The sequence below is a fragment of the Maylandia zebra genome, linkage group LG19, assembly GCF_041146795.1.
Source record: "Maylandia zebra isolate NMK-2024a linkage group LG19, Mzebra_GT3a, whole genome shotgun sequence".
NCBI lineage: Eukaryota > Metazoa > Chordata > Actinopteri > Cichliformes > Cichlidae > Maylandia > Maylandia zebra.
Window position 1 is genome coordinate 4,071,074 of NC_135185.1, and position 144,179 is coordinate 4,215,252.

At 39.4% G+C, this 144,179-nt stretch overlaps 1 protein-coding gene across 1 annotated transcript; it reads right to left on the reverse strand.

The window, feature by feature from the left end:
- Positions 1-37,290: 37,290 nt before the first annotated feature.
- Positions 37,291-110,577, reverse strand: prkd1 (protein kinase D1). The gene is made up of 21 exons (XM_004554658.3): positions 110,472-110,577; positions 89,983-90,121; positions 75,483-75,614; positions 75,225-75,394; positions 75,118-75,141; positions 74,649-74,859; positions 71,848-71,925; positions 69,437-69,638; positions 69,228-69,351; positions 68,227-68,304; positions 67,714-67,881; positions 63,647-63,758; positions 62,696-62,748; positions 59,432-59,504; positions 58,253-58,359; positions 55,661-55,822; positions 54,369-54,467; positions 47,932-48,092; positions 47,580-47,686; positions 41,386-41,471; positions 37,291-39,188 (listed from the first exon to the last, which is right to left on the reverse strand). The coding sequence occupies exons 2-21, from the start codon at positions 90,095-90,097 to the stop codon at positions 38,958-38,960; spliced, it is 2,493 nt and encodes an 830-aa protein (XP_004554715.1). The 5' UTR covers positions 90,098-90,121; positions 110,472-110,577; the 3' UTR covers positions 37,291-38,957.
- Between the last annotated feature and the right edge of the window lie 33,602 nt (positions 110,578-144,179).

Below are 144,179 nucleotides of genomic sequence, written 5' to 3' on the forward strand. Positions count from 1 at the left end.
CTGTGTGAAAGTGCTGTGGCTGAACACTTGGGGCTGTTTGTTGATGCTCTAACACACATTTAATCCACTGACCCTTCAATTATCTTGTAACACAATCTGTTCTCACCTGGGCTTGTGCCTCCTTGGCCATGTAAAGGCAAACATTCCCAATGCCAGGCCGAGCCACACGGAACTCCCCGTAGACATCGTTCCCCCTCCTCCATTCTCATCCTCCGGCACATCCCAGCAATCCTTAGATTTAACAAATGTGGTTAGGCCAATCACCTTATGCCTGTTTGAAGCTCAGATGCACTTTTGCAGAAGTTTCCTGGCGCTAATGATCAGATCAGTTATTTAATAACAGCTTGGTCTGTCTGGGAGAATCCTGTCACTGGTTTTCTCAGAGCTCCGAGTCCTGCAGGGATTATAGAACCGGTGACTGTTGCGGTAGCATGAGGAAAAAAACCAAAGCACATCCTTGGGGAAAACAGCAAAACAATAGGAGTGAAACCTGGAGAAACAGGTGATGCATCAGGGACTTTCATTTTTCTTAAAGGGGCAAGGCATGTTGGCTTTCCTGCAGAAAACCCTAGTGGGCTCCATATAGGCTAGCCCAAAATTGGCCCAAAATTACATAAGACTGAATGTCAGTGGCAACAGGTCTTATGGGAAAATTAATCTAAATTTGAACTTTATAGATTAAAAAGGCTGCCAAAAAGCTCTAAGACAATTCAAGCTGTGGTAAAGAGTAATTGTGGTCATACCAAATACTGACTTTCAAGTTCATCAGAACTGGAAAAACTGTTTTGGTTGTACATACTTAATTTCCACATATTCTTGCCTCAATTACTCTCTGCACCTAATTCCCATTTTCCTATCAGCTTTAAAATAAGCCTACCTTAGCATTCTGATTGGCGGACATGTGCCCCTGGCCCCTCTCCTCTCATTAATCCCTCACATTTCAACTATAAGTATGAGTTTTGCAACACATCTCTCACTGGTATTTGGAGTCACTGATTTGAGAGGTTGAAATCAAAGAGTTGTGCAAATAGTTTAAAAAAAAAAACGAAAGAAAGAAAATTTGCAGGGCTCATTAGGATGTGTGGTTTTTTTTTGTTTTGGGTAAATCAGTCTACACATTTGTGAACATATCCAGAAGAAAAGTAAAGCAAACGTTTCAAAAGTTAGATTTTTTTCTACAAGCTCTTGTTTTGTATTCTGTGACTACACATTCAGTCTGCGTGTAAATATGACATGCACTGCAGGATTTTATTTGAAATATTTTTGCACTTTATAAATTCTCACACGATGTCTAAAGGTGCTCGTGTTTTGCAACATATTTGCCTTCATATTTGAGCCCAACCCAAAGTGAGTCAGTTCGCATAGACTTGTATCAAAATCTCTAAAATTATAGTTTTAAAAAGCATTTTTAAAGCCTGTTATACAAAATGCTTTTGGCCTCTATGATTAGGTCCGACATTTAAAGCAAGTGCTAAAGATTTTCTTTATATTTCATCCATCCTGACATTGGAGTTAATTGTCACATGTCGGATAGACAGCTGTAACCAAAGTCATATACTACACCTCACCTGGGCAAAGTGGCATCTGTTAGTGCTTTGTAGAGCAATTTCAACAGGATTACCTGACAAATAATATGACCTGCTGTGAGGTACAGCAGGTCATACCTGCTATTTCATACCTGCTATTTCCGGTTTCGGGCAGGTCATGGCGGACATGCGATAGTTCACGCTGATGGACGTAGGAAGTGTTATGAACAGCTGATCGGATCGGCAAAGCGTGTTTCTGGAATATTATGTTTTTGTTGCTACAAGTGCTTTTCATGCAGTTTTTGCAAAGCTATATGTGGAAGGACACTGTGACATAGGACAAGCTGATGTCATAAGATGTAAGTACAACTCCTCCGGTTTCATATGAAAAAAAAAATTATTGCGCTAGCTCACGTGGTTGCAGAGCTGCCAGGATTTAAAAATAGTTACGCAAAATGGAGCGTGTCCGCTCCGACCGGCTTTAAAGGGTTAAAACTTGTGTATTTTTCTTTGTTCATTGTTTAGCAGTAATGAGCAATGTCCCTGTATAAATCCTTTGCAGAACAACTTTGCTCGCACGAGTAGTTGATTACCACTCTGTCATCCAAAGATTAGAGAATGAAGTTGTGGTTACAAATAACCAACCTGTTTATGGAACATGTTGAATATTTTAGGTAATGTTCACAAGCAATGCTACTACAAACTGGGAACTTCTCTGTGTTGGTGTTCCTAAAAAGATTAGACTACTTTAATAGAAAGACAAAAAACACAACTTCTCTTAAAGATGCAAGCTTAATATTGTGTCGTTAATATCACTAATCATTAACCTCAGAACATCGATTTTTTTTTCAGTACATACACTTATATATATATACATACATATACACATACATACAAGAATTTAGTTACTCTGTTACTCAGTTGTATTCTTATATACTCTTTTCCCTCTTTCATCTTCATAGTTCCTTTAACAGAAAGCCTTCAGACATTCATCTTCACCATCTTGTGTTTACTCAGGTGGGCTACCTGGTGTTAGCTTTCACCTTCACAATGCTACTGCTTAGAGAGATTTTAAAGTGATAGGGAAAAAAGTGAGTCTGGTTTCTGCAGTCAGATCAAACACATATAATAACTGTAACTGTAATAACCACTTACTGTAAATGAAACAGTTTCATTGCTTATGCAAAGGAAAGTGTTCTGGTTTCGGTTAAAATACAACATTTTACAACATTAAATACACAGTAGAAAGCTCTATTATCTAATTTACCAGTTAGTGACACTGTACTAGCGCACATTTCATGCACTATTCTCACAGCAGCTGGAGATGACTTAACTTTAAAATATGACATTTTATCACTTTCTAGAAATGTGTCTTGAACACTAAATAAATGATAATGGTTTGACGTGCAGACTCTGGGACCAACCCTAAATACCCTCTACTGGTCATACATTTTTTTTCTAACCAAATCAGGCATCTGTGTTGCAGCTGACTACAAAAGTCATGACCCCCTTTTCCAGGACTGTAGCGTACGTGTGCAGGAGTTAAAATAAATGTGCACACTCACAGATTGTACAATTGTAACCACTGCTCTGTGCAGGCTGTCAGAGAGCAGCAGCTGGGTTTTCTCTTGGTTCCTGTCGTTTTCTGGCTGTTTGGATCTAAACAGGGCTGGCTGTGTGCTCAGGTTACAGCCTTTGTTCCTGCAGCAGAGTTCAGATATCTGACAATCCTCCTCCTTCCTTTCTGCTAACCAGCCATTAGCTGATTGGAGGGCGTCAGTGTGTAATAATATTCCAGCAAGTCGTCGTCAGCGCTGGAGATACTGGTGTTGGTGTGGTGGGTATGGTGTGGTGGGGAGAAGGGGGTCCAGCTATCCCTCCATCCATCCAAATCAGCATTAATCAACACTGCTTGGTTCATTCTTCTTCATATCAAATCAGACAAATGATTACTGGCATTCAGGCGACGAGGGCCGTCAGCGGCGAGGGGCAGCACCGCAATCAGCCCGCCGCTCGCTTCCTGGAGATCCTGCTGTAAAATCACTGTGTTTTTCTTTTCTTAACTAATCGTTTAATAAAAGTGACGAAGACTGACAGACGGGGAATAAAGGCAATGCATGCTTCTGAGGGAATACACGCCTTAAATCTGCACATCGCAAACCCGAAGCTGAGAGTATTTAGATCGGCAAAGATCAGCCCAACCTGAAAATACTCATTCTGTTTTTGCCCCTTTTCTTTTCTTTTTCTTTTCTTTTTTTTAATCTCATCTTCTTTTAATCAAGCTCTGTTTCAGAAGGGATAATTTCATTTCCAATGTAGTGTAAATACTGCAGACGACACCACAGAAGAAGAAAGCGAATCACAGGTATATTTGTGCTGAGTATGTTTTGTGGCAGCATATTTTTGATTTGTGCACTTTTTTCATATTAAAGGCAAAAACAAGCAGATTTGAACCTGCCAATACAAAGATAGAACAGACACACATTCATACACTTTATAAACCACGACCTTAATCTTAACCTGAGATAAGTGAGAGCCAGATTAAATATCAATCTCCTGGAGTCAAACCGAGAACCAAAACATTCAGTTTCGAAACAACATGTTCACTTTTCAGCAACAGTAATGTTTTTTCAGAACCCACCTTACATTTTTATACACTAAAAAACTGATAAATTAAGAGCTTGGAATGTTGAAACCCTGTAAGTGTCACGGCGAGTGAGAGGAGCCGTGTGGAGGAGGAAAAGGAGGATCCACACGCAGGCAGTTGTGAAGGTGTAAAAGGTGATTTATTGAACACAAAAGGAGAGGCAAACGGCAACACGGAGAACTAAACTATACTGGGAAACAACTAAAACTACAAAGCACAAACCTGAATGAGCAGAGGAGAATGATGATGGACAGCAGGGAGAACACACGGGTGAGACATGGTAGATACACAGACGGACCAGCAACAACAATGACGGAAGACATGACTTAAATACCCAGAGAACCACAGGGGAATTACACACAGGTGGTGGACACAGCTGGGAATAATCAACAAGACGAGACAAAGGTAAAACTGAACATACTCACATGAGACGCAGACCTTCACAATAAAACAGGAAACAAAACACACTTTACTAAGACACAGACTAGACAGAGACAGACTTGAAATGACATATGAAACTAAACCCACATCTTAAACCCAGATAAACAGAAACATGGAACTCTAATAATAGACATAAACATTACCATAACACGACAAGAGAACAAGAACACAATCCCTGATGCAAACTTAAATCAAAACACAATAAACTCAAAATACTGGGTCCAACGGACCCAGAACCGTGACAGTAAGGTACCTCCATTCTACCCTTTACTGGGATTACTTATTTGAACTCTTCTGTTTTGTAACTTAATGGCCCTCTGGTGACAATAAAGCCGCTTTTACTTGCCACAGCAGGTATCTCCACATGTTTGATTTTACAGCAGGTCCTTCCTGACACAATCCCAAAAGAGCCTGCTCACTTTCCAAACAAATATGTTAACCACTACACCAGTGGAGGAATCTGAAGGTAGCAAAATGCATCTTTCTAGGAGTAAATATGGATTTGTTACTTGGGAATGGACTAGTACTTGTGTAATGTTATCATTTACCACTAATATCTACACCTACTGTATGACTAATGTAGAATCACCATTTAATATTTGTCAACTGTGTTGGCACACAGTTGTCCACACAGTCTGATAACCAGTAATTAGCCTTAGTTTGTACATTTATAAGGATTTTACCTGTACCTGAAACCTTGTTTCTGAGAGTGTGACTCCAAAGTGAGGACTATAAGTCTTCACTTTAACAAAACTATTTATACACGTACAGGGACATGTTCCTATAAGATTCATATTTTGTCTTTGCTGATGTCTGTTCCTCTTCGGTCTTAAACAGCATGGTGAAAAGAGATGGAATCAAGCACAAATATCCAAAAAAAGGATGAATCTGCTGCACTCTTAGGTACTGTATGTTGATTCATTTGCTGACCTTCATCCTCTTCTCAAATTTCAGATTCCCATAAACCTGCTGGTTGGATGGTTGGACGAAACCAGTGCTGGTTTTGTTGGTGTTTGTGACATTTTCTGCTCACATGGGTTCAGCCTGAGCCTCTCCATCAGCTGTGGGCGCCACGCTCTGCAGAGCGAAATAAACGCCTTCATTTTTTATTCAGGAAACAACTTTGATGAAATTTGCTTTACCCAGTGGTGCTTGAATCAAAGTGCAAATCAGGGACACCGAGAGCTGGCTGCAGGTCGGTGATGGAGATGATGGAAAAGACATCTGATCAAGAAAAATCAAAGTGTGGCTGCCTCACCTCTCAGGAGGGGGAGAATCAATTTATCCTGACTCCTGTAGCCTGATGATGATGATCTAAAAATACTTTTTTGGTGCAGAATAATCTGCATGTTTTGGCAGAAAGCCTCCATCAGTGTTACATGACAGACATGCAATTGATTTTAAATACCTTCTAAAAAATGGGCACTTCTTCTTGTCCGTCATGTAGTTCTGCTCGTTGAGATTATTTCAGCAACTTTAACAACAAAATGAAAAATAAATTAAAACATTTATCTTGCCATTATTTTGACTCCCGTAGATACTGATTAATGATCTTTATTATTCACGAAGAAGACCAAGGAGGTAGAGGTGAGGTTACTGTTAAGGGTGGTCGTGATGGAGGAATATGAAATGGTAAGTTTTCATTTTAATTAGCAACTAGTCTTTTTGCTTTTTTTCAGTCTAACAAAAGTGTTTGAAAGGAGCCAGAAATGTGTCAGATGTTTTTTCTTATTGTCACTGACAGGCAATACTTGCAATACAGACACAGTGTTACTTTTGTTTGGCACAAAAAATCTAAAAAAATTTTTACAACATTTTTAACGTTAAGAAAATATATTATTCATCACTGTTTTTACACAGTTTTTCTGTTTTTTCTTTTTAAATTCCTTAGACTGTTTTCTCTATTTTAAGTAATTTACTGATTTTATGCAATTATTGTAATCACATAGCATAAGTATTTAACCTAGAAACGGATATCATTACAAATCCCTATCTTCTCATTTACTAAACTTACTGATCAGTTAAAAATAAATAATAATATAATAAATTATTTTAATAATTTACATGAAAAACTAATTTAATTACACTTCTTTATGTGTGCTTGCATGCTTCTGTTTTGCTGAATTATCAAACTCCATGAGCATGTCAGAATGATGGCAAAATGCATTAGCCAAAAGGTCAAAATTGATTATAAAGTAAAGTTGTACTTTATTTTTTATTTTTTAAAATAGGAAAAGTACAATGATGTTAAAATATGCCATTATTCTGTGAAACCTAACATATAAAACACATATTATTATTATTATTATTATTATTATTATTATTATTATTATTATTATTTTAGTTTGCTATCACTGAAAAAAATTAAAACAAGCAAATGTTGACAAACTGGTTCCAAAGAATGTCATAAAAAATAAAACAAATAAAAAAATAAACTATGAAATCTCACTTGCTGGTTGGCCCACAGGTGCCGAGGGAAAGAAATGGTAGTGATGGATAGACAAACACAACTGAGAATAAAAATCAAGTGCTGTTTTAGTTCTAGTTAAGCGTAGTTAGTTTCTTTTGTGCTACAGCAACCTCACTCCTTGTCGAAGCAGTCACCTGCTATCAATAAGCAGATACAAAGTATATTAAACAATTTAAAATCACATTGTTCCAGGAAACCAATGTTTTTGTCAGAAACTTGCTGTGGATAATGTGGATCCACATGGTAATTTCACATTTGTACAATTGTTTGGATGTCAGAACAACATCCAATTAATTAATTTACATGTACAAAAAACTGTACATGTAGTGTATGCATTTTATTGATCCATTTCCTTCCAGAGATACCTTACAAATGTAGGCCAAAATGGATATCTGCTACATCTGCCCTGTGACCACTTTATTGTGATGCATATAATAACTAACTAAATATATTGTACCTACTACCTACCCTACTTTAGTGTTTTAAAGACTTTTTAAAGAGATCTGCAAGGAATGATTAAACATTTCAAATTTCAAATCCATCACAATATGAATGTAATATTTTTTCCCCACTTTTGGGGAAAAACAAGTTTAAGTTCCCTTTAAAATGAATCTTTGTATCTTAATCTAAATATATGAATTTTAGTCACTCGTGTTGGTAATTTCTTAACCAGAAGAATCAGTTCATTAGCCTCATATTTCTCCCCATGTCATTCTGAGAGCAGTCGAAAAGGCTAGTATTAGGTCCTGTTTTAATTATATCTGTGAATACACAAATACATTTTGCCAGATTAATTTGATGTTGCAAAAAGTAAAAATAAAATATAATTATTGTCAGTGAACTTCTGAACTTTTTAAACAGTGAAAACATCATGTTTATTGATGTTACTTTGACTTGTTCCACTGAATTTCAAAGGACCCCAGGGAACATTCCATCTAGCACTTCCCTGTAATATTAAGACCATCTGAATGGGCATTTAGTTACAGTAACTAATGGTGAGAGGGTTTAGGCTCAAGATGTGAGAGCCACTTTCATATTAAAGTTGCTTTAATTTGATTTGTTTTAATTCCAGTGAACTTAACATAAAACGTTTTCTACAGTTAGTATTTTTAGAAATGGAGAAAGTCAAATCACCTCATCAGCATAGCATGTTTACTGTTTAGACCAAAGCAGTCCAGTGTGAGGACGAGTGGAGGCCCAGTCTGAACCTGCCTCAGTCAGCTCCAATCAGCTGCTGCCTAATGGTTGTCAAAGCAGCTGGTTCAAAAGGTGTTTGAAGTGGGGAAACATGACAGTAAAGCTGCCTTGGCTTACTACACTGACCAATCAGCTGCTGCTCCCACCACTGACATGTGACAGCGCTTATAGCTCCACCTGCTGCAACCAGAGGCCTATCTAAGTGTCACAAGACTGTTTAATCTGACCAAGAGGGAAAAAAAGAGAGAGAGAGAGAAAGACTGGAAAGAAGCAGACAGCATGAGACGGGAAAAGGAATGTTTCATGTGAATAGGGCGGAGAAAAAGTAGAGGTCAGGTCTAGTCCCAGAGTTCTGTTTTCATTTTGTTTACATTTCCTTCCTTCCCCCTTCCCTGGTCCAAAGATGTTCTTACCTTACAGAAGAAGCTAGTGAATCTTAATAATTCTAAATTACTGTCTCAACTCACTATTGGCTGTCTGCAGACCTCCATATAAGAAAACACAATTGTCTTGAGATGTTGTAAAAAACTGGTGAAGCTGACTGAGAAGCCTGCATCACTAAACCACAAAAGTAGAACCAAATCCAAGAAACTGAAACAATTGCTCAAGGTGTTCAAAGAGGAAGCTTAAAAGCCTTTAGAAAACTGTTTCCCCAGGAGTGAAAATGGTTTAAAAGAAATAAATACAGCAAAAAACTGAGGCTCAAGCTGAACAAAACAAGCTTCAAGCTCATGGTCAAGGTTCAGTTTCTGTTTGTCTGTACAGGCATCCCAGCAGACTCTTGGGGAGAAGGGGGTACACCCTAGACGAGTCACCAGTACATCACAGGCTTAACACAGAGAGACAGAAAATCCTTCAGACTCAGATAACTGAGATTCACCAACTAATGCAGTACTCATGCCTCTGGACTGTGGGAGTACCCACATGAAAATTCCACACAGAAAGACTGCAGCTGACCAAAAGGTTCAAACTCAGAGCAATAGTTTAAACAACTGCACCACCATGCTACACCTCATTTGGCACTAAATGACAAAAAAAATATACTACTACTAATACTATTACTAATAATGTGAATACTAATACTCAAATGTGGCTGGAACACTACTATATTTAGCTTTAGACTTTTATTGGTTCTTTTGTACCAAATACAGAAAATGTGTGTGTGTTTTCTTTAAGCTACTGGCTGACTTCTCAGTCATCCAGGTCATCGTAGTCTAAGGAGCTTGGAAAGAAAAGTGTCTGGACTTCTTTAGGTTGCTTGAAGACGTTTCACCTCTCCTCTGAGAAGCTTCTTCAGTTCTAAGGTCAAATGGTGGAGAGTCCCAGATTTAAACCCTGTGGGAGTGTCCCCCCAAAGAGGGACAAAAGGACCCCCTGATGATCCTCTACCTAATCACATGAGCCAAGGTGTGAAAGTGGGTGTGGGTCACAATCAGCCAGGGTTTCGGGTGAGCTCATTGTGCAACCTAGCCCCACCCTATCATGTGATTTCCTGAGGTCAGATGTCGTTAAGGCGTCTGGGAAGAGATCTCAAAACTGGATTATAGATGGCAGACAGTTGGTGTCGTAAACCACCGCCTCTGTTCAAAGGTGGTCGCTCACAGTGGACGTAAATGGCTTTTTTCACTCCTCTTTCAAACCATCTGTCTTCTGTGTCCAAAATGTGAGCGTTGGTGTCCTCGAAAGAGTGACTTTTGTCCTTTAGATGCAGATGAACAGCTGAGTCTTGTCCCATGGAGGTGGCTCTTCTATGTTGTGCCATTCGCTTGTGAAGTGGCTGTTTGGTCTCTCCGATGTAGAGGTCTGGGCATTCCTCGCTACACTGTACAGCATACACCACATTGTTAAATTTGTGTTTTTGAGCTTTGTCCTTTGGGTGAACCAGTTTTTGTCTGAGTGTGTTGCTGGGTCTGAAATGCACTGGGATGTCATGCTTGGAGAAAACTCTCCTGAGTTTTTCTGATAAACTGGCTACATAGGGGATGACAATGTTGTTGCGTCTGTCCTTCTTATCCTCCCTCGCTGGTGTCTGATCTTCTTTTCTGTGCCTCTTTGCTGACTTTAGTAACGCCCAATTAGGATAACCGCATGTTTCAAGTGCTTCCTTTACATGTGTGTGTTCCTTCTTTTTCCCTTCAAGCTTAGAGGGAACATGTTCTGCCCGGTGGTGTAGGGTCCTGATTACTCCAAGTTTGTGTTCCAGAGGGTGATGGGAGTCTAAGAGGAGGTACTGGTCCGTGTGTGTGGGCTTCCGGTAAACTTCAATGTTGAGGTTGCCGTTCTCTTCAATGTGCACAGCGCAGTCCAGGAAAGGAAAACAGTTACAGTATCCTTTGTGTCTTCCCTGGTGAACTTGATGTTTTTATCCACGGCCTTAATGTGCGCAGTGAAGGATTCCACTTCTGTGTTTTGATTTTGATCCAGGTGTCATCTACATATTTGTACCAGTGGCTGGGTACTCTCCCTTTAAAAGAGCCAAGAGCCTTTCTTTCCACTTCTTCCACTTTCCTCTGTCAGTGCGCCCCAGGGCAGCTGTGGCTACAATGTAGCTTGCTATCGCCAGTGTGTGAATGTGTGTGTGAATGGGTGGATGACTGAATGTAGTGTAAAGCGCTTTGGGGTCCTATGGACTAGAAAAGCGCTATACAAATGCAGGCCATTTACAAATGCAGGCCATTCCATGTAAAGATTGGCTACAATAGGTGACACGGGGGAGCCCATGGCACAGCCATGTTTTTGTCTGTAGAAACCCTCGTTGTATTTGAAATATGTAGTGGTGAGGCAGAGATCTAACAGTGTGCAAATCTGATCGGGTGTGAAGCTGGTCCTGTCTTTCAAGGAGCTGTCTTCTTGTAGTCGTTTTCTGACAGTCTCCACTGCCTCTGTGGTGGGTATGCAAGTGAAGAGAGAGACTACATCAAAGGACACCATGGTTTCATCTGAATCCAGGGTAAGTTTCTGGGCCTTGTTGGTGAAGTCGGTGGAGTTCTTGATGTGATGTGGGGTGTTCCCCACAAGTGGTGCAAGGATGGTAGCAAGGTGTTTCGAAATGTTGTAGGTAGCTGAGTTTATGCTACTGACAATGGGTCTGAGTGGAACACCTTCTTTGTGGATCTTAGGAAGTCCGTAAATGCAGGGTATGGTATCCCCTGGGTAAAGGCGATGATATGTAAGGCGGTCAGTGATTTTGTCCTTTTCAAGGTCTTGAAGGCAAACTATAACTTTCTTTTTGTAGCTGCTTGTGGGGTCTCGCTTTAAGGCTTCGTAGGTATTGTTGTCACTGAGAAGAGTAGTGATCTTTGTGTGGTAATCCGTAGTGTTTAGGACCACGGTGCACCTTCCCTTGTCAGCTGGTAATATAGGGATGTTATGGTCTTTGCTCAGGGAAGCAATTTGCTTTGACCTCAGGAAATCATGATAGGGTGGGGCTAGGTTGCACAATGAGCTCACCCGAAACCCTGGCTGATTGTGACCCACACCCGTTTTCACACCTTGGCTCATGTGATTAGGTAGAGGATCATCAGGGGGTCCTTTTGTCCCTCTTTGGGGGGATACTCCCGTGGGTTTAAATCTGGGACTCTCCACCAATTGACCCTAGAACTGAAGAAGCTTCTCGGAGGAGAGGTGAAACGTCTTCAAGCAACCTAAAGAAGTCCAGATGCTTTTCTTTCCAAGCTCCTGTAAAACGCATTGCCAACTTCACGTTTAATTGTTTTCAGAATGACTGATACTCCGTAGTACATACAAATGGTAACAAATAAATGTATACTATTGCTACTGGGATTTAGAAAATATTGATGGCAGCAGATTCTTGGTGTAATTACATTCTTATTTCCACCAAACACATTCTAATTGAGTGAGAATAGGAGGCTGGTGGAGTTTTAATGACTTGTTTTTCTTCAGACACTTTTCAAAGTCTAAATTTGCTGCTGAAATTACTTTTTCTAACATAACTTTCAATTAAACCGAGAAACACTGAAACACCCTGACATCAGCCTTGATTCCAGCTCCCCCAGAGATCATTGTCTCATCAGCTTGTCCCTAAAATAGAACAAAAACTTGAAAAACATCTCGACAACACATTTTCACTGAACTCCGTGCATATGCATTTAAATTATTCTAAGAGGGAATAGATTTGGCACTTTAAACCTCTGTGTTTTTATTTTTTTACTGTTGCAATGGTACAACAGTGTGTTTTTCTAATTACAACTGCAGGAACCAAACTAAATAAAAACAGATATATTGGCTACGTGTAACAATATTGACACATTATATGCCCTTACTTTGTTTGTTCTGCATCTGTTTGCTTTGTTCAGACTTTAGAATTTGTTCAGATTTTACCCTGCTGTCGCATGGCTGTAAAGTTTACTGTTATTTGTAATGTGAAAACAAAAACAAAGTACCACAATATAGCATACACAATGTGCAGTTTCCTGAGTGAAGTATCGGCATGGAAGGCACAAGAAGCTGGTCACATTCTCTAAGAACTAAGACAATGGGCTTTTGTGTGTCCTTTTTTATCTCCTGCAGTAAAGGATACACTAAACCATTATATATAATATTTAAAAGAATATAAAAGTGGTCCATCTTATGCCATAAATTGATTAAAAAAACAACAAACAAAGAAAAACATGTTATAAACATTCATCAAATTCAAAACATTATGCCTATTCTTGCCAGGAAGTTGTTGCCATGTGTAAAGCACATCGTAATGTGGTTTTAATTTTGAGGACTATGAACTTACATTTATATCAGATCTACTCACACTTCAGTGATGGAGCAGTGATGTTAATAAAATGATTATCTTTTTTTTTGCCACCTTTCTTCCTGGGCTTTTGATGCAACACATCTGATGCTTTTCGCCTAGTTTATGTTTTACCTTTATATTATATATATATATATCCAAAAATACATTGGGAAGATGGCCCCAACTGACCAAGTGCTCAGTGAATACCTCAGGCAGCAGAAACCCAAGAAAGAGGAGGGAAACGAGGAACCATCATGGAAGGACAGGCCCCTGCACGGTATGTACCACCGGCAGATAGAGGAGGTGGCTGATATCCAGAAATCCTACCAGTGGCTGGACAAAGCTGGACTGAAAGACAGCACAGAGGCACTAATCATGGCAGCACAAGAACAAGCTCTGAGTACAAGATCCATAGAGGCTGGGGTCTATCACACCAGGCAAGACCCCAGGTGCAGGCTGTGTAAAGATGCCCCAGAGACAATCCAGCACATAACAGCAGGGTGCAAGATGCTAGCAGGCAAGGCATACATGGAACGCCATAACCAAGTGGCCGGCATAGTGTACAGGAACATCTGTGCCGAGTATAACCTGGAAGTCCCGAGGTCAAAATGGGAGATGCCCCCAAGGGTGGTGGAGAATGACCGAGCTAAGATCCTGTGGGACTTCCAGATACAGACGGACAAAATGGTGGTGGCTAACCAACCGGACATAGTGGTGGTAGACAAACAGAAGAAGACGGCCGTAGTGATCGATGTAGCGGTTCCGAATGACAGCAATATCAGGAAGAAGGAACACGAGAAGCTGGAGAAATACCAAGGGCTCAGAGAAGAGCTCGAGAGGATGTGGAGGGTGAAGGTAACGGTGGTCCCCGTGGTAATCGGAGCACTAGGTGCGGTGACTCCCAAGCTAGGCGAGTGGCTCCAGCAGATCCCGGGAACAACATCGGAGATCTCTGTCCAGAAGAGCGCAGTCCTGGGAACAGCTAAGATACTGCGCAGGACCCTCAAGCTCCCAGGCCTCTGGTAGAGGACCCGAGCTTGAAGGATAAACCGCCCGCAGGGGCGTGCTGGGTGTTTTTTTTATATATATATATATATATATATATATATATATATATATATATATATATATATATATATATGCATTCCTGAGTGAAGTATCGGCATTGTATTTCTGTTGGGAAAATAATAATTTGATCCCCTGCTGAGATTCTAAGTTTTCTAAATTACAAAGAAATGATGAAATGAAATGAAAATGTTGCAAATTTTTATTGTAGTTTTAATGAAGTTGACAAAAAAAAAAACCAATAAAAATACATTTAATTTCCAATGCGTCTTTTAGGACACTCAAGGACATTTACAAGTCATTAAATACCAAAACTGCTGTATTCCTAAAATAAATAACAGTTTGAAAAATTGTACAATTAAAAACATGTGCTTTATGAACAGCTTTAAAGATAGGGAGAGTCCCAAAGTTAAGTGTTCAGCTCAGGTTTTAGGCTGCAAGCTCTAAAACCTATGAGACAGAGAAGGAGAATCTCTGGGTATGGGAAGATTAAAGGGATACGGAAGTCTGAGACTACGGAGAGACTCTCGGTTGGCAGTTCTCTCAGATCACATCCTCATCTCCATTTTCTGATTATCTCTGCAAAGGTCACATCTAGAAGTTTCACCCTCTCCTAAATTATTATTATTTTTTTACACAAGCTCCCTAAGAAGTACATGCGTGCCTTAAACAATGTCCATATTTTACTCCTTTTCTATCCAAATAATAAATACATTCCATCTGTATAATGAATAAATCTATACATACAATTTTGCACAAGTGAAACAAAAATCAACACAAAGGTGATATTGCTCTTTGGAGAACGTGTTGACTTTTCCTCATCATCGTCTTAGCTGAGATTCTTGACCACTGTTCAATGTCAATTTTCTTCAGCAGGAAGATGCTTGAAGGTTTTCTTTCAAAGCCTCTAATCACATGTCATGGATTCATATAGTGGCTTGCAAAAGTATTCGGCCCCCTTGAACTTTTCCACATTTTGTCACATTACAGCCACAAACATGAATCAATTTTATTGGAATTCCACGTGAAAGACCAACACAAAGTGGTGCACACGTGAGAAGTGGAACGAAAATCATACATGATTCCAAACATTTTTTACAAATAAAAAACTGCAAAGTGGGGTGTGCGTAATTATTCAGCCCCCTTTGGTCTGAGTGCAGTCAGTTGCCCATAGACATTGGCTGATGAGTGCTAATGACTTAATAGAGTGCACCTGTGTGCAATCTAATGTAAATGGCCTGTATTTATATAGCGCTTTACTAGTCCCTAAGGACCCCAAAGCGCTTTACATATCTAGTCATCCACACATTCACACACTGGTGATGGCAAGCTACATTGTAGCCACAGCCAGCCTGGGGCGCACTGACAGAGGCGAGGCTGCCGGACACTGGCGCCACCGGGCCCTCTGACCACCACCAGTAGGCAACGGGTGAAGTGTCTTGCCCAAGGACACAACGACCGAGACTGTCCAAGCCAGGGCTCGAACCGGCAACCTTCCGATTACAAGGCGAACTCCCAACTCTTGAGCCACGATCGCCCCTGTGTCAGTACAAATACAGCTGCTCTGTGTAGGCCTCAGAGGTTGTCTAAGAGAATATTGGGAGCAACAACACCATGAAGTCCAAAGAACACACCAGACAGGTCAGGGATAAAGTTAAAGAAATTTAAAGCAGGCTTAGGCTACAAAAAGATTTCCCAAGCCTTGAACATCCCACGGAGCACTGTTCAAGCGATCATTCAGAAATGGAAGGAGTATGGCACAACTGTAAACCTATCAAGACAAGGCCGTCCACCTAAACTCACAGGCCGAACAAGGAGAGCGCTGATCAGAAATGCAGCCAAGAGGCCTATGGTGACTCTGGACAAGCTGCAGAGATCTACAGCTCAGGTGGGGGAATCTACAGCTGCTGTCTTAGTCGTGCACTGCACAAAGTTGGCCTTTATGGAAGAGTGGCAAGAAGAAAGCCATTGTTAACAGAAAACCATAAGAAGTCCCGTTTGCAGTTTGCCACAAGCCATGTGGGGGACACAGCAAACATGTGGAAGAAGGTGCTCTGGTCAGATGAGACCAAAATGGAACTTTTTGGCCAAAATGCAAAATGCTATGTGTGGCGGAAAACTAACACTGCACATCACTCTGAACACACCATCCCCACTGTCAAATATGAGGGTGGAAGCATCATGCTCTGGGGGGGCTTCTCTTCAGCAGGGACAGGGAAGCTGCTCAGAGTTGATGGGAAGACGGATGGAGCCAAATACGGGGCGATCTTGGAAGAAAACCTCTTGGAGTCTGCAAAAGACTTGAGACTGGGGCGGAGGTTCACCTTCCAGCAGGACAACGACCCTAAACATAAAGCCAGGGCAACAATGGAGTGGTTTAAAACAAAACATATCCATGTGTTAGAATGGCCCAGTCAAAGTCCAGATCTAAATCCAATCGAGAATCTGTGGCAAGATCTGAAAACTGCTGTTCACAAACGCTGTCCATCTAATCTGACTGAGCTGGAGCTGCTTTGCAAAGAAGAATGGGCAAGAGTTTCAGTCTCTAGATGTGCAAAGCTGGTAGAGACAAACCCTAAAAGACTGGCAGCTGTAATTGCAGTAAAAGGTGGTTCTACAAAGTATTGACTCAGGGGGCTGAATAATTACGCACACCCCACTTTGCAGTTATTTATTTGTAAAAAATGTTTGGAATCATGTATGATTTTCGTTCCACTTCTCACATGTACACCACTTTGTGTTGGTCTTTCACGTGGAATTCCAATAAAATTGATTCATGTTTGTGGCTGTAATGTGACAAAATGTGGAAAAGTTCAAGGGGACCAAATACTTTGCCACTGTATATGGTGTTTGACTGTGTTTTAATAGTCCCTCATTTCCTAGTGCATTTTTCATTTGTTATTATGTTAAGGAGTATTGTGGTGTTGAAAGGTTGATTTTCAGTTTTGCTTTTTGATAGATGATTTCATATCACCTTCAAGTACTTTTACGATATAGAACTGAGAGAATCAGAATCAGAATCAGAATACTTTATTGATCCCTGGGGGAAATTATTTTTTGTTACAGTGCTCCATTTTAAACCAACATTAAGACAAGACAGACAATACACTAACTAAGAATAGTACAATATATACATATATATACATACATACATACATAAGTCACTCATAAATAAATAGTTGGAAATAAATAAATAGTTGAATCAATGCGTGATTTTTTTCAACATGAACATGTCCCAGCCAACAAAGTTGAAAAAGTAACATTTTAATGCCAGTGAAATCTGGTTGCAGTACAATGGCAAAAACTGGTGACACTCTTTCCACGTACCACAGTGGTCCAGTCAGTGAATGGACCTTAAAATCAAGTAAGCAAATGAGACATAATTTGATTTTTCATTAGCAAATGATATAAGTTATCAGCCACATAATATATAAAACTACCATCACCATATGCTTTAAAAAACACAAACATTCATGACAGTTATTAATTATGAGTATTATCAGTGATCACACTGTTGATCTGTTAACTCAGTAGAAGTCAGTATCTGCAGACCAAGTGGTCATCAGTTTGTGTCTCTGTCACAGCAAGTTTTTTATCCTTCAGTTTCATTTCTAATTGATATGAGGATGAGAGCTGTACACAAACATTACCTTGCTAGAAAGTCCATGAAGGATATCCACCTGCCATTTAAGGTGAGCAGACAGCAACAGTAACCCTATAGGCACAACAGTGGAAATTATTTTTCAACCAAAGTGACAGAATACAAAGTCAGCATATACAAACCTACAATCTATGTGTGGCAGGGATAACAGAAAGTGAAGCATTAGTACTGTTGTATTATGTACCTGCAGGGTGACACTGTATATATTACTCCTCTAGAGTGATGTAAATTAAACAGAACTGTACTTCAGGAGTTCTGAAGATAACAGAAGCCTGTCAGCCAAAGTCGGAAATAACTATTTTCTGCAGCCATAAGTACAAGTCGAAAAAAATAATCCACAAAAATTATTTAGCTAATGAAAACTAGTTGCATATGAAGGTAATTCTCGGGAGAAAAGGTTACATTAGCCTTCTAATTCACATCTGATTGGTAGGGGGAGCGGAGTCACCCTGAGAGCCAGAGAGACAAAGACTGGTTTAATTCCCTTAGTGAACGCCGGAGCTGCATGAGAAACCAATCTGAGAGCTATTATCTTCCCTTCTCTCATCAAATTGGAAGCAGGTCTGATTTGGCCTTAATCGAGCTAATCTCCCCTGCTGCTCTTTCACAAAACTGGCTGCAGCTCAAATCATTTCCCTGCCTGACGAAGAGTATTGGTCATTTTCTTTTAGCACCAGGATCCTTATTAAGAGCCATCTCTAATTTTCTCTCTGTCTCACTGAGGGGTTCATGTGAGGAGGAGGAGGAGGAGGAATGGGGACCGGGCGTCGGCACGGTGATTACAGTTACCTAGACGACAGTCCAGCAGTGCTCCTGGGATCATGGCCGGGCAGGGTGATAGAGAGCAGAGGGAGAACTGAAATTGCATTCCATTAGTGCTAATACAAAGACATTAAGAGTCTGTCTGAAGCATGGCCGCTAACGATTACGGTCACTAATTCATCCAATCAGCTCGTGAGCAGACGCCTCATGAAGTCATAACGACCTTGCTGCCTCTCCTCGCTGGCTATTACCATGTGATTGACAGCAGCCAATGCTTTGTTTTAAACTGAGCGAGAGAGGAGAGAAAAGGCCAAGATCGGAAACATTATTCTCCCACTGAACAAGACTTTTTCTATTTGATTTCTCCCTATATGGATACTTCCCTTAAGAATAAACAAAAGTGACATTTTAATTCATAAAGCACAATTTTGCATTCTGCTTTTCCTGCTGGTCATCTCCCCAAATCAGTCTCAGATGCAGTTCCCATTGGTTTTTATAAATGACTATTTCTGGTTCAGTTCAATTCAATATTTATTTATACAAGACCAAATCATAACAACAGCCCCCTCAAAATGCTTTATATTGTAAGGTCTAAAGGAAGTTTAAAGTGTTCAGTGAACAAGTATGTGGAGTTACCTTTCAACAACACATAATAGACAGATAGAGATGTTGCTGCATTAATATATCAGCCAATTCTGCATCAAATGTGTACTTTATACACTCATTAATAATGATACTTTTTGTGATCTCTATGGAAAATTTGTTGAGTTCAATATGTGTTTTATCCTTTTTCATCTGAGATAATTTTGGATGACTGAAATTTGTACTTACCTTTCAAGGTATTCATTGGTTATGGGTAAACTAAATGTGTAGCGCAAAATTTACCTGCTAGCCCCTTAATCAGGAATTATAAATAGATAACAAAAGGTAGTACATCGTTGATATACAGTCTGTTATTTTGGAGCTGACCCCTTCTGTGATGAGTTGTAAGTGGAAAAAAATAAACAGCTGATATCCATGCTAACTAGCATAGGTCTTATACACTTTACTAAAAAAAATGAGTGGCTGTATGTCAGCTGTGTCATAAAAATAATTGGAAAATGTGAATGCTAACACTGAAGTAAACAAGTCAACTGTTGCTAGCTAAGGTTAGCTAAGCATGAAAACATTACACAAAATGCTGCATATTTAAAACATTAATTTACAAGGTTAACAAGGTTTGTGAGGCACAGTTCAATATAACTCCTAAAAGTATTTGTTTGGTTTGGTCTTTAAGGTGGTCATGAGTTTGTGTCTATCATTTCATTTTTATCCATTGTTTGATTATATTTAGGCATCTTCATTTAACTAGTTTAATACTGATGATGCCAAACAAACAACGCATTCTGTGATGTCGCTGTAATTTTTTATCCAGAAACACTCGAGGTTGTTGTGATTGAGTTGAGCCACATTCATCCTTAACCACTAACGATTTTGCTCATTTTATTACTTTATCAGGCTGTTGTTTTGCCATCTTTGTTGTGTTTCGCTGTCTTCCCCCTCTCTCTCTCACACACACACATATTCTTACAAACACAGATCTTTAGGTTTTCAGTTGTTGTGGCCAGCAAACACTGTAAACGGTCAGCTGGTGTGTATTCAAAACTAGCAAACTCCTTTCTAAACCTCCCCTGGGAGCATAACAACAGCACTGACACAAAATCGATCCGGCTGACAGAACATGAAAGAGTCTGGCTGAGAGTGAGAGGCCACATGTCAGTCTGACTCAGGAATTTTTTGTAGAGGGATAGCTTGGACTGAAGAAAAAACGTGAAGCGAAAAAGAAGTGTTCTAACATCCACTGGATCACACAGAGAGGAAGTTAAGGCCACTTTAGGCTTCATTTTTAGCCACAGTCATAAACAAGCAGCTGCAGTGCATACTGGTCTTGGTCTAGTGTTGCTCCTATATTTAATGCTGCATGTAGCTAATTGTAGAGTGGGGCCCATTATTTGGTCATGGAATGAGAAAAAAAAAACCATAAAGATGCTTTAGGTGGTTGCTTTTTAGTTTTTGTTACGATTTAGAAATATATTTGAAGTATTTATTATTAACTTCATTCCAACAAGTTATTTTGCAGATCCCGTGTTTCCCTGGGGTGTGTTATTCAGAGGTTCTTGGCTCAGTCACAGAAGTATTTTTATATTTCTTTTGTGTATTTCTTCAAGGTAGTGAAATGCATAACTGCTCTGTAATTTATATCAAAAGTTTCCTCATGCTTCTAAAAAGACTTTGTGTAATCAGGACTGGAAATCTATGCTCCTCATGCGTGGTGTTTTTTCACTGACTCATGATTCCTGTTTTCAGTGGAGGACATCTCCTTCCATAACATCTATCTCGGGGTATTTATTTGGTGGAAGATATTCTAGGCATGATCAGGATGTTCCTGACATTACACTAGATTGAAATCATGTTTGTGTATCCTGTAGTTTGATTAAACTGACGTAATAGGGGTGTCTATTCTCCGTTTTTTGTCTTCAGTAGGTATTTTTTGACACATTTTGTTTTTAGTGCATATATTGTGTTTTTCTAATATCTTAATTGTTTTTTTTTTATTTCACATAGTTGGTGTCAAGGAGATCTGGAAACTAAGCTTGAAATCTTAGGCTTTTCTATGGACATTTATGTAAATGCTTTGACCAACAGTTGGAGGATCTTTGGTAGTGACGAGATCCATAACTAAACTATCTAGAAATGAAAAGACTGTGTAAGATAGACTTAATTTAATTAATCCACATTAGACAGTTGAACTGAGAAGCTAATGGCAGTGCACTGGACAGTCAGTGTAATCGTCTCTTCAGTCCTGGCTTGCCTTCTTCTAGAACTGTCCCAGTATGCTTAACCCCAAGGAATCTAAACCAAGGAGATTCCATAGGTTCCTCCTACAGTCCAAAGACAGACAGCTGGCTGGGTTAGTTTAACTGGTGAATCTAAATTGCCCATAGGTGTGAATGTGAGTGCGAATGGTTGTCTGTGTATGTTAGCCCTGCGTCAAGATGGTGATCTGTTTAGAGTGTACCCCACCTCTCACCCTATGGCAGCTGGGATAGGCTCCAGCTCCGCCACGCCCCTGACAAGGATAAGCAGAAAAGAATGGATGCATGGATGGATAACATGGTGGTGATGCATTGTTGCCTTATAGCAAGAAGGTCCTGAGTTTGCATCCTACACGCACCCTAAGTTTCAAATGTAGAAGAAAATGGTGGGATGTTGGTGGGAGTCTTTCTGTTGCCACATCTGGATCCAAGACGTTTGTGAAGAAATCTTTAATATATCACATATATTAATGTTTATAAAATGGGGCATATAATCTCGATAGTGTCAGGAAAATATCATAAACTAAGGTCAAAATTGTGACATGTTGCCACTGCCTTAACAGGGTGTTGGATTTCTCATGTTTCTGTATTTTTTATTTTTTTTTATTGTTTGAAATTTGAATGCTGTTAAAATGCATGAAGAAAACGGCTGGATGGATACATAGATGAAATAAATAGCAAAGATTATCATGCATCTGTCATCTCAAAATATTATCTGTTGTGTACTTGTGCTGAAGATTGTCTGGAAACATTAACCAGAAATGAAAACATATATGGAAAAAAAAATCAGCACTGTCTCACTTTATTATGTGTTGGGGGAAGAGTTTGCCTTTCAGCGTGTCGTATCATGCCTTGTTCTTGTTTATTTTCTGTATGTGCATCAGGTAATTTTCTTTGTCTCTGCGTATCAGTCAATAATGTCTCATCTCATCTCGATGAAACAATAAACATCTGAGAGGAGAAGCAGGCACTCTGAGAGGAAAAATGAGTCGATGGTGGGGTGATAATTGTGAGGCTCAGTTCATTTGTTTTTATTCTTCTGTTGTCTTTGCTTGTGCTGTGTGTAATCAACATGTGAGCGAGTATAGCGGACAGATGGATGGATGAGGGAAAGATGGAGGGATGGATAGAGTGAGGGAGGGGTGTTCATGTTGTCTAGTCTCATTTTGTTTCCTAACAGACACAACTAAATCAATTTGACGTGGGAAAACTGTTGTATTTGTATGTCGTCACTGGGTGATGCTGCTGGTGCCAACAGAGAGAGGCTGAATGAAGGAGTTACTACGGCAACAAACCCATCATCCCTCTGTCTGCCAGATCGAGAGAGAGAGAGAGACAGAGAGAGAATAGACAAGTGCAAGGAGCTGGAGAGTCAGAGAGAGAGAGAAAGAAAAGTGAAAGACGGTGATCAGATGAAGAGGAGGGAGTGAATAAAAGAGTGAAAGATGAAGACAAAGAGACAGTGGAAGAGAAAAATTGTGCGAGACAGTAGCGGAATAAAAAACAGAGAAATGAAGAGGCTGAAAGGTGCTGAAAACTGAGATAAAGAGCCAGAGAGAGAACAGTTCTCTCCTGTTTCTCCCTTTGTATTGCGAATGTTTGTTACATATTTCGCAAGGAAAAAAGAGGCAAGAAAACAATAAAAGTGCTATTGCAGCTACATTTAAAAAGTGTTTTTATTCATGGATTATTCATGCTTTACAAAAACACACAGATCTATTGAAGATACTGAGATTTTATCATTCTAATTTTAAAAAAATAAGATGTCTTGGATCTAAGTAGCATAATTTAGTGACCTCCACAAAGGTTCGAGTCAGGGTGACCAGCCAGGTAAACTCTGACAATAAACATTCAAGCCTTGAGTTTACTATTGCAGATCTAACTGAAACAAATGAAACATCAAAACTATTTCAGTATTTAGCTATAGTATATGAGGCCACCCTGAAGCATCTGAAGTATTTGGAAGCACAATTCACAACTTGAAATCTGTAAATCTAAAAAAGGGAATCATCAATAATGCAGAATTGTAAATGTAAATGCATTTTTCTACAGTTTGTTATTTGTGGGAATTACTTTAGTAGGAGTGATTTTCTGTATATGTGTAAGTGATTGAAAACATTATGCACCCTTGCACAGTTTCTGTTTGGACACGTTGCATTTTTTTTGCGGGGGGGGGGGGTTGGTGTGAGCTGGAATTTGCTCAGACAACGGGTGTAGTAAGTCTCAGGACGTGAGTGTGTGGTTGTCAAACATACACATAAATTAAAAGTATACTGTACAGGTGACCACTCTTTAGCCACCTAGCTGTTCCTCTGTGCTTGAGACTTGTAAGTGTGCACTAGGCATTGTTGAGATTTGGGAAGTGTGCATCTTTTTCTTCCCATTAAATATTCAAATGTTTCTTTTTTAAAACAAAATAGAGCTATTATATCATGAAACAGGACTGTAAATTATCCACAATATGGCTAACATTTAACCACAAATAATCTGCAGTCAACAGTCACCTTATGTTTTAAAAAATGAAAATGTGGACAAATTGTCTCATGTTGTGTGTGCACTTTTTCATCACATTAGATGTGTTTACAACATCAAAGTGCTCAACTCAAGATGTTTAATAGGAGGTTGTCGTTTATTTATTTATTTAATTTTTTTTTTAATTTAAAGTCACACCACAGCATGGTTGTGTATACAGAGCCTGATATTAAACAAAGTGGGCAACTGTGTGAGACTCCCTGTGGTCCTAGAAGCTCTGGGTTCACTGCTTGTCAGTTAGTTTTGGTAATTTGATTAATTGCAAACTTACTGGGGAATTTGCAGCTCTTAAGTATTATATTAACAAGGGGGGTCCTGCATTATTAGTTCACCTAGTGATCTTGCATCAGAATCAGATTTGAAGAGCTTTATTAGTTTAGTTTATATTTTACTTGATAAATATGTGGAGTGCGAATTATCATAAAGTAATGACTGAATAGTACTAGATTTAAGGGGACTATTTTGAGCAGCGGACCGATCCACAGTTGTTGTCTTAGTGAGGTGTATGCAGAAACAGCAGATACCGTCATGCTGACAGTCAGTCGGGTTTATATCTCTGATTAGCTGACAAAAAAAAATTAAACCACAGCAGAATAATCAATATCCATGTATTGTTTTATTATTAGTGCATTTAAATGTACAGCAAAAGTGTCTTGTTCTGTTTTCTATGAAGAGAGATCTAAAAAAATATATAATAAAGAGGTAAGAGCATGAACGATTGAAGGGAACGAAAAGAGAGTAATGAAGCGAGAAAACGACAGAGAGCGAGGAAGAGACATATGGTGGCTTGTGGTTTGCAGACTTTTCTGCCTGGCGGCGTTGAGCTGACAGCTCGCCTCACCGCTCCGAATAACATGAGAACACAACATGTAAAAATAGAAAGAAAAGGTAGAGACAATAGAACGAGGCAGGAGCGCCAAACTAAAAGCAGCAGCAGCAGCAGCAGCAAATGGAGATGAAAGAGCAGAAAGCAAATGTACGTGCAAGGCTGTGTGTGCAGAATGTAATGTCAGTTAAATGAAGAAGGAAAGGAAAATAAAAGAAAACATACGAATTAGATTCAATTATAAATAAAGGCTAGAATAAAATAAAAATGTAAAAAACACTTGTACAGAAAGCAAGGTTATTTTTACTCAGAAATGTACTCTGAAATATAAACTTTGAATAATTTACAGGAAAAAAAAAAGAATTTACAGGACATTTTAATAGCTCAAACTGTAGAGAAATCAAATAAATACGGTTCAGTTCAATTCAGTGGTTTACAATATTATCACTTTAAATACTTAAAGTAATAATTTATTAAATATTTATTATTATTATTATCATCATTAAATAATGTGCTGCATTTCTTCCCAAATGTAAAGTTTACCCTTGTAAGCAGCTTTGTAACAAAATCTTAAAATAAAGACAAAAAGAAAAATAACCTAAAAAAGCATAATCTGTTAAATAATAATCTAAGAAATTATTATCTATTAAAACATTTTGATATGTTGCAAATAAATACAGATATATGGTGTTTATCTATACGATTTATTAAAAAGAAGCAAATATTTTATTATTTTTAGATATTTATATACATATATATTTTGCAAATTAATTATAAATGTGGTGTGTACCAGCCTCTGCTGAATTAAATACAATATTAATAAAATAAGATTTAAGAAAACACACACACACACACACACAAATAAACTTTTACACAAGTCATAATTAGTCCTAAAATATATTTTCTATTTCACCATTGTAAATAATTTAAACCTTTCTTTCATAATAAAACAATAATAAATAATAAACATGCATTTTTCTTTTGATTAACAGAATTTTATTCCTTGTTTAAACCTTCCTGAGTTTTTGAATTCCCTGACTGTACATATAGAATCATCGATGACAAGCTACATGTAGCTTTCTTTCTGATTTGGTTGCCATCTCAGCAGGCAAATACTTAACACAGAGAGCCACAGCACAAAGAATGTGGAGAACGGACTGAAGGTTCTTTCTGCTGCAAGAAACAAATCGGCAGACAGAAAACGGAAGCAGAAGGGACTGAACGAGCAAGAGAAGGACAGAGAAATTCAGCTCAGTGTAAAGACTATTTCAGTGAATTTAGTAACACTTACAATACACCGTGTGATCATACAGGTCCATTTGATTTCCTAATATAATTGGTCTTGCTGATCACAATATTAGCGGGTTGGGTGTAATTACTTTTTCAACTGTCTGATGTTTTTCATCATCCAGTTTTTATTTATTTACTTTGAGATTTAAGAACAACCAAGCCTACAACACTGTGTGACTATGGTGGATATAGATTCTGATACCTTGATTTCTTTTTTATTTAAATGAAATAAACAAACTAAAGCTTTAAAGCTTTAAAAAAAAAAACTCAAATTAGTCCCTAAAAAATAAACATGTAAAAATAGAAATGATACAAACCACTTCTTTTAACATCATTATGCGATCACACTTATTTTTTTGACATTTCTTTTAGAATAAAAAACATTTTCGTTGTTAAACAGTTTACATATATAGTGAGATATATTTATATAAATTTAGTAGTTTATAAATATATATAATATGAATCTTTTAAATAAAAAACACTTAATAGATATAAACCTAGAAGCAGACAACATGACATCAGAAAAAAAGAGTTTTAAGTAAATTCACTAATGCAAGGCAGTTTGAATCATCTCAAACCACACAATCAATAAAAAAAGTTTACACACACACACACACACACACACACACACACACACACACACACACACATATATATTTTTATAAACAAAGTGAACTGAAGTTCAACCTGATTGACTTGTTTGGCTTAGAAAATCTATGTTTGTTACACAAGATGTGATTTAATATGGTTCAGTGTTGGAAATTAATACCAACTACTACTGGACTTTACTTTGAGATTTTGAGAATGAAATCCAAACACAGACACACACGTGCGCACACACACACTCTGTCTGAAGACAAAGAGGATTCAGACATCAAGTAAGGAATTCAGTTCTGTTTTCCTGCAGCTGCTTTTACTCGCCTCATTGACACACATGTGACAGCTTTCAATGTGTGTGTGTGTGTGTGTGTGTGTGTGTGTGTGTGTGTGTGTGTGTGTGTGTGTGCGTACAGGGAGAGAGAGCGAGAGAGTAGAAACATGAAGCCTAGCTATCAACGGGTGTTTTGCTGCATTAAAAATAAAAAACAAAGTCACAAAACCCTAAAAAACAGAAACCAAACGGAACCACATGTGGGCTGTTTGGACTTCACTCTCAAGCTAAAATCCACAAGTCTCAAGGTTTGCTTGTTGGTCATTTTCAAGTAAACTTTCAGAGTTGGCGGATTTCAGCCTGATGACTGTCGTTTTTCTTTAATTGCTCACAGACTCTCAAAAATAATTCAGTTTTTTGTCTTAAACACGCCTCCCTCTCTCCCACTCTCTCTCTCTGTCCCTGTGTTTTTTAATTGGCATATAGGGAGGCTTGTTTGTTTTTGTTGTCTGCTGTTTCTTAAATGTGTGTGTTCGTGTTCATGTGGCCCCCAGTGTCCCAACAAGCACCGCGGTAGGTGTTGGGAGGCGCTTTCGGCGGCAACAACAAAACAACACAGAAAACACACGCAGGAATACACACAGCAAAATACATAACAAACACACAGACATAGACAGACACACACCGCTCAGACACAAAAACCTGTTAAAACACACGAAAGCATAAAACACACAAACACACACACACACACACACAAATGTGCACATCCTCACAGAAACACTGAAAAACACATAAACAGTAAATGGAGACAGTGACACGCACACACACACACACACACACACACAAACGCACACACTTCTGTTGCCTCTCATGGGGCGCCATCTTGTGGCGATAGAAGAACCAACAGACACTTGTAGAAAGGCTTTTTTGTGCTTTTTGTGCAAATATGCCACTTTGAAAATACAAAAAGGAGAAGAAATTCAAACTTTAATCGTTAGAAGGATTCTGATACATTTTGTAACACATAAAGATTATTAAATACAACACACCATTGGATAAATCTTTATATATGAGAATTGTTTTCATTTTTGTTTGAAAAACATTCAACATTTAAAAATCCTCAAATTAAACACTTTATGCAGATATTTGACAAAGAAAAAGACAATTTCATATTTTTGAAGCTGCAAACTAAATTAATTCATGATATTACTGCTGTAAACAGTCTCAGAAAAATATCATTATTTATGACATGTGTTACTAGTTAGTTTTGTTATGTGTTTTTGCATTTATGTATTGCTTTTTTCAGAGTATTGCAGCATAGCTAAGGTAAGACGGGGAGTTGTGTGCTTTGTCTGTTTGTAAGACAGGTTTAAACTGAGTAAGATTAAAGTTTCATTTGTAACAGTGATATGTAAAATAACATATTTTTCACATTTTTTACTGTAAAACATGTACAAACTTTGTATACATAAAGATAGACACACTACTTCTCATATATATACATTCAGCTGGTAGACAAAGGATTGAAAGTCAGTTACAAATAGAAATATATCCATTAATCAGTGTTAAACCAGTGTTTAACATGTATCTATGTTCACATCTTTAAGCTGCTCCTTCTGTGAGATAAGGCTTTATGTTTGTGGGTTTTTCATTGTCCCATTCCTTTGAAGACACTAACTCAGTAGCACCATTAGCAATTTTTCTCCAAACAGCAAAAATGCTCCCATGGACTTGTGGATAAACCAATCAGAATTTGGTGTTCACAAGGGACAGTAATTTCATTGCAGATAACTCAATAATTCATGTATAAATTGTGACAAAAAGCCATGCAAATGTGTAATAGGATTAAATCATAATGACCTATTATTTCCAAAAGTTCAAAGATCACACATTTTGTATCATAAAGAGCACGCACTTCACATTTTGTATCACTTTCACATCTCTGTGAATATCCTTCTTATATGCTCAGACACTGAATATGTTCCCACTATGAAACTATTGTGTGCTTCTGTGCTGCTGGACTGTTGTGTCTAAGCATCTTTAAAGTATGTCTAAGCATATTTTCTTGGTTCTTTGCAGCAACATACATGCATTTGAGGCACTCAAATTGTTATATCAAAATCAGCTTTAATTGTGAAGCGTGTGAATTCATCTAAGGAATGTGTTTATTTCTTATGTATCTGTCTGAGAACTTACACAAAGACATAGAGCATCAGAAGAAAAAAGGCTTCACAAAGTCAGGTCCAACCACAAATCAAATGGGTGCTTCATTGTCTGGGCACCAAATGAGATCTTCTGCCCCTTGACCTTCACATCAGATGATTGTCTCACTGCATTCAGCAATAGCATCCACAAAAATAAGTAATACTGTGTTTTAATGTCATAAATTACTGGCATTTGTAGAAGTACATATAGTACTAATACTAGCATTTAGAGTATTTTATTAGTGCCTGTTACTACTAATAGATGTTGCAGTAAGGGTGTCAACAGCATGTACAGTACAGTGTATTTACACCATGGTAGTTACAATAGCTGTAATGGGACAATATTAACAGGACCTTTTCAAATCACTTTTAAAGTAATCTACAACAGTACTACTGTAGGTACTGGGTTACCTTGTTATATTATTATTTGTCTCTGGCATATTTAGCAATAGCATCATTTGACTGGTTTGGCACCATCAGCAAGTAAAACAGTTCCTAACAGCAGCAGGGCTACTCTTGCTGCTGCTCTATTCTACATTTCCACTGTGTTTCTACTTCAGGCAGAATAAAATAGATTTAATGTTTTTTATTTCTATTTGAAAATGTACGTTACAAATTAAAATGGATTTTCATGCCGCAATCATGTCAGTAGTCTTGACTTCTGGTTTCACCTCTCTGTGTCAGACAGAGGGATTACTTGGTGTCAGTGTTGTTGACCCTCTCAACTTGTCTCTCTAAAAAGCTGTTTCCTCCTCGTACCCCTTATGCCTCCCCGAGGCCTCATTTCTGCCACCAGCCATTACCATCAAACTCAGAAAACAGAGGAAAAAAACCAGGCGGCTTCAAAAAGTCTGCTGACAGGGCGCTCTAGTTCGGCAGCCTCTTATGCTTCGTCCAGCATAAGTGTGGAAAAGGCAAAATAAGGAATATTTGAGCATTGTCTAATCATAATCAAAAATAAAAACAATGTTGTGAAAAGTTATATAAAGAGTAGTTAGTACTTAGCATCTATATGCTTAGCAGAACAGCTGGAAGTAGGAGGAAGCTCCTAGCTTTGGAAATTATTTCTGCAACTCTACAAGTTTGTTGCTACACAACTATGACTGATTGTTTTCCAGTCAGTCTGGAAATTAGAATTTAGATTTTTATCAATGTGTTTTATCAAATACTTTCAGAGGAGCCACAGTATCCAGGAGGATGTAACATTTTTAACAACATCTGCCTCTGTGTGAGAAGAGTTTAGGTAGCTGCCCTCCACTGTGATTAAACAGTAGATGAATCACTTCCTTAAACCTAGTAGCAGCGCTCTATACAACATGCAACATTCACACAAGCATTAACTTGCCTTGAGGCGACTTTTGTTGTGATTTGGCGCTATATAAATAAAATTATATTGAATTGAACTTCTATGCTTTTAACTGCTTACCATTCCTACTCCCATGGATGCATCAAAGAACAACTTGGGATATTTGGCATGCAGACTGGGGGAGCCAGGGATCAAACCTCTAATCTGCTGATCAGTAGATGACCTGCTCCACCTCCTGAGCTACGCAAGTCTTCTGGCAACATCACTGTGGTTTTCTGCTTGATGACAACCAATATGTCTGGTTGGTTGGTGAATCCCTCAGGGCCATAGCCCTGTTGTTCCAGCCATATTTGGCTGTATCTCCCATCAAGAACTGGGGACTTCTAACTCATATGTGGCAAAGATGTTCTCATACAGGATCCTAACCACTTGGTTGTAACTCTCAGTTTATGCTTTTACAGCTTGCAACTGAGATCCGGCTACCATGTGCCGGACCTTGGGTTCATTGCATAACGTAGTAGAAACCACTAATGATGATGAAATGTGAGATTTAGGTAATCCTAGAAACTAAATGGAACCTAATATACACATAAAATCCAATTGCCTTTGTATTTAACCTTAAATTTTCATTTGTACAAACTCATACATTATGGCATTTGCCATCCTTACGTACTGGTCATAAAAATCTCATCCAATGATTGACTTGTAGAAATGTTAGTTGGCTATTTGAAGCAGAATATATTTGGATTTGAGTTAATGAAAAAAAAACTCAACACACTACCAAGAAGATTTTAAAATATCTTTATTTGAACATGGTCCGAAAAAATACATCTTTAAAGTTTCTGTAGATAGCAAATGCTTTGTGAGCACTTCAGGCAGGCTGTTCAGAGCGCAGACAGCAAAGGGATGAAGCCATACAGCATCAGGAAACAGCTGGACGTTCTGCACATTGACAGACACTTCAACAGCTCAAAGCGAAACACATTCAGAGAAAACCTTTAGACCTTCTTCTACTAATACATTTCATGTTTTCTGACCAACAGGCCAGGCAATAGTTCTTCATTATATTTTAATATAACTACACTTCATCCAATATCCACTGCTGGTGAATATCAAAATCTTCAGTGATTGTTCATAAAATGAAAATAAGCTAGTTAAGTAGATTGTACTAAAAGTAGACAGTTTATGTAAAGTCAGGTAAAGTATATACTCGTGTTTGTTCTCACTGAGTTAGATAATAATGGATAGGGATCTTATTTCAGTCTGTAATACAAAGCTGAAGCACAGCAATGACTAACTTAGCTTAGCAGAACGCAGGAGCAAACAGCTAGCATATCTTTGTGGAATGGTTGAAAAAACAAAACAATGAATTCTCACATCATATACATTTTTTTTAAATCCACAAAAATACTACAGTGTAAAAACATGAATTTGTCTTTTTTTTCAAGCATTATATGTGGTAATATTAACTACAGATATATCAGTCTGTCCAATTAGGAAGCATAAACTGGTTTCACCTGATCTGGTGCAAATGAAAGTGTTAACAGGTGCTCTGGAGAGCCAACAACAAGACAACCCCCAAAAGGGGAATTGTTTTGCAGATGGCGGCCGCACACCATTCACATCTTCTTATCCCTCCTGACTGATTTTTCTCCTGTTTTGCTTTTTTCTAGTGTCCTTGTCACTGCCGGTACCATAAGACAGTACCTGCAGCCCATACAGGTACTTCTGTGTCTCCCAGCACAGTCTTAAGTTTGTGAAATGGCACATCTACTGCAACACTAGATTTGCCATTCCACAAAAAGAGCTGGAAAGGGCCACAGGGGCCATGAACACTATTGAGCCATATTACAAGGCAAGTCGGATCAGTAAATGATTTCAATTTTAAACTTGGATTTTTGGTGTCATTTTAAATCCAGCCCTAAATGCGTTGATGATTTTGGTTTCCTATGATTTTCCCGTTGTTCTCAACAAATTACGTTGTATATCTGTAAGAATTACTTACTGATAGTAAGAATGAGTAATTAAGATCCATGTGATCACTGATTTAAGTGTTTCTTTAATTTGTTCAAGCACTGAAATAAATAGCAATAAAAGATTTTTGGATTCTGTAACATGAAAACTAACAGTTTTATTTTTTTAAACCAAGTTAAACTTCTGAAATTCCCAGAGACACAAGTACAAATATCTAATACCTAATTTCTGAGAAAGGCTTAATACCTGTAAGAAAATTATCAGGTTTAACAGTCTTTGCTTTCTGTATCAAACTTTCGCTTAGTTAAAAAGTGTACATAACCTAGAGCTCTACTTCTGCTTGCAGTCATCTACAGATTCTTCACAATAAAACATGTACAATGGTTTAAGCATGTTATAAACAAAATACTTAATTGAATGCTTTATAAGTCAACCCTTTACAGAGACAAGACACAAGACACTTAACATTTCAATTCCAGTTAAAGCTGGAATGCCAATTTTGGAGTGTACAGAAGTTTGATCTGTATGAAAGAGGCACAAAGAAGATGATGCCATAGAGTCTTGAGAGAAACAGCCCTTATGTTTAAGACTAATGGCAGTATCATGATATAAAAAAAAAAAACCAATGCATACTGTTCTCCTTTGTTTCTGTGTGGGACAGGTTAAAATAACCGGTGTTCAACTTTGCCTTGCTTATCAGTAAACAAGTATCTTGCAGAGCCTGGTAGGAGCCCTCTCCTAAACTATTATTTATTGTCTGGGCAGAACTCAGGCCGATAAACTATAACCTTCTAAAATCAACTTGCAGTAATTGCTGGCCACCATTTTTTCTGCGGGGGAGAAAAACAAAGAAAACGACAAAACAAAGCAAAGCAAAGCAAAACAAAACCAAGCTTAAAAAAAGGAATTGTCATCAATAATTATCGATTATGGAAAAGATTGCCATGGGTGTATGTGTGGACCTGAGAGCTTTGCTTCACTCCCTCAACCTCTCTATCATATGCTCTGCAAACAGTCTTCTGACTGCAGCGATGCATGTCCTACAGAAGGTTAGCTGGTTAGACACAGCAGCTAATTTTACCACGGGCAACAACAGCAACACATGTAAGCAGGATCACACCTTTTATTTGGCTTTGACCACATGTTCAACCACCTTACAGAACTGCAGGGACATAGTCAACAAACACTCTGTCTGTGTCCCCCAAACACACATATACTTTGTTCTCTTAGTCTTAGTCCTTAGTTAGATCTTTGCATGTTTGCAGTCATTACTTTTGTAAATAAATTCTCATTAATACATATCCTGGTGTAATTAATGTTGTATAGGAGGATGTTGACCACGGCTGGTAGACACAATTCTCAAATCCCTCATCGTTACTGATTCAGATATAACTTTAAATGTAATTTTAAATTTAATTATTAACCAGTTTCAAATAACTCATTTAGTATATTTTGTGGGTCTGATATATTAATAACTTTTCTTGATTTGATTGTTTTACTCATTCAAGTCCCCAAATTAATGGTTAATCAATTGAGAAGAGGTTAGTTGTTTTATCAGTGTATGTTCATTTGAAGGTGGTGTCTCAAAAAAGTAAATTCTTTTTCAGGGACAAATTCTGAGGTACAGCGATAACGCTGGTTGCTACTAACCTCTACACTACAATAACAGTAGATAGTTATTTCAGTACAGTGGCACAAACCACCTTGCGCACAAAGGGCTTGTTCTGTAAACAGTTGGTAGTAGCGATAGTACCCATGTACCACAGTTGCTCTCTCCTGAATTCTGAAAGCTGAAAGATGTCCAACATATCCATCCTTACAGACTGAGCTGATCACAAGCGACTGGTCCCTCATCGAATATGTGAGTACGGAAATGCCTTTCCGAAGTGACTGAATGGCAAGATTGAGTATTTAAACCCAGGAAGAGTGGTTGATGTAAAAACATCAAGTTAAGGTAATTTTCTTTACTTGCTGGTGTGAATATTAATAAGCTGGATAAATGCAAACTTGTCCTAATTTTATGGAGTATTTATTTAGTATGGGATCAAGAGAACAGCAGCATTTTTAACTAACAAATATCCAGATGTTTTGGCTGGATGACATTCTGCTGTTTCAGCTAAATAAGTTATTGCCAGATGACCCAGAGCGACCTGCACTGATGAAGATGATAAGGATCTTCATGGATCTGAGGAAGTGCTTCAAAAAGTAGAAGGAAACAATTATGCTAGTGCACAAAGGTAGCTTTTTGATTCCTTTGGCTTGACTTTCTACTAGGAAGAACTGAAATGGGAAGTGGAGGTGGCTAGGAGAGGAGATACGAGGATTGAGGTTGAACTGGGTGCCTGAGTTAAGCAAACTGGTGACAAAACTGCTTTAATGACTGTGGGGGGTCCATTGAGAGAAATTTTGAATGAGAAGTAAAACACACTGGTACTTCAAAAAGGTCGTCGTATGAACAGGATCTCTGACACATTGTCAACAAAATCTTGTCCTACACAATATCTTTCGCACCTGATTCAAAGTATGCTCCACACGTCTTATCCTCTGCTAGTAATTTAGTTAACAAACAGAGATAGGAAATGGAATCTTGACACAGGGACTGGCTTGTCTTTTGTCCAAAAGATGGTATAAGCCTTTAATCCTCAGTCTTAAAAAAGTTTCTACATAGAAGTATTTTTGGATAAATTGGTATTTGCTAAGTATTAACATACAGCATATTACCAGGAATGCATCAGCTCCAGTCTCTCAACTGTATAGAAAGAAGACATGAAACCTGCTGATTAAAGCTTTATTCAAATTCCAAAATTTTAAATATTAAATATTTTCATATGTTTACTAGTAAGCAAGGCAGAGGTGGACAGTCAAGACCATAAACAGGGAGATGAAAACTAGTTTGTGTGTTATTTTATATGAATGTTTCAAAAAGATTCAGAAGGTTAACTAAATGTTGAGCTAAAGATGGAGCATTTCCTGAAAAGCTTAGGTGAAAACATGGCCTTGATGTTGTCCCTTACAAAATCAAAAGAGCATGTATTTGGGTCCTAGATTGTGCTGAGACACTAACATTTATACTGTTTACAGAAGGCAAAACATAGCATTCAAGTGAACTTCCTGTCAAACGAAACCAGACACATCACCTTTTATCTCATCTCATAGGAAAAGAAAGAAAACCACAGCAATGCAAATGTATCAAAGTAATCATATATTCCCATTTGGATTAGATATTTGTGGCTCCACTGTTAAAAAAAAATACTGACACATTAAAACATTTATCTTGTTGTTTTTGGTATGTCACTGGCAGTGTGTTTTTAGCAACTGAGGATTTTCATTCCAAAATGCTACATATCCATTTTTGGAAAACATGGGGAAAGTAAAAACGTCTCAAATCATAGTAAATTACTTTTCACTGAGCAGTCACTTTATCTGTAAATGACTTAATGACAGTACCTTGGATATCTCTTTTTGGAATGAAACCCGAACTCGTGACTTTTCATTGCTACAAAGGAAAATTAGGAATTATGTTTCAGTTGTGAAGATCAACTGTCCTTCTACTTTGTGTTTATCAGACAGAAGACAAACGTTACCTTAAATAATTTTACATGACGAGCAAAAGAAACGACTTTTGTCAAGGTTGAAGAAAAATGCTGTTTCCTTTTTTAAAATCAAGTTTAGAACTTTTTTTTATAATGAATAATGTATATACATTTTTAAAGAATTGTAAGGATTTAATCTACACAACATCCAGAGTGAATACTCTTTACTTTAATCTGACGATATGAGTGTAAACACTTGGTAAGTTTTGATGGTGAATGAGCTCTGTGTTTTGTTTTGAATTTGTTGTGAAGGAAGCCATGGCTTATTTCCACATCTGCAAAATCTTGTGCAAGCTGCAGGAAACTCGTGAATATGTGACAAGCCCTAAATAGCAAGTTTCATGTTTGTACAGTATAAATTAAATATTAGTTTATGATCGCCTTCTGACACACTTTCTGATGTGTCATTTTCAGTGATTTACTATGATTTATGGTGAAAAAAATGTAGTGGTTCCTAACAATTCACATTCATCTTTTTATTTTCTAAGTATAACTCATATACGCTACTGTGCAAATTTCCTGAGCCACCCCTCATTTCTTTATATATTGCTTCCAAGGACCCAAACTTGATTGTAATTGGTCTTTTGTATTTCTCCAGGATTTCTGAAGGCCTTTTTCTTTGGACAATGGCTGCTTGTTCACTCATTTTCAGTCCAGTCCAGATCATTTTCTGGAGAATATTCTTTTGTTTGATGAGCCATTTAACAATGACCCACGAATCACAGAAAAGGCATAGACCGTAACACATGAACCGGTGTTGTATCTTCACATTAAAGACAACTTAGTACAGAACCAATTTTACACTTTATCCTTAGCACTTTGTTGTCATTTTCCCTACGTCATTAGTTTGTTCTATGAAAATGGCAAAGATCGCACAGGCTTGCAGGCATAAAACAGTACTTGTGCACCAACGAGGCGATTCGGAAAGAAAAATTCACAGAAAACTTGGCAAATCTTGGCATACAGTGTTCAGTGTTCCCTTAACCCTCCTGCCATCCTTTAAAAAACTCACACCCATCACCCTAGGGACCATTCTCAGCCACGCCATAAAAAGACCATATATCCATATTTTATTCCACTTTAAATTAGCCAACCTTGTAAAACTACTTCTCCCTGAAATATTCATGTAAAGTTTTAATTATATTTTCGTTGTTTTAACCCTTCAAATCCCAGTGTTATTACATGAGCGCCCTGTGTTATAAGCCCCAAAAACCAAAAAACGAAACTAAATATTTCCACAAAAAACCAGTTGAAGTAATATGTGATTGTCATTATAAGTAGGCCTTTAGATGGACCAAAGATTGGCACCAACATACATTTTGACCTGCCATTATTTTTTTTGCATTTTTTTTGCAATTTAAAAATTAAAACTTCAAGGCCCTGAGTCTTCATTGACATCCAAGAAAAGAAGAAAAAATAAAATCATATGATGATAATTTGGGGTTGAAAAATAGCGTTTGTAATGGAAGTCAATGGGCAGAAAATGGTCCCCAGGGTGATGGGTGTGGGGATTTCTGCTGCTCAGCCATTTTAGGCTGATTTAAGGAATTCACACTGGAATATTAACATTGACAGGTAAAAACTATCCTGTGGCAAGTTTGGTTATATTCCACTGAACACAGTGGAAATGGCAGCCATTTAACACATAGCAGTGGCACAAAAAGGTCCCAAGAAGGCAGGAAGGTTAAGAAATCGGAGGAAACAGGACATGTGGAGTACAAAAGAAGAAGTGGCAGACCTCAAAACTATCTACAGCAGATCATCAGTATATGAAATCATGTCATTAAGAAATAGGAAAAGATCAGTCAGTCAGATGATGGTTTTTGGGATCTTACCAAAATTTATGAAAATATGGTTGCATCAGATTTTGATGCACTATTATACTTGCCAGTGGCGTCATCATCCAGGACGACAATGATCCTAAACACATAGTCAGTATAGTAAAGCATACTTTGGTAGAAAAAGCCCCACCTGCCATGAATTGGCCTAGCCACAACCCAGACCTCAACATTACTGAAGCAGTGTGCGCACAGGTGTTTTCACCTTACATTCTGTTCCCATTCAACAGAATTCTGTTCTATAAATCACTGCACGGATCTGCCATTTCCCAAGCAAAACATAAAGAATTGAGAGATGTCTCAAGATTTCTGCCCAGTACTGTAATTTGTAGCTCTTCATGGAGAAATGACATTTTTGTTTCATAGCAACAAATTAAGGATGGAACGATTATGTTGTTTTAAATTTATTTTACTACATTTAATAAGGATAAAGATTACAAAGGGAAAAAAATTGCATGAAATAATGATCCAGTAATTACAACAGTGGATCATATGTGTCTCCACTGTATATTTCGTAATTATACTATCTTGCATGACGTTAACTTTTTTAAAGTCAAAATTAAGAAGTCATTTGAAAAATTCGCACCTCTTAATCAAAAATCAATATTGCCTTAACATAGGATTTTTGTTTTGGTATTCTGGGATAGGGTGAGTTTATCAAGGTGCTTATTCATCTACGAGATTTAAAAGGAGCAAATGTTGCATTTGTAAATTGCGAGAATAATTCTTTGAAATCAGGAAACAAAAGACTTGTAATTACATAAAAATAATTACAAGATCCTTACATATAACAATAATCTCAAATATATTTGAAAGTTCTGTGCCTTGTAAAGGTAATAAATAGTTTGAGCTTCACAACCCTATTGAAAAAAAAAACTATGGGATAAATAACACAAGGACCTTCTAATTAAATACAAAATTGTTAACTCCTAATTATGCAGTGACTCTAGCATTACAGATGTAATTCTAAGAGCCTTATCTTGCAAATACGAAACAACTACTTGTTAATTAGATTAATTAGAATAAGATTCGTTATGATTTATGGAAGTAAAGTAAGGATCTAATTTTTTGTAAGTTTTCATTTTGTGCTTTTTTCATTTTGTGATAGTCATTGTTTCTCATGTTGTTTGGAAAATAAGTCTTCTTACTTCCTCATAGTTCACTCACCCTCTCACTGAGGGTCTCCAGCTCTTCCTCCTTTTCCTTGTAACGCTTCATCCCCTGTCCAACTTCACCACAGGGGCTGTTGGTTAGGTGCATGGGGTAGTCTAGGCCGCTGAGCTGGGCGTGATGATGCCATCGCAGGTCATCACTCTCATGGGTGATATAGCGCTCGTTTATCCGAGACTCAAGGTTTCTTAGATCCAGCCACATCTGGTAGTCCTGGCGGAGAAAATGAACACACCCATAGCCTAAATAATTTAATAACACCATTATCTTGTCTTTTCTCTTTTACAAAAAACACAAATAGCAAACACTTTTGAAATCAGATAATGGGTGGCTGGTTGTATTTTCTCGTTGTCTGCGTTTGTCTGAAAACTTTGTGGTGAAAGTCTGAAAACCACAAACTTTGGTTGTGGTGACAAATACATAATATATAGATAATTGTGTTCCATTTACTTCTGATTAGTGTCATTCAAAATACTATCATTTATAAGTGTACAAAGCAAGTGTACTTTCAGTTGGGACAGTGGTTAGCACTTTTGCCTTGCAGCAAGGTTTTGGGTTCACATCCACCATCTAACCAGGGACTTCCTTTATAGAGCTTCCATGTTCTCCTAATGGTTGCCCAGGTTTGCTCCAGGTACTTCAGTTTCCTCAAACAGGCCATAGGCAGTTAGTAAGGTTAACTGTTTGTTCCAAAATGCCTGTATTTGGATTTGCATGTGAAAAGTTGTCTGTTTCTCTGTGTTAGCCCTGCAACAGCCTGGCGACCTGTTCAGGGTCCTGTGATCCTGTGATAGTTGAAAGAGAATGAAGGGATGGACATATTGTTATCTAGTGACCTCCTAAATCCCCTACTGAATTCCTTACAGAGTATTCAAATCTCTTTGCATGCCACCAGATATGTTAATACTGCAAAATTGTTTTATTAGGTCCATCATGGTTAATGGTCCAACTCATGATGTTGGACACATCCTGGACCTTGTTTTTGCTCCTGTCCTATCCTTAAACTCGCTCTTCATGTCTGTTCTACAACCAGTTTGTCTTCACAGAGGTAGATGCAAATTATCTTTAATTAGATTTGGGCAGCTAGATTTTCAACTCTGAATTGATTTAATAATCTGTGTACATTAGCCCTTGATAATGTAAAAATCCAAATTAGCTCATGCTGTAATTTCCTCCCCTTGGATGAGTGGTTATATTCATCATCACAGAACAGACTGCAGAAAAGCTGAACCAAATACAACCTTCTATGTGCACTAGCAGCACATAAAGGACCTACTAACCACATTCACTCAACTTGTAAAATATGCATAACATCCTACTTGTTTGGCTTGACTAACAATAATAAGTGCAATGCAAGCTTCCTCTTTAGCACTATCAACAGACTTTTTACGCCTGCTCTGTGCAGTTTTCCTACAACATCATCTGATGATTGTGGAAATTTCTTAATTGTTTTCCTGGCAAAAATCAGTGGAATCAGATCAAAGTTCAAGCCTGGAACCTGTCACTCTGTTTTAAAATAGTTTTTATCATACTTCTCCAATCTTCTCCAATCATCAGATCAGGATCTCCTAACTGTTCCACACTCTAAACCAGAGGTGACCACGCTTCTGAGGTTGTAGCACCTAAACTTTCGAACAGTTTAGGCACTACAACTTCACGCCTAAACTGGTCCATAACTACATGAACAGATTTTCTGGCTCAGTGGGGGAAGCAAAACTGGCTGTAAACACAAAAATTGTTTGTTTGTTTTTTTTACCTACACTATATTTTCTGATTATCATCAACATAAGATATAAATCTAACAGATAGCAAATAAAATGCAGCATTAGCATTATTGTGGAATTGTGCCTCTGGTTTTTATCCCATACCAAAGTGAAATGCATTGTGATTCAACAACTAGATGTTTAATTCTTATTCACTACATATCATTCAAAGAATGTGAGATTACATGTTCTCAACTCATTCAGTTAATTCAGTTTGGAACTTCATGTGTGTCAGAAGTCTAGTCGGGTTGCTATACCAGAATGAAATCCTTTTCACAATACAGCATTTCCTGATTACTGCAGAAGCTGTGACCTTAATGTGGCCCCACTTACTTTGCCTGCAGACAATAAAGTTTAGTTAAACAAGATGGATTAAGGTTGCTGATGTTAAGTAAACAAAAAGAAAAAAATTCCCAAAACTCCAAAATGTTTTTACATGCTACACATATGGGGTTAATGAAAGCTCTAAATCTTAACTGAAACAGTAATCATATAAAGTGAACCCTTTATATGATTTGGATGATGCTATATTAATCTGAAATGTATTATTGACTGATTCTTGATTGTTATGTTACAGATTTGTATTGAACTTGAAAAATGCTCCCAAATTGATTTTAATGGAGTTATTCAAATGACTGATTTCCTACCTGCAACCAGGGGTGGCTTAGTGTCTTGTCAACACTATATCTCTTTCTCATCTTCACTTGCAGCAAGTTGTTGATCAGGTCAATCGCTGCATGGAGGAATACAAGAATGTAAGAAAGAAAGAACATAGGGAACACAGGGGGAGAATGGAAGTGCAGAGTATTAGTAGGAGGAGAATTTGGGGTTGAGGCCCACCCATGGTCATGGGCCAGTCAGGGCTAATGAGCAAAGCTAACATGATGTTAACCTCTCTTTAGGGGTCAGTGGTCTGAACAGCTCTGGGACCCCAAGGCCCCTCAGGTCTACAGAGGCCTCCATCACTTGGTATTATGCACATGAATTGACTACCATATGAACCCACCCCCCCTACAAACCTAAGATCATCATTCCACAAACTGATGGACTCTCCTAGTTCTTCAAGTTTCTTTACCACATACATTCACCTCTCCTTAACTCCTCAGCAGCACTGGCTCTCTCCTGTTTCCCAGACCTGTCTCATGACCTCATAATTTGGATAATCCAAACCAAAGGCCAAAGAATAACAATGTTAGTTTACAGTCATTCTAAACAGTTATTGAACTGCAGTGTTTAGTCTCACAAGAAACCTGATTTAAAGACATACAACTGTGAATAAATAATGAGAAATAGTTTATTGTTATTACTTGACCAGATCGACATCCCAGGGACACCTTTTATACCCTATCCATACCCTATTTTGAAATGTAGTTGTTTCCTTACTTTTAAGCCAAATCCACCTAAAGTATAGATTTCAGAAAATTCTGTCATGTAGATATAGAATATTTGATTCCTGTGTTGACAAGGGGTTCAGAGAAGAGTGGAGAGGGCAGTGGGGAAGAGAAGGGCATGGATGTGTGAATTTCTTGGTGACATTTGGAAAAACATCTATAAAGTTCTCAGTCATCCAGGTTATGGTTATATCTAAGGAGGTTGGAAAGAAAGCAACTGGACTTTTTTCCACAAAACTTAAAGAAGTCAGAAGGGCCCCAAAACAAACAAAGCAAAACAAAAACAAATCCTATTAAAGAGATCAAAAGTTTTGAAACTAAGATTAACCAGAATTATATAAAGAGAAAGGTATGGAAAAGAAAAGGAACTTCTCATGCCGTCAAGCAGATCATCTGTCAAACATGGTGGAGCCAATGCTATGTCATGGTCATGTATAACTGCCATTGGAACTAGGTCATTAGTATTTGTTAATCCTGATAAAAGTAGCAGAATGACTTCTGAAGTGTTAAGGCCGATACTCTGCTGACAGACCTGGTAGAGCATTTCAAAAGAGCAACAACATTTGTTGATATCTATGGACTCTAGACTTCAATCAGTCACTGACTGCAAAGGCTTTTCATCACAGTATTAAAAACAATTCTCATGTTTAAAGCTATCTTAGATTGTCATTTTGAGCCCTATAAAATAGCTAAAATGAAAATAACTATAATCCCTGAAATAATATCTGCAACATTTTGTTAAATGCCTTAAATTAAATATTTAAAAGCTGCACTCTATGGTGATGTGCAGAGAATAACAAAATCTGTGTCAAATATTTATGGTCCTAAATAAACCTAAATATGAAGTAGTGCAATCCCAGTGAAAGAGAGGATATGAACTGTATATAACTGTAAATGATAAATTATACAACATATATCTCTCATGTAGTGTGATATGCATATGTAGGAATTAAACATTTTTTTAAAACAAATGAATGAATTGTAAAATGCAAACAATTTAAATAATTGTCAATAATTAAATCAACTTTAATTAATATTTTCCCTATTGTTGCCTCTCCAAGGAATCCTTTATCGCTTTTATTTGGATCAAAGGAAGTGAACTAGGTTCACAATAGATTATGCCTTCTAACTGGGTAGATACATATACCTGAAGTTTACCAGACTTTGTGCTATATTGTAATTCTCAAGTGTTCCCTTAACTTTTTTGAGCAGTGTACAAAATATCCTTGCACTAATGTGTGAACACAGTGCTCTGTCTTTGGTCTTTCTTTTCCGTTTATCACAAATAGACCTGCTACTAGAGAGCTCGGTCTTTTCTCTTTGCAATTTACGATTTAGAAATGATGATTGCATCATCATTAAAAGCTGCAGATATTAAAAAAGTTATTAGTGTATACTTCTGTTAATTTTGGCTGCTTCTTTATATCAATTATATTTTATAAATGTACTAGTATAATATCATCTGAAGCCCCAGCATGCTTTAAAAACAACTTGTATTATTTGGGATGTGCAAGAAGGTTGGCTAATGCAATCTTATTGAGTCTCAGGTAATGGCAGTTAAAGAGTAGCACCTTCATCAATGAATGGGTAACAAGTGTCCCCTTCATTAAGGTGCAGAATTGTAGTCAGAGTTTCATGACTGCACCACCAGCTACAAAAAAGAAGCATACAAAGTTTTTGCCCCATAAAGGGCTCAATGGCAATACCTTAGAGGGTACCACTAAGGTAATGCTGGTATATAATGGCACAGTGATGTGCCATTATACCTTTAAAGGTAAAACAAAATACTTTTTTCCTGGGGGAGGAAGACTACCTCTGCATGACCATAAATGTGGTAGACTTTCAAAACTTTATTTCATCTCCATTTAAAAACTTGAATTGTGTATGCTTGTAGGCAAAAGGGTCTTATTTAAAACTGATCTTTGCAAACGCACATTTCTTGGCGCACTTAGAGTTTATTCCCTGACATTTAATCCTCCTGTGGCCAACAGAAATGGCTTGTATTTATTTTGAAGCACAGCTCAAGTCATTCTGGCAGCATGAGGAGGTGGAGGGAAGGTTAAGAGCACTTCGGGGATCCGGTTTAGGAGTGAGTGAGTCAGGCGATTTTAAATCTGTCTCGTAGTCAACAGGACAATTCCAGCCAACACACACGGCAGACACATTTAGAGACAATGACGGCAACAACATGAGTCATACAGCAGCAGAGAATGGCTTGAACTGATTTCAAGGAAATGTTGGAGTTATTATACTGCAACATAAAACATAATTACCTCTGCTTGTATGCTGTCATACATGGTGTCATACAGAAAGATGAAACAAGCAATTCATCTTTGATCACACATTCAACATTTCAGTCAGTCTCGCAGACATGAATCTGCCTGTTTAATATATTCTAATTTAAAAATCCAGACATAGAAATAAACAGGTATTGGTCTCTAAATTTTGAAGCTTTGGTATTAATGCTTTGGCTGCTGTTTTGTTAGTTTTAGTGTCAGAAGCAGTGTTGGGAAGGTTACTTTTAAAATGTATTCCATTACAGAATACAGAATACATGCCCTAAAATGTATTCTGTAACGTATTCCGTTACGTTACTCAATGAGAGTAACATATTCTGAATACTTTGGATTACTTAACATACTATCTTACATTTTACAACTACGTGAATGTACTATTGCTGTGATTTATTACTATTACTGAAGGTCCGCGGCTCCGAACCGTAGTAAAGGGACCTCTGACTAATATGGGTTCCGTGTCGGGCTCGTAGCCGAAAAATAGCTTTACTTTGTTGTCTGGGTCAACTCTGCTTGCGAGAGACAGAGAGAGGTGTTGAAAGGCTGCTCCAACGGAACTTATTGTTTCGGAGGAAAACACGAACAAAGCGTACAGTCGAGTCTTAATAGCTTACTTACAACTGGGCTCGTCAGGCACTCTTCTTGGCTGCAGTGGTTATTATTATATTTACATGCTTCTAGCTCCCGTTTTTGCTCAATGACAACTCGTACCTTTCGACTCTCCTTTTTCTCCCACCTCGCGCTCACAGACACATAACGAGTATGGCAGTCCATTCTCCCTGCAGCACGGACTACACTGCCTATGATGCTACATTCTGCATTCTGCCTATTAGCTTAGCACAACAACAACAACAAAAAGGCGCTCTCTCACCCAGGAAACACGCAGAGCGAAAGCGTCACCCTGTAACCATGGCAACCGCAACGCTGCCGCCTGGAACTACAGAACGTAGCTGTCAAACAAAACCGAAACAGTCCTGACCCACCACAATATGAAACAGGAAAGTACCGCAGTGTAATCCATTTATTTCAACAAAGTAACTGTATTCTGAATACCACCTTTTTAAACGGTAACTGTAACGGAATACAGTTACTCATATTTTGTATTTTAAATACGTAACGGCGGTACATGTATTCCGTTACTCCCCAACACTGGTCAAAAGTGACTATGGTCGTGTCCAAATTCATGGGCTGCATCCTCCTGAGGCCGCATTTGTAGACCGATTACGTCACAGCGACGCGCCGAAGGCTGTCCAAATTCGTAGACTCCTCCGAATGCAGCCGACAAATGCGTCCACCTTTTCCCCAAATTTGAAGGATGGGTCGGGTGTGTCCTTCGTGGCCCACCATATCCCAGAATTCATAGCGCGGCCCAGCCAAACTCCAGTTTCCAACAATGGCGGCCGCTACTAAGTTTTAAAATTACTCATACTAATCTTTCTGGGTCACAAAATAAACTTTTAACATTTTTTTAGGCGAGAAAGTAGCTGTGTAAACATCAAATATCTGCTCGGTTTATCAAGATATCGCATATTTGCAAAAGTGCTTCGACGTTTTCGGAGACGTCTGCTACCCACCAGCTCGATAGCTAACCGGGAGCTCGAGGGTCACTGATGCGGCCGAGAACGGCACAACTCCCGGCACATCATTTTCAGATCACCGCGGACTTTCGCTACTCGGGTTAAGTCACTTAGAAAACCTAAAAATGTTATTGTTGGGCTTTTTTCAGTGTTTTGTTTGTTCGTGAGTAAATCGGTTTGGCTGAGATTAAAGTTATTAGATTAGATAAAATAAAACTTTATTAATCCCCCGGGTGGGTCCCTCCTTGGTTTTTACACAGCTGACTAAACGTCAAATAGAAAACTGATTAAACAGAAGTATGAGACGGTCGAGAATTTACGCCAGTGTCCTGTTATATTTTAGATAGCAAGGAGCAGACAGCTGAGTTTATTAAACTCCACCGAGACAGCGGTGACACTAATCAGAAGGCTAGACCATCCAATTTCCCCAGCCGTTTACTTCCGGCCTACCCGACCTTCTGACGACCCGGCCCACGTAGACCGCGAAGGCTGGGTCCTCAGCCCATGAATTTGGACACGACCTATATTTGGATAAGATTCCAGAGTGCCATGTCATAAGCTAAGGCTAGCAAGCTCTGTTAGCAACTAGTGTCCATAACATACAAGCTAATGACAGGCTAATAAAATACCAAAACTAGAGCACTGATTTCTTTGACAGTCTGAACCTTGCAACTATTTTTCTCAGATAATTCCAGTAAAAATGCTTTAGAAGAAACTGACACCAGCAATGTTCAGCTCATCTTTGAAACCAGGGAAGCTATCCTCTGCTGGCTGAAAGAATAGGCTTCTTTATTAGTGATGCATGCATTAACCTAGCTTGTTGCGCCCCTCTGCAGCCCCTAATCTCTTTGAAGTGGTAGTGAAGGAGTGTTCAGCTGTTGCTAATTGACCACACCTAGTCAGGTGTGGATAAAGGCATATATGAGGCAGGCTTTCATGGAGGCACAGTAGTCTCTGTTTTAGTATTACCAGCTATTTTAGCTAATGTGTTACATAAATAATAAAAGGTGCTATATATAATAATAAAACCTCTTCTCATTTAAATTCTGGTATTAGTCTCCATATTTGTCATGGCTGCGGCAACAGACATGTGGAATGATAGAAGAATGAGGACCCAAATGCAGACACGGATGCAGGAGAATGTTTTGAACGGACAGCGAGGCTTCGGCTGAACAATACTGCAAACCGGTGGAACAGAGAAAACTAACAACACCTAAACTTGGGAAAACTAAGCACAACATGTAACCTGAGGGTGGAGCAGAACCGGGGGATGAGGAACTGGGAAACAGGGAAAGCTGACAGAGATAACGCTGAGGCAACATAGGGAAGACACGCAGAGGTAACACAGGTGGACCAGTAACAAGCAGAAGAAAACACAGGGCTTGAGCCAGGCCGTAAAACATAAATGGGGGCTCGTCCAGGATAGTTTGGACATTTTTGTGGAGAGATATATATGACAATTATGTCACAAATAGATGTTACTCATCATGTCAGATCTTTTTTGAATGAAGTAGGTTTTCTGTGGGTTAGCTTTAGGTCTTGTAGACTTCTGGTTGAGAGGCTCAGCAACATGCCACACCTTCTTGGGAGATTTTTTTCCAGGGGTGAGGGGGGTACATGAAGGCTGCATTCTGGATCTGATCATTAATATCTTCATCTTCATTGAAAGGGAACGTCCCACTGAGACTGCAAAAACATAAATACTTTTAGTTTTTTGCACATTTATCACTAATCTTTTCATAATAATAGAAATTCATTAAAGTATAGATAGTATCCTATAGATGTTACATTGTGTTTACAGTAACACAACTAAAAAAGGAGAAGGATGAGATAAAGGAAAAACTCAGAAATAGACAAGCAGAAAGAAGAATACAATTTTAAACCAAAATCTACTCAGACTATTATGTTTATCAGTAAAGGTATCATCCTACCTGACATAGATGATGACTCCAACTGACCACATGTCCAGAGAGCGGTTGTAGCCTTTATTTCTCAGAACTTCAGGAGCAAGATATGCTGGTGTTCCGACCACTGAACGCCTGAATGACTTCTCACCAATGATTCGAGCAAACCCAAAATCACACAGCTTCACCTGCAGCAGGAGCAATATAAATTACTAAAGCTGTTAGTAGTGGAGGTAAAAGTAAAACAATGTAAAAGCTGGCTGGTCATTTCACAGCATTATATCTATGGTCTTAACCTACACAACTGTCAGACTGGTAATACTAGACTATAGCAGTGATATGTAGTAAAAACATGGGGTTTGTCACAAAAAATGTCTAAAACAGTCAATTTTTCTGTGTAGTGTGACACATTTGACATTCATTTGTCTTTATAATGTGAGGCTTATCAGTGTCTTGGACAGGAATTTATTACTCTTTAACCACCTGATCTAACATAGTAACCATCTAGCCAGAAAGAAATATCATGTAGCCAGAACCTGGTGTTAGTATTTAAATGGACATGTGGATTGATTCTAAGTGTAACGAAGCTACTAAAAGTTAAAAAAAAAACTGTTGGCTGTTAGCTTGCTGGATGATTCACTCACACTCAGGAGGAAGATGGAAATTATTATGGATATGTTGGCTCTTTTCAAGGTTGTGATGAATCATTTCTCTTTTGCAGACCTAAACATGCAATCTCACATCGTTGTCTAAATGTATTTCGAGTTGTTTCATGGGCTGTCTCTCCATCCTGATACATCCTGATACTCAAATACTGAGACTTAGTTTTGGAGTCTTAATGTAGGAAAAATCAATAACTATTTATCGAGCAATAACCACACAAGGTGGTTTCAGTGGATATCAAAATTGTCTCTCTGTAAGGTTGTAGAACCACATGGATTTATCAGGTTATGTCAGGGGTCACCAACCTTTTTGAAAGTGAGAGCTACTTCTTGGGTACCGATTAATGTGAAGGGCTACCAGTTTGACACACACTTCTCAAATAACAAATTTCCTCAGTTTAACTTAATTATGTGTTATCATTAATAATTAATGATATTCATCTATGTACGGACACTAATTATGTTAATTATTTTTCACCATAATTATAAAGAATGCAATTAGGAAACAAGGTAGGAAACATAAATATCAATATGCAACGCTTTATTTCTATATATCTCTGCAAGTATTTACATTTTGAAGTGATCACTTCTACAACATTTTCACTTACCACTAACAAATTTTAACAAATCATGCACTGTTACATACATTATTTTTGTATGCATGTAACATACAAAAAATCAACTTTCAAATTTTACAGAACTTTTCACCAAATTGGCAGCATTTTAAAGCAAATTGTCACATGTTACACTTAACAAACACATTTGTTTTTCAATAATTAAATTCAACTTTGACATGACACTGTAATGTTGCCACTGAGAACATCTAATATGGCTTTCTTTGTCTGTTAGTGGGAAACCTGGCATTGCATGCTGTTCACCAGTGTGTTGTAATCTGGGGTATAACTTGACACTGCAACTCTGAGTGAGTCTTGCAGATGTGCATCGGAGAGGCGTGTTCTGTGTTTGTTCTTGATGAAGTTCATGTCAGAAAAGGCTGATTCACAAAGATAGGTTGAACCAAACAGGCTGGCAACCTTCATAGCTGCTGTGCACACACCACTGTACTTTTCTGTGTCAACAAGGCACCAAAAGTTTGGTGCACCCAGATAGGCTTTGAGGTGGACGTCATTTTGCAATGTTACAATTTCAATTTCCACCTGTCCAGCATCCAAGCTGAACATTGAACTTAGTTGCTCAGCAATGCATGTTGTGTCCACATTCATGAAAGGATTGGAAACAAATGAGACACATGGCTCAAGCTGATCAAGGTCACAAAACCTGTTCTCAAACTCTTGACCAAGTCGGTTTATGACTTGAGTGTACTTTTCTGCAACTTTGTCAAAAGTCTCAGATGCAGAAGCATTGTCTTTCAGCACCATCTGCACAGAGGGAAAGTGCAGCACCTTTTTTCTCTGTAAATGCACAGAGAAAATGTTCATCTGGGCTTTAAATCCATTTAAAGCACTAATCATGTCAGCAACAGTCTTACCTTTGCCTTGCAGCTCACAGTTCAAATGGTTCAGTTTCCCAGTAATGTCTGTTAAAAACGCAAGGTCAAGTGTCCACTCAGTGTCCTCCAGCAGAGATGTGTCTTCCCCTTTGGATTGCATGAACTCCTTGATTTCACCCAAAAGTGACAAAAAACGAAGCAAAATCCGTCCCCTGCTGAGCCATCGGATTTCCGTATGTAGTAGCAGGTCACCATATTCAGCTGACAGCTCCTCCAATAGCACCTTGAATGTTCTGTGCGGTTTAGCTCTGGAGCGGATGCTGTTTATGATCTTCACGACGGGAGTCATGACGTGCTCGAAGCCGATCACCTTTGCGCATAACGCCTGCTGGTGAATGATGCAGTGGTAATGCATGAAGTTTGGGAACTCTGTGTCACCTTTACAGTGAGCGATGAATCCCGTATGTCGGCCGATCATAGCAGGAGCCCCGTCGGTAGTCACTGATACCAGCTTTTCCAACGGTACCTTTTTCTTCGCGAAAAACTCCTTCACCGCGTTATAGATGTCAACTCCCTTCGTTGTTGTCTTTAGCGGCAGTAGTGTCAGAAGTTCTTCTTTTGTGGAGAAACCATCAAATACCATCCGGATAAAGACCACCAGCTGTGCTGTACTGCTGCTGTCGACGGACTCGTCACACTGGATGCTAAACCAACTGCACTTTGCCAGATCCTGATCCAACTGATCGGCCAAGTTCCCGGACATAGCCGACACTCTTCTAACAATTGTAGTTGCCCCCAGCTGGACATCAGAGAGAGTGGAGATTACATCGTTTCCATATTTCTCGTCTTTAAGCACAGTTTTTGCAATTATCATCATTGCTTCTTTGAAATACTCCCCGTCTAAAAATGCCTTCTTTTTCTTAATCATGAAATGTGTAGCTCTAAATGAGGCTTCGGTTGCTTTTTGAGAGTTTTTCACCGGTCTCGTGAAAAAAGACTGCTGTTTGCTCAAACCTGCCTTTAATTCGCGGGCCTTTTCCGCTCGCAGTGTGCTGCCCTTTGGATAGTTAGCATGGTAGCTTGTGTGACACGTTCGGAAATGTCTCTCCACGTTGTGCCGCTTTGCCGTTGCCACAGTTGCCCCGCAAATGAGACACACGCATGAATCTTTCACAGAGGTAAAAAAGAACTCTTCCTCCCATTCACTGTGAAAATTATATGTTTTCTTCCTTTTTTCCGCCATGTTTTCCTCATCTCCTCACCTTTGCCTTTGCTGGTCTTCACGGCAACTGTTTCCGTGGAGACCAGCTAGCACTAAATATTAGATCATGATCTAATATTTAATAATAAACATTTTTTTTATATATTATCTCTAACAAATTAACGCCAATGCAATTGTGATTAAAAAAAAAATAGCAAGAAAAAATAAAAATAGATGCAGCTTACTGGTAAGTTGTTATGGTGAGCTATTTTTAGAACAGGCCCGCGGGCGACTCATGTGGTCCTTGCGGGCGACCTGGTGCCCGCGGGCACCGTGTTGGTGACCCCTGGGTTATGTGATATAGTGACATTGTTGCATCTCATCAATCAGCATCTGGGCAGAGCATTTTCAAACTTTAGTGTTCTTCCAGAATTCAGGAAATTCAGTTTTTCACCCTAACCTATTCCCACACCTGTGGTCATAACTAAAAATGGTAGGCTGATGAAACTGGCACATTATATGAATGAATAGTTATACTAAATGTTTACATATGCATTGCTTGGTTTTGGTTTCTAAAAATTACATTTGATGCCTGGAAATTTGAGATGCTCTAGTCACCTGAAACCATCTCAAGTGATGCAAATTATTTTTAGGCATACATCAGATGCATCAACTAAGTCATACTTGTGTTTTTAATTTATTTCTATATTAAATATAACACATAAAAACTTAACTTATAACTTTTAGCATAGTAGAGCTCAGTAGTCACAGAGCCACAGTGATCTAGCAGATCTTCTAGTAGTAGTTTACCTCATTTTTAGAGCTTTTCAAACTATAAATAATGTGATTTTACCGTGTTTTATGACCTTATAGTACTTCCCACCAAAAAAGAAATATCATATGTTCATAGTTTTCAGTCACATTATTGACTGAATTGACTATTATTCTCTAGCTGACAAAAATTTACTCCATTATGACAGACAAAACTGGACAAAAATGTTTTGGGAGGTCTTGGATCATCTATCCGTGGAGGAAAAACAATAATATACAGAGAAACTATGAATTTTACAGACTTGTGATCCATACCCCCCCCCCCCAAGCGACTTTATTTCAAAGTACAGACAATTACATGTATTTTTAAATATTCTTTGTGCATTTTTCTGGATAGGTAAATTATGCCGCCATGTGGAACAAGAAATTGTTCAGCGTTCAAATAAAGGTAAGCGCTACATAGACACGTAAATCTTTCATTTTGACATTTGCTGACTTGCACTTTTATAGTGTAGAACCAGAGAAGTTACTATAGTATTCATTTGTCACATAAATGTTGTGTCATAACAATAAAGCTGAGTGAGTATTTTTCCATTGTCAGGCTAGGAATGTGTTTTCTCTCTATATGATTCAAAATATCAAACTTGAGTTCAAACTTTTTGACCTACTTAATATTCCTTTCTTAACATATGCTAAATATATTGTTAGCTTTCTAGCTACCTGTAGCACAAACTAACTGTGTACATTAGTTATATAGACTAAACAGAACTGTAACTGACAGTTTTATTCAGCTATGCCAACAACATCTCTCTTTCTCCCAGTCGTATTAAACTAGTTTACATACTTTCTCTTTACTAACACAGACATAAATCTGATGCCAATTACCTCAACTGATTCTGAGAAAGATAAAAAAGAGGATTTTGATAAAAGTCATATTATTCTTTAAAATTATTGATTTCACTTGTTTATGGCAACCGGCTGACACGCGAACGTTAACACATCTCTTCCAACCGGAGCCAGATATTTGCATTTTGTTTGTTTCATGATATTTCAGAGGAACAGGCTGTGCAGATGATACACACTAAGTATCATGTGAGGAATTATGAGCCAAACAGCTAAATGATGCATCACTAGAGTTAACAGTTAGTCTGTCTGACACTAACAGCTATTTCTAAAGACCGAACACTGAAGGAAGCTGCTAATAGTTACACTGACAGCTAATGGAGTGTCTATGTCCAACTTTTATTGCTTGCATCCACAAATACTAATACGTGTGCGTGTTTTGTATTTTCTGTTTCTATCACTGCATAACTTCACTCTTTCTGCAGCTCGGAACTCAACACACATCATTTTTTTTACTACTGTTGTTTGCCAGTGTTGTCAAGACATGCAAATTTTTCTGTAGATAATTCAGATAAAATTAGAAGAATTCTGACACAACTTTTAAACAGCTATACTAAAAGTTACAAGATATTAATAACTGAGAATTTGAAACCTTTAACAGATTATTTGCATAAGCCTGAATAAAGGTAGTCAATATTATCTAAACGGTGCAGGACCTGGGTGGAAACACAACATCTATTTAACAGTCTCACAAATATCATCTTCAGCCTTAGCAAAAACATCTACTTGACAGAGCAGTTCTATTACTATTACATATTGTCATGAATAATATGCAGAACCAAGGCTGAATCATGATAGAGCACCTGCAGCAACACGCCAGCAGCTGAATTGAGAAAAACAGTGAGTGCTGATGAGGATATTGGGTTTAATGTTTAAAACATTAAGATAGTAATACTCCATTTCAGTCCACCATACAATGCCTGAAAGATACGCTTTGTGCCTTGCTTTCCCAACTGGCTTCAGCAAGTTCAGGTTCAGAACATGCTTGCTCTGTTGATCTGATTGTTTGAGGTTTACCTAGGATAACTGACAAATAACCCATCCAATCAACTGACTTCTTTTGGAAGCGCTTGCATTTTTCCACCGAAAACTTCGTCACAAACACTTTAATCAACTGGCTCCTTTCGATGTAGAGGAGTAGCGAGTCTACTCTAACCCCATCGCTGATTGCGAAGCTCTTTAAGGGAGAGGCAGCTTGTATCCATGATCTTGTTGTTCTGGTCATTACCCAGAGTTCGTGTGCATAGTTGAGGGTGAGAACGTAGATCAACGGGTAAATCCAGAGCTTATACTCTCAGCTCTCCCTTCACCACGATGCACTGGTACAACACCCACATCACTGCAGCCACAGCCCCAATCTGTCTGCTGATCTCCCATTTCCCTCACTCGTGAACAAGACCCCGAGATACTTAAACTTAGGGTGGATACACATCTCCATTTGAAAAACAGGTACTGTCCAAGCACATAAACATACTACCTGGGGGAAAGAGTCTGCAGAAGCCAGCAGGACGTTTTCAGGTTTCAGATCACAGTGGACAATGTTCTTGAAGTGGAGATGACGCAACGCCACCAAGATCTGACAGTGAGACAGAAAAACACAGATTGCATTTGCTATAATAATGTTGGACCTCTTGTCAAACACTCAATGCTAATGGCACCGGTCAGGCAGTAAATCTATGCAAGGGGAACACTAAAATACTATGATCAGGCCGTAATTCAATTCAATTCAGTTTTAATTTCAATTTTAGTCCCCAGTCAAAAGTACAAACATAACTGACAAAAGCACAATGCAACATAACACAAATGAGACTCACTTACTGTCTGAACTTTACAACCTCCCTTTGAGATGCTCTGCCAGGCCTTTACTGAATCCATCTTTAGTTACTGCTGGTTTGCGAGTCTCTGCCTTCAGTTATGTTCTATTCATTTTCTTACCCATTGTTCATGTGCACAGTGAAGTGTCTGATCAGTGTTGCATCATTTGGCTGAATGTGAGCAGAGATTATAGACCTATACAATCAGAATTTTTCCAGTAATTCCTATCAGCAGTAACATGATTATTAAACACTCTAAGCTCAGGAGGTAGAGCAGGTCACCTACTGATCGGAAGGTTGGTGGTCCGATCCTTGGCTCCTCCAATCTGCATATCAAGTATCCTTGTGCAAGATACTAACCTAAAGTTGCTCTCCGATGCATCTATCGGAGTATGAATGTGTGTAAATGTACTGAGAAAGCACTAAGTTCAGAGAAAGTGCTGGTGAGAATGGGTGTGATTGGGTCAATCAATCAATCAATCAATCAAGGCTTTATTCGCCACGTGCAGTGAAATAGGATTTCCCCCCCCCCCCGACCTTACACACACAACACAGACATCACATGGGGATACAGGTCGGAGATCGTTAGCATTACATAAATGTCCACAGCACAACATTATGGAACATGTGACAAGCCACAGGGTTGGGTGGGGGGTGAGGAGTAATCCACAGCAAACACAGTAGCCATCCTGCCCAGCGCTACCATTCCAGCGCGGGCTCAGACCCACCGTGTTCCCAGGAGGGAACAAGCATCGAAGGCGTTGTACAGAGTGCTTTGAGTACTCCAGGAGAGTAGAAAGGCGCTATATAAGAATCAATCCATTTACCATTTGTCCTGGATGTTGTCACTGGATTTTTCTTAACAAAGGCTAAATTTATGGACCCAAACCTTTGTGACTTTGTTTTTACAGTTAGGGTCAGACAGGGTGATGTTATAATTGAGGCAAAGTATCACCTGTGTCACCAGGAACTTTGTGATCCTCTCAGGAAGTCGGCCTTTCTCACTGGACAGGATCATCTCCAACATGTCTCCATGAAGCTTCTCCATGACCACAAACACTCGCTCTGGTGTCTCAAACATACAGTCCAGGTTGACCACCCCTGGATGATGCAGGCTCTGAAAGGACAAGAGAGATCAGTTTAGACAGTTTAAGAACAGTTTACAATCTCCTGGGTGGGAGATTCAGTTAAAGATTTTTAAAATTGGATTTCTTCAGGTGAACCTACCATATTTGGTAATAAAAATGCTTTAATCCTAAGTATTTACTATGAATTGCATACTTTTTAGCATTTATGTTATTTGTATGCAGTGATGGTTTAATTAAACTGGAATACAGATTAAGATGAATTGTGAATAGAGTTATGTCCACATCTAAATTTAACAACACAAGCACCTTCTTCTTCATTTTAACCCTTGCATGCTTTTTGGGACAAATTGGACCTGTTTTGTTTTTTGACACCAGAAGAACTAGGTGTACTTCTTTTATTCTGAAATTTGATGGTTTAAAGTTCAAATATGATATTAATGAAACATTTTATACAGTTTTAAAGGTGGTAAAAATATTTGTACACTGAGGCTGTTTCAGTTTGACTGAACGAAAATCAACGAGTTTGAGGATTCTTGAAACTCTGAAAACTGTACATGCCATGTCTTTGTAACATTTTTAAGGGACAGTGATAACAGACTTCAAGAGTTACCCTGACACTGTCACAAGAACTGTCTGTGTTCTCACTGCATGTGTCTAGGTTCCAATGACAGGCACCTAAAGGTCTTTGAAGTGTTATGGGTGAGTCTCAAAACAGTGAAATAGTAAAACAGCACAGGACTGATCACATATGATGCACATGAGGAACAGAAGTCAGACGTCAGAGACTGCCATGACACAAACACAATATGTAACAAAATAATCTAACACGTTACAGTCTTTTATCCTAATCTGAGATTAAAACAGAGATCTAATGAGGGGTTTTACATATAAGTAAATATTAGTATAAAATAAATTCATCTGAGCTGTGAATTTAAGAGTGGGAAAGTTATAACATCAAGATTTTCTGTTCAAAAAACGCTTCACCTAATCTTCCAAGATGAACGATGAAGATAGCTCTGAGGCAGCAAAGGAAACATTTATGTCAAAGGCCCTCATGACTCTTTGCATGCAAAAATGACACCATCTTCCCTGCGTGGGAGCTTTAGCAGCAGTGGCAATGGCAGCACAGCAATCTGAGCCTGGCCCTGATCAACACGTCACACAAGAAGCCAACACAAGGAGACAGAAGGGAAAGAGATGCAACTTCTGCTCTGCAATAGATGACTGCGAAACAGGGACAGCGTGCTTCAAACGTGGGAAATACATGTCGAAGTCCCTAATCCCACAGATGCAAGGTTTCCCACCATTGCTTTGAATGCACTGACTGGTTTGCAATAAGCCACTGATATGGAATATTAACAATCACGATGGCACTTGTGAGTATTTTTAATGGCCTCGGAGGATGGATAGCGCTGTTTTTGCTATTTTCACTTTCAATAAACTAATATTTAAATTATTATGGCTTTTATGTTGTCATTTTTGGGAAACAGAGAGCATAATATCGTGTTATCATAGATGTATTTGATCAAGAACAAGTGTGCCTGCTTCTCTCCCTGGGAGGTACGGTGGCAAATATATTACTTCTTTACTTGTACTTCCTGTCCTGGCTCACATTATAATTTATATTTAGCAAACCAAAGCAAAAACATGATGCTCATAAGATGAAGAAGAGAGAGCAGGATGGGTATAGCACCAGGATGTTGAACTTAAGCAGTGCTGGCATGACTTGGCTAAGTGAAAGGCATGAAACACGCAGTTCTGAGAGTGTTTATATAAAGGAATGCCACGGCTTATATTTTGAAAAAAACACTGTCATACTGTAATATGTGTGGGTGGTTTATGTAGACGCTGCAGTTGTATAAATGAGCGTGCTTGTTTGGTTCAACAATCCCATCCAACCAATCTGTGAAGAGCTCTGGTTGTTCCAAGCTCATAGACATTACTTTATGTCACTTCAGCGAGGATAAATCTGTTTTGGGTGAACATGATATGACTTTATACAATAAGCTTAAGTAAATGTGCCAGTGTACACTGACCACAACTCTCTCTCTAATATGAAGAACGTAAAATTGTATCCACTGTACTTTGCCTCTTATAGAAACGATATTAATGATTAAAGATTCAAAGATCCGAAAGCATCCTCACCCATTTCCCTAACGGCTACAACAATCATTCAAATAAAATGCCAAAAAAGCTGATATGGACCCCAAAGGTAGCAGGAAGCCATTTCCCAAACAGCTCCAGTCTGCTGAGCAGCCAAGCAGAACAGATATCAGCTGAGGTGAACTCAAGTGTGTTTTATGTGCAGGTGTGTGTAGCAGCAGCGGCGGCAGAGCAGGAATATTTTCAGATGTCACACCCCTACAGTGTTGCCACGGTTCACAACAGGAACTTTTACTCCCTGCCAACAGTATCCTGAGCAGCATGGATGTGTGTGTGTGTGTGTGTGTGTGTGTTACCTGCAGGATGGCCACCTCATTGCGCAGCTGACTCTCCTGTTTGGTGGGGAAGCGGAGTTTGTCGATGATTTTGATGGCAACGTCTCGGCCGGACTTCCTGTGCTTACCTGCGTGGAATAAAACCCCAATCTGAGTCACAAACACACTCAGCTGTTCCAGAATGTAATCAAAGCAACAAGTTGAAGAACCTGAATGTGAGAATTGGTTTTCATGGGTTTAAACACTGTAAATGTAATATTCTTCAATATTCTCGATTTCTGGAGCGTTGGTTAGGTAAACTTTGACATCTGAAGAATGTTTCCAAAGTTTATCTTACCTTGTGTCCTCCAGGATCCCCTTTTAATGGGAGCTTTTCTTTACCAACATAATCATTATTAACATATGTGTTTAAGCACCACTGTGAATACAGAAAGTTCTACATCCTTATGGTCTTACTTTTAGTATCCTCAAAATCTAACCACATATCTGTGATATGGGTATGGTGTTGGCAAACACAACGACAGCCAAGCCTCAGCTAAGGAGTTTTGAGCTTGTGTGCTTGTGTGTGTGCGTATAATTTTTCTGTGATACTGGATTGGAAGAAGAGAGCAGAATTAAATAACTGTAGTAAGTGAAGCTGGTGCCCTGAGATAAAGCTGCAGTGATTTCTACTACAGAATCGTGTCTTTTTGTTGCATGTGGACCTGGCGGTCACAATTACTCCCTGATCTTATCCCATGCTTAAAGATATTTCTCAGGATTATTGAACTTTTTAAACATCGGGCACCACAGATGAAATTTCCAATTTTTTTGCAGTTTTATGTCGACAAACAAAATCACTGAACTTTTTCCCTGCACTGTGTTTCACAGAGGTTACATTTCATCTTAATGAATCGGGCTCTTTGTGGCACGTTTTACAAAACCTTTTTCTGAAACAACAAAAACGAATTGTGATTAAGTTTCATGTTGCCCAACTGATTTTTTGTCTCTCTCTCTAAGTTAAAACCAAGTAATATTTCCTGTGTTTTTAGCTGTGCAGAGTCTCATAGATGAAGAATGCGTTCCACAGGAGAATAAAGTCACAGAATTTTAAAAAATACATTTACATGTATTGGAAATAGAAGATTAATTTTTTTGTGCTGAAAAAGAAAACATTATGCATTTGGTGCAATGACAGCGTGTCTCAAATTCAGGTTTTACCTCCATACACAATGCCAAACTGTCCTGAGCCAAGAACCTCGTCTGGGAAGATTTGATACACTGAGTTGATGTCCTGGAAAACACAAAACACAGTCTGAGTAGCAATTCATAAATCATCAGATGGGGTCCAAGAAAAGGGTCAAATGAAAGTGAAATAAATGACTGAGACCAGTGTAGCGAAGCCTAAACCCCCTGCCAAAGGATAATGGATGCAGGGAGAGGCTGAAGTTCAGGGTGTCCAAATCTATGAGCCCATGGAGATAAAAGAGCTGGTTGCAGGGGCATGCCACCCTGAGGATGGAACTGAAGTTTAATGTTTTGTCCTCAGTCTTTTTACAAATGGACGCATTAGGAAATGCTTGTTGGGCGATGGCAGATGTTTTGAAACCAAGCATAACATATGCAGATCCAAAATGAGAAGATGGAAACTAAAAAAAAATCCTTTAGTCAAGTTAGCAGAGCAAACACCGTCCGCTATGACGTCACCCATTGGTGCTTTTACTGAGGTGCTCTGGTGTTAACATCACAAGTGACTTTTACCAATTGGAATACAGAATAGGTCCATCCTGAAGCATGACCTTCTTTGGGATTCTGTTTGACTATAACGGGGACCACAACCTACAAAAGACTAATAATAAAAAGATGATAAAAAATAAAAATCTTGAAACTACTGATTGAGACCATAACCTCATTCTCCTCGTTGTTTCCTGAGGTCATAGATCAAATTAAGTGCCAATACAACTCATTTTAAAATTGAGAAGTTTCCCCCCCCACCTACTGGGAAAGAAACAATGTCTCAGTCTCAATGAACTGGTCCCACCCAACTTAACTAAACATTTATAGCCCTACACCACAGCACTTAGGTCTACAGACCAACTAAGTTGGATGTTCTCTGAGCCAGGCTTAAATAGAGGTGACAGAGCGTTTTTGGTGTCAGCCTCTAATCTTTGGAACCACCTACCATTGCACGTAAGAGCTAACCCAGTCACCCTGTGATTTGTAAAATGTGGTTAAAAACCTACGTATTCTCTTTGGCTTTCAGCTCTAGCTAAGCTGTATATCATAGCTTTTACTGTGTAAACCCTGTTTGTTGTTTTGATTATGTCTTACTGAGACTGTGTATTTTAGCACATATTTGTTGCTAATTTAGTCATCATTTGTATAGCTTGTATAGTACTTTTCTCTATTAAGTTTTTTGTTTTACGTGTGCTACAGAAATAAACATTAACTTGACTTGACTTACATTTTCACACACAGGAGACACCGTAGGTCCTTTTTTATATAAAGTCTATGACAACAAGTTGTAAAACATTCTTATGCACTCTGGGCCATAAAACATACCTTTCTCGGGTTTAAAATAGCCTGAAACTGCAAGTTTCTGTAATTAAAGTTTCAGGTCATGGTTAAGTTCCTTGAATGGAAAACTGCAATGAAGGAAAGCAAGGGAGGCTCACAGAAAGTGGGTTCAACAACAAAAAAAGTGAATGCATCAATTCATCACCTGGCAGAGAAGATTTCCGGAATTAATTTTTTGGTAGAGAAAGCCTACTGTGCACCTCTCTCAGTGTAACTACACAACGTCAGTGATCCTCCACAGCTTTGACACCAAAGCTGCAAAATATTTTCTCCTTCATTTGTCTGTAATTACGTCTCCTTTTTCTCCCCTGTTAGCTGACAGCCTAATATCACACCTCAAGCAAAGAGAACAGAAATACAATATTATAAACTTCCTCCCCCTTCCCCGAGCTCACTGCGTAATTACCATCGTCACCATGGAAACCGTTTGGCTGAGTGAGTAATCACAGTAATCTCCATTTGAGGTGTTTGAAGACGTGCTCACCTTGGAGACGGCGAGGTGCACGTCTGCATAGAAATGGGACTTGATGTTCTCTGCAGTTGCATTTATATGCAATGCAATGAATAGAAAAATGAATAGAATTTGCAGATATTGGAGCCTGATGTAAATCTTTTTGATGTAAATGTAGTGTTTCAAGCATAGTGACACGCTCTGGGAATCTCTGCAACATGACCCAGAAGTCTTCAAATGCAAATTAAGAAGAAAGTGACAGAAAGCAGGAAAAAAAAGAACTGGATGGAGGTGATTTGAGTATGAACAGGATGTTGTGTTGTCTGTCAGAGGTTGAAGATGGGGACTCTGTTTATAAGTGTGGGTATACAAACAACATGTCCTGATGCTGGTTTGAGTGCAGTGTCAGTTGGAGTGCCAGGAAATAAAGCATGAATGAAAGCATGGTGCTGATGTAACATCTAATTCAGGTTTGGGTCATCCATGTAAAACATTAGCTGTCCAATATCATCATGCCTAGGGGGACACATCCTACCACATGACTTAACTGACTGACCGTTAGTGGAAGGTCGGGTGAAACCTCGGTGCAAAAATGTCTCAAAGGTTCAGTCAAAGCAAGTCAGTGTCTCATTTAAAATGAGAGAAAAACACAATATGCACTCTTGCCTGATGAAGATTGTGACATGCTTTGTTTGCCCTGTGAACTTGTAGATCTTGAAAGAACACTGTCACTTTCTTTAACTCTTATTTACAGAGCAGGTATCTGCAAGGAAGTTTATTTGCCAGTGACATTCTGCAATTCAGTGTTTCTCAGCTTTATTACTTTGATCTCAAATAAAAATTGGTTGGCTCCCTTACTTTGTGACATCACTTTCCTGATGGTTTTATAGGCTAGTTTGAGATTAGTTAAGGAATCCTCATTGGTTAAGAAATTGTCAGAGAAAAGTCATTACCCTCAAGTCTCAAAACACCAAGACAGCAAAGGTGAAAATGCTCAGCACAAGGCTTCATGATATAACATAAGGACTTTACTAACCAGCGGGTGACATGGAGATAGACGGCCATGTCAGTAGTTTTAGAGGCTCTTGGTATTTTGATGTCGTCGATGTCATGGGTGCATGAATGTGTGAACCAAATTTTAAGAAATTCCACTGAACAGTTTTTATTCGCATAGCGATTTCATTTTGTCCTCAAATGCCAGAAAACACTTTACAAGAGAATTAAACCTTGTAATATGGTGCACGAAGAAGAAGCTTCCTTAAGCTACACCCTTGTTACAAGGGGTCATCACTGCAATGGATGGCCTTACTTCCTGATCTGGCTTTCCAGCTGGACTCAAACCACAAAGCTTTGGCTTAACAAGCAAATATGTTATCCACTACATTATGGAGCCACAGACTTTATGCAAAAGCAATCCAAAAATGTGTGTGTGTGTGTATTTGTATTTTTTCTCTTACCACATTCTCCTGGATCTGGCAGTTGGAAACTGAAATACTGATTGAAATCTCCTCTGTTAATGAGAGACACAAGTAAGATTAGAATAAAAAAAAAACAGGATAACAAAAAACAGTGAATTAGCATCCTCCTGTTATTCTGAGGTCTTTACCTATCAATGTGAAGTTGACTGTTGTTGTGATTTTGTATGATTAAAAAAGCATCTGAGATAATATACATTGTGAAACACAGTCTTTCAGTTGAAATGAGATTTTTTTTCATCAACATCAGAAGGACAGATTTCAGCGGATGCACATCTCTCTGTGAAGCAAAAACAATAAAAACAGGGCATCTGTAAAAGGATATTAACTTGTTTACTCTAAGCCACACTTCTGGTGTGCATTAGAAATAAATATGTGATAAATGTGAACCAGTTAGCAATCTGCTAGTTGAGACACATTTCTTTAATCATAAAAGGTACTACGACCACACTGAAGTGTTAGTCATGATGGTTTGACGTCAGTGAAATGCCTGAAATATCTCTGATGGGTTTTGTGTGGGTGTTGTTGGCCCTGAATGGATCTGAGACTCTCTGGGAGAATTCAGTAGCAACATGGATACAAATACTTGAGTTGAAAGAAATCATACATTGAATTTGTGATTTATCTGTTCCAAATAGTCTCTGGCTGGAGACAAAGTGAAAACTGTGCTGGAAATACTTTAATGTGGTTGAGATAGGTGTGACCCTGTACATGTATACAGCTTTGAGACTTCAACTCATTTTTTCAATGAGTGGCTGAGATTGTCTGCTACTAGTTCATCACTTAATTTGTTGAAATCAAGTGGTTGTAACAGCACATTTTTATTTGAACTCCCTTTAAGCTTTTTGTTAAAAAGATAGAAAGAAAAAATCTTCAAAAAATGCTAACTTATACATGTAATATTAACAGGCCAATAATATTACAACAACGTACTGTGTCCACTGCGGTGGGAACTGTGGCAAATTCCTGTAGAAACCGCTGGCATCAGAGCATGCTGGATGGCCATTTCCCACATTCGAGCCACATCCTGCCCAACACCGCTGACCTGAAATCACAATTCTGGTACTCACAATTTGATTCAGTAAAAGGACTAGATGTTACAATCCCTGATAATACATTGCTTCAAATGGAGAAAATCTTGGCTGTTATGAGGAAAGGCAGCTCAGAAACTTTATCAGCGGCATACAGCGTTGTGTGCCTGAGCTTTCAGTCTTTTACCCAGGCTAATCTGCCATTTTTTTCTTCCTTGGTTAGGTTTAGGGATTAGGGATCTTATAGTGGACCTTAGATTCATTGGGTGTTTCGGCCCTTATCACTAGGCACCCTCATCTAAGAAGGCCCTGCCAGTGTGTCACTGGTTTTTGTTATTTTTCTTCTTCTTTCTTCTGTTTAGTTTTCTACAGTTTATTTTCTTCTATCTCATCACTGAAACTGAGAAATAATACTTACCTCTTTAACATTTATGGAGCCTCACTTCTTCAAAGGGATAGAAAAGGTGATAGAGAGAAGTAAGACAAAAAGGGACAAGATAGGAGAGAGCAGAGAGGATAGCCGGAAGGGGGGCGCCCAATCTGGCTTCCCACACCTCCCTGCCAGATCGGGCTGTACGCTTTACCTCCCCACTGGGAGGAAGAGCAGAGGGGAGAAGAGCAGAATATTTTTCTTTTCTTTCATTCCTCCTTTTGGTTTCACTACCATGAGGTTAACTGCACAGTCCCCAGGAGGCCCTGAGACAGCTGTATCAGTCAACCAGCAAAATTTCTAATGTTATATTTTACCCTTTTGACGCCCCCTGTTGAGGTAGGCACACCACGGGTTGATAAATCCTGGGCTTGTGTCTCGCGGTTAGCTGACTGCCTTAGCTACCCAAGGCAGCCCTTTTTAGTAGGGCTGGGTATCGTCACTGATTTCTAGAATCGATTCGATTCCGATTCACAAGGTCCTGAATCGATTCGATCCACGATTCGATTCAATTGGATTTGAATCTGGGAAATTTTGCCTCAGACAGTCAGAAATATTATAATTCAGATCAGTACATTTACATATTTTTGTATCTATAAAAAGGAAGCTGACACTTTCGAGACTTTATCAAAGGTGTGAGCATGACAGCAGATGCCTTTGTGTCAAAGTAGCTGAAGATAAAACACAGAAAAACATGAAGGTGATTTTCCTGGCCTGGGATTTTATAAAAATATTCCACAGTACATCAAAAACCAAAGAAAACCATTAACCAGCACATGAACATTACCTCTGAAGTTACAGCGGTTTTATTACAGACACAGCTGAGCGTTTTGCATTTTGCATAATTTTAAAAAGTTCAGAAGCCTATTGAACGGCAGAAATTAGGTTTTCTTTTCGGAAGTAAGTAAAAGGGAAAAAAACATCAGCCGACAGCGCTGTAAATAACGGTAGTCTTGTGCGTAACAAGCAAGCGAATAATGCAGAAAACAGATTTCGGGGATAGACGGGAAACTGTTCTTGAAGTACACTGAGAGAGAGAGAGAGCTGTGCATGAAGTGTGATTTTATTGTGGTGGAAGCAAAACAGCAAAAGTAAGAGTGAATTCATGACGATGTTGATGTGAAGCGTAGTTTGGATCTTCTTTTGCTGCTGGTTTGGTCAATATTGTTTGGAGAGAGATAAAACTAACAGCTTTAGAATCAGCGCAAAAAGGGCGCGAACACAAAGCGCGGACCAGCCGAAACATCAGAATCAGCGAGCTGTTGGCTTTCAGCCCCGACCGTGTCCGTGCCGTCGGATGAGAAAGTCACATCTCACTGATTCTGATCCGCGGGTCCGCGCTTTGTGTTTACGTCTTTGTGCAGAAGCCGTGTACCTGCTCTCATTTACTGTTTTAGCTGTTTGGTGGTTGTCAAAATTTTGTGACGTTTCACCTGAGATTCTGGAATTTCGGGCAAAATACATTTATATTAAAAAATCGATTCAGGATTTTAATGAATCGATATCACGTTATCCAAGCCAGAATCGATTTTAATCGATGAATCGATTATTAAAACCCACCCCTACTTTTTAGCCATAGCCAGTGACTGGTCCTCTCAGCAGTGTTAGCCAATTCTCTTATAGCCTGCCATTGCGCCTGTCCTCTGATCCCAATCTCTCTAAGCAGTTTTGCTGTTGGACTGGCAACAAAGCCCCTGCATCCCACTTCCACCGGGCGCACCTTGATCTTCCAGCCTCTGTCCTCTGCCTCAGCTGCCAAGTTGGCATACCACAGCTTCTTACGCACAAATGTTTCCTCAATTGCTTCCTCCCATGGTACCGTCAGCTCAATGACATACGCAAGTTTTTGGGAGTTAGACCAAAGGACGAGGTCTGGTCGCAGAGTAGGTGCTACGATCTCTGTGGGATCCAAGTCCACTTGCATCTGCCAATCCCTGGCAACCTTCAGTGGGCCCATTTCTGGGGTTAAGGGGCTTGTACTCGGCCACAGAGGAAGACAGGGGGAGCCCTCATGGCTAATTGAATGGAGAATTCATGCTTTTATTTTGTCTTTTGTTTTTATATATTTATTTTAAATATTTAGTTATTTAGTTCCTATCAGAAAAACATAAATTCACAAATGCAAAGAGTTTAAAAAACAAGTCTTTAGAGCAGTCTGAATCCTGAATGAGACATATAGGAATTATTAGTACTGTACTTTGATCTAACTTTATCTGAAAAGATTTTTAAAATCGCACTTCATCACTTTAAACAAACTTTAAAAATATTAGTAGTTTCTGATTTTTTTTAAAGTAAGTTATGTAAAATTTTAACTTGAAAGTATTTCTCATTGCAGAAATAACTAAGTATGAATGGTAGAAGAAGACTGTAATCCATGTACCACAGAGGGGAAACGTCACTTTTTCGATTTCTGTCTTTTAGTTTAATATTTTTATAGCTGACATTTTTTAAACTTTCACCCCCATAATTTTTACACCAATATCTCTCAAATATCTTTCTTAACATGATTGCATTTGAGGGGTGTTATTATTTCATGTCACCAGTGTTGGGGAGTAACAGAATACATGTACCGGCGTTACGTATTTAAAATACAAAATATGAGCAACTGTATTCTGTTACAGTTACTGCTTAAATAGGTGATAATTAGAATACAGTTACTTTGTTGAAATAAACGGATTACACGGCAATCTTTTCCTGTTTCATATGTTATGCTATCCCCTCTCTAATTTTGGTAATTCCACACATTGCCGGAAACCCAAACAAAGCACACAATAAGAGGCTCTAATGTGAGCGTCCAGTTAATGTTGGTGGTGTCAGTTACACAATGAACCCAGAGCCAGCACAACAGAGCCAGCAGTGAACGGGCAGGAAGGCATTTCTTACTTGGAAATTCTGACACCACTTCATGAGAAGAATGGGATGGGCAAAATCTGACCTTGCAATGCAAACTTTGTTTGCCAGCAACCAAGCTGCTCTCAGCATCAAAAGACTCCAACCTAAAGAAACATCTGGAAGTAAGTTCTTTATTTAAAAACTAACATTAGCCTACTGCAACTACCTTGTTCGAGTTATGGTAGCTACCATAGCTATGGTAGTTATGTCCCACTTCAGTATCTTCGATGTACTATTGCTGTGTGATTTATTACTATTACTGATGGCTACAACCTGCTAGCTGCAAATAATCATCACATTTGAACTGAACTGAACTGAATGAAGAAAGATGTAAGAAAGAACAGAGTTGGAGAAAAAGAGATTTTAGTAAGGAGTACTCAGTGACATTTGATCAACTGTGAATTTAAATCTTTCATGTAAATGTGAGTTTTTCAAAATTTTGAAAAACAAATGTGACAAATGTCTTGATTTTGCCAGCTCTGACGTATCCGATTTAAGACTTTGTTGAAAAACATTTCTCCTTAAAGTGTTTGCATGATATCATGCAAGCACATTAAGGATGATATCAAATCTATCAATAATATCAAATCTAATTATGATCTTAGAGAACCTATCTTGCATCATATCAGATTAAATCTGCATCTCACCAGAATGCTGCTGCCTGTCACAGATGATTCAGGTCTCTGCAGGTTCTCTCCAACATAATAAACCAGTGATGCCGTGGCGATCTCAAAGCAATGAGGATTGGCTCCATCAGGAAGTAGAGAAAAATTCTGAGCAGGCTCCAGAGACAAGATTTCAGACAGAGGGATTTCCTGCAGAGAGGATGAAGTAAAGGGGTCTGGGTGGAATACAGTTTACAGTATCAGCACCAGTACACCATAAATGATGTACCTCCTGAATCTGTAGTTGAGGGGTGTGCTGTGTTGCAAGTAATTTACATTCAAATATGAATTAACATATATCTCATACCAGTAGATCACATTGCTCTCAGACTGCTGAGTTTAGAAAGTAGAATAGGTATATCAGGCCTCTCTCAGCAGACTCAAGTTCAAAAAAGACTACTACTGTAAACTTAGCAGTTAGTCTTTAAAAGACAGGCACACCTGCAGTGATGACTTTGCAGCAACAAATAAACTGCTGGAAGGTAGTGGTCTTACCTTGTAATATTTACTTCCTGTGTCGTTCTGAAACAGCGTAATGCATTTACTGTCTAGCCTCCAGTAATGTCTTTTCCTCTGAAACATTGGAAGAGAGAAGAGGAAGAAAAATAAGGGAATACCACAAAGAAAAAAGAGTGACATTAAAGAGCAAAACAACTGAGGAAAGAAAAGAGAGCAAATAAGTATGAAGCAGACAAACAATGACAACCTGTAAATGCCTCTCAACTTGTTTTTAACACTCTGAAGAATTTCAGAACAGCAACACATCCTCAAACCACAAGTGGCAGTTTTCTCAGAAATAACTCTTGCTTCTATTAGGAATGAGTTTAACATTTATTATTTCTCACTATTTGTTTCTTCGATATTTCCTACCATCTCCGTTATTTAAATAGGAAGAAGCACAAACACTTAAGACAATCTTTGTACGATTCAAAGTGTATATTTATAATAATGTGTCAAACCAAGTTGGAAGCAGCACTTTGATTACAAATAGTGAAATATCTGCAACGCGTTCTGTCCTGTTTCTGAGTCCTCTTATCCTTCACTCAAAGACTTCAGAAACAGCATCACAACTGGATTCTTTGCTTGTTCTTGAAATGTAATGAGAATAAACTGTGTTTTTCCACATGGTTCAGGTCTTTTTTTTATAATTTAATTATGAATTAAATTATAATTCTAAAGTGTACCATCTTTAAGTAATTGGGAAAAATTTTAACAATTACACGAATTCTCCCCAGGGTGCTGATTGACTAATCATTAGACTGAGAAGCCACTGTTTCATGTCACAAAGACAGAGGAATCGGTGAAATTAAAGGAGTAGATGACAAAGCTAAGACTGAGGCAAAGCCTGATAACATCCGAACCAGTGAACAGAACGAAAACAAAACAAACAAACAAAAAACCCTGAGGGCGCTAGCTGTTTGCTTCATGTAAGACAACATCCACAACACAAATTTGGTGAGGTAAATAGACTGTTAAACATAAAAAGAAAGATGTACCAGAGTGTCCTTGCTGGTGTAGTGGACCATCCAGCCCTCTTTCATCACATTGCTGCTCTTCCTCTTTGTGTGTTTGACAGACTGGACGACTCGCATCAAAGGAATGTTGTTGCTGGTGGAGGGGCTTTAAGGGGCACGAAAAAAAACACAGCCTCAGAAACATCTCAGTACTATATATTTTTCTTTGTGTGTAATTGTTCTGTGAGTACCTGATGGCTCGGTTGGACTCATCTAGGTCAGGGTCGTGCATGTCACAGAGATCGCTGGGTCCTGCCTCTAGCAGCAAGCCACTCTCTGAGGCCAGCGCTTCATCCATGTCATCCAAGAGGCTACCCCCTCTGTCAATATCATGGTCATCAAGGCAACCCTCCACCATGAGGGCATCCGATTCTGCACCTGGGCTCAGAAGTTCTATGCAACAATAGAATTCAGGACCTTCATTTTGTGTTTCTAAACCATTCAGAGGTGGACTTATGTGTTATGCTAATGTGTTTCAAACCCTTGTATTGATACATAATCCGAGTGTGCTAAGCTTCAGGACAGGAAATTCTCCTTCAGAGTTTTAGGTTGAGAGCAGAATTCAAGATTCCATCAATTACAGAAAGTCATTCAGATCCTCACTCTACTACCACCACGTTTGACTGTTGGTCTTTTTATGGCTTCCTGTTTTACTCTCATGCCAGAAGTAACGGGACACAAACTTTTCAAAAAGTTCAGCTGTCTTGTCAGCCCACAAGTGGTGTTGTGGAGGTCAAGAGTGTCAGACACTATCATGAGTTTGAAACTAGATCGAAGGAGTGACGTTGAATGTTATCATTGAAATTTTAGAATATATTCAACAACCTGTAGAGAGTATCCCAGAGATGAGACAGTAGTGATTAGACCTCAGTAGAAATGTATGTGAAGAGTAGGGAGCTGATGAGGTGTTGGGAAAGTATGATGTAAGGAATTGCAGAAGAGCAGGTAGTAGTGGTGATCACATGCTTTAAGAAAAAAACAAAACAAAAGGTGACGTATAAGAGTGGAGAAAGGTGCACAGAGGTTGATTTTTGTAGAAGGCGTCATATGCTAAATTGGCAATACAGCTAACAAGGCTGCAAAACAGGACCCAACACTGACAAGTCTAAAGTTCAACAGGTTTATTGAGTTAAAGTAAGTGAGAAGTTGAAAGGGGAGGTAAACACACGGATTCCTGACAAAACAAAGCAGGTAGGAGGACCTGTCACTGAGTCACTGAGAGAGTTAGCCTTGGATAATCCACAGAATAGCTCCAGAGAGTGTTGTTTAGAGTGAATTTGACTGCCTACTTGGTTGGTCTGGAAGAGATACTTGCAGGGGGACAGAGTCGTAGGAAGGTGAAGAGGCAGGTGAGTTGAAATTGAGAGTTTCTTGATCAAGGATTTCAGGAGGAGAAGACCAGTTTGACAGAGACAGTTAGGGGACACTGGAGGTGGAGCTGCTCTTAAGGCAGGGGACAAATGGGACACATGGCAATGAAGGTGTTACACTTGAAAGCTTGTGTCACCACAGGAGACACGGAGGAGCCAGATTACCAGTTAAAGGAGGCATAAAATCTGGTGGAGAGTGAACCCTGGATCTGGTCATACCAAGATCTGCCCAACCCAGCATAAACCCAAAACAGCAAACAGACCATGAAGGACCATGACAAAGATTGGAAACTGCAAGGTAGTATCAGAAATCTAGCTAGGCAGCATTAGGTGGTAGTCTGCAGGATGACTTTGGAACTCAAGAAGAGTAAGGGAATGAGAAAAGGACTAAGTTATGGAAGCTGAAGGAAGAATGTTATGCAGCATTTAGGAAGGAGTTAAGGGTTGTAGGGAAGAACTGCCAGATGACTGGGAAAAGTACAGCTGACGTGGTTAGGGAAACTGCCAAGAAAGTATTTGTCTACAGCCCCTTCTTGCTCTGGCCCCTTTACACTGAATACATGTGTGAATGAGAGACAGGTAGGAGTAACAGTGAAACCGGGGCAAAGGAAGTTAAAGTACATGACTGGTCCATTACCAGGGATCAATCATCCAAAGCATTGGTCAGTGCACAAAGGTGTTGGTGGAGATGAGTGTCAGGGTTGAATGGACAAAATTAGGAATGAGAATTAATAATGCAACGGAGTGATAGCTTAGGTTGAGTTGTTTGGAGACAAAGCTAGAGAGGCAAGGTTTAGACATGTTAGACGTGTGCAGTGGTGGGATGGTGACTACATTGCGCAAAGGGTGTTGAACATGGAGGCAGGAGGGAAATAGGATAAGCACAGAAAAGATACATGAATGTAGTGAAAGTGCATATACAGAGGGTTGGTTGTGAGAAGGATACTAGGGATAGCAAGAGACTGAGCCAGATGAAACACTGGGAGAATATATATATATATATATATATATATATATACATATATATATATATACATATATATATATATATATGTGTGTGTGTGTGTGTGAAAAAGAAATTAAAGCATCATTTTTATTCAGTCTCAAGCCTGATTTTAAAATAAAATTTTAAGTTATGATGGGGTTTATGGATGTTGTAGCGGTGGCTAAAGTAACGCTCTGTGTTCATATAATACAAAAACAAAGAAATGTGTTTGTGTGTCGGTAGGTACCTCCATTTTTTGATACTTCTCCCAGGCAGTTGTTTGGCACTTTTTGCGCACATCGTTTATGACAATTAAATTTACAGTCTGAGAGAGAAACAAGAAAGAGGAACACAAGGCTTAGGAAGAGGCTTTGACATCAGCTCCACAGTAACTGTTCAAAATCTTAATACAGATGAAGACATGATGCAGTTAAAACTCCAAAACGGCCAGATTACACTATATTGCTAAAAGCATTTCCTCGTATGCCTTTATGAAGTTGAGGGATATCCTATTCTTAATCCATAGGGTTTGATGTTGGCCCAACCTTTGCAACCTTACACCTTGGCTCACAGTCCCCACTCATTTATACTGAAGGTGTTCTATCATGTTGAGGTCAAGACTGTCCATGTCTTTATGTTACTTGATTTGTGCACTGGTTTGCACACCAGTTGTACGCCCTTTCATTTACGACGTCTGATGATGCAGTTCTATATCTCCCTGTTCCAACATAATTGCACTTATGTTGGAACAGGGAGATATAGAACTGCATCATCAGACGTCTTAAATGAAAGGGCGTACAACATGATGTCTATAACCAAGGTTCTAGAAACTGTTAAACAAAGCTCTGGTGACTAGGATGGATTTTCTCCAAAGATCCATCCAGGGTGTACTCTAAGCCAGCGGTCCCCAACCCCGGGGTATCGGCCCGGTACCGGTCTGTGAATCGTTTGGTACCGGGCCGCGAGAGTTGAGGCTCAGGTGTGAAATGTATGGTTTTCAGGGTTTTTATCGGTTTTCAGCGTTATTTTGTTATCGTTTTTATCGTTAACTCGGTTTTCCTGGGTCTTTTCACATGTGCTATGAATAAATCTTCTTTTTTTCATTACCGGTACTAGTTTTATTTTGTTGTATTTATCCGCGACACCTTAAAGGCCGGTCCCTGAAAATATTGTCGGGCATAAACCGGTCCGTGGCGCAAAAAAGGTTGGGGACCGCTGCTCTAAGCTACAAGAGAAAAATAGCACAGGAGCAGACCTACCCAGAGCTGAAAAAGATGTGTCACACAACACCAATGCTAAGTAACCTCCCAGCAAGAGCCAGTCAACATCACAAAGTGGACAGTGTTGGGGAGTAACGGAATACATGTGCCGACGTTACGTATTTAAAATACAAAATAAGAGTAACTGTATTCCGTTACAGTTACTGTTTAAAAAGGTGGTATTCAGAATAGTTTGTTGAATTAAAGGGATTACACAGCGGTCTTTTCCTGTTTCATTTGTTAGGCTATGCCCTCTCTATTTCTGGTAATTCCACGCCGGTGGAAACTCAAACAAAACACACAATAAGAGGCTCTAATGCATGTGTGTCAATCTCGCGGCCCATGTTACCTGTACTTGCGCCCGCATAATGATGTGAAGAAATATTTTTAAAAATTACTTTTCAACAAATTATTTATTATGAAGGCAATATGAGCAGAGTGTTACAGGCATAGCCCTGGAGAATGTAGCCTCATGGGCAGTGTAGCCCAGTTGTAAGTAAGCTGTTAAGACTCGACTGTACACTGTGTTCATGTTTTCCTCCGAAACAATAAGCTCCGTTGGAGCAGCCTTTCAACGCCTCTCTCTGTCTCTCGCTAGCAAAGTTGACCCAGACAACAAAGTAAAGCTAGTTTTCGGTTACGAGCCCGACACGGAACCCGACGTATTAGCCAGAGGTCCCTTTACTACAGTTCGGAGCCGCGGACCTGAAAAAATATGCGCGCAATAGTTTTCTATATGAGATCGCTGCAAAAAGTGCAGCCTTACCTAATGTCCACCCTACTGTTACTCATTTATATTAAGATTTAAAAATCTAGTTGGTATTGGTATGGCGAGTATTCTTCAGTAATAGTAAAAGATCACAGAGCAATAGTACATTCATTTAGTTGCCTACATAATTGCCTGATAATATATTAAGTAATCCAAATTATTCAGAATAAGTTACTCTAATTGAGTAACGTAACGGAATAGGTTACAAAATACATTTTGGGGCATGTATTCTGTAATCAGTAGTGGAATACATTGTAAAAGTAACCTTCCCATCACTGATTGTGGAATATATCTGCTATTCCTCCTTTGCACTATGTCACTTTGTCTACAAACCACTCAACCTGAGCTGTCCCTAGAATTTACTAACTTTCAGTCCCAATGAAAATCTTAACATCTTCATTACTCTACCACTACCAGCTTGGCCTCCTATCTGTTTGTCACTGTGTCTTAACCATACATAGCAAGTCTCGCGAACATCTCATAAACTTCCCATTCACTATCCTTCTGTAACAAATCAGCCCTGACATTTGTCTCTAACAGCTCCCCCCATTTGCACACTCTTCTTCACCTCTCCTCAACACTGCTTCTGTTGCCTGGAATTTATCCCAGGTACTTAAAATAATCTACCTACATTATCTAAACTCTATATTTTAATAGTACAATCAGCAGAGTCTTTATTTATCCAGGTAATGTTTTTACACATTCAGTATTCAGTCTCTCTACTAGTCCTTTTACAGCAACATTACATGTAGCACCATGGCAAATCATTATTCTGTATTATACTGTATTACAGTATCTAATGGTTACATTAACAAGTAAACAGTAAACCTACTGGTAGTTTTTACATGGTTGAGCCAAAGAAATGTCTCAATGATTCTGAAAGGACAAGGTTTCTTTAAGCATCTTAATGCAAAATGTTTTGGACACTGGACAAGCTGTGCTACAAGCAGAGACAGTTTTAAGTTTGACATCTAGAGCTTTGAAAAACATCTACAGCAGGTTTTCAGAACAACAGCTCACCTTTGCACTGCAGGCCCTGCCTGAAGAGGCCTTTGAGCAGCTTCTTGCAGTGCTGGCAGACAGTAGGCCGGGTGTAAGAGTGAATCAGGAATGTGTGGGGAACTTTGACTTTTGACAGTAAGATCTTGTCAAGCTCAATGGGACGGCCAACATATGATTGTGAGCTGGATCGCCGCTCTCTACCAGGAAAGTAATCTAACTGGTTCTTCTGCTGTTGGGAGAAACAAGCAAAGCATTTCAAAGTTTTTCATACGTTTCTAGTTTTTGCCAGTGGACCTGTTTTCCATGATAAGTCACACTTAAAATGATTTTTTATGGCAGCAGATTTAGAGTTTGGTTTCTCAGCTCTGGGGTTACCGTTGCCTGCAAGAACTATATGATAAATAGACTAACAGATGGGAGAATGAATTGCACAGTATAATTTAACTTGGCTGCCTGTATTTCTATGTAAAAAGATGGGAGGACTTACCTCCATGCTAGGACTGACTGGAGACTGGACAACAAAAAAAGAACAAAAAAAGTTACTTCAACATTTCTGAAAAACTGTGTTCCACAGGTCTGTGCTTTTGTACTGACCAATAAAGCATCATCACTGTAGTGGGGAGGTGAAGGCTCAGCAGAGAGCGGACGCCCGGTGTTGATTATCCCGCCTGTCAATGAGACATTGGAGGGACGACGCCTCCTCACCCCGCTGCAGTTGTTGGGGATCTTAAAGGCACAGCGCTTGTGGTAATTCAGACCACAACCTGGAGAATAGGATAGTGTCTCTTTTTAAAATTTTACCTCAGCCATAATGTTCTCATGATTTCATCTTATGGGAGTAGGATATTTTACCTTCACATTTAAGTCCTTGGCGTACAAGTCCCCACAGCATTTCCCCACAGTGGTCGCAGAAGGCTGGAGCTCGGTACGAATGGACAAACAGGCAGTGTGGACGAATCTGGAAGTCCTCTACTGTGGCTGAAGCTGTAGAAAATTATAAGATATAAATGAATTCCAACTACAAGTTTTTGTGTCTGTCAAGTAAGGTTATATGTGTACTAGGGGGTTGATGCACTTAAAAGAGTTGTAGTTGCACTTATTGAAAACTGAAAAAAGTTTAAGTGTAAGTAATAAAATAGAAGTATAGAAGGGTCAGCTGAAATGTAAATCTGAAATAAAAGCAATGACTTGAGCTTAAATTTCAGGTAAAGTGTAGTGATGGGATTTCCGGATCTTTTTAGAGAACCGGCTCTTTCGGCTCGGCTCACTAAAAAGAGCTGGCTCTTTCGGCTCCCAACTGGCTCTTCAGGTTGTTTTGTTGCTTTAATTAATTAATTATTGACAACAATATAAAATTATTCACAAAAGGAATTACTAATGTAAAAAAAAGTGGTTTTATTTATATATGTTTATATATAAATATATACGGTGGCCCCCAGAGACAAAACACGTACAAACTCCAAAACACATTTCTAGCGTTAACTGAACTTCCAAAACAGAGCTACCTAGATCACTTAAATTACACAATTGAAAGCATATGTGTATTGTTTGTGTATTTATACACAAGCACTCATATGTATTCAAATAATTTAAAAAAAATGTTAATTTTTGTTACTACCACACACCAAATCCGGTCGTTGATACTTCCTGGCTTGTGTGGCCACTAGGTAACAAAGCTCAACACTGCCCCTAGCATCCTGGAGCACTTCTGTTGTGTTTTGGAGTTTTTACGTGATTTGGAGTTTTTACATGTTTTGAAGTTTTGTGCTTTGTCTCGAGGGGCCACCGTAAATATACTTTTATTTATTCACTCCACATAAAATTTAATAAATAAATCGTATAATACAAAAACCAACTATTTACATTTCAACTTTAACTATTTAAATTTTCAGCTTTTTCCTTTTAAACAAGTTTAAAGTGAAACAACACAAAACACTGCAAACCACAACACAATTAAATATAAATATGAAAAAATATGAAAACAAAAAGAACATGCACATTCTCTGTCATATGGGCCTGCATGAATAAACTTTCTGAATCCTTTATCATCTGCAACTGAAAATAGTTGCGGATGATTACTATACCTTTCTAATGTGACGTTGTTGTCCCTGGCTCTTTCTCTCTCTCTCCCTCCCGCTCTGTTCCTGTGCTACTGCGAGTGTAACTACCGCCCCTCCCCCCTCTGCCCAGCGCAAAGCACAAGGCTCGTGTACGGAGTGAAGCGGGAAAAAGTGTGTGTGAGAGAGAGGGTGAGAGAAAGGAAAAAAAACCCATGGCTCCCAAAAAGGAGTCGGCTCGTGTTGTCCATGTCAAAGTGTCGGCTCTAAGAGCCGTTTCGTTCCCCATCACCAGTAAAGTGTAAACATGACAAAAACTTTAGGGCAGCTGGTGCTCAGGAGGTGGCAAAAGTTGTTCACTATTCAGAAGATCGGTGGTTTTAGTCCCTGACACTTACAGTGCACACATCAAATTGTCCTCAGGCAAGTAGAACCTCAAATTGCACTTGTGAGGGTAACACATTACACACTAATGAATGGCTGTACATATGCATCAGAAATCATATTACAAAAGTTTTTCAAATATTTGCAAAACAAAAACATTACGTGAAATGTAAGTGCTTAAGAAACTGAAATGTCAGTACACACTGTACTTTCATATTTGTGTTGAACTGTTTCAGTTAAAAATAAAGGTTAAAAGAAAGAATAAATATATTCTTTCTTAAACATTGTTTACTTCTTTGTGTATTAACTAAGGAAGTAAAAGTGGCAGTTAAAAAAAGAACTGCAGATAAACCTGGAGATTCATTAAAACATGGGTTAAGAGTCACTTGAAAACATATAACACAACATAAAATGTAAAACTCGGAGAAGTGGAAAAGTGAAGACAAATGGTGTGTGAATGCACTGAAATTAATGGGGTTTAATCATAAGAAGCTGAAATGTGAGCTGGACTGTACGCTGTTACATCACCTGAAATCCATTTTCACATGTCAGCTATGAAGTTTGCAGTTGAAGAGAAAGTGTCACTTCAAATGAAGGATAAGCATAATTTTTTAAAGGGATTTCTACGATAACGACCTGAGATGTACCTGAGTCAGTGTAAGTGGACATTATACATTATACACACACTAAATGTGATGTTGTCTGCCAAAGTGTCATTAGACATATCAGCAGTGAAAGCAGCTGAAGTGTTGCATGAAATGAAAAAGTGTACTGTTCTTTAACAAACACGTTGCAGTATTTAGTGATGAATTTTAGCGATGAACTTACTACTGTATTGTACCGTAACTATCAATACTCATGATACGTAGTAAAATTATGTTCAGTGGTTTAGTGTAAGGACTGGGAGCAGTTACAGTACATTTTGAAACTCCATTTCTGACATTATACATATGAGTCATTCCACATTTCAATAAACAGATGAAACCCTTTTTATACACATTGCTCTATGGTGTACTTGAGAGTTCAAATGCACTGCAACTTAGGAAAACACCAGCAAATAGAAAAATGCTGCAAAAGCACACAAATCACAACAAAAGTTAAATCAAAAAGTTGGATCAATAAAAGTAACTTTCAGCAAAATCTCACAAAACACAACTTAAAGAAAGTGACGAAAGGATTACACTGATACATGGTTAAGAAAAGCAGAAGCTTCATCAGTGTTGTAAGAAGCTGTTTAGTATTAGCTTGTCATTTCCACAACTGTTTCGTCATGTTATTGTCTCACCTAAAACACTTCTGTTGTGTTTTTTTAAGGTTTTTTTTTAAACTATGTGGTGTTTTTTTTCTTTTATTCAGCTTCCTTTTTTTTTTTTTCTTATTTCCAATGATTTTATTCAACTTCCATTTTCTTTAATGTCCTTCTACAGCATTTCTATTTGATGGTGTTGCAGTGCATCTGAACTGTCACCAAAACATTAGTTTTTCCGACTTGAGAACACTCCATAAAGTTATGAGCAATTTTCCCACTTAAAGGATAACAATATTCAAATCAAGGAAAACTGAAAGTGAAAAATAAGAACATTCCAACATAATAGCAATCCTGAATGTTAGACTTTTAATCACTGCTGACAAACCAATCTGTGGCACCATATTTTCCTCCACATTTTCCAGTGTTTCTCCATGCTTTTAATTTTATTTCAGAGATGAGCAGCTGCTTATCTGGGTTGACTGGGCTCTTGGCCACAGCAGCCATCTGAGCCCAAATATCCTCCAGCTGTTTTGACAAAAACCCAGTTGGGTGTACAGGCAGTGCCGATAACCCCTGCTGTGACACTCGTAATGTCAAACAAAGAATCAGTTTTTGCTGTTTTTATAATATCACAAAAACAAACAAAAAAAAAAAGACAATGAAAACAGGGGCAAAGTGAATGGGATTTCTGGTAGAAACAGCTACTGACTCTGCAGCTTTACATTTAAAGTTTTTAAATAGAAAGCATTAAAGCTCACTTTGTACTACAGTCATTGGCACCAAACTACTGATTCAGACTTAGAACTGGCATGTGTAGCTCCAAAGGAGTTTGGTAGTAATTCAAAAAAAGAAATTAAAACAGAGCGCAATTTAAGGAATGCAAACTTTAGTCAGTAGCTGCTGAGTCTACAAACAGCCAACTTTGGCCAATCAGCTCAACATAAAAACTAGAAAAATGTAATTGTAATATTTACAACTTGTTTTTGCCTATTTATTGGATTAAATATGTGGGTGAGAAATGTGAAAAGAAAGTCTCAGAAATAAAGAAAAAAGAAATACTGAAAAAAGATAAACCAGATAAACCAGAAACATTTACCACTCAGATTTTATTTTATTTTACTTTTGTACTTCTGTCAAAGCTTCATGGGTAACTGAGATTACCCATGAACTGGGATTAATAGTTACTTATAGTTTAGACTCCATTAAATTTCTTGTTTCTTTGATTTCTTTTGACATCTGATATTTTTTGATTTTGGAGCATGTACAAAGTTTTACTTTTAGTGTTCTTATACATTTGAGAAAAAGACAAGCCACATTTCTAAAGCTTGTTTCATGCTAGACCTTATTCACATATCTTCACATTAAACCTTTTTTTAAGGATTGAGTGGGTGTGTAAAGCCTGTGCTTGATTAACATTTCCCATTACACCTGTTAGGGTGGAAAAATGTTTATCGTTATTTAGATTGTTAACGCCTGTTGGCTCAAAGAGTATAGGAACTTTGACATTTTCGTATTAGATTGTATTTTACAAAAAGTTAACACATATTTTTGAAACTTGTTATACAAGTCAGATTCCCAACTAAGAAAATAAAAATTTCCTGTAAATAACGTAGTTGATAAAATAGATATTTATTTATTTTAGATGTGTCAAATTAATATGATAATAATAGCGTTGCATTTGCCACACTGACTGGGAAAAAAAAAGAATACATTTAAACCTAGAAACACTGAGGCAGTCAATGCGACCCTGATAGAAATCCATGTAAAATGCTGGGTTTAACATGCACCCCTGATAGTGTAGCAAAACATGATATAACAGGAGCCATAAGTAAATATATAGGGGGCTGTGGTAAAAGATGAAAAAACCTAGCCAACTTAATTGTGTCTTCTTGCTTGACTTTCTCAATGTTTGTACAAACCAAATTCAACAAATTCCTACTTTAAGTTGATGAGATAATAGGTATTATGGTGTTATCATAGTAAACTCCAATAATCTATTTTCTAATCTGTTGTCTATTAGTTTTAATACTATCAGTGTAAATTGGCAGCAAATCAGAACCAATTATGAAATTATCTTTTTTTTCTACATTATTAACACACTGCATATAAATTTTCAATACTGCCAGTGCATGGGTTTGGATATATCATGTATTCTGTCTGCTGAGACTGATTCAGTCAGATGTAATTCTGTAAGAAATTTATTGTTGAAATGTGCCACATATATGTTATATGTAATAACCTTACTTATTGTTTATTAATTGATTTGCTTTTTTTCTGCCTGAATTCTTTCTAAAAATGTTGTGAATTTGAGAAAGGAGTAAACATGGAGGATGCTTGTAAAGATGAAGTGCATCAAACACACCTAATTGATTACATGATGACGAATACATAGAGGAAGAAGGCACATTTTGTAGAGCATTGGATGCTTCTCCTGTATAGGGGTGTGGGTGGATGTAGAGTTGGAGACACGGGTGTTGGGATCCTGACTTGAATGGCCTGACTAAAGCAGATTTTGTTCAAAATTCCAAAATATGACAGGACACTTAACCACATACATCTGTCAGCACCTCTTCAAAGGACTTTCCTGTAAAGACAGTCTGCCAAGGTGATCCATCTCCCAGAGAAAGTGTGTAGGAACTGAACTGGCTTGTAATGGCTGGCAACAGGTGCTGATTATACAGATATAGGTGGAGTAGCATTATTACCGATGTGAGTGTTCAACCTGTTTGTACTGCAGGACAATCAGATCTGTCAGACCTAAGACTACGGATGGAAGTGAACCAAATCTAAATGGAAAAGGTGACTCATGGTTTTCACACGGTTTTCTAACACATTTTGAGTTAAGCCACCTTTGCCTGCAGTCTGATCAAGAAGTGAGTTGTCAATTAACAATTTCACCAAAGATCTGTTCTCTGATCACTTCCTTTTCCCCATGCTGTTAAATTTACATCGTTCAACATTTCAGCATCACTACAATTGTCCAATAATCAACCTTCCTGGGTTCCCAGAGCCAGTTGGTTTCCACTCCATGCTGTTTCTAATTCATTGTGATCTGTCGCTCCTGTACACCAGCTCCTCCTCATCCATGTTGTCTAGAACATCTCATCCAAACTCTCCATGAACCATCTGCTTACTCTGCTACACTGCCACCAACGTTTAGTGTCGGGGGAGGGGGCCCACTTACTATGGTGTCTCCATAATGTTGCTTCTCCTTGGCGTAATTGCCAAAAATACTTGGATGTCAGAGCTTACTCTTTTCTCCCAAATTATTTCACCTTGACGAAAATCATAACTGCTGTAATGCAAACTTTTGCTAGTAGGAGTTAGTTAAAGGAACTGTGTGGCTCCCTGAGATTTTTCGGGATAACAGTGGAGCTAAAAGGAATAGTCAGTATCAGGTTCTGATACACACACACACATTTGTTAGTAGATACTTGGAGCGCCACATGGGATTTGTTGGAAAAAAAGGAAAACTACAGAATATATTCAACTAGCCGGAGATAGAGGAAGAGAGAAGAAGGGAGGGAGATAAACAGAACAACAGAGACAAAGACTAATGAATGGGTTGTTAGTGGGTATTTTGTAAATGTTTTGGAGGTAGGAGAGGCTCTTAGTGGGCACAGATGGACTGAATGTCTTTTAAGTTGGCCAGCAGGCTTGGCAAGGCAGGATGGGTAGTTTATGGTACACAGTTTTCGGTCATTTTCTTTCTTTTTCTCTCTCTCTGCATGTATTTCCGATTCTCTATCGCCTTTTCGTTTTCGTTTACATACACACACATTAACACACCCACACACACAACCCCGCACACACACACACACACTCGGCCTGTGTCGCGGTCCTCCAGTAGAATACAGCTCTGATTAGACATTCTGCTGTAGGAAATTACCTCCATTTATTCAAATTATTGTTTATGGCTTTTGTTTGGAGGGCCAACATACGTCTGGATGTGTGAACAAGCTCCCAAACTGTTATTATATGCTTCAGAAAATGACTTATGTGCATGTGTGTGCATGTATTTGTGTGTTTGAGTGAGGTTTCCTAGGTAGCCCTTGTTTGGATATAAATGCCTGTGTTTATGGCTGTGTGGTAGAATTAGGAGTGCTCGTTGCTAACTTGTTATCCTACAACTAGAAAACAAACACTGCAGGGGAAGAAAGTGTAGACCAGCGGCGGTGGCATAAGCAGGTGCGGTGTGTTAAGTTTACTTTCATGTGTTTGCTTTCATATGTCAAAATAGGCTGTATGTACAGTAAAATAAACATTTCAGCACCCTGCAAATAAAACAAATAAAAAAAAAAAAAAAAAGATGTGGAGACATTTCATTCAATAACTTTTGCTGGTGCTGTGTTCTACTTTTGACGCTGTTACTGCTCACAGAAGAAATATGTCATGAAATTGACCCAGGGATGTTTTGCCTGCTAAGAGTCAACATGACAAGATATTAATTAGCAAGCAGCTAAAAAACTGCTCTTATCTGTAGCAATAAGAGCTGCTTTTCACAGTTTCAAAACCTGAAAGGCCGGCAGGCTCCAGGTAAGGCAGAAAACCGGGCTCATGATTGTTGCAACTGTTCAAGGATTAGAGACTGAAAATGCCGGCTCCTAAAGGTCAGCAGAAATGTCTGAGCTGTTGTACGTGCCAGCATGTGATAGCACAGTGAGCATTTTCATTCATTTTTTTTCCACACTTGGCTCCATGCAACTTTGTAAACAATAAAAATTAATCAAGTGGAAAGATTACAGTTTTCACACACTGGAAAAAATCCAGCACATATTACAGATGCGCAATTACAAGGGGACATAACATGATTTCCATGAAGTGATCTATTAATAGCAGCTATACTGAAAATGGTCCAGATGTCCATGAGAAGCTGATGTGGAATGAAAGATGAGCCAGATTGAAATCAGAAAAAAATGTAATGACTTACAGTATTATAGGTCCTTGAATGTACCATGACTTGGCAAGTTAAGAAAATAATAAAAAAAAATGTAAAACAGCTTTACCACAAATGCAGCTAAATGCTGGACAATAAGCTTAAGTGTCTGGGTGGACAACTATGGAGATCTTGCTCACTAAGCTTTAGTGCTTTTGTTTACTGTAGATTAATATAATGGACAAACATAATGGTACCATTATATTAAAAGAACAGTTACTCCCTGTTCTGTGACCTGGTATGAAACACAGTTCCTTAGGCTTGAACTATGGCACGACTGGGGGCTAATTTTGGGTTAGATGTGAGGTCATTAAAGGTTTTTTGCTTCGCTTCGTGTACCACCCGAGCCTTTATTATTGTTTTAGTCCACCCCTGCTTACTATATGACAGAACATGCATTCTGTTGGAGTTTGCATCTCTGTTTTGTGTTAATTTCCTGTTTGTTTCCACCACATTTTCAGCTGTTGCTGAGACTGGCACGGAGCTGTTAACAAATGTGTTTTTAACTGAGTGGCAGCATCCTGACGGAGGAGGAGAGAGAGAGAGACAAGTTAAAGAGGACTGAGTCAGAGAAGGGGAAGGTACGAAGGATTAGTCAAACATGTAGGATGTTGTAAACAAGATGGAAAATACCAGGCGTGAATGCTAAAAGATACAAAAAGAAAATGATTATTTCACATCATTAGTGCTTAATTCAGCTGGCAACTTTCGGTGCTTCCGTGTCTTTAAATGCTTGAATGTCATCTGTTGCGTGTATGTATTTGTTACACTTTAGGACCTTTTCCAGTTCCAATTTATTATTTTCAGCTGAACTGCATGTCACCAAGCTTTAGAGCTTTTGTTGTAACTGACACTTTCAGCACCTAAAGTTCTTTCATTGCTTCTGTTTCAGCAAGCAGTTCCTTTGTGTCAGTCCTTTAAATCTGGTACAATTATAACACAATAATTTACCATTGAAATGGATATTACACTACACTACAAGTATTAAAGCTAATTTACACAAGCCCTACTCTGAAAAACTGTCACAGAGTTAACACTGTCTGTGAAGCTGGATTTAAAAGGTAAATGTTTAAAGTTTCCGTTTTTCAGCCCATGTCTAGCGGCATGTTGTGTGAGTACAAAGTGTGATTTCCCTGGTTGGTTGGCTGGTTGCTGCTAATAGACTTACTTTCTTTTATGCTAGCTAACTAGTGACAGAAGTGATAATTCAATGCAAAACAAGGAAAATAAAACTAAAAAGCAGTCTAAGGGGGTCACTGGTACTCAGTGTTGGGTAAGTTACTTTAAATAAGTAACTTAGTTACATTACTAGTTACTTCTATCAAAAGTAACTCCGTTACTTCAAGTTACTCGTTACTTTCAAAGTAACTAGTTACTAGGGAAAGTAAATTTGGTTTTACTCAGAATTCTCTTGTTAATGTGTTGCTTCCATAACTTTACCAGTCTTCTAGCTTGCTTACTTGCCACAAGTGCCCTGTGCCACCTACCAATAGAAAGGAAAAAATAATGTGCATATTTCTACGAGAGAAATCCCACACCTGGACCATCATTGACCGCTGCCATGATTCTAGCCTACGTCACAGCATGATGTGCGCTTTTTACATCCAACACAAAAACTGCAGTCGTGGTGCTTTCGATTGTACTCAGAACTCGGAAATTCTGCCTTCCGAATAGGAAGATGTAGGTAACACCAGACTGAAGATGGGCTGCATACAGGGCTGGTTTGGGACAAAAAATTGGCCCGGGCTTTTTGACTAGCCATTATAGGAAAAATCATAAAGCCTTTGAATGAAAACAAACGCTGTTGTGACAGTGATGTACACTGTTTTGATGGTATATATGTATCAATCTATCAATCGTTTGTTGTAAGATTCAGATAATTATTTTTTAAAAGTGAGACATTTTAAATGAGAATAAGAAAGAAAAGTATTTCTTTGTGCCCCTCTCTCCCTGTTAATGCCCTAATTGCCCCCCCCCCCCGGCAAAACTTTGCTAGATCCGGCCCTGCACAGTTACCAGCTGTCAGCTACATAAAAAAGGATCCTGGTGTATTTGTTTCTCAGAAACAGAGATCATCTTCATGTTTCCCTCTCACCAAATATCCAAACCGACATCATGACCAGCAGGTTTACAGCTGTGGCTCCAGCAAACATCAGCTGATAATAGAAATTAATATTAAATAAACTCTAACAACAGCTGATCAAGCTTAAACGTGCTGCTGTTGTTTAACGCGACATCGGCTGGTTTCCTCTTTCTGGCGCAAAGCGGGCGATAAACAAACAAGAGAGAAAAGCCGATCAGCTGATCATTGATCAGTTTTCATGATTGAAGTAGAAACAGGAGAGGGAGGGGAGAGAATGAGAGAAGAAGAGGCAGCTGTGCAGCTCCACCTTTGTGTCTTTTTCATTGTAGCTGAAGTACCAGACAAACTGTGTTCCTTTTCACCTCAATACGAAACGCGTAATATTTTCTCTGAATACGAGACGATTCTGTTTTTTACGGGACGGTTGGCAACTCTAATAATTAACCTTATGAACAAAATAAAGTTCAACGGTTCATCATTAACTTCATAGCACCCACCCAGCTGTATAGAAACTCCATCATGCTAGCTAGTACGCAGTACGGAAAAAGTCAGCACAACGAAAATAAACTCCACCTAAACTTGGTTTATATCTGACCCAGATAGACTGCAGGTCATAACTTCTTACCTGAAGTTCAGTTCACACTCGGACCGATGGCCGCCTCGGGTCTCTCATCCACCTGCTGGCCTCCACCACTTGCTAATGTTACTGAATCTGTGGAAGCTCCGCGATAGCCACCACCCGAAGTAACGAATAACGACCATATCTAAATCCCAATAACGATTAACACGTTCCTGATTTTGGCATAATAACTAGTTACCGTGCTCGTTACCACAATAATAACGTAGTTACTGTAACGCATTACTTAATAACGCGTTAGTCCCGTGCTGCAATGAGTTTTATATTAAAAAACAATGCCATACTGTCCACCCTCACTCTGTCCCTTAAACAGTAAGTGATTCTTCATTGTTGGCTAGCAGCATTGAAATGGCACAATCTACCTGTTAGCCACAAGTACTGTGTGGAGAAGAGCCTGTTTAAGTCAGATGCTTTTGTAGTTCACCAGACCGACCACAGATCCCAGTGGCACAATCAGCTGGCCACTAACTATAAAGAGATCGCTTCTCAGACAAATATATTTTCTCACTTTGCATCCATCCTTTAAACTGCTTCCATATTGCTGCCAGGGTAGGATATTATCCTTGGAAGCATGTTTGATTTCCTTCTTGTCCATGCCCCTTTAAAAAGACTGACCCTAAATGACACAACTGTTGCCTGCAGGTGATTTATGCTGTAAGGTAAAGGCCCTACAATAATACAGACAAAAACAGTCAACAATCATATGACACCCTATAAGCAAGCTTTGGTGACTGTAGGAAGGAAAAACTCCAGGGGAACAGGAAGAAGCTCCGGCAGAACCAGGCCATTTGGGGCAATCTGCTGCCAAAAGTTGGGGATCATGGGAGGAAGACAGAACAAAGACAGTGCGGAAGAGAGCTTGAGATGAATAATAATTAATGATTAAATGTAGAGTGGTGTAAAAACACATATTGAGTGAAAAAGGTAAGAGAGAAACACTCTTGGGAAGCCTCCGCAGCCTACACCTATTGCAACATAACTTAGTAATGTATCTTTATCAAAAAGGAAACTTAAAACCTAATCTTAAAATACTCAGAATACTGATGCTAAGACTGATGGGGAATACTTTTCCACAGAATAACTTTTTTTTTAAATTCCCATCCATCCCATCCATTTCTTTTTTTCCCCCACTTACCAGTCATGACAACAGCAGGCTAATCATAGAAGCTGAGACTTCCTTCCTCCTACACATCTCCAGGTTATCTGGGGAAATGGTGACACATTCCCATCCCAGCTAAGAGATCTAATCTCTCTAGTGAATCCTGGGTCTACCTCAGGGTTTCCTTCCGGTAGGATACCTAAACCCTCAACGAGAATGTACCCTGGAGGAATAACATGCAGACTCCCACCTAAAAACCAGCAGTTTCCGACTTTGATTGATAACATAAGAAAAAAAAACCCCTATGTGACAGTGGAGAGCATATTTAATTACTTATTACATTTTTTTTATAGATGTTCCTTCAAGATAAATCACAACCATGGATGAAAAATGGGAAAGGGGGAAAACACTTCCAGTAGGGAGCTGGTTGCCAATCTTTCCTTGATAACCAAAAACTATTTGAACCTGCTCCCAACTGTTAACAGATTGTGGTGCCAGTCATGGATTTGCATTCATTTTTTACAGTGTAGATTTGATTTTTTTTTCATTCCTTTTCTTTCTCTGTTACTTTCTCTATGTTTGTCTTGTTTAACTTTGGATGCCATTTTTTCAGTGCATACATTTCCTCTATTACAATGTTGCTAACACCTGTTTTGCACTTCTTTGGCTTTTTGGGGGTTTTTTTATCTTCAAAAGTTTGTGCACATATAGTATGCTAAGTACAGTGTTATAGTACACAATATATAATTTGTTATCACCATTAAAATTTATTGTTAAAGAGAAGCTAAAATTGTAGACAAAGAGAAAAATGTAAACATATTAATTAAAGCAAACACACACAAATGTAGACAAACGATATGCAAATGTTCGCACATACTACAGTTGATGGTGAAAGAAAGGCAGGAAATTAGGGAGAAGCAGCTGTCGGGCCATTAGCATAGCATCGTGTGAACACCTGAGTCCTGAGCTGGATGACAGCCAGAAAGACAAGCCTAATAAAGAATTCTCCAAAATGAGATAATCATTACACACATCTGGACATTTTTTAATTCATTTCAGGCAACCAGATTACACTAACAGTACATGCTGTTGTTGTTGAACATGGAGCTTGCTTTTTTTGCTGTTGTTCTTTTTAATAAGGCAAGTGTGTGTGTGTGTGTGTGTGTGTGTGTGTGTGTGTGTGTGTGTGTGTGTGTGTGTGTGTGTGTGTGTGTGTGTGTGTGTGTGTGTGTGTGTGTGTGTGTGAGATAGATTATTTTGGAGACATAGTACAATACATATGTTTCCACAGGTACACTATGGGATGTCAGTTTCCCTGTGGGGCACACAAACATTTCCCCAAAGAGAGACTAAGTTACACAGTCTGAGTAAGAGAAGTTGGAAAAACTTAAGAACACATGTAGCTCTAGCTTATCGGCAGGTTAGAATAGCTTTCAGTTAAGATTACAGTTACAGCATGGTGACATCTAGGTTAGAAGAGAATGATTGATGCCAAGGCAGCTTTAATATGACATGAGTTATTGTTAATCTCTGGCTCTTTTCCACAGTGTGTCTTTTGTCCCATCTTCCTCCCCTCACCCCCACCATGCCGGTAGATGTCTGCCCCTCCCTGGTTCTGTCAGAGGTTTCTTCTTGTAAAAGGGGAGTTTTTCCTTCCCACTGTCACCAAGTGCTTGCTCAGAATTGGTTGTCTGATTGTTGGAGTTTCTTCTGTAGTATATAAATAAAGAGGGCATGTCCACACTAATATGTTTTTGTTTGAAATCGCATCTTTTTCTCTACGTCTTGGCCTTCCGTCCACACAGACGGCGTTTTTGGTCAAGGAAAATGCAGCGCATTGAAAACGCTCTCCAAAGTGGATACATTTGAAAACGCCGTTTTCGTGTCGCAGTGTGGACAGCAACCCCGGAGCCTTTTCGAAAACGATGATGCATTTTAGTCATGTGATGCAGTCATGAGACCAATTAAACTAAGATAGCGGAGGGCATTATACAGCAGTTGGTTTGTTTGCTCTCAATTTTGGCAGCCCTATTAAAGATTAATATCAGTCTGTACATGCTCCAGATAGCTTTTCTTCAAGTTCTTTAATTCTCACTCGCTTTTGCAACTTTGTACTTTTGTGTTACTCGCAGCAACAACTCCACTTCGTTCTTAGTCCATTTAAAACACTCTGTGCTTTTCCTCAAAGTTTTGCAGCAATGTTTCAAAGAGCCAGAAAGTAAATAAACAGCAGACAGAAATGAGGCAGGTCGAATCGTCTTGCGCTTCACGCATGCGCAGTACTGGAATGTAAACGTTTTCGGCTGTTTCAATGTGGACGCACAACTCTGTGAAATTGACTAAAACGATAATGTGGACGCGGAGTGTTTTCAGACGAAAACGCTGTTTTCAAATTTATCCGGGCTAGTGTGGACTTGGCTGCATTCGATTTGATTCTCCAACTCTGGTGTGATGGTAGAAGCACTGTGTTACATAAATTCTAGGAACATTTCATTATAGCATAAAGCTGATTAAAATTTGTGTTTATTTGTGGTAACCCTTCAATGTTTGGGCCATGAGCTTCTAGTTGGATGTGCTCAGAAAACAGCCAGTGATCTTGTTCCTTACCTCATGACGTAAATATTGCCATCGTATAATACAGAGTGACTGTTACATGGGACAAAATTCCCAGGGGGTACAGTCATTTATCTGTCTGTCCTAAGCTCATTGTTACTGTGCTCACATGACTCTTAAGCTCCTTCACACTTATAATTTTATAATGATAAAAAACATGTTTTCTGGAACAATAACAGAAGACTTTAAGGCTGGAGAAAAACTAAAGCTACGAAGGAAACAAGTACAGAGCACGGATTCAGTTTATTTTTTGTACATCAGTGGTCTGACATGGGTACCCCTCCTTGCTTTTACCTGACAGTATGGCTTCCACCAAGTCACCCTCCTGGATCTGAGAAGCAGAGCGCAGTAGCTGCAGCACGTTGTCTGATGTAGGATCATGACGGAATAGGAGGATCTTCTCGTACATCCCATAGAAGCCGCACTCTGGTAACTAACAGAGACAGAAAGGCATATTATCTCAGCAAAATCTGTATTTCAAAAAAAGTTATGTTAGTTGTAACTACGTCTTTTTCATAATTGCTAATATGGGGATTTGTTGATCGTATAACCATTCTTTATCATAGTTTTGAGTAACTTTGTACTCATTGCATATCTGCATTTGGTCTAGTATGTCCACTTTTTCTCTTTATAACAGTTTTCTGTTATTTTCTCCTTATGGTCATTTCATGTGGGTATTTTGTGTCTCTGTACGAGCTTTTTATCTGTGCACAATTGGTTCCTGCACAAAGCTGTGAATCAGGACAATGTCATCAGTTGACTGCTCTGAAAATAAAAACATTTTACACACAGACTTTTAAAATAGCATGAGCCTGTCTTTCTACTGCGATCACGTCAAAGTAAATTCAAATTTGAGAGAGCTGATGAAAAGAGACAAAAAAATGAAGAGTAGTGACGCAGAGAAAGAGAAGAGCTTTGATCTCTATCAACAGATTAATAATAGACTGAGATTATCATCAGAAGGAGATGGACAGACCAATCTCACCAAATAAATTAACACAAATACAATGATGTTGTAAATTTGCAGAGACAGAACTCTATCAAAGATATTCATGTTCCTAATTGTGTTATGATGATATAATAACAAACAGCAGCCTGATAGTCCTCCTACTATTTGACAGTAAATTTGATTCAAATCTACTACTTTTAATTCAAACTGCTACATTTTTGACAGGCTTCCATTTCAGGAATACAAAATCTGTATTAAAGCTGCATATATTATATTATATCAACATCATCTATTACTGGAAAACAATGTTACTTTTATTTTGAAAGTTTAGTTTCTGCTAACTATCGTCTCTTTTACATATCATGTGACGTTGTGGTAGTGATGGATGGCATTCGGCTGTTTCCATTGTCAGATCAAACTCCAACTGCCTTAAAGTGCTATTCCCACTAACTGTACTGCTACCAGTTCTGCTGGAAACCATGCAGGCCATGAAATTGAAAAAATTAATAATAATAATAATTAATAATAAAATAAATAAAAAGGACCAAAGCAACGAGAGACTAGGGGCACAAATGTATGAGTAAGAGATGCAAAGTAACCACAGAGAAACACACAACAAAGTGGAATAGATATGAAACCCAACTCTAGAATCTGTAGCTGTTCTTTCTATTTCAGTCTTTGGTTCCTCTCTGGTGGGTGGGGGGCAATTCACAGGTCTGTGCCCAGGGACTATCTGTCTCATAATCACTGGATACAGAAGACGATAACACTGCAGGAGAAGTTTCAGATGTTTCACTTAAATCGCTAAAAGTGTTGGAGTTGCCAAAGTGCTAAAAGGTGTTAAAATCAGTAAGACTTCAAGCCTCGACTCTACATGGAGTTGTCACTTTAAAAACACAAACAGAAGATTAATTGCTCAAACTAGTCCCCACAAAGACAGGTGTATGTGAGCAAACGCACAAACGCAGCCGAGTGTAACCACAGGAAGTTAAAGGTGCAGTTCGCTGTTTGTTAAAGATCGATCAGGCACTGCTGAAAGGAGCAACACATTGACCAAGTGTAGAACACCACTGAGATTGTTATCGACCACAAAAACACACAAACACTCTTCCACGGTAGAAGAAGACACACACACCATAGCATACAATAGCATACATGAAAACAAAGATTTATATCAAACTTCTATTTTTTTTTTTACATACGTCACTTCCATTGCTACATATACAGTGGGGCAAAAAAGTATTTAGTCAGCCACCGATTGTGCAAGTTCCCCCACTTAAAATGATGACAGAGGTCAGTAATTTGCATCAGAGGTACACTTCAACTGTGAGAGACAGAATGTGGAAAAAAAATCCATGAATCCACATGGTAGGATTTGTAAAGAATTTATTCGTAAATCAGGGTGGAAAATAAGTATTTGGTCAATAACAAAAATACAACTCAATACTTTGTAACATAACCTTTGTTGGCAATAACAGAGGTCAAATGTTTACTATAGGTCTTTACCAGGTTTGCACACACAGTAGCTGGTATTTTGGCCCATTCCTCCATGCAGATCTTCTCGAGAGCAGTGATGTTTTGGGGCTGTCGCCGAGCAACACGGACTTTCAACTCCCGCCACAGATTTTCTATGGGGTTGAGGTCTGGAGACTGGCTAGGCCACTCCAGGACTTTCAAATGCTTCTTACGGAGCCACTCCTTTGTTGCCCGGGCGGTGTGTTTTGGATCATTGTCATGTTGGAAGACCCAGCCTCGTTTCATCTTCAAAGTTCTCACTGATGGAAGGAGGTTTTGGCTCACAATCTCACGATACATGGCCCCATTCATTCTGTCCTTAACACGGATCAGTCGTCCTGTCCCCTTGGCAGAAAAACAGCTCCATAGCATGATGTTTCCACCCCCATGCTTCACAGTAGGTATGGTGTTCTTGGGATGCAACTCAGTATTCTTCTTCCTCCAAACACGACGAGTTGAGTTTATACCAAAAAGTTCTACTTTGGTTTCATCTGACCACATGACATTCTCCCAATCCTCTGCTGTATCATCCATGTGCTCTCTGGCAAACTTCAGACGGGCCTGGACATGCACTGGCTTCAGCAGCGGAACACGTCTGGCACTGCGGGATTTGATTCCCTGCCGTTGTAGTGTGTTACTGATGGTGACCTTTGTTACGTTGGTCCCAGCTCTCTGCAGGTCATTCACCAGGTCCCCCCGTGTGGTTCTGGGATCTTTGCTCACCGTTCTCATGATCATTTCGACCCCACGGGATGAGATCTTGTGTGGAGCCCCAGATTGAGGGAGATTATCAGTGGTCGTGTATGTCTTCCATTTTCTGATGATTGCTCCCACAGTTGATTTTTTCACACCAAGCTGCTTGCCTATTGTAGATTCACTCTTCCCAGTCTGGTGCAGGTCTACAATACTTTTCCTGGTGTCCTTCGAAAGCTCTTTGGTCTTGGCCATGGCGGAGTTTGGAGTCTGACTGTTTGAGGCTGTGGACAGGTGTCTTTTATACAGATGATGAGTTCAAACAGGTGCCATTCATACAGGTAACGAGTGGGGGACAGAAAAGCTTCTTAGAGAAGACGTTACAGGTCTGTGAGAGCCAGAGACTTTCCTTGTTTGAGGTGACCAAATACTTATTTTCCACCCTGATTTACGAATAAATTCTTTACAAATCCTACCATGTGAATTCATGGATTTTTTTTTCACATTCTGTCTCTCACAGTTGAAGTGTACCTCTGGTGCAAATTACTGACCTCTGTCATCATTTTAAGTGGGGGAACTTGCACAATCGGTGGCTGACTAAATACTTTTTTGCCCCACTGTATGTGGTCAGACCAAATCAAATTTTTTTAAGATACCACAGCACTGAAATGTGATTGAAAGCATCCATTTTTTCCAGTTATGTGGTTAGGAAGTCATTGTTTTCTTTCTTTCTCCTTATAAATTATAAAATTATGAATTCAGCATATGTATAAGAATTACCCACGAGTGCCATACACCTTGTAGTATTCATTTTCTTCTACTCTTGGATCTGTCTGGTAGTCAGAAAACTGAATATTTGATGTACGACGTGGAAGTTTTATTGGAGTAACCTACAGTTAGTGTGTCACTGCAGCTACAGCTATTTTTCTGCCTTTTCTTTCTGGCTCCTTCATGATCAGAAACTTGTCTGTGTGAGCAAATATCAGAGAAGGACAGACACTGTATATTTGTGTGTTTTTTGTGCACTAGATTTTGAGTAGCAGTGAGTAAGGATTTGGCAATGGTATGAACTCCTTATCCATATTTAAGTTTTGGGAGTGAAAATAAAGTCACACAGCGGCACTACTACCTTGGTAAGTAATGTTAGTTTTTATTTTTTCTAAATAAGCTCTAAAAATACTGGAATGTTGTGTCCCCCTGATTTTACTCTGAAATTTCCACCTATGGTGGAGGCTATGGGAGTACAGAGAAGTTACTGTCATTCCCAGAAAAACACTCTGATATGGACATGGTCATGCGCTCAGGCGCTGCTGTTAACATGAGCCTCAGTCTATAGAGTGACTCAGAGTGTGTCAAAACAATATCGGCGCACCATTACAGCAGCAGCAGCGGTCAGAATGAATAAAGGTGGGGAGGATTCCCTGCATTCATATCATTTACACCAAATTATCCAGTTTTGATGAGCCACTGCCCTCAGTATCTTCTTCTTGGCCGAGTGTGTTCTTCTTCTACAGCAGTCCATCTTTAGTGTCCCTTGTACCTGAATTACTGTTAACATTCTAGTCATTATTGTTTGACTTCTGCCATCAACAAGATATTTTGCCCACATTAGCATCACTCCTTGAAGCTGACATGCAAGAATTAGCAGTTTCTGTCACCCTAAATGATGAATTTCAAGGACAGCAGTAGGAGAGAGAAGGGTGAGGAGAGGAAACAGAGAGGAAAGAAGTTGAAAATGAGGTACATAAGAGCAAGAACATAATAGAACAAAAAAGTGGAGACGCTTTATCATACTGCCCTGAACCTTCCTTTCGATCAGCACGCTTGCATCATTATGTGTGTGTGGTGTCACCATAGCAGCGGTGTCGCCGTTGTTGTCATGGCAACAGGAATTCAGGGCCGATTCCTTTCCATCTCCTCCAGCTCTCTTTATCCAATTCAGCTCAGTTCAAGACTTCCTGTGCTGAATATGTTGAACTACAGCATCGTGGATGCTGGAGCCTGACTGACTGTTCTCTTAACATCTTGTTGTCCAACAAATATCTCTAAAGCAAAATAAAATTTCTTAAATTAAGAACATGTGATAAAGGTCCTGATGTCACTTCCTCTATAATTTTCGCCATGAGCTTATTTTATTTCCCCAAATTTTTAAGGCATGTATTCTCATTTTTCTAATCTCTTTACTCCAGACCATGCCCTGAATCATTGTTCCAATTTTTAGGACTACTGATGTATTGGAGTTAAAGTACTCCTCACTATCAGATTCTGAAGTAGAAGTTAATGTTTGTATATACTGAAAAATGCTAATTTGACAGTGAATTAAACTTAGCAGAAAAAATATATATTTATGAATGAAAAACTGATTCAATATTTTGGTTTTACATGATATGGGCTCACCACCTGCAGGAGGAATCATAAGGGTTGGGTGCAGTGTTTGGTTGCAGCCATTGAGGGTCAAACTTTGGCAATACGATCCCCAGCAGAGAAGGAAGGAGTCTTAGGTAGTGTGTGAGGTTAAGAGTTGGATTTACCTCAACACACAGCATGGGTTTTAGAACCAGTCTCCTAGAGGAGGGGCTGGACTTTGTTCTAGTCTGAATTTTCCATCAGTGAAAATTCTTGACATTCTTGCTGGCGCCCGTGTAGTAATTGTCAAACCAGTAGGCAGACAACAGAAGTGAAGGTAGCCGTCAAGCTAAATGAGTCTTTGGTGTGGTACTCAACAAAAAGATATTCAACCAAGCAGTGTGCAGCTCTTACAGTAGCCGAATCACAAGCCGAATCAAAATAGTAGGGGTTCAGTGAGGCCATGGAACAAGACTTTCGGTCAATCTTGAAGCTTCCATCTATCCATTCTCTTTTACTTATCAAATTCAGAGTTGGTGGGGGCTGGAGCCTATCGCAGATGCCATAGGGTGAAAGGCAGGGTACACCCTGGACAGGTCGCTAGTCTGTCACAGGGCTAACGCAGAGAGACAGACAACCATTTTCACTCACATTCACACCTATGGGGTATTTAGAATCACCAATTAACCTACGCCCATATGATGAAATCAGAGTACCAAGAGGAAACAGAAAAGCCCAGCAAGATGATAGATTCAAAACTAGGGCCTTCTTTGTGTGAGGCAACAGTGCTAACCACCACAGCAGCGTGTTCCCCTGGTCTCCAAGCAATTCAGGGAAATTATCAGGTTATTCCGAAGGGGAATACAGTTCTCTAATCACACAGTATATAATGTGTGCAGGGTGCTGTTAACTTCAACTCAGGAAGGTCAAAGGGATACTTTGAGGATCTCCTCAGTTCTTCTGTAGCAGAGGCGGAGTCTGGAGATGAGGTGGGTGATTTGCCCATCACTGGAGGTGAGGTCACTGAAATCGTTAACTCCTTGGCAGAGATGGGCAGTAACGCGTTACTTGTAATGCGTTACTGTAATCTGATTACCTTTTTCAGGTAACGAGTAAAGTAAGGGATTACTATTGCAAAAACAGTAATTAGATTACCGTTACTTTCCCGTAGAAACGCTGCGTTACTGCGTTACTAAAACCATGATTTTTTTGCAAGAATGTCTCATGACAGTGACGTAAGCGAGTGCGACATTCGTGACAACAGCTGTGTGCAGATCAACAGTGGATCATATATATCGAGTTAAAACTAATAAAACAAGTTTTAAAAAGGGACTTTTCCATTTGATTACATTTTGTATGATGGATTATGTAGAAAAAGTAGAATTGGGCTGAAAGATCTATCGCTTTATCACCTATTCAGGTTGTAAATCGTGTTTTTAAAAAGTAACTAAGTAACTAAGTAATTAATTACTTTTTAAAATAAGTAATCAGTAAAGTAACGGGATTACTTTTGGGGGGGAGTAATCGGTAATTAGTTACTGATTACTTTTTTCAAGTAACTTGACCAACACTGCTCCTTGGTAGCAGAACCCCTTGGGTGGATAAGGCTCACTCTAAAGAGTTCATAAAGGTCCTGGATGTTTTAGGGTTTTCCTGGTTGATACCCCTTTGTGATATCACATGGAGGTCTGGGGCAGTGCCTCTGTATTGGCAGACTGAGGTCATAGTTCCCATTTTTAAGAAGAGGGACTGGAGGGTGTGCTCTGCCAAACCACACTACTCAGCCTCAAGGTGTATGTCATAGTACTGGAAAGGAGAGTCCATCTCTTAGCTGAACCTTGAACTCAGGAAGAGCAATACAACTTTTATCCTGGCTGTCAAATGCTGATCCAGCTCAGTGTCCTCTCGAGTGTTTGTGGGCGTTTGCCCAACCAATCCGCATGTGTTTTGCGGACATATGACTGCATCTCTCAGGGGATCCTGTGAGAGATACTTCAGGACAATCAGATGTCTTGGTTGTTGTTACAATCCATTCAGTCCCTATACAACCCCATAGCTTGGTCCACATTGGCAGCAGTAACCCTGAATAACCCAACTGCATTCATAACTTTATAAACAAAGGCTGGATGTGTTTGAGGAACAAACACTGCAGTGTGCTACCTGTTCTTTTTCAGCAACTGACATGTTTTTCACAGCCGTTGTAGGTTCAACTGTTTAAACAAAAAAGCAAAAATAAAACCAAACCAAAAAGTTTTATCAATCAATAGGCCAAAATTTGTCACAAATACTGAATGTAGTACTTTAGTAAGTTAGGTTCAGCTATGCCCCATAATAAGCTGGTTACCTATCCAGGATGTACCCCACCTTTTTCCCTATGACAGCAGAAAAAGGGCCCAGGACCCTCATGACTAAATTGGATAAGTGGTTAAAAAACAATAACTCATGGATCCGATCCATGGACTCATGGATAGATCTTTTTTTTAATGGAAACTGTGTCCATCTTGTCTAATCAATATATCAATATATAATGTCTACTTAAAAATAACAGTTATATATTTTAACTGAGGTCAGTTAACCCATCCATTCTCTTCAGGTTATCCTCATCAGGGTTATTGACATAAGCCCATAAGACAAGAGGCAGGGTATATCATAAACAGGTAGCCAGTGTGACCCAGGGATAACACAGACAACCATTCACACTCACAATCACACCTATGGACAATGTAGAATCAACAATTACCTATCCCCACTTGGGAGGACGTCAGAGTATGGGAAGAACATGCACACTCCACAGAGAAAGATCCCAGTCACACGGTGAAGTCAAACTCAGAACTTACTTGCTGTGAGGCAACAGTGCTAACCACCGTGCCTCTGTGCTGTAAAGATTTTATGATTAGGCAGATGGGCTTAAAAAGCCGTACCAGAAAGGGGCAAACCCTTTAGTCCAGCATGTACTTAATTAAATATAGAAATACGTATCTATTTTTATCTCAGCACAAGAAAAAAGCACAAGAATGATCAGTGACATTAATATCAACTGAATCCTGTTAGGTTAGCTAATTCTAAGGACCTGCTGTCACTGAGCCATCACTGATATTATTTAGTTATTTTATTTGTGATGGTGCTGCTAAGGAACACGGGGGTGTTAAAAGAGCCCATGGATGCTGTTACATTTGAACATAAACACAGCAATCCATCCTTATAACATAATGAGGACAAGAGTAGGCTGTCACTATAAAAACAGAACATGAAATAATCTTCAAATGTGCATGCACTTGTTTTACTTGTAGGAACTTGAATCCATATGTGGAACTCGACTTCAAAGTCAACCCAATGCAGAAAACTACATGTGTGGTATTTATAAAAATTAATGTTCCTGCAAAGGTGAGTAAAATCTACAATTAGCTCCTTAACAACACAACAAGACTGCTATCAAAAATGATTTAAAGTCTCAGTCTAAATGCATTACTATTTGTAAATTTTGTAAACAATTTAAAGTTAAAACTTAATAGCAAATAAGTATGAGACATCTAAATAGTCTAACGTGTAATTTGGTTGCTTACGTGCCTATAAATAATATGAATAATATATGTTAATCAGATTATGCACCACTGCATGATTTTCATTTAAAAAACAAAACAAAACAAAAAACAAAATATTTATTTTTTATAAAAGGGCATCAGACCAGACCCATGGCAGTGTGCATATGCACATTATCAGGTTAAACTTTGTCCAACAGCTTTTTAAAAAATTTCTACTTGATAGTGAAAATTAAATTTTACAAAACACAAGAATGATCGGTTACAAATGTGAAAAAAAAATAATTTTTTTAAAATAATGGAAGACAAAATGAGATGAAGAGAAGACGGAAGAATAAAGAGGCATGAATGGATAAATAAAAAGTAAGGAGATGAAAGAGAGCAAGAGCGAGGACAATGACATGGACAGAAAACACACATACATCTGTTCATCTTCTGTCTCATTCAAAGTGTGTGTGTCTCATAATGGCCCTCAGAAGGACACTTCACAGCTGCAATCATCATCAGTTGCCAGGCAACAAGGAGAAACCACTACCGACAGAAACACAGCACACTCGGCTTCATTATTATTGTTACAGAGTGGCAGAGGCGCGTGTGTGTGCGTCCATTGTGTGTGTGTGTGTGCATGTGTGTGTGTCTGTGGTATATGGTAAGAAAACCAATCCTTGGTGAAACCCAAAGTCTTTTCTGGCATGCTATATCATAATGTTCATAGAGCTGTTCATTACATTACCATTGACCACAGTGCATGGTATGTTTTTGAACAAGACTGAAAAAAACGTTCATACCAACATCACTTTTAAACTGTGCAGACTGTGGTGCTATGCTGATGCTAATATAACAACTTCCCACATAGCAAGTAGGTCTGGCCCGAATCTGGTATCAAGCTGGCACTGCTGGCTGACTTCTGGCATGATAAGACGTATGTCATCCAGATATGGGCCAGGCCTGGCATAGATGGCACTGTCTATGTGATGGCATGCCACATCTGGCTCGATTGTGGTTTGGGTTATGTGGCCCAGTCTCATAGAAAACAGGCCTCTGGCATCAAGCTGGCACTTCTGACTGACTGGTGTCATGGCAGAGTGTATGTCAGCCAGATGTGGGCCAGGTCTGGCAATGACGCCACTGTTTATGCGATGGCATGCCATATCTGGCCCGATTATGGTTTGGTTTATGTGGCCCAGGCCCATAGAAAACAGCTCTGGCTGGGATCCGGCATCAAGCTGTCACCTCTGACTGACTAGTGTCATGGCAGGGTGTATGCCCAGATGTGGGCCAGGTCTGGCAATGATGCACTATTTATGTTCCTATTTTAGTTAGAAGACCCAAATGCCATGTTGCAATACTATACTGCTATGGTAGCCTACGTTTCAAATGCAGATTTGACAGGTTTGTGAGTGTACACTTTATCCAAAACCTAGTGACGGTTTACTCATCTTTGCCAGTGGGTGGCTGTAACTCAGGAGGTAGAGCAGGTCACCTACTGATCGGAAGGTTAGTGGTTTGATCCCTGGCTTCTCCAGTCTGCATGTCGTGAGTGTGAATGTATTTAGGAGGCACTCAGTTAAGAGAAAGTGTGTGGTTGGGTGAATGTGGTATGTTGTATAGAGCACTTTGAGTAATCTGGGAGACTCGAAAAATGCTATATAAGAATCAGTCCATTCACTGTCTGAACAGAGTTTCGTCGTGTTACTTTTGCACTATTACGCACGTTGTTATTACATGGCTTAATTAAGGTACACATTAGGCTGACATTTAGGGCCAGAGCTGAAATTGCTCTGGGCCAGCACAGGGCCAGCAGTGTGTCTGCAACTGGCCTTGTGTGGGCCACCTTTCGCAAACCAGATCTGGGCCCCCAAAGGGCCCTCATTCTTTGTGGTATGTGGGCCATGTGTAAGCACATTGTGTGCCAGATCCGGACCATACCAATTTTGCTATGTGGGTTATGTCATCAACAGACTTTCCAATTTAGGAATGTTTCATCTTAGCCGTCACACTCAGGTGTCACATTTCATTTGGTACCTTCCAATATATTGGGATGATATGCCACATTTTTGCAGGTGACAGATTGTCTTTAAATCTGGCTTTTATCTAGTGGAAGTCAACTACTGGTTAATCCGCCTTTTGCTACCAGTGCTTTGGACAGTGAAGAAATTTGCCAGAAACAAAAAGCCACAAACTACACAGATTTTGTATAGTTGAGACTATACAGTATAGCTGATACACATAAAAGCATGGCATTGTTACAATTGTCAAATGTGACTAAAAAGAAATGTGCAAATCCATAGCTGCATCCCTACTGAAATCCAAAGCTGATGAAAAGACTGAAATACCATTTTGGAGTAGTTTGACAATTATTGTGAAAAAAGAAGAAATTATGATAACATAATAAAGCTGAGAAGGTAAGAATGTCCCATATGACTAAAAGAAATGCCTTATACTATTATTATTATCTATTATATTATTATTTATATATCTTGGTGAGACATTTGGGACAGATGTGTTCAAATAAAACACAATTTTCATCTACATGTTCAATGCCAGAATGATGAACTGTATATATTGCGTGTTTTTGCTTGTATCTTGTAAGAGGAAGGGTGTTTGTATCAAGGAATGTGAAAAAAATATATTAATGTAGCTCTGATCAACCTTCAGAGTCTAGAACATGTAGAATAGCATTCTTCTTACTCGCTGAATAGAGCAAAATGTAGTTGCTAGTTTAGTTTTGGTGATTTATATCATCAAACCAAGCAGCAACAACCGGGACAGAACATTAAAGCCGATGCAGAAGTGACAAAAAACAAATCCACTTCTTTTTGTTAATTACACACTTTTCAGCCAAGAAATAAAATGCTGGCAGCTTTGATCACTATAGCTATAACTCCAAATCCAAACCAGTTAGGATGCTGTATAACGTCGAACGTCTATTCAAGAAAACCGGACTTACTGTACATAAAGAAATGCACAATGATCATGTTTTGTTCTATAAGGACTGCATTGCCTCAGCCAAATCTGCTTACTACTCTGGTTTAATTAGTTCTAATGAAGGTAACTCCAGGTCCCTCTATTCATTGTTCAGTAACATTACAAAACCTCCAGACACATTCCCCTCCCAGATGTATTCTGTTGATTTTTGCAATTCTCTTATCTCTTTTTTCACTTGTAAAATCTCAGACATTCACCGTCAACTTAACTCTTTAGGAGCTCCTGACTCTGAAGTAGACTTCCTGGTTCCCCCACTGTCTTCCTGTCAGCTATTTTCAAGCTTTACTCTTCCCTCCATAACTGATGTATCTAATCTCATTAAAAAATCTAAGCCATCCACCTGTCAACTTGACCCTCTCCCTACTGTGTTAGTTAAAGCCTGTCTTCCCTCTTTAGCACTTCTCATAACCAATATTATTCATTCCTCCCTGAACACTGGGATTGTTCCTGAAGCACTGAAAAAGGCTTCTGTTATTCCAACTCTCAAAAAGCCTGGTGCAGACCCCAATAACTTTGATAATCATCGCCCTATATCAAATCTCCCCTTTATTTCAAAAATTCTTGAAAAAGTTGTCGCCGCCCAGCTTCATTCACATCTCAATGACCATAATCTCTATGAACAATTTCAATCTGGTTTCCGCCCCAATCATAGCACAGAAACTGCTCTGTTAAGGATTACCAATGACCTTCTGATGGCAGCTGATTCTGGTCTCCTATCCATTCTCATCCTTCTTGATCTTAGTGCGGCGTTTGATACCATTTCCCACAATATTCTCCTGAACCGGTTAGCTTCCATTGGTATTAGTCATACCCCACTTACCTGGTTTACCTCCTTTCTCTCAGACCGCACTCAGTTTATCCAACTTAAATCCCATTCTTCAGCTCTCTATCCTGTTTCTGCTGGTGTGCCCCAGGGTTCAGTATTGGGGCCTCTTTTATTCATTATTTATATGCTTCCTCTTGGTTATATATTCCGAAAATATAATATAAATTTTCACTGTTATGCCGATGACACCCAGCTCTACCTTTCTTCTAAACCCAATTCATCCCTCCCACCTACCTCCCTCTCAGACTGTCTTATTGAGATTAGATCCTGGTTCTCCTCCAATTTCCTCAAACTTAACAGTAATAAAACTGAAGTTTTACTTGTTGGTACACCATCTATCTTAACCAAATCCCACAGCTTTTCCATTAACGTTGAAAATTCTCCCACCCTTCCCTCCCCTCAGGTTAAGAGTTTGGGTGTCATACTTGATAATACTCTTTCATTCCAGTCTCACATTAATTACATAACACGGTCTGCTTACTTCCATTTACGTAATATTCACCGACTCCGTCCCTTCCTTACTCCCCATGCTGCTGCCATCCTTGTCCATAGTCTTATTACATCCCGTATTGATTACTGTAATTCCCTCCTATTTGGTCTCCCTAAAAAGGTCCCTTCATAAACTCCAACTTCTTCAAAATTCTGCAGCTCGGGTCATAACTTGCACTCCGTTAAGTGCTCATATTACCCCAGTTCTTCAGCAGCTTCACTGGTTGCCCATAGAAGCCAGGATAAATTTTAAAATCTTACTTCTTGCATACAAGTGTATCCATAAATCTGCTCCTTCATATTTGTGTGACCTGCTCCATATCACCACTGTTTCCCGCACTCTCAGATCATCATCTGCTATTCATCTTACTGTTCCGTCCTCACACCTTATCACTATGGGGAACAGAGCTTTCAGTCGCTCTGCTCCTCGGCTCTGGAACTCTCTTCCTCCTGCACTAAGAAATATTGACTCCCTCTCCGTATTTAAGACACAGCTCAAAACACATCTGTTTAAACTGGCTTATTCGCTTTAATGCTGATTTTATCTGTTGTCACGCTCTGTTTTGTAATTTTAACTTATTTTATGTATTTTATGACTATTGTTCCTTTTATTAATTGTGTTTTTTGTAAGGTGACCTTGGGTTTCTGAAAGGCGCCCTCAAATAAAATGTATTATTATTGTTATTATTATTATTATAAAATCCCACATAGCAAAATTGGCATGGCCCAGACCTGGCCCACACAATATGCTTACACATGGCCCACATACCGCAAATAATGAGGGCCCTTTGGTGGCCCAGATCTGGTTTACCAGAGGTGGCCTACACATGGGCCAGCACAAGGCCAGTTGCAGACACACTGGTGGTCCTGTGCCGGCCCATGTGTGGACTACCTCTGGCAGACCCTGATTTGGGCCACCAAAGGGCCGTCATTCTTTGCGGTATGTGGGCCATGTGTAAGTTGTGTGCAGCCACGGGCCAGTTGCAGACACACTGCTGGCCCTGTGCTGGCCCAGATGTCAGCCTAATGTGTACCTTAATCAAGCCATGTAATAACAATGTCCCGGAACATAACAGTGCAAAAGTAACATGACAAAACACTGTTCAGACAGTGAATGGACTGATTCTTTTATAGCGCTTTTCTGCTCTCTTGGATTACTCAACGTGCTCTATACAACATGCTACATTCACCCAATCTCTCTAAACTGAGTGCTTCCTAACTACATTCATACACATGCAGACTGGAGGAGCCAGGGATCAAACCACTAACCTTCCGATCAGTAGGTGACCTGCTCTACCTCCTGAGTTACAGCCACCCACTGGCAGAGATGGGTAAACCGTCACTAGGTTTTGGATAAAGTGTACACTCACAAACCTGTCAAATCTGCATTTGAAACGTTGGCTACCATAGCTGTATAGTATTGCAACATGGCATTTGGGTCTTCTAACCCGATCCTAGTTCTAGCAACATTCTCTTTCCCTTTCTGAACTCATCTGAATAAGCGCTTGCAGACAAATCAGATCTTCACTGTCAATTATTACGGAATTTTTACTATTTAACATAGCCAGAACATATAATGTAATGTAATTGTAAGGCATAAGTACATTCTAAGACACCTGGAAGGTAACATCTACTACACTCCAAAACTATGGCAAAATGCAACCTAACTTTTCTTACACATCTTAAGCATCTTAAACATTTTGTTAGTCAGTTGAAATAAACTGAGTGCTTAAAAACACGCATTCAACAAGCTTAAAAATAGAGAAAAGCAATCGTTTGACCTGAGTCACCACAAATATTATTTACTCTAACATCAACCTAAGACATAAAAAGACCATTATTGTATTCCCACTTTAACATTATTCCTGGTAAATACTGAATTGATAAAGTGACTCTGCTGCTGAAATGATGAAATGCACTATAGAAATAAAACACAAAATTCAACTGGTTCCTCTATCACAAGTCATATTTTTATCACAACAGAATGTCATTGTGCATGGCATATTACTCTCATATTATGGACGTTTATTACTAATGATCAGAGTGTTGGGGTCTCACTGGTGAAAGTAAGTCTATTACTGTTACATTACTTCCACAGTACTCCATAAAATGACCTGCAACCCATTGTCACATAATTAATAATGAGGACATATTTATGATCTTTCTTTTAGTTTTTGTTATCTATGAACACAAAACTGACAACAAAATGCACAGTTAAAAATCATCCCACAGTGATTCTACTGGTAGAAATGGAGGCTACAATGCTGCAAGCCTGACTGCTCATCACTGTGTTTATTACTCGAATTTGCCTTAGTTCCTGGCTGCTGGGGCCAGCATACATTTAGCTATAACATCCCTGTAGGTTTTTCACTAGCTTTTTGTTAGCATGCTATCTGCGCAGATGTTTGCAAAGAATTGTGTTAGGAACACAATGCAATTGTTTTTGTCCTAGAGGCAGTTTGCACTTTACCATTGCATTCTTGTTCTTTTGTGCAATAAAAATAAAAGTACTGTCTGTATCTCTACTCCCCAAAAACTGTAGCTCAGCTCATACAACCCAGTGCACAGGAAGAAAAAACTTTGTAACTTTCTGTCAACAGTTACAATTTTTTTGTCAACAGTTACAATTAACTGTAATGTAATTACTTAACTTCGTGCTGCATTACTGAAAAAATGTGATGTGATTACAATACACGACACTTTGGAATGCACTACACGCACAACAGCTAAGGGGCCACTGGTATATACTACCCAGTCCCATTTATAAAATTAAAATTAAGATAAAATAATAGACATTAATTGCAATTATATTGACACTGAAGGGCTTGATGTTTTACATTGTAGCTTTTGGAGTGGACGTTGGTTTGATTAGGTGTTGGAGAAAGAGAAAAAGTAATTTGCAACAACATTATTGTTATTTGTGGAAATAAGAGAATAAAAACACGCCTGCATTCATAAACTCCTCTGAGATTTCTCTCTGCTTGCCTATGTGAGAAATAGGACATCTATCACATTCATAAGGACATCGACACTGTCTGTGTGTGTGTCAGCGTGGTTTAATTATGAGTGCTCGGTAACAGCTTTGCAGTTCAATTCAGTTCATAAAGCAAAAGCCAGAAAAACAGAAAAACCCCTGCAGAGCGAGTGAACAAAGGCAGAATTAATCATGTTTCCAATGAGAAACAAGCCTCAGAGTGAGTCACCAACTGACTAACACTCCTTTCCAGACTCACATACTGTAGGCTTTACACATAGAGCGAAAAACTGCTAAACACACTGCATGCCATCAGAGAAATGTTGTGTGTTCATGTGTTAGTCTGTTCAGCAGCAAAGGCTTGCTGCTGCACCTCAAATCTCCTGCTGCATGTAACAAATAAAAAACACTGTATCAAAAGTCTAAAAATGCAGCCATGTTTGCGAGGATGGATACATTCGAATGCCTTATTTGAGCATCTGATACATTGTCAATACAGTTATTTTAAAACAAACAATTCATGAAACTGTTTGTCAACAATAAATCTTTTTTAACAGCAATTAACTTAAACAAATTACCCTCGGTGATATACTAAATTCTTTTGTGCCAAATTTTGTTTCATCTGCTGGTGAAAGAATCGAATGGAAACCACCATCCTTATTATTGTTGACGTATATAACAAAGCTTAATATAAGCTTTGTCACAACTAGTCAGCATTCCTGAGGTAAAGTTGCTGTACTGGAAACAAACCTGTATAGTGTATAAAAACTGATTTGTAAAGGTGTGGAAAGTGACATAGCAACAGTATTCCCCTTTCTACTATTCTAAGCCTATGTGTTAGTTCAGTATTAAGCTCTGCAATCATCTGCCCACTTCCCTAGGTGTTCAGCTTCTTTACATCACTACCGCTCTCCCACACTGTCAAACTCAACACTGGCATCGTTGTTCCAGTCCAATCATCTTCTTCCTCAACTGAGCCAATCAGACTCACTTCTGTGTGGTTTAAATCACAAACCACTTCTGTCATTCTGCCTTTCATACATGCAGTGGTGTTTATGATGTTTCTTTTGTCATGCTATCACATTTTTAATCATGTCCCCCTCTTAGTGACATCCTCGAACCTATTCCTGATCAAGATCAGCCAGAGCCATTTGAATCCTCATCTGTGTGAAATTCTAGTAGAGGGAGCTCCTGTATTGTGTCCCATCAGAAGTACTCTTCTCTGCATCTTCTTGCCCGATCATAGTGCATGAGAAAATATGAGAGCTTGCTGTTGCATTAGACATGACTCAGTCTGGACTGCAAGTCAGTCCACCTCCTCAACAAACCCCCATTCCTGCTGTTTCTGCTCCTTCTAAAACAATTACGTGCAAGCAAAATAGAACCAGGAAGTCTGCTGCATCACCTCCCCTTCCACAGGAAAAGCATAAAATTCCGTGAAGCTCGGATCCTTGGCCATCTACCAGCAACATGGATGTGACGCAGTTATGCCTTTTCTAAATGCCGTCGACTTTCACCTTCAAGTGATGGAGAACCCAAACTGCGTACACTCACCTTTGATCTCTTCCACTCAGCCAGTTTTGCTCCTTGGGCTCAGTGGCATCCTTCTGGAATTCAAAATGTTACTTTGCTGTTATTTTAATGTTCAGGTGTAAAAGACGTCATTTTCAACCTAGTCTTTGAAACTCTCTGATGGATTGTGTTGAATAAAGTTAAGCTTCCAGCTGTGTGTCACCTCTTGGATGATTTCTTCTCATTGATCCTCAGTTCAAGAATTCCAGCTTCTATTCTCAAATTAAAATCCCCATTTCATCATTTAGAGATTGCCTTTTCAATATTCAGTCTTTTGGTATTTGCTTGATTCAGTCTCATTAGGTAAGGGTTGTGGCTCAGATTTAAGGTTCTGGTCTATGCTGCTGAATAACTGGTACAGAGTAAGTTTTTTTATGATGACATAGTATTTTTTTCTGACTCTCTCAAGCCCTTCACAGTTGCACCATCATCTATAAGTTTTGAAGGTATTCTCAAAGGGTAAAACTGAGTTCTCAGTTTCAAAAAGTTATTTTACAAAAAGTGCAAAAACAGTGAGGTGAAACACCTGCATATGAACATTACTTTTATTTTAACATCCAGGACGGAAACAATTGCATTATGCTGCTAACATAACTTTGGCTCTTTGCAAGCATAAACAACGTGCTACTGTATTATTAAACTAGCCAAGAGCTATGTTGAAGCTGAGTGAAAGCCAACTCAGCAGCCAGACCCTGAACTTCTACAGGAAAAAAAGAAAGAACAAGAAGTGATGAGCAGTCAGACTGCTGCCTCCATTTCTACCTGTTCTTGTTTCTAATATAGAATCACCATGGCGATTGTTTTAAAGTATCTTTGTGCTGGTTTTCATGTTTGCTTTGTTCTGTTGGTTTTGTTTTCATACCTAAATACTAAGAGAAAAATCATGTATGTGTGTCCTTGTTAGGATAGAGATTTGTGCTGATATGTGGTACTGTAGACTGTGTTTAATTGTAATTATGAGACAATGTGTTTTAGTTCATTTCAATGTAACCAGTAGTGTAAAAACTTTCTCCTGGAATTAATTAATATTTTGAATTACTTTTTAAGAAAACTGTTCTGTGTCAACACGTTTTCATCCCAACACGTAACATGCAGACACTATGTGACAAATCATCAGCATGTTGCGCATTCTGAGGCATGAGAGCAGGTTGGAATAAATCTATAAATTTAAGATTATGGTTAGGGTTGCAATAGAAAGCTGGCAAGAGAATAAAAAGGAAGCAAATAGAAAGCCACGAAGCAGCTTTCTATTCACTTCAATTAGGAATCTGGAGCGTTTAATAAGGACACGGAGGGGTAGCTTTCGCGTTACTATGACACGCCTTGGACCGCGACAAATCGTCGGTATGTTACGCGTTGGGAATGTGAATGCTCTGTCTGTGTAATGTGCAACACATTACTTTGTTGAATGATGAGCCCAACACTGATCACAACAAAGATGAGAAATACCTCCAACATGCACAAACATTTGACTACACAGCACGCAATTAATCTGCATGACTGTAATGCCTTTGAGATGCTGCTTAGCGATGGTGGTGAGTCTAAAAGCCAAAGAGAACCTAATGAGAATCAGTAAAAGAATTAAATCAATAAGTGATATCCGTAACGGAATCGGAATTGGTAAATTCTTATTAATGCCCTTCCCTGCTCATCTCACTCACTTTTTAATCCTTTTTCTTGATACAGGATTGATGAGTAAATGTTTCCCTTGGTCTACCCTTGGGCATGACTCTCTCTGCCTTCTACACCTGTTCTGAATTTCCTTATCATCCAGGAAGGACAACAGATTGTTACACCACCCACAGTCTCACTCTGTGGATGTGATTTCTGACTTACCTGTATTCCCAGTGAGTTCCACTCAAGCCTCCAACCCCACTGACCTGCCTTCCCACTCTCCACCACCACTTGTCTCTTCTTGCTGGATACTTGCCTGTAACGTATAACCTCCTCTATGATTCATGTCCGGATAATCCACAAGTAAGGCAATTCCATTGCTTCACAAGATTCTTCCGATATTAAGATTGGCCAGAAATAACACTCTCTTTCCTCTTGTACAGATTATCCACTTGTTTTCTGATAACCAGTATCCCTTTCTGAACTACTCTCCAGTTCCCAGAACTATCCAACAACTTGTTCAATAATCCTTTTAAATCTGACACATGTGAGATAAATCTCTCTTTGGAGTCTGACCTGTAGTTCTGAAAGCTGGCACCACTGTGCCAAGAATAGCAATGCATTTTATTTAAGAAATGGATGTCTTCCCACTATTGATGGCTGACTACTCATTATTGATGACTTCCTAATTTGCAAAGTAATCCAGTGGCTGGTTTGTACCCAGTTGCGGGTCAATTTGATTAATATATGTCTGACACCCCCAATTAAAAAATAAACTAAAACAAACAATAACCTACAACATTAACCTTCAAATGTTTTTGTTTGTTTGTTTTATTGAAGGAAGAAAACCAAACCAGAAAGTGTTTAAAAATTCAAGAAAAAAATTATGATCTGTAGATCATATTCATTTTAAATACTGTAGTGCAGTGTCCACTTCCCTTTTTTAAAAAAAAAAACTAAAATATATACTGGGTCAGAGAGGACTGTGACATCATCTGTGAGGTCACGAAACCCCCAAATAAGAAACCCACTGAAAAATCCAAACTCCTTATTGCACTTCCTTTGGTCCTCAACAAAACACTTGGCAAGTTTAAAGTAGATCAGAGAGACGAAAAGCGTGAAATGAAATTATCTGTGTTTATGGTCTATATTTAATGAATTTTAAACCCGTGAAAGATTTATGTCACCAATGTAACTTCTTTACATTATGATTACTCTGTCAGGACTTAGAGGATTTTAGAACTTGATTTTAGAACTTGGTTTAAACTCTTTAGTTACCTTTTGGTCCACGATGGAGCACGCCACCTCCCGGACCTGACTGAGGCTGAACTCCGCGGCATCCAGCAGCACGGGCTCCCGGCTCAGACCGATCTGGATGTGGAAGGAGATCACACCACCACCTCCTCCTCCTCCTCCTCCTACACCACCACCACCCCCTCCCCCGGCGCCGGTGTTGGTGTTGTTTGTGCCCCCTGAGAACGGGAGAGGGCTGGGCGCACGGATCAGCGGAGGCGCACTCATATGAGCCTTTTCACCACCGGTTTCTAACTCTGCCAAGAAACAATTAGGAGTCACGACGACGTGAAACGACCGCACGGGTGAATGAATAGGGAAATTAGCGACACGTCCAGGTGGAGCAGCCAGAGCAGGGATTTACACCGTGGAGAGGTGCGAGAGGCTCGGACGCACGGAACTCCCCAAAGCGTCAGAAAAGTGCAAGAGGATAAAAAGAGTTTCCGACAAAAAAGACGACTGATTAACTAAAATAAAACTAACTGAAAAAAGAAAGGGAGCCGCGAGAAGACAAACAGCGCGGGTGTGAACACAGAGGCAATTAGAAGAGCCATAATGACTACATGACTGGACCAGAGAGCAGCGTGGAAACCGGTGATGCGGGTGACAGAGCCATGGACGTCAACAGTGGCTGGAGAGGAGGAGGAGGGGAGTAAAGGAAAGGAGAGGAGAGAGGGAAATGTCCTGGACTGAGGGATGGTGGATGAATGATGGATGAATGGAGAGGTTTAGAATTCAGAAGCTGATGAGACTGTGCGTAATGTTCACTTATGTAAATCCAGATATTTGCAGATTTTCAAAATCCCAAATTCTGTCTCTACTCCGTCTATCCTCTCTTCATCTACTGTCCCAGTAATTATTACTGTATTCAACTACTAATTTCTTAACAATATATGCAGTTATGGTTGAGAAATTGATTTTTGGATATACTAATCTAAAACTAGTGAAATATTACCTCTTGAGTTTGTCTTTTGCTGACAAGGCATTTGTTACCCTAATATGGATGTATGGGGTGGGGGGTGGGGGGTTAGGGTGACTTTAGTAAAGTGCAGAGGAGGCAAAACACAGGTTGAAACTCTCCTCACTGGTTTGATTCGGGTAAGTGTCGGGCAGTCAGGTTACTGTCTGGGCTTGCCATTTTGCCATAGACCCATTAATTCCCAGTAATGTTGAGATGGCTTTTTACGATTAGATTAATTATGTAGGATGTTTAATGTGGTTGCAAACGTGGGTCAAGCAGTTAACTCAGGAGCAGATTCTTTTTTTTAAAGGTAATTTTGCTTTCTTCTTGTATGCAGCCTCTTTTTTGGTTTGCAGTGCAGAAAAGCATAGACTGTACCAGAAATGGAATTTGTAATAAAGTTAATCTGTTTTCATGTAACATAATTTTGTCTGTGATTTTCTTTAATCAAGACAGAGATTATTGCCACTGGAAACAATTTAATTTTGTCCACCTAAATCTAATGGATTGCAGTCTCCGCAGACAGAAGGGAATAAATAGAATACAATTAAAAAATAGACTTGGTGAAGAACAAAGTAAGGATGCATTCATTTTCTTTGTATTATCGTGGGGTCTTTACCTTACAATATAAAGTGTGATGGTTAGTGTGATTTCATGCTATATAAATAAGACTGAATTTAAATGACTAAAAGCCCTGTGACGGACTGGCGACCTGTCCAGGGTGTACCCTTCTCTCGCCTTAAGACAACCCCCCCCCCCCCCCCCCCCCCCAAAAAAAAAAAAAAAGGATAAGTGGAAGAGAATGGGATAATGGATGGATGGACTGACTAAATAATATTTTTTTTTATTGAATTTTGACAGACTCTTACTTCTCTATTTAATAAAAATGCGAGATACCCTCCTGCTTAAAAACCTAAAATATTAACATAAAAACATGGTATTTAATAGGAATTTGAAAAATGTTAACAGAACCTAAGAAAATGAGGTGAAAAATGAATTTGATCATTTTAGTCACCTTTTCCCCCTGTTTTTATTTTATGAACTATAGAAAGTAGGACTTCCAGTAGTTGAATAAACTATAGATCTGAGAACAGACTGGGGACAGAACCACAGTAGTGTCTATGCTTGTTAGACTATGAATAATATTGTAAATGTCCTACTGTGGAGTTACAGAGAGGTCGGAGTTGTAGAGTAGTGTGTGAGTCTTACTTAGGCATCAAAATCACTTGTTCGGGGTTAAACAAACATTACAGTTCGAGGTAAATTACAACAGGATCAGGTGGTGAGTAGTAGCTGGTCTACTAAATATGCACATGCTGGAATACAGAGGTGGGAATTAAGGAAGTAGAAATACTTTAGTACTGTACTGAAATAATATTTTCAGATATCTGCACTTTACTCCAGTATTTATCTTTATTTTTAAATATCAGAGCTTTCAACTCCTTACATTTCCCAAACAGGCTCTTTATTTCAGGTTTAATACATTTGAAGGACGATTTCAGAGCGCTGCATGTCTTTGAACATCAAACTGAGCCTAAATGGTGGGATGGCATATCCATCATGGTGGCTTATCACATGTAAAGTGATGAAAGAGGCAAAACCATATAATTTATACATCATTCATAGCTCTATGCTCAGGGGTTTAACTGGGCTGGAATGAGCTGGAACAGTATTTTTGGTGAAGATGTCCATAGGCTGTGGTTGCGGTGCTTCAGCATCTAGCTAGCATTACAGAAGAGAAGTGAGCATAATGTTCAGCTCAGTACTGCTCACTGCAAAACAAAGTTAAGTATACTAACTTTGTGTTATTCAAGCTCTCAACATATTAGTGCAGAACAAACAGGTGAGCTTGTTGGACTGGGGTCACTTTACAGTAAAGCACTGTGTTGGACTGGTGGGCAGAGGATGTGATGCAGCATGACACCTTAACGCTGCCAGATATCGTCGGGAATTTTACTTGAATTTGTAGCAAATCCAGGTAATGATGCTCTTAACAGCTCAATTACCGAATGACATTCAGTAATTGATCCAGTAGGAATTCTTTTGTGACATTTTGAAAATAGATGACAGAGACTGACTGGTTCAAAGAAAATAGGCAGATATGCTCATTTTAATTTTAAAACTAAAGGATTCTATTTGTTTTAACTTGAAATTAATCATGACAATAAATAAAGTCTTCTCTACCTCATTCCAGCAGCATGTTTTACAGTGCACCTGTTGCATCTGCAGCTTGATAATGTTCTGTCGGCTCACTGCAGACTGAGAGTGAAGGGTACTGGTTGCTAGGAGACATGCACATATATATACACAAAGACACACTTCAGCCAGCCCTCCTACGCTTCAACCTTGCCTCCATTTAGTCCCGTTTATTACCAAGGATGATGCCAGAATTGTAGCATATGGTATGTGTGTGTACTTGTGTGTCCATCTTTGTGAGGACCGATTTGAGTTTCTGAGCATGAGGCGGAGGATATTTTTGGAAAACGAGAACATCCCGGTCCTCGCTTGCGGACAGAGGTTCAAAAAGCTGGGTGAGAGTTCAAATTGAGTCTAAGGATCAGGTGTAGGTTAAGGCTAGAGTTTTAAAGTTGAGCTTTGCATAAGAGGCATTGTGCCAAAAAGGGAAGTGCAAATGTGTGACTCCAGAGAGAGGAAGAGTCGTAGCAAACAACCAACAGGGTCAAAGCAACTAAATATAATTAATATTAACTTGTAAAAGATTCAGTGGATACAGAAATGTAATTAAATAAAATAGCGAGACCACATTCATGCAAGAAATTTGGCTATAGGGGATTATGTGGTGTGATTTCAAGTTTACCAACCCTGCTCAATGATTCTGAATCCCCTGAGCAACAATAATAAATCTACCTATTCATCTTCATCTGTGAAGGTTCTACCTCTCTCTCCATGCACTTTATCAGCAAAGTGTGAAATTCAGTACATTTATGTGTTAGATGCAGACATTTTAACAAAAACATATACAAAACATATGAAACTGGAAAGACAATAAATCCATGTTAACATGCTGTTCGTGTATCTTTAGGCAGGTACTGCTGTTTTTCCTGAGCCCTATATTTGAGCCCTTCTGATGTCATATTGTTGTTAAAAGTACAACATTTTATTTTTAGCAACTCCAATGTAATGAATGTTACATGTAATGAATCCATACTGTAGATGTGTGAACGCATATGATTGGATTACTGTTACTCTTGCAAAAACGTCAGGACTTCCCTGTATTTTTGGTGTATTTTTTTCCAGGTTTTGCTGACATATGTTTCCTTTACTTTTGGTTTGGTTATGGATAACATCCTCTAAATTATCAGGAAGCACATAATTACACACCGTAAGCCTTTCTGTAAGAAATAAAGGTAAATGAAAATTCCCTCTTTATGTAGTGAGCCTGTAGAGCCATTAGGGTCTGTGCAGTAGCACTGAACATTAGCTTATTATTATAAAATATCATTTTAATTGTAATAATATAATCAGACAAGAGATGTCAGAAGGATTTCCTAAAACTGATTGTAAAATTTGGATTGGTGTTAGTTTTATGACCCTGTGCCAATGCAGTCAAAGTGATTTTGAAAAGTATTTGCCCCCTTCCTGATTTATTTATTTGGATATTTGTCACATTTACATGTTTTCAGATCATCAAGCAAATGTTCATATTAGACAAGATATTCATGTAAATGCAAAATGTAGTTCTTTAAATTATCATTTCATTTATTAAAGGGGAAAAAAGCTTTTCAATTCTATCTTGGCCTTTGTGAAAACCTTCCTTGGGGATCATCAAGATGTCAAGAGCCTTTGTGTTCTTTTTGGTTAGAAGTGTTTGGAACTTTATATCCAGGCATCCATAGATTCCTATGGATCGCATGTTTGCACAGTCACTTTCTTATTCTTGAATCATAAACTCTGAGCTTGACTGTGGAACGTGAGGCCTGCAGCTCTTTAGCGTCATCTACAAGGGTTTTTTGTGACCTCCTGGTCTGAACTAATTTGGTAGGTTCCTGGAAAGGTTCACTTCTGTTCCAGGTTTTAGCCTTTGAAATACTTTGATTAACCCTTTCCAGAATTTTTCCAGACACGCTTTATTTAAGCGATGTCTTCAACAGTTCTGGGAGTAATGAGGCCTTGCTGTGGCAATTAAAATTAACTCAACTTTAAAAAAAAAAAACAGAGGTTAATCAGAGTTAATTCATTAGTTAGAAAGAGTGGGCAATTGAGGTGGCTGTAGTTTAGAAGGTAGAGCAGGTCATCTACGGATTAGAAGGTTAGTGGTTCAATCCCTGGCTCCTCTGCATGCCAAGTATCCTTGGGGAAGATACTAACCCCAAATTGCTCTCCGATGCATTCATCGAAGTATGAATGGTAGTTAGGAAGCACTAAGAAAGTTAGACTGGGTGAATTTGGCATGTTCTATAGAGCGCGTTGAGTACTCCGGGAGAGTAGAAAAGCGCTATTTAAGAATCAGTCCATTACCATTACTTTTTCAGATAGGGCCAGGATGGTTTGTACAGCCTTTCCCTTTGTAAATTATTCCCTTTATTTTGTATTTATTCAGATTATCTTTGTCTGATATGCAATTTCTGGTGATTTAAATGCGACAAATATGCAAAAAACAAACAAAATCAGGAAGGGTGTGTTTCTTGCTGAAAAACCTTTAGCCTGAAGGCCCTGCCTCCCATTCTATTTTTAAATGCCTTTGGAACCACAAGTAGCCAGCAGTCTTAAATTGCATAATTTTAGTTTCATTTTGTTGATTACCCTTTTTCTGCTCTGACGTGTCAGAACGTGTGCAGTAATAAGAGTCTGTTACACACCCAATATTTTTACTGAGCATGTTTGCAGTCTCTAACAGTGTTTTATAACCCAATTATAAAATCAAGCTAAAAACTGTCATGTTTTGAGAGCTGAAAGTATGGACTAATGCATGCACAGCCGGGAGGCAGGAAAAGTCGTGCTATGCTAAATTCAGGCTTAGAGGCAGGCAGAAAGAAAACAGCAACCACTAGGAACATGACAACACAAGGAAAACAACAATAGGAGACAAAATAAGTCAAACAAAACTGAGGCAAGTGTCATTTATGAATTCAGTAGGCCTGAATTGATAATTGGCAGCAGTTGTGTATGACAGCTACAACCAGAAGTCTAAATGTATGTAAGGGGTTAAGAGAAAAAATACACTCACTGTAAGCAATACCAAAAGATGGAGAAAGACTCAGTGATGTAACCTGCTGAAATGTTCCATTGTGATCCTTAAACTGAGCGTTTTCATCTCTGCCATGAAAACCATTTAAAGGTTTTTAAATGATGTAAAAAGACAAGCTTGGATCTAAACTGAAAGTCACAGCACAGTTACTGATTTTTTCTCAATCACAAAGTAAATTTTACAATCATTGTTTGTCCTAAAAAGGACCACAATTTAAAAAAATAGGTATCATGTTGCATCCCGTAGCACTAAAAACTAGTGTCGGAGCCTATAAAAACAGGAAAGTATTAAGTAAGTTCTTAGAGCAAGGGGGTGTTGGAGTTTGTGGGAAACTCCAACACACTCTGAGTTTCCAAGAACATCCCCGAGCAGGTCAATGTTTTGGTGAGCTGGCATGACAAGGGCTCAGGCTCACTGAGAAACGTGCCCATACAGGAGCAACTTCCCAGACAGTTTTGGAATTTCAGCCAAACTTTGCTCTGCACAGTAAAGAACAATGACACTCACACAGCATATTCAAATTCACAGAAGCAAACAGTTTGTTTCAGAATTGGGTATTTGTTATAAATCATTTTTAAAAGTAAATGGATCCAGGTACACTGTGTCCCTTATGAAGGACAAATGAACTAAGAGGGAATGATTAGATTACATTTTCAGTCTGGCAGAGAGGACGTGCTGTCCAGCTATGACTACATCACAAGTTCTGCTAAGAATGCTTGTGACATCCAACAACATTTCATCTTTAACAGTCATAAATACAAATCTCTAAAATCATACTCAGCTCTGGCATGTTGTTTTCCACTCTGCGTTTACTTGCAAGCGATTCACTGTGCCAGAGTTCATCTCCCCGTGGATCCATCCAGGCTGAAAATGCACAGTTTGCAAGAATCTGTATTTTTAGAAACATTTGCTAAAGCAGGACAATGTTGATGACTCGTAGCAGATGATGCTTTGGCAGAAAACTTCACGATGGGAGAAGTTGGTAACATTTTATGATAACTACAATCATTAATAAGGTATTAGTAATACTTCATCATTTATAAAGCATGACTCCTTCTCAGTATGTCAGTTAAAAACATGGATATAAATGGATATAAACATAGTTTGGTGTTGCTTTTTATATTACATTTTAATGTCAGTATTTTTATACTTTAGCAATTTCTTAATAAAATATTATATAAATTGCAAAAAACTTTATTTATGAGCTGTTAATGGTTCAACAATGTCTTTAGATGCACATTTATACCTATTTTTTTGTGAGTGTGTTAGTGGAGGTTTTATAACGACTTATTATAGCTGGCTTTAGTCAAACAAGTCAGTGTTCAGTCTGGTTTAGTTCCAAAGTGCTCCTGGATTAAACTCAGCTGAAATGAACAAAGCAGGGATGGTCTCCTTGTCCAGCACAATGAAAACTCAGAGCAGCTCCTCACAGTAAGGAGGTGACCAGATTTAAAGGCGTCTTCCTTTGTCGTGGCATTTCCATTGAAGCTCAGTTTCTTATCTAAATTGCTTTGCGATTCTCAATGACGAAGCAGGTGGCTAACCACCCCAGGAGCCTGGTCACCTCGTTACCCGAGGAGCTGCTCTGAGTTTTCACTGTGCTAGAGGAAGAGACTATGCCTAACTTACATAATTAGAATTTAAACTGACTTGACGCTGACTTGCCTGACAGCTGAGATCAAAGGAACTGAGATCATTTGTTTTTTTTCTCTTTTTTCTTTCTCAATAGGTGATCCAGGTGATTGATATATGTATTTTTTGTCTGCTTATTTTGTTGGTTTTTGTTCTTTATCACCATTCCTCTTCCCTGCTGTTTTTCTTTCCCCATTTCTTTCTCCCCTTTCTTTTCCCCAGTCAAGTCTGTCCCGTATTTAGCAGGTTAAAATAAAATAAACAATAAAAGGTGAATCAAATAGACGAATACTGCAAGGCTGGGTTGGTCGATTTGGTAAAGTAAATCTGTTGGGCATCTTTCTTTGCCTTTAGACAATAATTCTGATGCCAAAAAATCCCAGACTTTTAAACATCCTGGAGCAATTTTCCTCTTTACATATCAGGTGATACTTTATAAATAGGGGAAAGCCTAAAGTAGCTTTTATCAGTGAAATATGCATACTTTGTTTGCAGTGGTTACCCTTGTTTGTGAAGCAGTGTGGCTTCAGGGTGTACTTATATCCACATTGATTTCATTATTTTAAACTTCAGCCTTATTAATTATGAGCGTTAACCAATGTGTTTATATTTGACAGAATATAAGAAAAAGCATTGACTCACTTTTAAGAATTCATTTTGGTTTAAAATTTCCCCCAAATAAACTGTGATTAGTTTAAAAATATTAATATAATTTTTTGTTTGACCTCTGGATTTCCTATTTTCCATGTTCTATTTAAGTTGGCTGCTGAAATTACTTGTCTCTCACATTTGTTATAAGGTGGTAGAAATGGTGTAACTGTAGCTTCCCTTCTCTGTGTTCGTTTCATTAAAATTCCTCTCTGTGTGCTGTGTGCTTGCCTTTCTGTCTGCCCCCACTCCCAGAGTTTTACCTTTAAAGGTAATATTCAGTATTTCAGACAACGATTGGATCATTTTCTATATTTTGGTCAGTATATAAATAAAAGGTATATGCAATAAGCTGATTACAATATGAAAATAGCTAATTACAAGTTGTGCATTCAAAAATGTAGATTACTTATATAAAAGTTAGAAACATTGTTTCTTTATGGCCTCTCTGAACATTTCTATGGTGATTTTCTGTTAATATAAAGTTATTTCTTAATGTTTTATGGTACTGATCTACCAACTCCTCAAAGGGTAATGAGGAGAAGACTCATGGACAGAGCGGGTAACCTCTGTCCATGAATGATGTGAAATAGGTTCATTAATAATGTGAGGTTCTGTCTTGGACCATCCAGCTCTCTCTTGAGACAGTTCATTTATGTCCAGCAGCACAAATATACATTTTGCATTTTACCAAGGGTCAACTCGAAATTAGATATTCACAGAAAATAAACCATATGATCCAAATTTGTTCCATAATTTCCATCTCCTAAGCCCTACCAACTGTCTTTAACTGTAAAGCCATAGATTTATTCCCTGAACTCGATAACACATTTGTTTTCTGAGTTAGAGACAAATGAAAGAATCTTTCTAACTGAATCATAATACGAGGTGAGTCAGAAGCTCGACAGTCTGCTTTTAGGAAATCCTCCCACTCCAAGCCTGACAGCTCTTCCTGAATACTTGCCTTCAGTGACCCACTCACTTTTTGCGTGCGTTATAAAAATAGCTTAATACATGCATGCCCACAACAGAATGTGTCTTCCCCATCAGCAAAGCTATCTACTTCCAGTTACCTTTATATGCTAATAATTTGTTTGCCATTTCCTCAACAGCTTATAAATCAGTTTCATATACAAAACTGCTAAAGAAAAACTCAGTCAGTCAATTAAAACCAATCAACCAACAAATCAGTTACACTAGTATCTCAGATTTGTCCACTGTTTCCATAGTAAAGTGAGATCAACACTGTAGCAGCTCTGGACACTGAACTGTCTCCTCCATGGTCACTATCATATAATGTGTGAAGCACACTGTGACATTAACAACTCGGAGCAGATATGTTTGTTTGAGTTCTCTCGGTCCATCTGGGGGCCCAAAAAGTTGACAGGACCTGAAATCAGCAGCTGAGGCCCACGGTGTGAAAACATGTCGGCTGAGAGTCACAACTTAGAGCCACCAGGGTGAAACTGGACCACATGGAGTGATACAAGAATCCCGCTGCAAGTTTCATTTAGTGTGGAGCTGAATGTGACACAAGGGGGTCTTACCTTATTGAATGAAAAACCAGAGAGATGTGCATGTTTGAGCGAAATGTGTTTCTGAAGGTGTTTTTATAGTGCATCAAACAAACTGAACAAAAGGCTGGAAAGAGGACAAGAAGAGCAGCAGGGGGTGGGAATTTCCCTGATTCCGCACAGAGAACCAAATAAAGCCTGTTATGGGAGAATTCTGGTTTAGTTGGTGCACTTTCTTTGGAACTAGCTTTGCATTCAATTACATCCCAAAAAAGTGATGTGATTTTTAAATGAACCATTTTGAATGTTTGTTATAATTTAGAAAAATAAACCTGGAACTTGACATGGATTGGACATTTGCTAACTACACTAGGGATTTTATTTCAGGGGCACTGCCTGATGTAAACACCATTGCTCACACTCACCTTTTTTCTTCAAGTAAGGCTCGTGCTAAGCTAATTATATCCCATTATATAACACACAAAATTGCATATAGTTATAGTTGAAAATAAGGTACCCTTTCTATCATGGAAGGGATGCACAGATGAAAACAAACAATTACTTGGCAAAAGTTGTCATACTATTGCAACTGTGCACTTTCTTATTTCACTGCTAAAATAATGGAAGCTCATATTAAACGTGGACAAAGTTTTACGTTATGAGGTCAGCATACACGAAAGTAATTTTTATAATGTCAGTGAAAACATTATTCTCAGTTATGTACCTCTGGCTGTGAGCAGTGAAACCTCTCCTATTTGTTATATATATTTTTTTCTTTTCTTTTCGAGAGGGGGCAACCACTGAGTAGTTGGCTTAAAGTGAGTCCGCAGTATGGTTCAGAAGTCCATGAACTGACCAAGAGGCTGAAACAAACAAAACTAAGTTGAGTCTGATGTGTAAAAATGTACAGAATATGGACAAAACGAATAAGACAACCGTGTTGCATCATCACAAACAGCAGTTGCTTGTTTTTTAAGTCCCTCTGACTCTACAAGCAATCATCCTGGAAAAACAAAAGACTAAGGATGTACATCAATGTGTGAAACCCCAAACAAATACTCAGCAGGAGGTGCCGACAAAAAGAAATTGTCAAAAACAAAAGGTAACAGGGTGCACAAGTTGTTGAACAAATAAAATGAAATGTAAATGTCTTTGCTTTTACATGACAGGGACTCCTTCCTGTCCCTCTCTCTCCTTCAAAGTTGTAGATGTCTGCCTCGCTCCACTGAGCAACCTCAGGATGATTGGACTTCCTGCAACACCTCAAAACACACTCACGCACCACTTGGTTACTCTCAGTTATTCACACACCATTGTGGCAAAATGAACACAAACCGCTTACTCACACGCGTACACACATATACACTTGTGTCAGAATGAACACACTCCACTTCGGCAGATTTGACACCCACCACCCGTCGTTACATTTTTGCAGCCCCCTCCTCCCTCCATGGGTGCTATTCCCGTCACCGTGGGGTGTGTGAGATGCGGAAAAAGTGCTAAAAAGCTGTCGTCTTTTCCCAGTAAACTTGGTGCCGTTGTTGTATGTTGTTGTGCAAATGTTTTGAGAGGAAGTTTGCTGATGCCGACGCATGGCGAGGCACAACAGTAGTCAAAGGGCAGCAGTAGGAGGGGATTGGAGTACTCCGCAGGAAGTCCACACGTGTCAGTGTGCAGGTCACAGGGCACGCCTCCTGAATGTTACAGTTTGTCTTAATTATTTTCACATTTTCTGAAATCATACTTCACTTTCACAAAACATTCAAAACAAAGACACAAACATAAGACACCCTGTTTGTGTGTGCGTGTGTGTTTTCTTACACCCAGTAATATTCTGTTCCTCCCAAAGTACTCGCATTCTTTCTTCAGCATTGTGCAAAACTTAAGCCACAATGTCCCAAATGTTTTTGTGCATGCATCCTTCAATATTAGATTTTATATACCTCAGTCCTATACCACAGTTAACATTTAATATCTGCCATAACTGCTGACCTGTTTAAAGTTAGGAATGGGGTGGTTATTACCTTAAAATGCTTACTTATCCCTTTTGTAAGGGAACATCACCCATTTTCTTGTTTTCTTTTGTTTCCTTTTGGTAGTATAATTGTTTATTTTTGCAACATTATTCCTTTTTATTTTGGACATGACCTCTATGATTTTGAAATTCTGATATACGTTGCTGGGAGAGGGGAGTCATATTTATGTGATGCTTATATTTCCATCCAGTAACCTGCTGAATGCTAATTACTAAATTAACCTAAATATTAAACATTAGGAATCAAATTTGCTAAGTGCAAAGCCACATTTGCAAAAATGTGTAGAAATGTAGATGATCTGTGAGTAGAAAAATGATTAAACTAGTGTCAATTCCAAACTCGTACTGAATGTTGATTCATCAAAAGAACGCTCCAATAAGTGAGGCTGCTAACCCTCTAAGCCTAACCCCTGCACCTAAACCTAACACCCCCCTCCCTGCAAAAAAGAAAAAAAAGAAAACCATTGAAAAAACCAGATAACTGTTTGAACAGTGATTTATGGCTCAGGTGTTTTTTTGTGTGTTTTCATCTTCTATCATCCTCTGAATAGCAACTAACATCCATGACATCTATAGCTTGAGGACTGTCAAAGGACAAGTTAAAGCTGAGTTTCTTTCTTTCATGCCAGTGAGCAAGAGGCAGCAACATGTAAAGAGAAGCTGATGATGTGAAATTAAAGGCTGAGGTGACGTTAGCAAAGAGTTTCTATCCTAAAGCAATAATATCACTTAATGTTGAATAAATGCACTTAGGCTGCTGTTTTCGAGAGGAATACGAGGGGAATGTGTTTATTTGTGTTGCTTTACTTATTTATTATATAATTATTTTATTTTTCTTGCTTTATTCTTTTACTTGCTAATCGCCATACCAATACCAACTAGATTTTTAAATCTTAATATAAAATGAGTAACAGTAAGGTGGACATTAGGTAAGGCTACACTTTTTGCAGTGGACTCGTAAAAATATTTCTGTATCAGTAATATGTTTTCTTTTTGTCTGCTTTCAGAACTGCACATGATTATTTGCAGCTAGCAGGTTGTTGATGCTAACCATCAAGTATTTGAACTAACCTCAACTAACACCAGCTAACAGTGTTAGCTCGGTGGCGAATAGCCTTCAGTAATAGTAATAAATCCCACAGCAATAGTACTTCAAAGATACTGAAGTGGCACATAACCCAGGTAGCTACCTCAACTAAAACAAGGTAGTTGCAGAAGGCTGACATTAGTTTTTAAAAAAGAACTTACTTCCAGATGTTTCTTTAGGTTGGAGTCTTTTGATGCTGAGAGCAGCTTGGTTTCTGGCAAACAGAAGTTGCATTGCACGGTGAGATTTCACCCATCTCTTTCTTCTATGATTATGAAGTGGTGTTGGAATTTCCAAGTAAGAAATGCATTCCTGCCCATGCACTGCTGGCTCTGTTGTGCTGGCTTCGGGTCCATTGTGTAACTGACATCATCAATATTAACAAGACGCTTACATTAGAGCCTCTTATTGTGTGTTTTGTTTGGGTTTCAGTGAGTGGAATCACGAGAGTTAGAGAGGGGATAGCCTAAAATATGACACAGGAAAAGATTTACAGACACTCTCAGTAAAAACCTAAAAAAAATCCACTTTCAGATGCAGATTTAAAAAAATAGATTTTCAACATATTTTAAAGAGAAATAAGTAAATGAATTCAAAAACTAAATTAGGAATACAGATTTTTTTCCCCAACATATTAAAATGGCGATTCCGTTCAGTTCAGATTTTAAAAAAAGCAACAAAATCCAGGCTGCTAGCCTTTGTGTCTATAACTAATTTGCATTGCTTTTTTTTTCTACAAGGACCAAAAGAGTCATGGAAATGCTAAATGGAGACGCTAATTTGTATTTTACGGCATATTTCATTGTTAAATCACAAAATGCTTTATTTCAATGCAAGCGATTGTCTGGTCCTTTCCACTTGACCAATAAACATGCAGCATTATCGTGTCCACCATTTTGGATGTGTAACAATTGAAGGAGGCCCCAGTGACACAGAGCTAGAGACTGCTGAACAATCATGTGTCTGCTAGTAATCTGGGAGAAATAAGTATTCCTGACAACCTGCCAGTGGTTGGGGAAAATGACTGCAAAATCCCCAGTTCCACAGACCTACATACTGGTCAGTGACCCCCCAGCAACCACTAGTCGCTATGGAAAATGTGTATTTCCAAACCAAATATTGTGATTGCTTTGGCACAGTAAAAGTGACAATAAACTTATACAAATAATTAAATTAATTATTTGTATAATTAATTATATGTAGGCCTATTATATTTATTAATTATAATTAATCAATAAACGTATACTTTGAGTCAAGTATCCTTTATACATTTCTATATTTAAAAGCATAACCACCCAGACACGCATCCACATACAAACAAAGAAAAACCAAAGTGTACCGCAATAGAAAAAAAATCAGCTATTAATGGTCCTATAAGAAGAAAAATTCAAAACCATGTCACATGTATTTCATGGCAAAATTGATATTGATATGAACATAACATTCATCTTACAAAGTCCATTCAACAGCAGCAAGAAAAAGACTCATTTTAAACGGTTACAGGGATGGAAGTAGGCCCATTTTTGCATGTTTAAAACAAATCAGGTTTCTGCTACAGATGGGCAATCAAGGAACCACATCAGAGAAAAAAGATGTTTACTGTTACCATGCAACTGTTGCCTAGCAACTGTGTCATTAAATGCCCTTAGAATGTTTTAAAAAGGAATGATGACACGAGCATGAGATTATGAGCTACGTATTACAATGAAATCAGATTTTGTTGACTGATAGAAGATGTCTGTGTGTGCTTTGAATGTCTAACAGTAGATTAGAACTGTCTAGTCTCTACGTAGGTGCTGGAAGCTTTCTGTAAATGGTTCACAGTAAATCACAATGTATGCAGTGAATAACTGATAGTAGATCTCAACGGGTGTATTTCTATGACTGTTTATGGACATTTTACTTTAATGACTCTTAGCAGATCACAACAGGTGATTATTCTTTATTTATACATTAGATATTTGCTGTGAAGTAGGTGTTTCTTCCTTGTTTATATTCTAGATCATTTCTGTGAAGGACTGACAGTAAATCGCAATCCATGGTAGGAATGCCAAATATAAGATCAAAACAAGTGTGTACTATGTTAATACATGGTAAATGGCAAATAGACTTGTTCTTATAAAGCACTTGGGAGACACATCCTGTGAATGACTGACAGTAGATGTTAGGTTTTGTATTGTTGATTGTCATTTATGCTTAGAAATATCTACTTATATATGCTTAGTGTTTTATAATTAGTTGCAAGGTACTCTTTGTTTGTATGTAGACGTCATATGTTAATGAACCTATGTATATTCATGTAACCTCAATAGAAGAGCAGTGTTATGGGGGAGCGGACGAGAGCAACTGGGGTCAAGCGAAGGAACAGCGTTTGTCCGGTTCTCTCCCGTGCACGAGAAACATGAAGAACTTTGCCTACTTCGTGTCTTGCTTGCTGTGTAATTATACTGTCTTCAACGTTCCAGCGAATAGGTTCAAGCTACAAACCTATCAGTAGATCACATGTGTTTTCAGTAGATTTTCAGTTTTATTTATGTCGCACCAAATTGCAACAGCAGTCACCTCAAGGCTCATTATATTTATTTATTATTTATTTATTTATTTATTTATTTATTTATTTATTGTCATTGTCATTGTCAAGAACAATGAAATTGCGTTTGGGGCTTCCATACAACCCAAAAAAAAGGAAAAAATAATAAATACCCCTTAAAACCCAAGTGTACATATTTAACCCAGTGTGACTCCAATGCAATAAGACAATCCTTAGCAATAATGTTCATAGAAATTCAGACAAAGACCTGAGAAACATGACAAAATACAACAATGCAACCCATTCAATATTATTGTACTGTGAGATATGATATCAGATATATCAGATATATTATCACGTAGAAACCTTACAATAATACAGAGAAAACCCCAACAATCAAACAAGCCCCTTTGAGCACACACCTGGTGACAATAGAAGGGAAAAAATCCCTTTTAACAGGAAGAAACCTCCGGCAGAACCAGGCTCGGGAAGGGGTGGCCATCTGCTATGACCGATTGGGCATGATGCGAGAGACAAGGTATCCTGTGAATGACTGACAGAAGATTGCAATGCTTGCTGGAAATGAGTAATAGAAGATTATAATACTTATTTTGAATGACTTCACTTATGTGGAGTGGATCACAATGACTGATACACAATAGCTATATGGCAACATGTAACGAGACATAAGTTCTTGTTGCAAGACAAGAACTGTCACATTTCAGGGGCCCAGGAGAGATGTGGGGAAACTCATCGTTTTGCAAAAGATGCATGTGTGCAAAAGTATATCGGATAGTAAGCCACAGTGCTTCCTGGGAATGACTGATGCAGGATTGCAAGGTGTTCTGTGAATGACTATAATCATCAATTATATCACAAACTTTAAAAGGCAATGAAAATGTAAATGATAATAATATCTGGTCTAATTAAGAAATGTTTAACAGAATGATGAAGACAGTTTCCAAGATGAACAGATTAAACTTGCACGTGTTTATGTAACTGAAAAGTATGCTACGTAAACAAATCGACTGACATCTGACAACTATTATAAAATATGTGACAACTGAAGAAACACACAAAAAGGACAAACAAAAGATGCAAAATGACTAAAGTGAAAGTGAAAATTACCACACTGAAAAGCAAGATGACTACAAAGGGCCCCAAAAGGCCCCCAAAGGCTGTGCTTAACGCACAAAACAAATACATATAAAATGGCTGCAAAGAGAATAAGAAAACCAGAAGAAATAACCATGAAAAACTGCAAATGACCAGGAAGAAATTCATATACATGAATAAATTACATGAATATAACATATTTATGAGGCCTTTGAATGTGTTCAAAAGCCTCATAAATAACTTTTTTGGTTCACCATAGTCAGATTTCTTTATTTGGACTTCTGACATCTTGATCAGACTTGCATAATTTTGTTTTATATTTCATGATTTTGTGTTCTTATTATTGCTAAGCATTTTCCCATGGTGAGTATTTTCACTATAAATGAACCAAGCAATATCTGCAATGCGTCATTTTTTAATATTTTCACAACTTCAATCAATCAATCAGCCACATAGTATAAAGGATCATACTTTACTTTGTCTGCAAGTGGAAATGATCTTCTGTTAATTTCATTCCCTGTCATTTTAATTATCCATCCATATGCAGAAAATGAAAGGATAATTAATCGTGTTCCGGAGGCATTTTCATGATCACGTGTTTGCATGAACAGCTTCATTATTTTTCCCCCTAAAGGCATCAACAATAGCAAGTCCTGAAGTTTCACCAAACACAATTTGCAACCTTAACACAGGGGCATGCAAACACACACAGACACTCATCATTGTGAATATCAAGGTGACAGTGCCACCCCCTCTTCGATGCTAGCTGTTTCCCCTGTGAGTTTTATGTAAATACTGATGAGTGCCTATGCCTGCAGCTGAACTGCTGTGCAGGAGCCGTCAGCTTTCATGTTTCATTTCCTTTGACATATGTTGATGAACAACTGGGTAGACGTGGCACTGCAAAAAGTGACAATGCCTGCAATTTATTTGATCTAATCTTCAGTTATTGTTGATAACAGAAAGTGAAGTGCCTTTCATTATTTCTGTTCTTCATCTTGTTTCTCTTTTATAGAGCCTGCAAGTGTCCTCAACCTGATGTCACATGTCAATGTTAGAAGAGATCACAATCCCAATACTTCTAGCATGAAGGGAAGAAAGAACTGGTAGCCATGTTTGACCACAAACCACTATTAATATTTTTTGGTTTGGGACTATTAGAGAGAGAAAATAAAACATTAGAATACTTCATTCTGTGGAAAATTGGGGGAAAACTGCAGGTCTTACAGCGATGTAGTTAAATAGACTTTAAGTAAATAAGGCCCAAAATTCATTCAAGTAACAGTTTTAAATTACGTTACATAAAATAATACAAAGTAACCAGAGTCAGAAGTTCATATGGCTAGCTCACATAGGCTAAGATAAGATTTATTAGATCATTATTAGTCCCAATAGAATAAAATAAGATAAAAGAAAAGAAAAGAATAACATACTATACAAAATAGAACAAAATGCTTGGCACAAGGTTATTATCGTTAACGAAAACTAACGAAATAACGAAAACTAGAAGTGAAAAAACATTTTCGTTAACGGAAATAAAAATTTATAAAAAAAAAAGGAAAACTAACTAAAACTGTAATGAGTGTTCACATAACTAACTAAAATTAACTGAATTTATAGCAAAAATGTGTTTAGTTTTCATTGATGTGTGCGTGTCATACAATAGTCAAGGGTGAAAATGAAGTTTAGTTTCCAGATTTTTTTCTTGCTGTGTCTCATTATGTCAGCAGGTGGCAGTACGTTAGTCGAGTCGTCTGTGTTGCTGCTCCGTCCACGCACAGAATCATGTCAGGAAAAGTCGGGAGAAAGCGCCAGAATCCAATTTGGGATTACTTTGAATATGACTGTGTTTTGGCTAAAGCAAGTGTCTTGTAGTGGAAAGAGACAAATTATGAGGGACATTTCTAAAGGGAAAAAAATCCCACAAACCTTAAAGTGCACTTGAAAAGCTCACACAAGAAGGCTAACCTAGCTTATCTTGAGAAGGGAGCACACTCAACCCTCATCCCCAGAAACAGACGCTAACCCCAGGCAAGGCAGCGTGATGCATCCCGAGACAACAGGACTGGGATATCTACATAACTGTGTGAGTCAATTGCCTTCAAAAAGTTTATCAATTCACTTGAAACAAAATTACGAACACCCGGTGCTGCAAGAGTTAATAGTCTCATTGGGGCCAAGATATAACTTTATAGTTGCCTGGTATCAATGGTTGTTCATCTGCCTATATTTATTTATTTATTTAAAGAACCCATAGGTGGGAATGTGAGTTGTCTGTCTCTGCGTGTTAGCCCTGCGACAGACAGGCGACCTGTCCAGGGTGCAGGGTATGGTAGCTGGAATAGCAACATACCCGGGTATGTTGCTATTCCAGCTACCATACCCTGCACCCTGCTTATGCAGAAGAGAATGACTGATATGATGAAACTGGGATTTTGTTACACTTAATTATTGCAAACACAACTAAAACTATAACTGAAACTAATCAAAACTAAACTGAAACTAAGGATTTTCAAAAAAAATAAAAACTAAACTAAACTAGCAAACAATTGGTAAAAACTAATTAAAACTGATATAAAATTGAAAATCTGAAGTCAAAACTAAATAAAAATAAAAACTAATGAAAATTGCAAAACTATTAAAACCCTGGTTTGGCACACTTGGTACTATTACACATCAGGGAGACAGGACGAAAAGTTACCATTGGGTATGGGATGTGTGTGTGGTCATCTGCAGTGACCATGTTGTGGAGTCTGACAGCAGCTGGATGGAAAGACCTGCGAAATCTCTCCGTCCCACATCGTGGGTGCAGCAGCCTGCCACTGAAGGAGCTGCTCAGTGCTGTCAGTGTCATGGTCCTGGGTCGTTGACCCAGCGTTTTGTGTTTCCTTGAAGTTCATTTTTGTGCCTTGTGTTTATTCTGATTTTGTATTAGTTTAGGGTTGAACCTGAAGTTTGGTGTATATTCAGCTCTACCTGTGTCTGTCCTTGGTGCTCTGTTCATGTCCCCGTGTTGTGTTGTAAATCAGTCTGTGTGTTTCCTGCTTTACTTTGAAGGCTCGTGTCCTAGAGTTCCTGTTTTGTTCTGAAAGTCTGTGTCTGTTGTCATTGTGTTCAGCTTGTCTCCTCCGGTCCTCATGTGTATTGGGTTCAGCTGTTCTTCCCTCCTGTGTGTGATTACCTGGTTACCTTAGGGCGACCGTGGCTCAGGGGGTTGGGAATCGCATCTGTAACCGGAAGGTCGCCAGTTCTATCCCTGGGCTCTCTGTCCTGGTTGTTGTGTCCTTGGGCAAGACACTTTACCCTACTTGCCTACTGGTGTTGGCCAGAGGGGCCGATGGCGCGATATGGCAGCCTCGCTTCTGTCAGTCTGCCCCAGGGCAGCTGTGGCTACAACTGTAGTTTGCCTCCACCAGTGTGTGAATGTGAGAGTGAATGAATAGTGGAATTGTAAAGCGCTTTGGGTGCCTTGAAAAGCGCTATATAAATCCAATCCATTATTATTATTACCTTGTGTTTGTATATTTAGTGGGTGTCGGTCTGTGTTCGTTGTCGGCTCGTCTGCGTTCATCTGCGTTCATCTATTTATCTCTGCGTTCTATGGTGTTTCTGTCTCTGCGTCTCTCTGCCCCGCACCCCTTTTGTATGGTCTCAGGTTTGTCAGTTAGTTTCTCCCAGTTTAGGTTTCCGTTTGTAATTACTCACGCTTCGTTGCCTGTTTTTGCCACTACCACTTTGTAAATAAACATCACTCGTATCATCAGTCACTGCTGCATTTTGGGTCCTCCTTTTCCTCCACACCACACGGCTCACTCCGCCAGCCGTGACAGTCAGAGACCTATTTTTAGGTGTCTAACTACTTGGTTAGACTTAAACACCCCAAAATATCAAGGTTAAAATTTTGCATTTGCAACCTGTTTCAAGGTTTGTAATTTTAGGATTCCTGCCTGAAATATACATGTACAAGTAAATTATCCTTATAGGCACAAAAAAGTAAAAACTGATGTCCATTTTGTCATGCTCCATGCTAGTGTGTCAAGAACTGTAGTTCTAACACACAAGCTGGACCCAGAAGCAAACACAATACGCAGGAAATGCACGCAGAATAAACTTTATTTCTTAACTAGGTGACCTGGAATAACCAAAGGGAAATGTTAGAACAGAAGAGACCGGGAGATAAACGATTCAGGAACACCGTGATCAGGACCGTGGGAGGCTGCAACAGAAAAGGGAGAGGGTTACTGGGGAGCAGGGAAATGACAGCATACAAAGGGGTAGAGCTATTTATCTTACGTTCGGGACCGGACCGTGGGGACCGGAGGGAGGGGTGAGTGTCCACGGGAGAGGATTGCAGGGAGACGGAGAGGATGATGACAGGTGGTTTATCTGAACTCCAGGCGGGCAGGAGGACAGGCAGGTGAAGGGTCGAACACGCCGGACAATAACCTGAGCATGCGGTAACAGGATTAACACAGTTCATAGAAACCAGCAATTCCACATCAACCTTCGTGAGCGGCCAAGTTACCACTGAATGGTGACTGACGGACTGGCGTAGAGCAGCCAGCCGTGCGGGGTTAGTCCTCCTGATGATCACCCGGAATGGGATGCAGGTGTGAAGACGACAGCCACACCCGTAGGCGTGGGCATCCCCACCGCTCCTCAGACACCGAGCCGTGGACCATGACATAGTGTGTCTGGGGTTTATGCTGTTTGTGCGGGAGGACTTCCAGGGTTCATCCTCTGGGGAGGAGTTTCCTGCATCTCACCTGCTCCTGATTCCAGAGTGATCAGCAGGAGGGTTTTAAAACCAGTGCTGCATTCCACTCTCTGCCAGTTCGTCCTGCTATTTTTGGTGGTAACTAGGCCTCCATCTTGCCTTTCTGTGTCTCTACTCCAGTTTGCAGTTCCATCAGATTCTCTCCCTGCTGTGCTCTCCAGCGCTGGTCCTATTTGTTTCCGCTTCTACAGCCAGTCTACAATCCAAGGGTTCCACACTCACCTTGCTTACCTGCCTGCCCTCCTGCCCATTGTGACTCTCCTGTACCCCCTCTGGACTCTCTGGAACAGTACCTTTACCTCTCACTGTGCTCTCTCCCTACAGGACTCCCATGGACACCCTCCCCATGGAGGACTAATCAATACTGCTCTGCAAAGTTCCCGTTCCGTCCCTCTCCTTGTGTTCCCAGTGATTAAGCATTGTCCAGCTACAACTGATTGTGAATTTGGCCAACTTTATTTTCAAAATTGTGAAATTGTTGAACTGCTCTTATGTTGCTGGAATGGTATGTGGGTTAAATTAGTTAGTTTAACACAGTGGACTAAACCCATGAGCTACATAGGTTGTGCATAGCAGTATAACTAAAGATTAGTTGTAAAAAAGCTTATGAAAGTGCTACTACTGAGAAAAAATACAAAATGAGATTTATCTATCTTCTGTTTACCTGCTTTAAGGAGTTTGTGAACTTCAGAGAAGCCAGAGGCTCTAGTGTCATATGCTCTGAGGTTCAAGCATCATTAACAAAATAGTCAACTTGCAGGTACCTGACACTGTAGGAAACAATAGGGAAAACAATTTCTCAAAGCACATTGATGGCCTGTTAGATCAATGATTTTATTTATATTGTTCATTTATAATGTACTGATACATGTTGGGGCAATCACACCATGTGTGTGTGTAAAACCAAACATTCCTAATGGCAATCACATTCTTTTGTATTTCTTTGATACATCAAAGATATTCCTCTAAGAATGGAGTTAGCTTTCTCCACAAACACGACTTGAGTTATGTTAAACAGTTATGTTAATTGTTGACATCTATCCACATCTTTCTTCCAGCATTGCAGATGTTCTACCAAGAAATTCAGAGCAACCTGCACACACTTTTGGAAAGCTGAAAGAGTCCAGAATACTTTGGAAAACTGTAATGAAAAGGTATTCTGTAGCAATTACACAAGAATATCCAGTAATGTCCCTGCCTACAATTAAACACATTCACTTACCGAAAATCGTGGGCATCTGCTGTGGCAAATGGGTGCAAGCCTTTTACCACAAACTTAGTCACTGCTCGGTGACATTCGTCTATCCTGGCCTGAAAGGAGACACTACCGACAGACTGCAGCGAGAACTGCCAGCATCTGAGCCAGCCAGACTCTGTCTGTCTCTCTCATCATGGTCACCTAAATGCACAGTAATGGCAGGTTTTGTAATAAGGCAGATCGCGCTAACATAATATGCACTGTTAGTTGATTATTTATCTGCCGCATTAGGACGTGCAAACGTTACCGCTGCTGCTGGGTTGAGATTCACGAGTCCGGAGCGGAATTAAAAACATGACATTCATTTAAGGTCATCGTGTGTTTTGTGAGCAAATGCTTTTGCATATTCGTAGTGTTTCCTCCCTTAAATGAAATATCTACATTGCAAGTATTGCAAGTTGCCCTGTTGTCATCCGTTCTCGTAAAGTATAATCAAACTTTTGAGCGTTTGAGCCGCCATGTTTCCTGCCAGGTAAATGACACTCCGCAACGTGGTGACGTCATTCGGGGCGACTGGAATCGATAAGGGAATCAGACCAGACTGACCAACCTGTGCACTGCCTGGATTGATTACAAGAAGGCCTATGATTCAATGCCCCACACCTGGATCCTGGAATGCCATGAACTATATAAGATCAACAGGACCCTAAGAGCCTTCATCAGGAACTCAATGGGGATGTGGCGTACAACACTAGAGGCCCAGCCCATAGCACAAGTCACCATCAAGTGCGGGATCTACCAAGGAGATGCTCTGTCCCCAATGCTGTTCTGCATAGGCCTTAACCCGCTCAGTGAGATCATTAACAAGACTGGCTACGGATACCAACTACGGAACGGACCAGTTGTCTGCCACCTCCTGTACATGGATGACATCAAGCTGTATGCCAAGAGTGAACGATACATTGATTCACTGATCCACAATATCAGGATATACAGCAATGACATCGGGATGTCATTCGGGCTGGAGAAATGTAGTCGGATGATAACAAAGAGAGGGAAGGTAGTCAGAACTGAGGGGATCGAGCTACCAGAAGGCAACATTGGAGACATAGAGGACAGTTACAAGTACCTGGGGATCCCGCAGGCGAATGGGAACCACGAAGAGGCTGCTAGGAAAGCTGCAACCACCAAGTACCTGCAGAGGATCAGGCAAGTCCTGAGGAGTCAGCTGAACGGTAAGAACAAGATCCGGGCTATCAACACCTACACCCTGCCCGTGATCCGGTACCCAGCTGGTATAATAAGTTGGCGAAAGGAGGAGATAGAAGCCACTGACATAAAGACAAGAAAGCTCCTTACCATGCATGGAGGGTTTCACCCCAAGTCCAGCACAGCACCCTGAGGCTGTACGCTAAGCGGAAGGAAGGGGGCCGGGGACTGGTGAGTGTCAGCACCACAGTCCAGGATGAGACAACGAACATCCAAGAATACATTGGGAAGATGGCCCCAACTGACCGAGTGCTCAGTGAATACCTCAGGCAGCAGAAACCCAAGGAGGAGGGAGACGAGGAACCATCATGGGAGAACAAGCCCCTGCACGGTATGTACCACCGGCAAATAGAGGAGGTGGCTGGGATCCAGAAATCCTACCAGTGGCTGGACAAAGCGGGCCTGAAAAAAAGCACAGAGGCACTAATCATGTCAGCACAGAACAAGATCTGAGTACAAGATCCATAGAGGCTGGGGTCTACCACACTAGACAAGACCCCAGGTGCAGGCTGTGTAAAGATGCCCCTGAGACAACCCAGCACATAACAGCAGGGTGTAAGATGCTAGCAGGTAGGGCACACCTGGAACGCCAGTGGTAATCGGAGCACTAGGCGCGGTGACTCTCAAGCTAGGTGAGTAGCTCCAGAAGATGCCTGGAACAACATTGGAGATCTCTGTCCAGAAGAGCACAGTCCTAGGAACAGCTAAAATACTGCAAAGGACCCTCAAGTGCCCAGGCCTCTGGTAGATGACAAAAGCTTTAAGGATAGACCTCCTGCAGGGGCGAGAGGGGAATTCTTGGTTATTTATATACCGGTCAAAAGTTTTAGAACACCCCAATTATTTATTTCAATTTAGGTTGGCTTCATCGGGTGAGGGCCTCCAGCTCGCACTGGAACAGTTCGCAGCCGAGTGTGAAGCAGCGGGAATGAGGATCAGCACCTCCAAATCTGAGGCCATGGTTCTCACCCGGAAAAGGGTGGAGTGCCCACTCCGGGTCGGGGATGAGTTCCTGCCACAAGTGGAGGAGTTCAAGTATCTCGGGGTCTTGTTCGCGAGTGATGGGAGAAGGGAGCCGGAGATCGACAGACGGATTGGGGCTGCAGCTGCAGTAATGCGGACGCTGCACCGGTCCGTCGTGGTGAAGAGGGAGCTGAGTGTAAAAGCGAAGCTCTCAATTTACCGGTCGATCTACGTCCCTACCCTCACCTATGGCCACGAGCTGTGGGTAGTGACCGAAAGAACGAGATCGCGGATACAAGCGGCAGAAATGAGCTTCCTCCGAAGGGTGGCTGGCCTCTCCCTTAGAGATAGGGTGAGAAGTTCGGCCATCCGGGAGGGGCTCAGAGTAGAGCAGCTGCTGCTCCACATCGAAAGGAGCCAGCTGAGGTGGTTCGGGCATCTGACAAGGATGCCCCCTGGGCGCCTCCTGGGTGAGGTGTTCCAGGCATGTCCCACCGGGAGGAGGCCCCGGGGCAGACCCAGGACACGCTGGAGAGATTATATCTCTCGGCTGGCCTGGGAACGCCTTGGTATTCCCCCGGATAAGCTGGAGGAGGTGGCTGGGGAGAGGGAGGTCTGGGCCTCTTTGCTTAGGCTGCTGCCCCCGCGACCCGGCCCCGGACAAAGCGGATGAAGATGGATGGATGGATGGATGGATGGATGGAGGTTGTTCAAATCCAAATACCTTGAAATGGCTACAAAGGTTAGTGGTGATCTGCCAGAGGTTAAAAAAAAGGGTAAGGTTACCCCCAAACTGAATATAATGTACATTTCAGGATTATACAAAAAAGGCCTTTTTCAAGGAACACAAAATGGGTTAACAATTTAAAACTGTTCTGCCACAGTGGCGTTTGATCAAGCCTTGAAAATTAATGGTGAGAAAAAGGCAATTAACAATGGAAGAGACAGACCATCATAACACTTAAAAATGTAGGTCTTTGCTACAGAGAAGAGTCAAGGTGCACAGTACACAGTTTCCTTGCACAATCAAACAGCACTCAGAAATTGGGGAAAACACTGACAGGAAGAGGTCTGACAGACCTAAAGCCACAAGTGAATCAGAGGACAAGTTAAAAGCTTGCGTGATTGGCGGGACAAAGCTTCATAGTGGTCACAGTACGCAAGTCTCAGTTTATATAGAAATGAACTCAAGACTAACCAAATGAACTTAACCATAATACAAGATGATGTGAAAATACAAGAACACAAAACACTGGGTCAAATGACCCAGGACCATGACAAAAAGCAAAGCAACTAGCAAGTACCACAGATTTATGGGAACTTCTGCAAAAGATATAGGAATAACTTCTATTGTAAAAACAATTCCATGGGTGTGTTCAGCTGTTATATCTGCCAAAGGTGACTACTTTAATGAGTCAAAGGTTTAGAATACATTTGATTCCATGATTTATTTAAAAAAAAATGTTAACTCCATTTGCGTATATGTATTATGCTTTGATTTCAGAGTGCAATGAGACACTGCATATTTTTCCAATAAAAAAAATCTAGAAACATTGGGGTGTCCTAAAACTTTTGACCAGTAGTATTTTTCATATGCTACTTCTGCATTGTGGCTCAATTTTGTTCACTTGTTCACAGGCGTTGTCATTTTGCCTTTATTCATTCATTTCTGTTGTCAAAATTACATCCTTGGTGTTTATAAGTAAGTATAACCCACTATATTGTGAATGAACCTATTCTAGTAAAACATGGCATGATGGCATTTGATTTCAGTACACTAGAACTGCCAAGGGGATTATTTTGATAGGTGAAAAACAGGTTCAGATGCTGGGTGTGCAGAGCAATGAGGAAACCATAGCTGAATTATGCAGAAGTGTGTAGAACTAAACTTAGGAAATAAAGAGTAAAATCTGGAGCACAGCAGCCAAATCGAATGGGTTTCAGTCCTAAACAAGATACATGAGGAGCTGAGGGCTGCAAACTGAGGCAGAGCAGTGTGAACAGTGGATGAAAGAGAGGTCTGGTGCAAATTTGGATGCTGTTGTACTTTTATACTAATCAGTTTTTTAAAATATGTTTTCAATTTTGTTGTCGCCAACTGTGAGGTCAATTTTAAAATGTGTGTTTCACAATGAGCACTCTGTTTTTATTTTGGTTAAGTGTATAACTAATACTACACTTAACCAAAATACATTTTTAAATCCACAATCCATCCATAATATTTGATAATAATTACTAAATGTAATTCCATCCAAAAAACCTATAAAGGAACTCAAAATAACAAATCCAGCCTGCTCTCTTGACTTTGATGCAACTAAAATGTTATTCATTTTTATTTTATTTCATGTCATTACTCTTTTTCTCATTTACTCTGAAAATAGTAAAGTACGTAAGGAGAAAGCCAGGTGTCAATTCATAAATTTTCACTTGTACAATGTAAACATGTCAATATTATCACAACAGCGCTGCAGCTTGTTGTGAAAGTGCTGACATATGAACCGCAAGGCTTCTGTGAAAGGTCTGCAGATGCTCTTTGCTTCTTATGCATTTCACTTGACGACCACAAGTCTGTGGAAAATCCTGCTGTGGCTGCTTCTGACTGTGACCCATCCTGCTGTGAATCAATTATCAATTTGCAAATGACAACACACATTTTATGTCACAGATATACACAAACCAAAGGGCACAAACATCCAACAAAAAGAAGCATTTATTCAGAGTAAAATTAAATAATGCACTGGAAAAAAGAATCTGACATATGGTGAGATGAATGTATGCTTCCTGCTGTGATTAGAGCGAAGTTGAATTAAGCTTTTTGTCTATATAATAAATATTTAACATTTAAATGCTACATCAATAAAGAAGAAAAGGCAGGCAGAGTGGAGGTGAGGCTTTAATCAGCCTGTTAGTGATTGTGTTGTGTTTAAGAAACAGACCTCCCACTGGAAACACACACGCCGTTGTGTTTCCCTCACTCCAGAGGACATTACTTAGGCTTACATTCATTTCCTGAAGACTTGACCTAAGCCTAACCTTACATCCCCTTTGCTTTACCTTAAACAATGCCTTAACCCTGAGGATGCGACCTCACAAGCTAATTCAAACTTGACGGTTTAACTACGTAAACAGATCTGTGTCCTCACAAGATGAACAATACCACTATGCACACACACTTTGCTTGTTTACAGACAAACATTCGAGGAAAACATGATGTGAAATAATCATCTGGAGAAAAACAACAGTTGATATTCATCAAAACAATTCATCAACGCAAGATTTATGAATTTATTTGAATGTTACTGTTACTCTTACTGTGGATTGATTCTTCACTTTATTTTGTTGGTAATTATACAAAAAAAACATGTTCTTTTATTTATATTCAAAACGCTTCTCAGAAATTTCTTCTTTGGCAGTGGTTAAAAGTGCTATTTTTTTGAGTTTACTCACCAAGTTTGAACAGTTTATCTCACTCACCTGACTAATCAGCCAAATCATCTCTAGGCCCATTCACGGACGCTCTTTGGCGTTTATGTCTGAGCTTTGGCTAGACCAGTCTAGAGCTCTCTCTGGCGGTACGTGGGAAATCTCCATTGTTTTTAAGATTAAATAATATACCATTGTGGAGGTATGCAAAGATGACACGAGAGTTCCCGAGGCTCTTCTGGGAGCCGGAGTCAACCAGAAAACGTGTCCCCGAGCGTGAGTCCCCTATTAAGAGTAGTAGTAGGGCGGCGGAGGGAGCTACTTAATTAAACTCCCGGAGAGCAGCCATTTGGCTTTTCTACTTTTAAAACCCGGAGAGCAGCCAAATGGCTGGTAGGCTTTTAGCTAAGCTTTAGCTTCAGCCAAGTGGAAGCTAAATTGGCTAGTCATTCATATGTATATTAGGTTGTTACCTGGGAATTCTGGAGGGAGGGGAGTGGGGGTGTGTGATTGAGGGGGTGGGGGAGCTGCTAAAAGCTGTGAACTTCCTTTTGTGTTTCATCTTGATGCATTCTCAATCATCCAGGGAAATAAATCTCCAAAAGTCACCAACTTGGAGTGTTTCAGTTTGCCATCTTAGGGAGAAATCAACACACATGGGTGTATGTCCTTGCTGAGATTTATTGTCATGAACCGAAGTTCCACGCACAAGCTGGACGGAGGAGCAGAACACACACACAGCGGTACGAGAGAACAAAAAATAAACTTTATTATAACTGAGGGTGTCCCGGGAGGGTAGAAGGGAAAAAAACGCACGGAACCAGAAAAACCGAGGGACCGGGAGGTGAATCGCGCAGGAACGCCGAGAGCGGGAGGCTGAAACAGAAAAAGGAAAAAAGGATTATTGGGGTGCGGGGAAAACGGCAGCATACGAGGGGAAGTAGAGTACGCGTCTTACGATGATAGCGGGGCCGAGGGAACCGGAGGGAGGGGTGAGGGTCCGTGGGGAGAAGCTTCAGAAAGGTCGAGGCGGCTGGGGCTGATCGTGATCCAAATTCCGGACAGGCAGGTGGACAGGCTGGTGGCTCAAACACGCCGAGCTCTGATCTGAGTATACAAGGCAGAGTTAGTGTTAGTTCACACGGATAGGTTTGCATAAGGGCTTTCCCGCAGGTGTACGTTACTGCTGAAGGACGACTACGGACTGGCGTGGAGCAGCAGGCTGGGCAGGATTAAGTAGTCCACCTGGTGATCGCCTGGGATGGGATGCAGGTGTGGAGTTAGCAGCCACGCCCACGGGAGTGGGCATCCCATCAGCACCTCGGACGCCGGGCCGCGGACCATGACATTTATTGATAAAAACAGTACAAAAAACCAACCATTTGTACACATATTTACAAATGGCCTGCTGAGTGGTTCATGGAGCATGTCCATTGGTTCATGGACCTCCCTGAACTAATGGCATTTATTGCAATTGTCATCTTGCGGGGGGTTAACAGGGTTCCATCTCTAAATGACTGCTGGTCAGCAAACCTGGGAAACCCACAGATAATTGGAACTATGGCATGAAACCGCTTCCAAGACATCATGCAACACCTACGCTTTGATGACAAGTCCACCCGCAGTGATCGAGCAAAGACTGATAAGTTCGCTGCAATTTCCAGTGTGTGGGGATCATTTGTCACCAACTGCATCACGTGCTACAACCCTGGTCTACATATCACTGTTGATGAACAGCTTTTCCCATCAAAGACTCGGTGCTGTTTCCTGCAGTATATTGCAAGTAAACCTGACAAGTTTGGGATCAAGTTTTGGGTGGCTTGCGACCTAAAATCCAAGTACATTTGCAATGTCTTCCCATATCTTGGCAAGGACCCCAATCGTCCCACTGGGGAGAGACTTTCTGAAAATGTAGCAATGAGGCTGATGGAACCATTCCTAGACAAGGGCAGAAATGTTACCACGGACAATTTTTTCACATCACTTTCACTTGCGCAAAAACTTCTTAGACGGAAAACAACCATCCTCTGCACAGTCAACAAGATTCGCAGGGAAATTCCTCAATCCACTCAAACCCCCACTCCCCTCCCTCCAGAATTCCCAGGTAACAACCTAATATACATATGAATGACTAGCCAATTTAGCTTCCACTTGGCTGAAGCTAAAGCTTAGCTAAAAGCCTACCAGCCATTTGGCTGCTCTCCGGGTTTTAAAGGTAGAAAGGTAGAAGCCTGGGGATGCTACTGTTTTAATGGTGTGGTGAAGCCTCCACTGACGCGGGATGATTGAGTGAGACTCCATGAGGAGTGTGGGAAGCCCGAGAGCAGCAAGCACTGGGAGAGCACGATGAAGCTGGGAAAAAGAGACGACACGGGAGTAAGGGAGAGCACGGGGATTTATGATCATTTATCGCACTGTAAATAAATGCACCGTTTGCAGTGAAGAGTCCTGTGCTTTGGGTCCTATTTTCCTCCACATCCCCACGGCTTGCCCTTGCAAACCGTGACAGAATCATCCCGGCACCATGTACTCAGGATCTGGCTCGGAGGAGGAGTTTGTCGCACGGCTCTGGGACCACTGCCGGAGCATAATCTGGGCCACGGATCGCAACCAGAGGCACTGGTGTAACCCTGGTAAGATTTACAGCAATCAGAAGTACAGGGTTCTTTGAATGCATCGTAGTCCTTGTCTGATAGTTTAATTTCCGGGCTTGCCCTGAAGGCACCATCTGCAGCTCCGTGCGCGTGAAGGTGTGGTGTAGAGGAAAAAGGACGGCAAGGAAAAACTCCATGCTGCCGCGGAGCACGGTTTTTTCCAGTTGAAAGAGAGGAAAGAGGTTTAATTAACATTTGTGAGAGAGCTGTCGTTAGCGGTGAACCACAGACGGGTACCTACCTGAAAGGAGCCGGAGTATTTCTTTGAACTTTTTGAACTATTCTGGTGAGTTAGCCTAGCTCACTTAGCACCGCTATTGCAGTTCAATGCACTGGAAAAAATAACTAACCAGTCAGAATAGTAGTAAATGTGTTTAATGATGTTTAAGATGTGTTTTCATAGTATTGCAATGTTGTGACAGTTTTGTTTATTATGAGTGTCTAATGTTTTTACTTTCTTGGGCCTGCTAGTTCAGCCGCGGCCAGCTAAGTGGTTATGCGCAGTTCACGTGCAATAGCTGTGCTGTTACTGTAACTGCGGGTGATGCACAGTAATACGGTGTATTTACTTTTAATGTGTCACAAGATGCAGATTTATTTTAATATTTCAAAAGAACCAAGGACATTAGGAACAAGGACATTTAAGGAATGTGGACATCTAACATTCTGCGTATTTGTGTGCAGACTGGGTTTTTTTTGAGGTACAGTTCCATGGGTGCCAAGTGAGGAGCTGGTATCGTGGGTCTAAGACACTGTTGCTGCTGTGGAGGCCTTCTCTGTGTCAGGACGCCGACACGTTGATGCCTGCCGTACCAGGAGGGCGGTAGGGAAAAAAACAAAAGGAAGCCCACCTGAGAGATACCTTATCATTTTCTTTGCTACTTTTTCTCCGCCTGAGATTCAGGTCGTTTTCAGTTCTTAACCCAGGACAGTGGGTAACTGAATAAACTGACACCATAAGGAACTGGACACTCACATGCTATTTTCTTTTCTTTTTCCTTTTCTTTGGGGTGTTGAAATATTGTGTTTCTTGTCTTACATCTATTTTGATTGTTTCAATTATTTTTGTGATGCATTTGAGATGGTTACTGCATTTGAAGGTATCCCTACATTGAGGATGAGCAAAGGGAACTGATCCAAAAGGAAATATATAAAGCAAACTTTGTTTCATAAACCTGTGGTCGTGCGTGTTATGTGGGTTGGAAGTCTCATTGCTCTTACAGAGTTGCTACCGCCAATCTCCTTCCCAAACCTAGATTCGGATATTGTAGACATTGCACTTGGGCGAGCAGTATAGATCATCTCTTTATAGATAGAGGGACACACGTCCAGGTTACATAAAAAGTGGCGAGCCAGCCAGGAGATTGGTTAATAGTAGCTTTCTGATCTTCCACCCCACACTACGCACGTTTGAGATTTTTGAGATTTTTTCCACTGAGTCAGGTATGGATATTTGCAATCGTTTTGAGGTTAATGGTCAAAACTCCCTGTATGTAACAGGTATAGGACCAGAATACACAGATGAGGAAATAACTGCTGTGTTCAAAGTTAATGGAGATATTTCTAAATTAGTGAGGATCCCTGACGAATCAGGACAACCAGAGGGTAGAGCCCTGGTCCAGTATGCATCTGACAGGTCTATCTCTAGAATCGACCCCATTACTTTGGGTACCGTACCAAGTCCAAAGGACCCAGCTGTGATGTGGTTTGCGAGGACCATTAGAGATGTTTGTCAGGAAGTGGTGGGGAGGGAGATAGCTTGCAGATACCTGGACGAACTAAAGTCTGTCGCAGGCAGTGGCAGGAAAGGTTTCTTGAATGTGCTTCAGGAGGAACTGCATGGGAACCAGGGCACATCACATGACGTACACAGTAATGCTACACAGCCCTATGCAGCTCAAAATGCTAACACACCTAATAATGATCAAAATGAGCCTGCAGAGCCCACACATGTTTATAGTGCATCTGCTAGTTTACCAACGAGCCCAGTCCACATCAGTGAGGATGTTTTTAACCCCCCCCCAGATCCAGAGAGTGATTGTGGAGCATGTCATCCGAAGTGAGTCCACCACTTCACCATCCCCACAAATAAGGTTGCGCACCTTCTCTGGGCGGATGCCAAGGCCAAACGGTGAGGTGGACTACGAAACATGGCACACCCAAGTTGATCTTCTCCTTAACGATCCTTCCTTGAATGATGCTCACAAGGTGAGAAGGATTCTTGAGAGCTTGCTGAGTCCAGCAGCTGATGTTGTGAAGCCTCTTGGCATCTCTTCACCACCAAGTGTCTACATCACTCAACTTGATTCTGCTTTTGGTGTTGTGGAGGATGGAGAGGAGTTGTTTGCGGCATTTCTCGGCTCTAACCAAGATAGTGGAGAGAAGCCATCAACATACTTGAACAGGCTCCATAGCCTCCTCACAAGAGCAATTTCTAGAGGGGGAGCCTCAGCTGGAAATTCCAATGATCATTTGCTCAGACAGTTTTGTAGGGGCTGTTGGGATCAGAGCATCATCATCGGCTTACAGTTAGAGTGCAAAAAGGGAAATCCACCAACATTTCCTGAATTCCTCCTCATGCTGAGGACTGAGGAAGACCGCCGTTCCACAAAGCTAGATAGGATGAAAAAGCATTTAGGTGCTTCGAAAGCTAACATGTATGCCCACCATGTTTTTG

Coding starts and splice junctions, on each gene's coding strand:
- prkd1 (XM_004554658.3), bottom strand. CDS start 90,097: ATGTACGAGAAGATCCTCCTATTCCGTCATGATCCTACATCAGACAAC. Junction 74,860..75,117: donor CAGTCAGTCCTAGCATGGAG/GTAAGTCCTCCC, acceptor TTCTCCCAACAG/CAGAAGAACCAGTTAGATTA. Junction 71,926..74,648: donor GCAGGGCCTGCAGTGCAAAG/GTGAGCTGTTGT, acceptor TTTCTCTCTCAG/ACTGTAAATTTAATTGTCAT.